Source organism: Pelophylax lessonae (assembly GCF_965119305.1).
Source record: "Pelophylax lessonae genome assembly, chromosome: 13".
Lineage (NCBI taxonomy): Eukaryota > Metazoa > Chordata > Amphibia > Anura > Ranidae > Pelophylax > Pelophylax lessonae.
In genome coordinates, this window is record NC_138780.1 from 5,190,992 (window position 1) to 5,335,170 (window position 144,179).

The 144,179-nt window shown below is 44.3% G+C and overlaps 5 protein-coding genes and 1 long non-coding RNA gene across 17 annotated transcripts in view; 5 read left to right on the forward strand and 1 right to left on the reverse strand.

The window, feature by feature from the left end:
- Positions 1-9,579: 9,579 nt before the first annotated feature.
- On the forward strand, positions 9,580-15,559 carry HAX1 (HCLS1 associated protein X-1). The gene is made up of 7 exons (XM_082275602.1): positions 9,580-9,729; positions 11,529-11,734; positions 12,579-12,763; positions 13,319-13,358; positions 13,467-13,582; positions 13,682-13,805; positions 15,383-15,559. The coding sequence occupies exons 1-7, from the start codon at positions 9,680-9,682 to the stop codon at positions 15,487-15,489; spliced, it is 828 nt and encodes a 275-aa protein (XP_082131728.1). The 5' UTR covers positions 9,580-9,679; the 3' UTR covers positions 15,490-15,559.
- Positions 15,560-28,932: 13,373 nt separating this feature from the next.
- AQP10 (aquaporin 10) lies at positions 28,933-47,041 on the forward strand. Its single transcript, XM_082275909.1, has 6 exons — positions 28,933-29,212; positions 38,498-38,624; positions 41,296-41,433; positions 41,527-41,645; positions 44,213-44,430; positions 46,652-47,041. Exons 1-6 carry the CDS (start codon positions 29,003-29,005, stop codon positions 46,863-46,865), a joined length of 1,026 nt encoding a protein of 341 aa, XP_082132035.1. The 5' UTR covers positions 28,933-29,002; the 3' UTR covers positions 46,866-47,041.
- Positions 47,042-56,419: 9,378 nt separating this feature from the next.
- On the forward strand, positions 56,420-82,341 carry IL6R (interleukin 6 receptor). The gene is made up of 11 exons (XM_082275066.1): positions 56,420-56,431; positions 56,860-56,991; positions 70,415-70,633; positions 70,751-70,871; positions 70,982-71,160; positions 71,474-71,634; positions 77,651-77,789; positions 77,934-77,965; positions 78,045-78,087; positions 79,032-79,131; positions 82,130-82,341. Exons 2-11 carry the CDS (start codon positions 56,898-56,900, stop codon positions 82,305-82,307), a joined length of 1,266 nt encoding a protein of 421 aa, XP_082131192.1. The 5' UTR covers positions 56,420-56,431; positions 56,860-56,897; the 3' UTR covers positions 82,308-82,341.
- A 1,476-nt stretch (positions 82,342-83,817) lies between these two features.
- On the forward strand, positions 83,818-85,351 carry LOC309543140. 12 transcript variants are annotated; one of them, XR_014224751.1, is made up of 7 exons: positions 83,818-83,965; positions 84,218-84,328; positions 84,417-84,480; positions 84,700-84,763; positions 84,852-85,024; positions 85,113-85,277; positions 85,322-85,351. It is a non-coding gene; the product is annotated as an uncharacterized lncRNA (long non-coding RNA). The 12 variants fall into 12 exon arrangements; XR_014224752.1 differs by having other exon boundaries at positions 85,113-85,190; positions 85,235-85,343; XR_014224758.1 differs by lacking the exon at positions 85,322-85,351 and adding an exon at positions 84,158-84,189 and having other exon boundaries at positions 83,876-83,993; positions 84,234-84,328; positions 85,113-85,298.
- Positions 85,352-101,309: 15,958 nt separating this feature from the next.
- SHE (Src homology 2 domain containing E) lies at positions 101,310-119,189 on the reverse strand. The gene is made up of 6 exons (XM_082275067.1): positions 118,047-119,189; positions 115,992-116,118; positions 107,973-108,278; positions 105,885-106,035; positions 102,568-102,687; positions 101,310-101,633 (listed from the first exon to the last, which is right to left on the reverse strand). The coding sequence occupies exons 1-6, from the start codon at positions 118,458-118,460 to the stop codon at positions 101,450-101,452; spliced, it is 1,302 nt and encodes a 433-aa protein (XP_082131193.1). The 5' UTR covers positions 118,461-119,189; the 3' UTR covers positions 101,310-101,449.
- A 23,811-nt stretch (positions 119,190-143,000) lies between these two features.
- CHRNB2 (cholinergic receptor nicotinic beta 2 subunit) overlaps positions 143,001-144,179 on the forward strand; it is a 37,198-nt gene continuing 36,019 nt past the window's right edge. The window contains exon 1 of the mRNA XM_082275186.1: positions 143,001-143,157. Coding sequence (XP_082131312.1) covers positions 143,091-143,157 — 67 coding nt within the window. The 5' untranslated portion in view covers positions 143,001-143,090. The remainder of the gene's footprint in view (positions 143,158-144,179) is intronic.

Genomic DNA, 144,179 nt, shown 5'->3' on the forward strand with positions numbered 1-144,179 from the left:
AAAAACAAACCCACACCATAATCCCCCCCCCCCCCCTTCACCAAATGATTTGGACCAGTGCACAAAGCAAGCTCCATAAAGACATGGGTGAGCGAGTTTGTGAAGGCCAGTCAAGTTCCTCCACCCCAAACTCTCTCATCCATGTCTTTATGGTCCTTGCTTTGTGCACTGGTCCAAATCATTTGGAGGAGGGGGTGGGATTATGGTGTGGGGGTTGTTTTTCAGGGGTTGGGCTTGGCCCCTTACTTTCAGTGAAGGGAACTCTTAAGGCGTTAGCATACCCAGACATATTGGACAATTTCATGCTCCCAACTTTGTGGGAGGAGTTTGGGGATGGCCCCCTTCCTGTTCCAACACGACTGCACAGCGATCCATAAATCATAACTGTTTTAGCATAACTGCGCACCAGTGCACAAAGCAAGGTCCATAAAGACATAGATGAGCGAGTTTGGGGTGGAAGTACTTGACTGCCCTGACCTCAACCCGATAGAACACCTTTAGGAAGAATTGGAATGGAGACTGCAAGCCCGGCCTTTTCATCTAACATCAGTGCCTGACTTTACAAATGCACTTCTGGAAGAATGTTCAAACATTCCCATAGATATACGCCTAAACTTTTCCCAGAGGAGTTGAAGTTGTTATAGCTACAAAGGGTTGGTTACCTCAATATTGAACCCTACGGACTAAAGCCTCGTACACACGCGTCGAAAATTGGCAGGGAATTTTCGGCCAACGACCGATTTGCCGATTTTTGGCTTGTTAGTATGATGCTTCCAAAAACCAACTCCGACTTTTCGGCCGAAAAAAATCTGGTGTGCAGGCTATAAAATTTTTGTCAAAACACGTCCGATTTTCGTGCAGTCAGTACAGATTTCGACAGGGAAAAATCTGATGAGCAAGACTGGGCATGCTCAGAGAAGAAAGCACACAAAGAAATCAAACCCACACATGACATCACTTCTGAAGTAGAGTTTTGTTGGGCGAGAAAATTCGTGTGCAGTCTAGGCACATTCCAACCAACAAAAAACCACTCTGGACAAAAGTCGGACGATAATCATTGCGTGTGTACGGGGCTTTAGACTGGGATGCCATTAAAGTTCATCTGTGTGTAAAGGCAGGCGTCCCAATACTATTGCCCATATAGTGTATATAACATGGAGACCTTATGAAAGATTTCTGAGACTTTACGTAAAGTTTTAAATGATTGCATGTTCTCTGCTGAAGATGATCAAATCCTGGAATACAATTCAAGTAACACTCTTACTTCTCAATGCAGTATAATATGCATTTTTGCCACTAGGGGGCACTGCAGCGGAAAGACTCCAGTTTAGTTTGTGGGCTTCATCTTGTACCTCCTACAGTTGGGGTGATTGTTGGAATCCAGTAGATACTTTTTATATACACTGCTTTTTCCTTTGCCAGTGTAACAAAATGACCTTCAATTTGTAAAAATACTCCACAATGAATTTTTTTTTCCCCAGAAAATTTCCCTTTTCTCTGGAAAAATAGGGGGAAATGTTTCCCTTAATTGTTTCAAATTTCCAGAAATATTACATTTTAGGCACAATATAAAAAGTAGCCAACGCATTTCAAAAAAAAAAAAAAATCACGTTTCAGGGGTCCAAGAATGCCCCCTTTATTGGGGGCTTGATTGACAGCAATCACAGGCCATCGGGAGCTGGTTTGTCTTAGATGTTGAAGGGATGCCAAGGCTAAAGCATAACTCCAGGGTTTGTGTGTCTTGTGATTGTAAGGGCTTACGGTGTCCTTTGCCCTAATGCATTAGGATAAAAAAAAAAACTTTATTAGCTCTGTCCTCAGCCCACCAAAATACCTGGGCCCAGTCCTGATCCAGCACTGTACCTGAGAGCAGTGGCCCTGCTCTTTGGCTACTCACTGAGAGCCATTGGCTAGTGACCAAGGGGTGGGGCTGAGCTGAGACACTGTCAATGAAAAGACACCGTATAGTTCAAGGTCAAACCCGCACACATGCCGCCATGGGAGGGGGCTTATGGAGAAGAGGAGGTGCCTCTGGCAGGGGACCCCAGAAAAGGACGGAGGGGGGGGGCACTCTGAAAAATCATTACACAGAAAAGGCAAGTATGAGATTAAAAAGAAAATAATAATTAATATTGCTTTAAAATAGAAATTCTGCCTAAACCCTAAACCACCTATGCTGACTAAATTGAGCAAAAAAAAAAAAAAAGGAATATTCTTACCTATCTGTACCCTGGTCTGGTCATGTGATCCTCTGTGTCATCCAGTGGTGGTTGCAGGGGAGAGGAGGGAGCGGTTAACAATAGCTGGGAGTGCTGATGTCACTCAAGCTCCGCCCTCCTAACATGCTGACTAAATTGTGCAAGATAATAAAACTATATGCTTTTTTGGTCTGGTTAAGCCATCCAGTGGTGGCTGCAGGGGAGAGGAGGGAGCGCTTCATGGCCCGGTGATGTCACCCATAGGCTCCCATGTTCCAACCATTAGTGGTGATCCCCCCTCTCCCCTGCAACAGCTACTCACTGACACATGGGAGATGGAAAACGTGACTGGAGCGGGCTGAAAATGTGTAAAGGTTCTGTATTTACCTATCCATTTTCAGCCCACTCTGGTCGTGTGATCTGGATCCTATGTGTCATTCAGTAGCTGCTGCAGGGGAGAGGAGGGAGCACACGCAATGGCTGGAACATGGGAGCCTATGAGTGACATCACCACTCCCAGAACTCCCGGCCGTTGGTAGGTGCTCCCTCCTTTCCCCTGCAGCAGTCCCTGGATGATACAGGTTGTCACGTGACCTGGATCTGGTTGAAAAGAAGTATATACACTGCTCAAAAAAATGAAAGGAACACTTTAATCAGTGTAGCATCAAGTCAATTAAACTCCTGGGATATTGATCTGGTCAGTTAAGTAGCAGAGGGGGTTGTCAATCCGCTTCAACTGCTTTGGTGTTAATGAAATTCACAACAGGTGCACTAGATGGGCAACAAGGAGACGACCTCCAAAACAGGAATGGTTTTACAGGTGGAGGCCACTGGAATTTTATTCCCTACTCAACTTTTCTGTTAGCCGCTAGTTTTGCATTTAGCTAGGGTCAGTGTCACTACTGGTAGCATGAGGCCATACCTGGACCCTATAGAGGGGGTCGGTGTCACTACTGATAGTATGAGGCCATACCTGGACCCTATAGAGGGGGTCGGTGTCACTACTGGTAGCATGAGGTGATATCTGGACCCTATAGAGCAGGGGTCTCCAAACTATGGCCTTCCAGTTGTTCAGGAATTACAATTCCCATTATGCCGAATTATGTCTGTGAATGTCAGAGTTTTACAATGCCTCATGGGATGTGTAGTTCCCCAAGAGCTGGTGGGCCGTAGTTTGAAGATCCCTGCTATAGAGGTTGCACAGGAAGTCCAACTCCTCCAGGATGGCACATCAATACCTCCCATTGCCAGAAGGTTTGCTGTGTCTCCCAGCACAGTCTCAGGAACATGGAGGAGATTCCAGGAGACCGGCAGTTACTCTAGGAGAGCTGGACAGGGCTGTAGAAGGTCCTTAACCCATCAGCGGGACCGGTATCTGCTCCTTTGTGCAAGGAGGAACAGGATGAGCGCTGCCAGAGCCCTACAAAATGACCTCCAGCAGGCCACTGGTGTGAATGTCTCTGACCAAACAATCAGAAACAGACTTCATGAGGGTGGCCTGAGGGCCCGACATCCTCTAGTGGGCCCTGTGCTCACTGCCCGGCACCGTGGAGCTCGATTGGCATTTGCCATTAAACACCAGAATTGGCAGATCCACCACTGGCACCCTGTGCTTTTCACAGATGAGAGCAGAGTTCACCCTGAGCACATGTGACAGACGTGAAAGGGTCTGGAGAAGCCGTGGAGAACGTTATGCTGCCTGTAACATCGTTCAGTATGACCGGTTTGGTGGTGGGTCAGTGATGGTCTGGGGAGGCAAATCCATGGAGGGACGCACAGACCTCTACAGGCTAGACCAGTGTTTCTCAACTCCGGTCCTCAGGGCACACCAACAGGCCAGGTTTGCAAGAAAACTGAAATACATCACAGGTGATATAATTTGCTGCTCAGTGATTGCAGTATCCAAGTTTGCATCTCCCCAAGGTAATACTTAAAATCTGGCCTGTTAGTGTGCCCTGAGGACCGGAGTTGAGAAACACTGGGCTAGACAATAGCACCCTGACTGCCATTAGGTATTGGGGGGAAATCCTTGGACCCATTGTCAGACCCTACGCTGGTGCAGTGGGTCCTGGGTTCCTCCTGGTGCACAACAATGCCCGGCCTCATGTGGTGAGAGTATGCAGCCAGTTCCTGGAGGATGAAGGAAGTGATAGCATTGAATGGCCCCCACCCTCACCTGACCTAAATCCAATAGAACACCTCTGGGACATTATGTTTCAGTCCTTCCGACACCGCCAGGTTGCCCCTCAGTCTGTTCAGGAACTCAGTGATGCCCTGGTACAGATCTGGGAGGAAATACCCCAGAACACCATCCATCGTCTCATTAGGAGCATGCCCCGACGTTGTCAGGCATGCATACAAGCACATGGGGGACATACACACTACTGAGGACCATTCTGAGGTCCTGCAATGACATTTCAGCAAAATGGACTCCCCTGCTGCATCATTTTTTCACTTTGATTTTCAGGGTGTCTTTGAATTCAGCCCTCTGTAGGGTGATAATTTTCATTTCCAGCAAATGATCTGACATCCATTCCTTCCTAACACATTACCCAGTCCATACCAGTATAGATCCTAACACATTATCCAGTCCATACCAGTATAGATCCCAATACATTACCCAGTCCATACCAGTATAGATCCCAACACATTACCCAGTCTATAGCAGTATAGATTCTAACACATTACCCAGTACATACCAGTATAGATCCCAACACATTACCCAGTCCATACCAGTATAGATCCCAATACATTACCCAGTCCATACCAGTATAGATCCCAACACATTACCCAGTCCATACCAGTATAGATACTATCACATTACCCAGTTCATACCAGTATAGATCCTAACACATTACCCAGTCCATACCAGTATAGGTCCTAACACATTACCCAGTCCATACCAGTATAGATACTATCACATTACCCACTTCATACCAGTATAGATCCTAACACATTACCCAGTCCATACAGGGCCGGTGCTAGACTATTTTGCGCCCTAGGCAAGACCAGCTACTTGCGCCCCCCCCCCCCCCCCCGTCCAATTTCTTTTTTTTTTAATCAGATAATTTTTATTGAATTTTTTTACATTACAAAACAACACTGAACACCAAAAAGAACACAAAACTAGCGATAGAGCATCAGCAATACATTACATGTACCAGCACACCATTAGATAGGTATGTACAGCAGTTAAAATACATGAGTAGAATATAAACAGCAACATTAACAGTGCTAGCGCTCACATCAAAATTTCACTCTGCGTGCCTTTTCCTTTGCAAATTTTTTCACCAATTCAGCCAGATCAAGTGCTGATGCCTGGGCATGTTCTATTGATATATGCACATATGGAGCCTCAATCACACTAGGGGTGCAGATATCAAACTAGGAGCACCCAAATCACACCAGAGGCGTCCATATCATACCAGAGGAGTCCATATCATAACAGAGGAGTCCATATCATAACAGAGGAGTCCATATCATACCAGAGGAGCCCATATCATAACAGAGGAGCCCATATCATACCAGAGGAGTCCATATCATACCAGAGAAGTCCATATCACACCAGAGGAGCCCATATCACACCAGAGGAGCCCATATCATACCAGAGGAGTCCATATCATACCAGAGGAGTCCATATCATACCAGAGGAGTCCATATCATACCAGAGGAGTCCATATCATACCAGAGGAGTCCATATCATACCAGAGGAGTCCATATCATACCAGAGGAGTCCATATCATACCAGAGGAGCCCATATCATACCAGAGGAGCCCATATCATACCAGAGGAGCCCATATCATACCAGAGGAGCCCATATCATACCAGAGGAGCCCATATCATACCAGAGGAGCCCATATCATACCAGAGGAGCCCATATCATACCAGAGGAGCCCATATCATACCAGAGGAGTCCATATCATACCAGAGGAGCCCATATCATACCAGAGGAGTCCATATCATACCAGAGGAGTCCATAAAACACCAGAAGTGCCCATATGACACCAGAGGTACTCAGATCACACCACTGGTGCCTATATCAAACCAAAGGTGCCCATATGACACCAGTGGTGTGCTGCACATCACATGGTGCCCATATTACAGCAGAGGTACATGTATGACAACAGAAGTGACCATTTCTGATTGGAGGTACCCACACATCACATCGGCATGCCATATTCAATCACACCAGCAGTACTCGAATCATTCACACCAAAAAGGTCCAGTCCAGTCTCCAGACCATATCACACCGCAGTGCCCATATTATGTTCTAGGCTAGTACATATCATGTTGACATTGAACACTGATGTCAGCAGCCTCATCATCTGATAAAAATCAATATATCAATAAATGAGATCTTACATAAACGTGCAAATTAAACAAAATGACAATAATTCTAAAAATTAATAGTCCAGTGCTGGTGTTATAACAATAAAAAGTGACAGTACTGAAAAAGTTCTAATTGTGTGTGGTGATCGCAAAAATCCCAATCACCACAGACACACAATTGGGACTTTTTCACTACTGTCACTTTTTATTGTTATAACACCAGCACTGGACTATTAATTTTTAGAATAAGGGCTCTTTAACACGGCCGCTCCGCTTGTCCGCAAATCATCCTATTTTTTTGCGGATGATTTGCGGACATAATGTAAGTGAATGGCACTGCGGATGTCAGCGGAATACCATCCACTGACATCCGATTTTCTTCCTTTCAGTTCTGTTCCATTTTTTGGAACGGAACAGAACCCTATTTTTCCTCCGTGTAAAAAACGGAAAGGAAGGAAAATCGGATATCCGCTGACATCCGCAGTGCCATATACTTACATTATGTCCGCATATCATCCGCAAACGGATTGGATGATATGCGGACATACGGAGCGGATGACACAAATGTCATCCGCTCTGTGAAAAAAAAAAAAGTCCAGCAGCAGACTAAAGCAGCGGAGCGGCCGTGTGAAAGAGCCCTTATGTCATTTTGTTTAATCTGCACCGTTTATGTAAGTTCTCATATTAATATTGATATTGATATATTGATTTTTATGCACTGTGCACATCATTTGTATGGTCTAACATTTTGTCATCCACATGTTTTCAGTCATAAGTACCCAGGCCATGAGGCCAAGGCCATGCTTGCTGATCATAAAAAATATACAAATGCGCTAGTGAAAAAATATATTATATATATTTATAATTTACACTGAAAGTTGCTGCTTATATATATAATATATTTTTTCACTAGCGCATTTGTATATTTTTTATGATCAGCAAGCATGGCCTTGGCCTCATGGCCTGGGTACTTATGACTGAAAACATGTGGATGACAAAATGTTAGACCATACAAATGATGTGCACAGTGCATAAAAATCAATATATCAATATCAATATTAATATGAGAACTTACATAAACGGTGCAGATTAAACAATAGTTCTAAAAAATAATAGTCCAGTGCTGCTGGTGTTATATCAATTAATCATTCATGATTCTGAATCATAACAGTCAGTTACAAGTTTTTATTAAAAAATTAGATTTTACCCAGAACTGCACATAGTCTAAGTGCCTGGTGATCTCTCTGATCCTCTGAGATTCCTGATCCAGTGATGTTCTCCTCTTCTTCACTTGCACAGTCACTTCAGTCCACTCCTCGGTCCGTCGTCCTCAGTCCTCCTCAGTCACATGACGTCACATCAGATATGCTGCCTCCCTGCAGCTGCAGGTGCTAACCGCGCTGAGCCGCTGACGGTAGGTGCAGAGTGGGTGGAGTCGTGGAGAGCGCATAGAGTGTGTGTGTGAAGGAGCCGAGGCAGAAATCAGAGTAGGCGGGGCCGCCGGGCAAGGGAGGCGGGGCCGCCGGGCCGGGGAGGGGGGCGGTGAGGAGCAGAGGAGCCGAGGAGGACGAGGAGGAAGGAGTGACGTCACGTCAGGTCAGGTCAGTCACTGGTTGCTAGAGACGCCAAGCGGCTCTAGCAACCTCCACTGCCACTGTCTGTGTGTGTTCAGAACTTCCGCTGCGGAGACGCTGGAGAGAGAGAGAGAGAGGCGGGCGGCGGTGGGCGGCGGCGGCCACAGAGTCGGATCGGATGCGGGCGGCCCAGCTCCGGATGATGATGACGGCCCGGGTCACTCACTCACTAAACAGTAGGTGAGTCTGAATCAGCAAAGTGCGCCCCTAGGCGGCAGTGCGCCCTAGGCCACTGCCTAGTTCGCCTAGCGGTAGCGCCGGCCCTGAGTCCATACCAGTATAGATCCTAGCACATTACCCAGTCCATACCAGTATAGATCCTAACACATTACCCAGTCCATACCAGTATAGATCCTAACACATTTGCCAGTCCATACCAGTATAGATCCTAACACATTACCCAGTCCATACCAGTATAGATCCTAACACATTATGGTGTGCCGAAACCGTAACATGTTGGGTATCTATGTACTGGACATAACATCATCTTTCCCAATATATAAAAGAATTGGGCTAACTTTACTGTTTTGTTTTTTTATTTAGTGAAATGTTTTTCCCAAAAAATTGAGTTTGAAAGACCGCTACGCAAACACCGTGTGACAAAACATATTGCAACGACCGCCATTTTATTCTCCAGAGTTTTTGCTAATATATATATATATATATACAATGTAATTAATTTTCTAGCAAAAATACTGATTTTGATTTGTAAACAACAAGTGTCAGTAATAGGCCCGGTCCTTAAGTGGGTAAAGGGACAGTGAAGCTGAGCGGGGAAAGGGTTAACCATTCATGGCTTCCATCCTTTGACTCATTGGCCTGGAACATGTCAGCTGACCACTGAGAAGGGGGGAGGCCTGCATTTATTTGGGGGGGGGGGGGGGGTCAGTCTGCCAGCCAACATTTCCAACAATGCCAGCCTCTCCTCAAGGTAGATTTATATTGAATTCCTCAGTGCATGAAATAAAGAAACAGCAAAACATTCTAGAAAGGAACTTTATATAGAAAGGGCTCTTATTATAGAGCTCTTATTATATTATAGCCTTATTATATTAAGGCTTTTTATTATAGAAAGGCTCTTTCCACCTCCACTTCCGGCGCACACTGGTGACGTTTTTACTGGCGTGGCCAATCAGAATCCGCAGAACAGTCGCCACGTGTGCGTTTATTGAGAACGTGACCTGGTTGGCGGAAATGCAGTGTTCGTTAAGCGACTGGCTGGCGGAAATAGGAGCTGATGGGGGGGGGGGTTCATTTTGACGGAAGTGGGAGCTGATTGGCAGAGGGCGGAGGTCTAGTTGGCTGGCGGAAGTGGGAGGTGATTGTCAGAGGGCAGGAGTCTATGTGGTTGGCGAAAGTGGGAGCTTATTGGTTGGTTAGCAAAAGCGAACGCTGAATGGCTGTCTGGCGGATGGTTGGCGGAAGTTGAAGCTGGTTGGCATCTTCGCAGCAGTTGCTGGCCCGGAAGTGGCGGTGTGCGGAGAACTTTCCAGCTGTTGTTGGTGACATTTGGGGGAGATGAGCGCCTTTGATCTGTTCAGGAGATTCTTTGGGTCTCCGGGGATGAGGTGAGAGGAAGTGACGTCACTATGAAGTTCTCCTGAGTTCTGGCAGGATCATGTCCTCTGAGTGCTGGGGGAGGGGTCAGTCCAGGGGGTCCAATGAGGGTCTGTAGGGGGAATCAATGTAAAAATGAATTAGGGGGGTCCCAGGGGTCCTTACCCTCCCCCACCCCCCAAACCTACCTGTAATATTATAGGTGTGCGACCAATCCGACCGGGCGCTAGATTGTCAGCTCTGCGGGTCACTGCGCCGCCAAACTCCGACCTCACCACACGGCATATATATATATATATCCCGCCCACGTCGCTGCGTGTTATCTTTATATTATTTTTTAATAATCTTGTAAATTATTATTATTATTATTATTGGTGATCGCAAAAAAATAAAATCTGATAAAAAAAAAATACTAATTAAAATAAATTATTAATATTATCTTTATTATTATTACATAATATAATATAAAATTATTAATACTAATCTTTATTATTATTATTTTATTTATGAATATTTTTTACTGGAAAACTTCTACAGCTTTTGATGTTGAATAAACAATTTCCCCCCTTTTTTGTTTTTCATTTTTCCCTATAAAATTCATCGATTTTCTTTTTTCTGCAGTTTTTTGTGCATTAATAATTATTTTTAATAATAATCAGAACATCATTATACATATCTGTTTAAAATACATTTTTAATAATTATTAATAATTACAAAAAAAAAAATAGATAACAAACGACTGCTAATAAAAAATATGAATCATAATAAAATAATAGTAATAATATCAATCTTTGCTATTGTTTGTATTTATTACTATTACATTTTTTTTCTGCAGTTTATTGTACAGTAATAATTTTATATATCATTATGACATAATTACTAATCATAAAAAATTACAAAATCCTTAATAATTGCAAAAAATACCACTTATATATAATTAATATTATTGTTATTCTTGTTATATATTCATTTTAAGATTAATCTTTATTATTATTTGTATTTATGAATATTATCACTTTTTTATGTTGCAATTTATTGTGCAGTAATAAATTATTTTTAATAATAATCAGAACATCATTATACATACAGTACCTGATAGAAGTAAGAATATATATATAGAATATGTGTGTGTATGTGTATATATATATATATATATATATATATATATATATATATATATATATATATTAGACTTGTGTCTTTTTTTTCAGCCAGAGCAACTATGTAAGTATATATTAATTATATTCAAAATTAATATTCAGAACATAATTATTACAATTAATAATTGCAAAAAAAAAAAATTATAAAATATACTACTACTAATAAAAATAAATTTATTGTTATTATTATTATTTTGATATTATATTATTAGTATTATTAATAATAAAAATACAATAATAATAATTATTGCTGTTATTTTTATTTGGGAATATTCATTTTATTATCACAATTTTATTTATTTTTTGCAACTATTGTATTGATTCTTTTTCTTTTTTAATTATATTATTATTAATAACATTATTATTTTTTTTGTAGTTATCATTGCCAACAATATATAAAAAAAATATTTAAAAATATAGAAAAAAAAGAATATGATTATAGTTATTGTTATCATTTAATAAACATTTGTACGATTTGTTGCCCTTTGTGCTGTTTGGGAAATTCGGATAAATATTTCTGGAATTCCGGAACTGCATTGCTTTCAGATTGCTGCCATGTTGCCACCACCATTAAAGATTCTTTCCTCCCCTCTCCTCCCCCCCCCCCTCCCCTCTCCTCCTCTCCTACCCCCCCCCCCCCCCCCCCCCAGGGATCCGTTCTTTGAAGGGATGACTCCGGGAGAAGAGGAGGATGAAGATGACGAGGATGAAGACTCCTTCCATGGCTCCTCTGGTTTCCATTCCCCCTTTTGGGGCGGCCGCCCCCCGTTCCAGGACCCGTTCGGCTTCGAGGAAATATTCCGGGACTTCAATGAACTCTTCTCTGGTTTTGGCGCCGTGATCCGCGATGTTCCTCGTGAGTCTAAGAATGTTCTGAAATCGGACGCTTCCCTGCGCTCCGGATATGGCCGCCATAGAGAGTCATTATTGATGTGAATCATAGAGGCGGGGCCCTTCATAGGCCTTCAACCGGGTCCTCCATAGACCTTCCACCGGGTCCTCCATAGACCTTCCACCGGGTCCTCCATAGACCTTCCACCAGGTCCTCCATAGACCTTCCACCGGGCCCTCCATAGACCTTCCACCGGGCCCTCCATAGACCTTCCACCGGGCCCTCCATAGACCTTCCACCGGGTCCTCCATAGACCTTCCACCGGGCGCTCCATAGACCTTCCACCGGGCGCTCCATAGACCTTCCACCGGGCGCTCCATAGACCTTCCACCGGGCCCTCCATAGACCTTCCACCGGGGCCTCCGTAGACCTTCCACCAGGTCCTCCGTAGACCTTCCACCGGGCCCTCCATAGACCTTCCACCGGGCCCTCCATAGACCTTCCACCGGGTCCCCCGTAGACCTTCCAAAAGGCCCTCCATAGACCTTCCACCAGATCCTCCATAGACCTTCCACCGGGTCCTCCATAGACCTTCCCCCGGGCCCTCCATAGACCTTCCACCGGGTCCTCCATAGACCTTCCACCGGGTCCTCCATAGACCTTCCACCAGGTCCTCCATAGACCTTCCACTGATCCCTCCATAGACCTTCCACCGGGCCCTCCATAGACCTTCCACCAGGCCCTCCATAGACCTTCCACCGGGCCCTCCATAGACCTTCCATCGGGTCCTCCATGGTTCAGTGGCTGCTGTGTTGGTTCCGGGTGCGTCCAGCTCTCTACATTGTTGTGTCTTCTCTTTTACCATCAGGGTTTCCGGAGATCGAACCACCAAGAGAAAGTCCAGAGGGGTCTCGAGGCGGTTCTCTGCGAGACTACATGTTGAAATACCCAGACTCCTACGTACCCGGAGAGCGGACGCCACCCTCCCAGGACTCCCCTACAGAGGAGGGGCCCCCAAAACCAAGCGGGGCCCCCCGAGACAGGAGAGGATGGGTGAGTTTCCTCTATTTACACTCGATCTGTGGATCTTTTCAGTCCAAAGCTTCATGTATGGCCAGAAGAAAACCCCATTGCTTAAAGGGATAATCCAGTTATAGGTGAGCCGAGCCATTCCTGGCTTCTATCCCAGAGGAACTCCTCATAATGGGCACAGCGGGGGTACAGACCCGAGAACTCAGCACAGGGATGGGGGGAACCCCTCATAATGGGCACAGCGGGTGTACAGACCCGGGAACTCAGCACAGGGATGGGGGGAACCCCTCATAATGGGCACATCGGGTGTACAGACCCGGGAACTCAGCACAGGGATGGTGGGAACCCCTCATAATGGGCACAGTGGGTGTACAGACCCGGGAACTCAGCACAGGGATGGTGGGAACCCCTCATAATGGGCACAGCGGGTGTACAGACCCAGGAACCCAGCGCAGGGATGGTGGGAACCCCTCATAATGGGCACAGCAGGTGTACAGACCCGGGAAGCAGTAGGTGATCTATGTGGAGTACCTCAGATGGGGTAATATTTCTGTTCCTCTGGATTTTCCTCTATAGGTAGAAGATAATGGTTCCGGGGGCTCCAGGCAGGATAAAGGTAAGTACCCTCAGCATGTGGAATGTCCCATTATGGGTGAAGTGGTGTGATTGGGGGGTGGGGGGGGGTTTCGGTCCGTTCTTGCAATCTGACCTCCGGTCTCTCTAGTTCTAGATTCGGAGGTCTCCTCCCGCGGTTTGGACTCCGTCCTCAAACCACAAGAGCCGGCATCCTCATCCTTCTTCCGGAGTGTCTCCATCTCCAAAGTCATGAGACCCGATGGGGTGAGTATAGAGGAACTCCAGAATTAGGAGGCTGAGCCCCTCCTCCTCCAATGCTAAATCCGCTCAGCGGAGTCCTCATTTAACCCGCTCTCTCTGCAGACGGTGGAGGAGAGGCGGACGGTGAGGGACGGTCGGGGTAACACAACCACCACGGTGACAGTGACCAGAGGCGATGAGGTCATCAGCAGCGGAAGCCCCGATACCCCCCGGGATTCCATTATAGGTAAGAGATCGCGGGAGCAGCATTTCCCATAATCCTTCGGGACAAACCTGCCTGCTTGGCCTTAGGCTTGAAGATGTGTGAGGAGAGCTCCCTCTAGTGGCCAGAATACAGAAGGCATTGGATTAGGGATTGACAGACCAGGGGATTACATGTCCCAAAGTTATCCCATTCTACAACAATCAAGGCATGATGGGACTTGTAGTCCCACATTGTTGGAGATCTTTAGGCTATTGCTGGTCTACTTTAAAACCAAGGATTGTGGAAGGGTTTTTTTTTTTTTTTTTTTTTAAGGGGGCTTGGTTTACTTAACCACTCCCATAACGAGCCATTTCTGGCACTCCGCTCCTACATGTTAAAATTATAATTTTTTTGCTAGAAAATTCCTTAAAACCCCCAAAAATAATTTATATATACAGTATATATATATATATATATATATATATATATAATCACACATACATATATATATATAATTTTTTAGCAGAGACCCTAGAGATTAAAATGGCGGTCATTGCACTTTTTTTGCTAGAAAATTCCTCAGAACCCCCAAACATTTTATTTATTTATATATATATATATATATATATATATATATATATATATATATTTCTTCTTTATTTATTTTTTAGTAGAGACCCTAGGTAATAAAATGGCGGTCATTGCACCTTTTTTTGCTACATAATTCCTTAGCACCCCCAAAAATTTTATTTATTTATATATATATTTCTTCTTTATTTTTTTTTTTTAGTAGAGACCCTAGGGAATAAAATGGCGGTCATTGCACCTTTTTTTGCTACATAATTCCTCAGAACCCCCAAACATTATATATATATATATATATATATATATATATATATATATATATATATATATATATATATATATATATATATATATGTTTGTTTTTTTTTTTAGCGGAGACCCTAGGGAATAAAATGGCAGTCATTGCAACTTTTTATAGTTTTATAAATTAAAAAAAAAAAAAAAAAACACACTAAATTTAGCCCAATTTTTTGGGGGGAAAATAGAATGCGGTGGAAGCGCAGCTTCTTCTTTATAATTATAAAGTTTATTGTTTTGGGGTTCTTTCCCACCATTTGGGGTGAAACGCGTCAGGGGGGGGAGAGCTTTGTGCTTTGGCTTGTTCATGTTAATGTTTTCAAGTTGCGATTAAAGCTTTTTGAAGCAAAAAAAAAAAAAGTGCAGATTCTTCTTTTTTAACTATAAAGTTTATTGCTTTGGGGGAGGTTTCACCCTTTTTTTGGTGAAACGCATCGGTGAGGGGGAGCCAGGTCAGGACCAGAGCTTCCTGCTTTTGGCTTGTTCTTGTAAAAACAATGCGGGTGGAAGAGCAGCTTCTTCTTTTTTTATAAAGTTTATTGTTTTCATCCTTTGAGGTGAAACGCGTCGGAGGAGGAGGGGCCAGGTCAGGGGGAGAGCTTTTTGTGCTTTGGCTTGTTCTTGTTAATGCATCCAAGTTGCAATAAAGCTTTTTGTAAACAAGAAAAGGGGGAAAAAGGTTGGGGTGGAAGTGCAGCTTTGTTTTGGTTCATCTTTCTCATATTTTCCTCCATCAGGTCCTCAGGACTCCGCCCCGCTCCGCCCACTGCCGTCCCACCCAGACCTATCTGATTCGCAGACTATCCTGAGCCGCATCCTACACCGATGGTTCTCCGACCGATAGCCCCACCCCCGGGCCTCTGCGGTCACAGGACTCCTATGGAAGATCCGGATAATCTCATTATCATTTCGGGAATCCCAGAATTTAGTTTTTTTATGTTCCGGTAACACCTCAGGGGCGTGTTCATGGATTTACAAATCTGAGCTCCCCTTCTGTGGCCTTTCCATAGCCTGGAACCCCCCAAGGGATGTGACAAGACGGGGGGGCTTCTTTAATTTATTTGTCACATTGTAAATTTAAATTTGTATAAAGTTGGTTGAACTCACCGCTCCATGTCATTAATTTCGTATTAAAGAGCACCTTTCACCCTGAGTGACCGCTGACCAATGCCAGAGAAGGGGACTATCCCTTTAAACACATAGAAACTTTACAGGGGGTTGAAGCCTCTGCCAGTTTTTTTTTTTATTGCTGTGTCCTAATTGAGGAGATGAACCCTCACTTCCTTGACTTCAGTCACTGTACCCAACATTATATGAAAGAACACGTCCCCAGCATCCCTTTAGATGCGCATGCTCCTCCCTGCTGGCCACTGGGTGCTGCAGACTTTAGCTAAACTCTTTGCACAGCTAAATTCTGCAGCACCCAGTGGACAGCAGGGAGCAGCATGCACATCTAAAGGGATGCTGGAGATGTGTTATTTCATATAACATTTAAAGCAGGGTGCTGTGACATGTATGTGAGCCTCGCGCTTGATTACACTCTCTTCATTGCTTCTTTACACTCAATTAGACTGATCAGCAGATTTCTTGATTACATTCTATTAGGCTGATAAGTATATGGCACAGCTAAACTGTGCAGCAGCCAGTGACCAGCAAGGAGCAGCATGCACCTCTAAAGGGATGCTAGAGATGTGTTCCTTCATTTAACACTTAAAGCAGGATTACACTCTATTCATTGCTTGAATATCCTCTATTAGACCGATGAGCAGATTTCACAGCTAAAATCTTCAGCACCCTCTTCAGGGAGGAGCAATGCAAGTATAATGGGATGCCAGAGATGTGTTTCTTCATGTAATGATTGTAGAAGGGTGCTGTGACGTTTACACAAGCCTGCTGCTTGATTACACTCTATTCGTTGCTTGAATATACTCAGACTGATGGGCAGATTGCACAGCTAAAATCTTCAGCACCCAGTGCCCAGCAGGGCGAAGCAATGCAAGTATAATGGGATGCCAGAGATGTGTTCTTTCATGTAAGTGGCCAGCAAGGAGCAGCATGCACATCTAAAGGGATGCTGTAGATGTGTTCCTTCATTTAATACTTAAAGCAGGGTGCTGTGACATTTATGTGAGCCTGGTTCTTGATTACACTCAATTAGACTGATCAGGAGATTGCATAGTTAACATCTGCAGCACCCAGTGCCCAGCAGGGAGAAGCAATGCAAGTATAATGGGATGCCAGAGATATGTTTCTTCATGTAACACTTGTAGAAGGGTGCTGTGACATTTACACAAGTCTGGTGCTTGATTACACTCAATTAGATTGATCAGCAGATTGCATAGCTAAAATCTGCAGCACTCAGTGGCCAGCAGGGAGCAGGATGCACATCTAAAGGGATGCTGGAGTTCTGTTCTTTCATGTAATGTTTGTAGCGGGGTGCTGTGACATTTACATGATCATGCTGCTTTATTACGCTCATTTCATTGCTTGATTACACTCAATTAGACTGATGAACAGATTGCACAGATAAAATCTGCAGCACCCTGTGGCCAGCAGGGAGGAGTAATTAAAAGTCTAATGAGATGCCAGAGATGTGTTCTTTCATATAATGCTTGAAGCTGGGTGCTTTGACATTTTACACAATTCTGTTGCTTGATTCAACTCATAAGACTGATCAGGAGATTGCACAGCTAAAATCTTCAGCACCTGGTGCCCAGAAGGGAGAAGCAATGCAAGTATAATGGGATGCCAGAGATGTGTTCTTTCATGTAAGTGGCCATCAAGGAGCAGCATGCACATCAAAAGGGATGCTGGAGATGTGTTCCTTCATTTAACCTTGGTGCTGTGACATCTACGCAAGCCTATTGCCTGATTGCACTAAATTAGATTGATCAGCAGCTTGCACAGCTAAAATCTGCAGCACTCTGTGGCCAGCAGGTAGAAGGATGCACATCTAAAGGGATGCTGGAGATCTGTTCCTTCATGTAACGCTTGTAACAGGGTGCTGTGACATTTACATGAGCCTGCTGCTTGATTACGGTGTTTATTGTGTGTCCTGCGGAGCTAACACTCTAATATACAGAGAGAATACAGTATATAGAGAGATGTGTCCTGCAGAGCTGACGCTCTAATATACAGAGAGGATACAGATACAGTATATAGAGGGATGTGTGTCCTGCAGAGCTGACATTCTAATATACAGAGAGGCTACAGTATATTGAGAGAGGTGTGTCCTGCAGAGCTAACACTCTAATATACAGAGAGAATACAGTATATAGAGAGAGGTGTGTCCTGCAGAGCTGACACTCTAATATACAGAGAGGATACAGTATATAGTGAGGTGTGTCCTGCAGAGCTGACGCTGTAATATACAGAGAGGATACAGATACAGTGTATAGAGAGATGTGTGTCCTGCAGAGCTGACACTCTAATATACAGAGAGGATACAGATACAGTATATAGAGAGATGTGTGTCCTGCAGAGCTGACACTCTAATATACAGAGAGGATACAGTATACAGAGAGATGTGTGTCCTGCAGAGCTAACACTCTAATATACAGAGAGGATACAGATACAGTATATAGAGAGATGTGTCCCGCAGAGCTGACGCTCTAATATACAGAGAGGATACAGAGACAGTATATAGAGAGATGTGTGTCCTGCAGAGCTAACACTCTAATATACAGAGAGGATACAGTATATAGAGAGATGTGTGTCCTGCAGAGCTGACACTCTAATATACAGAGAGGATACAGATACAGTATATAGAGAGATGTGTATCCTGCAGAGCTAACACTCTAATATACAGAGAGGATACAGTATATAGTGAGGTGTGTGTCCTGGAGAGCTGACGCTCTAATATACAGAGAGGATACAGAGACAGTATATAGAGAGATGTGTCCTGCAGAGCTGACGCTCCAATATACAGAGAGGATACAGTATATAGTGCGATGTGTCCTGCAGAGCTAACACTCTAATATACAGAGAGGATACAGAGACAGTATATAGAGAGAGGTGTGTCCTGCAGAGCTGACACTCTAAAATACAGAGAGGATACAGTATATAGTGAGATGTGTCCTGCAGAGCTGACCCTCTAATTTTCAGAGAGGATACAGTATATAGAGAGATGTGTGTCCTGCAGAGCTAACACTCTAATATACAGAGACAGTATATAGTGAGATGTGTCCTGCAGAGCTAACACTCTAATATATAGAGAGGATACAGATACAGTATATAGAGAGATGTGTCCCGCAGAGCTGACGCTCTAATATACAGAGAGGATACAGAGACAGTATATAGAGAGATGTGTGTCCTGCAGAGCTAACACACTAATATACAGAGAAGATACAGTATATAGAGAGATGTGTGTCCTGCAGAGCTGACCCTCTAATATACAGAGAGGATACAGATACAGTATATAGTGAGATGTATCCTGCAGAGCTGACCCTCTAATATACAGAGAGGCTACAGATACAGTATATAGAGAGAGGTGTGTCCTGCAGAGCTGACGCTCTAATATACAGAGAGGATACAGATACAGTATATAGTGCGATGTGTCCTGCAGAGCTGACCCTCTAATATACAGATAGGATACGGTAAATAGAGAGAGGTGTGTCCTGCAGAGCTGACATTCTAATATACAGTGAGGATACAGTATATAGAGAGGTGTGTGTCCTGCAGAGCTGACACTCTAATATACAGAGAGGATACAGTATATAGTGAGATGTGTCCTGCAGAGCTGACGCTCTAATATACAGAGAGGATACAGTATATAGTGAGATGTGTCCTGTAGAGCTGACACTCTAATATACAGAGAGGATACAGATACAGTATATAGAGAGAGGTGTGTCCTGCAGAGCTAACACTCTAATATACAGAGAGGATACAGATACAGTATATACAGAGAGGTGTGTCCTGCAGAGCTGACACTCTAATATACAGAGAGGATACAGATACAGTATATAGAGTGTTAGCTCTGCAGGACACACCTCTCTCTATATACTGTACCCTCTCTCTGTATATTAGAGTGTCAGCTCTGTGGGTTAGTTCTCTGTATATGGTATACAGGGGTTGCTGTATGAAGTAAGGTTGGGTCAGAGCTTCGGTTCTCTGTCAGCAGACTCAGCGAGTGACCCGAAGAATGGATTCATAAATCGGATCATTTCAATGAGGAGTTCCCAATGATCCTATTCACTTACAAGAATCGAACTTCCCATCACCAGTGGAGGAACTTGGTGGTGTTTATTTATAGTATGGGGTTGTTTTTCAGTGGTTGGGCTTGGCCCTTTGGTTCCAGTAAAAAGAACTCTGAAGGCGTCAGCATAACAAGACATTTCGGAGAATTTCACCCTCCCAACTTTATGGGAAGAGTTTGGGGATGTCCCCTTCCTCTTCCAACATGACTGCCCACCATTGCACAAAGCAAGGTCCGTAAAAACATGGTTGAGCGAGTTTGGGGTGGAGGAACTTGACTGGCCTGACCTCAACCCCATAGAACACCTTTGTGATAAATTAGAGCACAGACTGCGAGCCAGGCCTTCTCGTCCAACATCAGTGCCTGACCTCACAAATGTGCTTCTGGAAGAATGGTCAAACATTCCCATAGACACTCCTAAACCTTGTGGACAGCCTTCCCAGAAGAGTTGAAGCTGTTATAGCTGCAAAGGGTGGGACAACTCAATATTGAACCCTACAGACTAAGACTGGGATGCCATTAAAGGTCATGTGTGGGCAAAGGCAGGTGTCCCAATACTTTTGGTAATAGAGTGTATATAGAGAGGCGTCCCAATACTTTTGGTAATAGAGTGTATATAGAGAGGCGTCCCAATACTTTTGGTAATATAGTATATATAGAGAGGCTTCCCAATACTTTTGGTAATATAGTGTATATAGAGAGGTGTCCCAATACTTTTGGTAATATAGTGTACAAAGAGAGGTGTCCCAATACTTTTGGTAATATAGTGTATATAGAGAGGAGTCCCAATACTTTTGGTAATAGAGTGTATATAGAGAGGCGTCCCAATACTTTTGGTAATATAGTATATATAGAGAGGCTTCCCAATACTTTTGGTAATATAGTGTATATAGAGAGGAGTCCCAATACTTTTGGTAATATAGTGTATATAGAGAGGCGTCCCAATACTTTTGGTAATATAGTGTATATAGAGAGGCGTCCCAATACTTTTGGTAATATAGTGTATATAGTAACATAGTGTATATAGAGAGGCGTCCCAATACTTTTGGCATTATAGTGTATATAGGGAGGCGTCCCAATACTTTTGGTAATATAGTGTATATAGAAAGGGGTCCCAATACTTTTGGTAATATAGTGTATATAGTAATATAGTGTATATAGAGAGGCGTCCCAATACTTTTGGTAATATAGTGTATATAGTAATATAGTGTATATAGAGAGGCATCCCAATACTTTTGGTAATATAGTGTATATAGAGAGGCGTCCCAATACTTTTGGTAATATAGTGTATATAGAGAGGCATCCCAATACTTTTGGTAATATAGAGAGGCGTCCCAATACTTTTGGTAATATAGTGTATATAGAGAGGCGTCCCAATACTTTTGGTAATATGGTGTATATAGAGAGGCGTCCCAATACTTTTGGTTATATAGTGTATATAGAGAAGTGTCCCAATACTTTTGGTAATATAGTGTATATAGAGAGGCGTCCCAATACTTTTGGTAATATAGAGTATATAGAGAGGCTTCCCAATACTTTTGGTAATATAGTGTATATAGAGAGGCGTCCCAATACTTTTGGTAATATAGAGTATATAGAGAGGCGTCCCAATACTTTTGGTAATATAGTGTATATAGAGAGGGGTCCCAATACTTTTGGTAATATGGTGTATATAGAGAGGCGTCCCAATACTTTTGGTAATATGGTGTACTTAGTATCACTTGTGGAACGTACTCAGTAGGTCTGTCCATGGTAAGAAGAACAGTCTCAGGGCGGAGAATCTTCCGGATCTCTGTAGATTATTCAGTAACTCATGAAGATTTCTCCATCAGCCGAGCTTGGGACGTCTCGTGTACTTTAGCTGCTCCCATTGCGCTGGCCGAGTCAATTTTTACCCAGAGATCCCAGAGCTCGGCCAGATTATAAGTCAGGTGACCCACGCGCCAAGCTGGCTGCCATCTCTTCCATGGGGTGGAATAAATTTAACTCTTCTGGTGCGTTTTACTGTGATGGTTCTAACGTTGGCCCTCGTTGTGGTTCCTCCAAGGCCAGGGTGATGAAAGCTGAAGGTGAAAGGCGGCATGAAGAACACCAAACTACAAATCCAGGAAAAATTTAATCGAATAATTGAAACCAAAAATCTGACGCATTTCGGAGGGGCCTGAACACTCTTTCATCAGGGCTGGGATGTTGTTTGGATTCTGGGTACCGCAGTTGGGGGGACTTCGTCTGTGAAAAGCAGCTTTACCAGACCTGCTGAGCCTCAGAAATTGGTATGACGTTGTGCAATATCGCACCACTGATTATCAGTTGTTCAAAGCCCTCAGTGAAGATACAATAGTGGAAGCCAACATGTTAACAGGTGGCTCGGTCATGGTGGGGGACCATTGTTGGATTGGTCTTCCAGTATGATGAAAACACCATAGTGGAAGCCAATGAGTCAACAGATGGTGCTGTCATGGTGGAGGACCATTGTTGGATTGGTCTTCCAGTATGAAGAAGACACCATAGTGGAAGCCAATGAGTCAACAGATGGTGCTGTCATGGTGGGGGACCATTGTTGGATTGGTCTTACAGTATGAAGAAGACACCATAGTGGAAGCCAATGAGTCAACAGATGGTGCTGTCATGGTGGGGGACCATTGTTGGATTGGTCTTCCAGTATGAAGAAGACACCAGAGTGGAAGCCAATGAGTCAACAGATGGTGCTGTCATGGTGAAGGACCGTTGTTGGATTGGTCTTCCAGTATGATGAAGACACCATAGTGGAAGCCAATGAGTCAACAGATGGTGCTGTCATGGTGGAGGACCATTGTTGGATTGGTCTTCCAGTATGAAGAAGACACCAGAGTGGAAGCCAATGAGTCAACAGATGGTGCTGTCATGGGGGAGGACCATTGTTGCATTAGTCTTCCAATATGAAGAAGACACCATAGTGGAAGCCAATGAGTCAACAGATGGTGCTGTCATGGTGGAGGACCATTGTTGGATTGGTCTTCCAGTATGATGAAGACACCATAGTGGAAGCCAATGAGTCAACAGATGGTGCTGTCATGGCGGGGGACCATTGTTGGATTGGTCTTCCAGTATGAAGAAGACACCATAGTGGAAGCCAATGAGTCAACAGATGGTGCTGTCATGGTGGGGGACCATTGTTGGATTGGTCTTCCAGTATGAAGAAGACACCATAGTGGAAGCCAATGAGTCAACAGATGGTGCTGTCATGGTGGGGGACCATTGTTGGATTGGTCTTCCAGTATGAAGAAGACACCATAGTGGAAGCCAATGAGTCAACACATGGTGCTGTCATGGTGGAGGACCATTGTTGGATTGGTCTTCCAGTATGAAGAAGACACCATAGTGGAAGCCAATGAGTCAACAGATGGTGCTGTCATGGTGGAGGACCATTGTTGGATTGGTCTTCCAGTAGGATGAAGACACCATAGTGGAAGCCAATGAGTCAACAGATGGTGCTGTCATGGTGGAGGACCATTGTTGGATTGGTCTTCCAGTATGAAGAAGACACCAGAGTGGAAGCCAACGAGTCAACAGATGGTGCTGTCATGGTGGAGGACCCTTATTGGACTGGTGAAGGTGCAGGCCAGCAACCCCAAACTTGCCCATCCATGTCTTTATGGACCTTGCTTTGTGCGCTGGTCCAATTGGTTTGGTAGAGGGGGGGAATTAGAGTGAGCCAACATGTCAACAGGTGGTGACCACTTAGAGCCCTCAGTGTAATGGTGTCATGTGACCACCTAGAGCCCTCAGTGTAATGGTGTCATGTGACCACTTAGAGCCCTCAGTGTAATGGTGTCATGTGACCACTTAGAGCCCCTAGTGTAATGGTGTCATGTGACCACCGAGAGCCATCAGTGTAATGGTGTAATGTAACCACCTAGAGCCCTCAGTGTAATGGTGTCATGTGACCACTTAGAGCCCTCAGTGTAATGGTGTCATGTGACAACCTAGAGCCAATTTAATGAAAGCTGTCAGTGCAATAGTGTCATGTGACCACTTAGAGACAATGTATTGAAAGCTGTTCCAGCCAGGGCCATGCCATTTAAAGTATCTAGGGAGGTTAGATGCCTTTATAAGGCTGGAACTGTACCACATGTGGGGTTCTGGGGCATGAAGAACCCTTTATGAATATGGACTGAACGACTATGGATGCCGGGGAAGCAGATTCCTTGGTATCATAATCCGCACTCAGGAAACTTTCTTGGACATGATATTCAGTAGTTGGGAAATAAGAGATGAATGATTGATCTGAAGGGAGGGTGCAAGGAGGCGTGAAAATGAAACAGGTCAGTGGAGGACGCACAACGGAGGAGGATAGTGAAGGATATCCAGTGACAGGAGATGGAGCCCGGCCGGAGAGAACATGAATTGGGTTTCTAGGATCTTCTTCTCAGTGTGAAATGTAGACAATTATCCACCTGGATCCAACGACGGCCCTGACAACCTCCACATCCCGAAGGACTACTCCTCCTATCATTCTCCCCACAGGGGTTGGGCTAGAACTATTATCCATGAGAATTCTATCTTGGAAAGTTGGCACTTCTTTTCACCGGCTGGCAGGTGGGTTATCGGCAAAGTTCCTCATGGTATCCATAAGAAGCGGTTCTTAGTCTTCTTGGCTGTGTAGGAGTCATTTCATCCCAAGGGGATTTGGGTTAGGACTGTTGCTCAACTAAATTCTGCATTGAAAAGTTTTTGCATTTCCTTACACTGTTTTACTGGCTGGTAGGTGGGTTATCTACAAGATTCCTTGGGGTGACCATTAGTGGAGGTTCATGGTCTTCCTGGTAGTGTAGGAGACATTCCATTCAATCGTTTTCTATTCCCATGTTCGAATAAAGGTTTCTCTTTAAGGCTTTTGTTTAGATGGTTGTTTAAACATGGTACTTGATGGTTCTGACCTGACCACATGTCTCCTCCAAAGCCAACATTGGCTGAGTAAAGCCAACAGATCAGTCCATGAGTGGTCAATGGGCAGTGCTTTGTGGCGCTATCATGGTGGAGGACCATTGCTGAATTGGTCTTCCAGTATGAAGACACCACAGTGGAAGCCAACGAGTCTACAGGTGGTGCTGTCATGGTGAGGGACCATTGTTGAACTGGTCTTCCAGTATGAAGACACAACAGGGGAAGCCAACAAGTTAACAGGTGGCTCGGTCATGGTGGAGGACCATTGTTGGACTGGTCTTCCATTAAGAAGAAACCACAGTGGAAGCCCATGGATCAACAGGGGGCACTGTCATGGTGGGGGCCATTGTTGGACTGGTCTTCCAGTATGAACACACCATAGTGGAAGCCAATGAATCAACAGATGGTGCTGTGATGGTGGAGGGCCATTGTTAGATTTGTCTTCCAGTATGAGGACACAACAGTGGAAGCCAACAAGTTAACAGGAGGCTTGGTCATGGTGGGGGACCATTGTTGCATTAGTCTCCCAGTATGAAGACACCATAGTGGAAGCCAATAAGTCAATAGACGGTGCTGTCATGGTGGGGGACCATTGTTGGATTGGTCTTCCAGTATGAAGATACCAAAGTGGAAGCCAACAAGTCAACAGACGATGCTATCATGGTGGAGGACCATAATTGGACTGGTGAAGGTGCAGGCCAGTCAAGCTCCTCCTCCAAACTCATCCATGTCTTTATAGACCTTGCTTTGTGCACTGGTCCAATTCATTTGGTGGAGGGGGGACTATAGTGAGCCAACATGTCAACAGGTGGTGCTGTCATGGTGGAGGACCATTGTTGGATTGGTCTTCCAGTATAAAGACACCACAGTGGAAGCCAATGATTCAACAGGTGGTGCTGTCATGCTGAAGGACCATTGTTGGACTGGTCTTCCAGTATGAAGACACCAGAATGGAAGCCAACAAGTCAACAGGGGGTGCTGTCATGGTGGAGGACCATTGTTGGATTAGTCTTCCAAGGTAAAGACACCACAGAGGAAGCCAACAAGTCAACAGGTGGCGCTGTCATTGTGGGGGACCATTGTTGGATTGGTCTTCCAGTATTAAGACACCAGAGTGGAAGCCAACAAGTCAACAGGTGGTGCTATCATAGTGGAGAACCATTGTTGGATTGGTCAGTATGAAGACACCACAGTGGAAGCCATGGAGGAGAACCATTGTTGGATTGGTCTTCCAGTATAAAGACACCACAGTGGAAGCCAACAAGTCAACAGGTGGCGCTGTCATAGTGGGGGACCATTGTTGGATTGGTCTTCCAGTATGAAGACACCAGAGTGGAAGCCAACAAGTCAACAGGAGGTGCTGTCATGGTGGAGGACCATTGTTGGACTGGTCTTCCAGTATGAAGACACCAGAGTGGAAGCCAACAAGTCAACAGGTGGTGCTATCATAGTGGAGAACCATTGTTGGATTGGTCAGTATGAAGACACCACAGTGGAAGCCATGGAGGAGAACCATTGTTGGATTGGTCTTCCAGTATAAAGACACCACCGTGGAAGCCAACAAGTCAACAGGTGGCGCTGTCATAGTGGGGGACCATTATTGGATTGGTCTTCCAGTATGAAGAAACCACAGTGGAAGCCAAGAAGTGGCATTTTATGAATGCTCAGTCTGTCAAAAATGAAATACATTTCACATATTTATCATTTATTCTAAGTGGATGTGAAACAAATTAAATAAAGAAAAAATAAATAAATAAAATTAAAAATTAAATAAAAATAAATAAATCAAATTGAAAAGACTGGAAATAAATGAGTAAAAAGAAAAACAAAAATGAATACATGTTTGTTCAGCATTCCAAGGAAGTTCCAGTCCCAGCCATTGATCTGATACAATGTAGCGGAGTGATCAGTAACCGATTCCGATTGACTAATCCGGTCACTTCCAATTTCCAAACTCGAGAAATTTATTTTTAATCTGTTGTTTTTTTTTTTTTCTCTGGTAAATTAATTAGAGATCAGAGTTCATTACTGATGATTCCTTATTTACTTCTCGCTGGAGATAAAACTCGAAGCGTATGGAAGATAATACACCGTCATCGATTTATTTCTGTTTATTAAACAGAAATTAGATGAGCGAAATCTTGATCTACGCAGGAGGGAAACCATTGCTTAGAAATCTGTTAATGGAATTGATAAAAAAAAAAAAAAATCCAGCTTTTCTTCAAACTGTTCATCAGAAATTTGAGGTCTCAAAAGAAAATGTGATGTACCCCGTACCTAAATCTGACCTCTGACCTTCCCTGACAGCACCATGTCCAAAATGAGGTACGAAATGGAAATTAAAAGATCGGTTTTTTTTTGTTTTTTTTTTTTAAATCTCATTATTTTCATTACAGATGTTAACTGTAAGCATCTTTGTGTATTTTGTCTTTTCTTACGAAAAATTAATAAACATATTAAAATGTTTATTAAACATTTATTAAAAAATCTCATTATCTTTGATGGGGGTGAAAGAGAAACCAAGAAAGTAAAAATGTATGAAAGTTAAACTTTGGCTTTCAATTTTTTTTATTTATTTTTTTCCTCCCCTTGTGTATTGGGCACACTAAAAATAACTATTTTTTATAGCTTTCCCAGATTTTTTCGCTATATTAAAAAAAAAACGCAGCAGAAAGCAGTATCAACAGGAACAGTCCCTTAATATACAAAAAATTGCCTGTGACCTGCACATTTTTAAAACCATTTACAAGAAATGTAAAAAAAAAAAAAAAAAAAAAATTAAGTAATCAACACTCTAACAAAAAAAAATTCTAAAAAAAAAAAAAAAAAAATTCAAAACTCTCAGAGCTTTACATTGCACTTAACCCATGAAAAACGTTTTTTTGTAAACCATTTTAGGTACAACAGATTGACGGTTTTAAATGAAAAAAAAAAAAAATGTGATTATGTAAGATAAAAAAATAAAATAAAAGAAAATTAAAAAAAGAAAAAAAAAAAAGAAAACATTCCCCGAAAAGCTAATGATGGGGTTATATACCCTAAGGCAGGGGTCTCAAACTGGCAGCCCTCCAGCTGTTGCAGGACTACAAGTCCCATCATGCCTTTGCCTATGGGAGTTGGACTTGTAACTGTCAGCCTTGCAATGCCTCATAGGAATTGTAGTTCTGCAACAGCTGGAGGGGCACCAGTTTGAGACCCCTGCCCTAAGGTATGAAAATAAAAATTAAAAGGTTTTTATTTAAAAATCTCATTATCTTTGATGGAGAGTGAAAGCGGAACCAGGATAGGAAAAATATATAAAGGTTAAAAACTTTAGCTTTAAACATTTTTTTGTTCCCCTTCTGTATTGGGCACACTAAAAACAACATTTTTTTTGCTGTTAAAAAAAAAAAATAATAATAATAATGTCTTCTTCTGCAGCTGAAACCAGTACAAACAGGAACAGTTCCCGAAAATGCACAAAATTGCCTGTGATCTGCACATTTTTAAAAACATTTTAAAAGAAATGAGAAAAAAAAAAAAAACAACAAAAAAAGAATAAAGTGATCAAAACTCTACAAAAGAAAAAAAAAAAAAAAACAACAAAAAAAGAATAAAGTGATCAAAACTCTACAAAAGAAAAAAAAAAAACAACAGAAAAAGAATAAAGTGATCAAAACTCTACAAAAGAAAAAAAAACAACAAAACAGAAAAAGAATAAAGTGATCAAAACTCTACAAAAGAAAAAAAAAAAAAACAACAAAAAAAGAATAAAGTGATCAAAACTCTACAAAAGAAAAAAAAAAAAAAAAACAACAGAAAAAGAATAAAGTGATCAAAACTCTACAAAAGAAAAAAAAAAAAACAACAAAAAAAAAATAAAGTGATCAAAACTCTACAAAAGAAAAAAAAAAAAAAGACAACAGAAAAAGAATAAAGTGATCAAAACTCTACAAATATTTCTAAAAAATAAAAAAAAAACCAAATATCAAAACTTTTACAATGCAAAATTTTGCAAACCATTTTAGGTACAACAGAGGCCCCAACAATTCACAATTTAAAATAAAAAAAAAAATAATAATAATTTATGCAAAATAAAAAAAAAAAAATAATAAAAGGTTTGTTCTAATGGCAAAAATCTAGAAAAAAAAAAAAAAAACATTCACCTAAATGCTGATTATGGGATTATATACCCTGACCTGTTGTGACTGCAGATCTTTGGACAGGTAGGTGGTATAACTGAGCAGATAAGTTGGCGATGTGCGGTTGGGTGACCCTCTTATCTCCCTGTGATAGGACGCCGTATAAGAAGACATCACCCCTCCTCTTTACCATTTCGTCCTCTGCTGGTACCTGGTGTGACATGGCATGCCGGCCTGCCCTGGAGAGGCTGCTGAACCGGCTGAGACTCAGGAACACCCTCGCCCGGCAATGCCTTGCCGAATTTCTTGGAGTTTTTGTTCTGCTTGTGAGTAATTCAAAAAATTTTCAAAAATATTGCCATGATTTTGTATAATTGGTGGAATTGTATGATGGGGTGGGGGTTCTCAAAGTGCATGGAAATCCTCTAAAATTCCCCCTTTTGTTTCACTTCTTCCCCCCCACACGTATCATACCCCCCCTCCCAGCACAAATTCCCCCCAAATCCCCCCTTCTAGCACAAATCTTCTTCCCCCCATCCCCCCTCCTAACACAAATCCCCCTAAATCACCACTCTTAGCAACCCCTACATGCCCAATTTTCCCCTCCTAGAACAATACTTACAGTGGGGGAAGTAATGGTTGGATCCACTGCAGATTGTGTCATTTTGCCCACTTACAAAGAAATGGCGGGTGTATAATTTTTATCATCTGTGTATTTTATATGATAGAGACAGAATATCAACCAAAACACATGATACAAATGTTATAAATGGAGTTGCAGTTCAGTGAGTAAAATAAGTATTTGTTCCCCAAGCAAAACATGGCTTAGTAGTCGGTGGAGGAACCCTTGTTGGTAGGCACAGAGGTCAGACGTTTCTTGTAGTTTGCAGACATCTCAGGAGGGATTTGGGTCCACTCTTCTCTAAATCCTTAAGGTTTCTTGGCTGTCGCTTGGCAACTCGAAGTTTCAGCTCCCTCAATAAACTTTCTATAGGATTAAGGTCTGGAGACTGACTAATCCACTCCATGACCCTAATGTGCTTCTTCTTGAGCCACTCCTGTGTTGCCTCGGTGGTATGTTTTGGGTCATCGTCATGGTGGAAGACCAACGACCCATCTTCAGTATTCTGGCTGAGGGAAGAAGGTTCCTCATCCAAGATCTTACAATACAAGTCTTCGTCCAATGGCCCCTCAATGCGGCAAAGTTGGCCCTTACCTTTAGCAGAGAAACAGCCCCAAAGCATTATGTTTCCACCACCGTGCTTGACTGTAAGGATGGTGTTCTTAGGGTCGTAGCCAGCATTTTTCTTCCTCCAAACACGGCGAGTGGAGTTAATGCCAAAGAGATTAATTTTGGTCTCATCTGACCACAGCATTTTCTCCCAATCCTTCTCTGAATCATTTAGATGTTCATTGGCATGACTGTACATGTGCCTTCTTGATTGAAGGATTCAGAGAAGGATTGGGAGAAAGTGCTGTGGTCAGAGGAGACCAAAATTGAGCTCTTTGGCATTAACTCAACTCGCCGTTTTTGGAGGAAGAAAAATGCTTGCTATGACCCAAAGAACACCATCCTTACAGTCCGGCAAGGAGATGGAAACATGATGCTTTGGGGTTGTTTCTCTACTAAAGGTACAGGCCAACTTTGCCGCATTAAGCAGCCAATGGACGGGGCCATGTATTGTAAAATCCTGAATAAGAACCTTCTTCCCTCAGCCAGAACACTGAAGATGGGTCATGGATGGGTCTTCCAGCATGACAATGACCTAAAATATAAAGCCAAGGCAAGAAAGGAGTGGTTCAAGAAGAAGCACATTAAGGTCATGGAGTGGCCTAGCCAGTCTCCAGACCTTAATCCTATAAAAAATTTATGGAGGGAGCTGAAACTTCGAGTTGCCAAGGGACAGCCAAGGGACAGCCAAGAAATCTTAAGGATTTAGAGAGGATCTGTAAAGAAGAGTGGACCAAAATCCCTCCTGAGATGTGTGCAAACCTGGTCACCAACTACAAGAAACGTCTGACCTCTGTGCCTACCAACAAGGGTTCCTCCACCGACTACTAAGTCATGTTTTGTTTGGGGATCAAATACTTATTTTACTCACTGAACTGCAACTCCATTTATAATATTTGTATCATGTGTTAGCATTTGGTTTAGAGCTAGGTTTAGCATTAGGGTTAGACTTGTGGGGTATAAAGGGTTAGAGTTAGGGTTAGCATTAGGGTTAGTGTTAGGGATAGTGTTAGAGTTAGGTTTGCATTAAGGTAAGAGTTAGGGTTAGATTTAGGGCTAGTATTATGGTTAGAGTTTGGGTTAGATTTGGGGCTAGCATTTTGGTTAGAGTTAGGGTTAGCATTAAGGTAAGAGTTAGGGTTAGATTTAGGGCTAGCATTATGGTTAGAGTTAGGGTTAGCATTGAGGTTAATGTTAAGGATAGCATTAGAGTTAGAGTTAGGGTTAACATTCAGGTTAGGAAGGGATAGTGTTAGGGTTTTAGTTAGAGTTAGCATTGGGTTAGCATTAGGATTAGAGTTAGGTTTAGCTTTTGGGTTAGAGTTAAGTGTAGTGAATAGGGTTAGAGTTAGGGACAGATAGTGTTAGAGTTAGAGCTAGGTTTGGCGTTAGAGTTATGGTTAGGGTATAAAGGGTTATAGAAAGATAATGTTAGGGCTACTGGTAAGGGTTGGTGTTAGGGATAACATAGTTAGCTTTAGGGTAAGAGTTGGGGTTAGATTTAGGGCTAGCATTATGGGTATAGTTAGGGTTAGCATTGAGATTAGTGTTAGGTATAGCAGTAGAGTTAGGCTTGACATTAGGGTTAGGATTAGCATTAAAGTTTGGGAGGGCTAGTGCTAGGATTAGAGTTAGGGTTAGATTTAGCAGAGGGGTTAGTGATAGGGATAGCGTTTGAATTAGAGTTAGGGCTAGTATCTGGGTTGGTGTCAGGGGTAACATTGGAGTTAGGATTAGCATTAGAGTTAGGAAGCAATAGTGTTAAGGGTTAAAGTTAGGGTTAACATTGGGATAGCATTTGAGTTAGGCTTGTCATTAGGGTAGAGTTGGGTTTAGCTTTAGGGTTAGAGTTAAGTGCAGTGATACGGTTAGAGTTAGGGAGGGATAGAGTTAGAGCTAGGTTTAGCTTTAGAGTTTTTGGTTAGGGTATAAAAGGTTAGGGTTAGGGAAGGATACTGTTAAGGTTAGTGTTAGGGTTAGCATTACGGTTGGTGTTAGGGATAACATTGGAGTTATAGTTAGTGTTAGGGTAAGAGTTGGGGTTAGATTTAGGGCTAGCGTTATGGTTATAGTTAGAGTTAGCATTGAGGTTAGTGTTAGGGATAGCATTAGAGTTAGGCTTGGCATTGGGGTTAGTGCTAGGATTAGGGTTAGGGAGTGCTAGTGCTAGGATTAGGGTTAGGGAGGGCTAGTGCTAGGGTTAGAGTTAGGGAAGGCTAGTGCTAGGATTTGAGTTAGGGAGGGCTAGTGCTAGGGTTAGAGTTAGGTAGGGCTAGTGATAGGGTTAGAGTTAGGGAGGGCTAGTGCTAGGGTTAGAGTTAGGGAGGGCTAGTGCTAGGGTTAGATTTAGGTAGGGCTAGTGCTAGGGTTAGATTTAGGTAGGGCTAGTGCTAGGGTTAGATTTAGGTAGGGCTAGTGCTAGGGTTAGATTTAGGTAGGGTTAGTGCTCATGCTAGGGTTAGAGTTAGGTAGGGCTAGTGCTAGGATTAGAGTTAGGGAGGGCTAGTGCTAGGGTTAGAGCTAGGGAGGGCCAGTGCTAGGATTAGAGTTAGGGAGGGCTAGTGCTAGGATTAGAGTTAGGGAGGGCTAGTGCTAGGGTTAGAGTTACGGAGGGCTAGTGCTAGGATTAGAGTTAGGTAGGGCTAGTGCTAGGGTTAGAGTTAGGGAGGGCTAGTGCTAGGGTTAGAGCTAGGGAGGGCTAGTGCTCGGATTAGAGTTAGGGAGGGCTAGTGCTAGGATTAGAGTTAGGTAGGGCTAGTGCTAGGGTTAGAGTTAGGGAGGGCTAGTGCTAGGGTTAGAGTTACGGAGGGCTAGTGCTAGGATTAGAGTTAGGTAGGGCTAGTGCTAGGGTTAGAGTTAGGGAGGGCTAGTGCTAGGGTTAGAGCTAGGGAGGGCTAGTGCTCGGATTAGAGTTAGGGAGGGCTAGTGCTAGGATTAGAGTTAGGGAGGGCTAGTGCTCGGATTAGAGTTAGGGAGGGCTAGTGCTCGGATTAGAGTTAGGGAGGGCTAGTGATAGGGTTAGGGTTACCATTGGGATAGCATTAGAGGTAGGGTTAGAGTTTTATATATATATATATATATATATATATATATATATATATATATATATATATATATCATAAGGGTTAGTGATAGGGATAGAGTTTGAGTTAGAGTTGGGGTTAGGCTTGTCATTAATGTTAGAGTTAAGGGTTAGCACTAGACAAAGGTTTAGGGTTACCATAATGTTCAGCAATACCTGTGATTTGCCCTTGTGTGCCCCAGCAGTTGTTTCTTTATAACCCCGCACAGACGATCGGGCAGCATATTTCTCCCCCGTCACATCGGGTGCCTGCATGTCATCGCTCTCGCTCGGCGCTGGCCCATCACTGTGAGTGGCAGCACGTCTGTGAGGCTGCCGGGAAAGCTGCCATCAGCTGAGTATGTGCCACCATACCTCACATTAGTAATTGCAGCTGTTTATTAGTTGTTATCAGAATTATTTATCACTTTTCAGCTAATTCATCCCCATAAAAATTCCTGATTATGGGATGTATCAGTAGAGGGCAGAGTACGACCCGTATTACCCGCTGTTCTTGCCAATCCGCCTCTGCCAGATTATTAACCCATCCGGACAGAGAGACTGAGATCGGAGAATGCGTGACTGCAAATGTTTTCGATGACCTGACAATCCGCCTATTGATCTGCGAAGGATCACCTGATGGATTGTACGATTTATCATAAATAGTTTTTAAAATTTTTCTTTTTTTGTAATTTTTGCATTTATTTGTAAACTGTTATTAAAAAAAAAATAAAAAAAAAATTCTCTTTTTTTTATGAAAAAAAAAAAAAAAACAAAACAATAAAATAAAGAGGCAAATAAGGAGCCTTTTTTTGTGGTGGAAGAACAGACCCAAGATGGGTGGGAGGAGCTTCTGTAACCCTGAGGAGCCATTTATAGCCCATTTCAAACTCATAACCATAAAAAAAAAACTTAATTTCACCATCCCCTTTGACTCCAATATATTCCACCGAAATGGTGAAATTTGCCCAAATTTCATAAAATTACTCTAAAACAAAAATAAATCAAAATAAAAAATAAAATCAAAATTCTGCTCATTGCTGCCAATTGCCTTTATGGTGTGTAATGCATTGCACCAGGGCTGCTGATAGGGGGGACCGCCAGTCCTCCTGTAGGGGGCCCGGGTACACAGGGGGGGCCCCAACAGCATGGGGAATCGGTGCAGTCGGGCAGAGGGGCAATTACAGAAGGAAGCCCTGTGCAGCTCTCTGCAGCAGCTGAAAGCCAGTTTCTCCCCCTCTTACCAGCCTTTAGCTGCTGCGGGAAGAGACACAGACACAGAGCATCGTACCTGTAATTGTCGTCCCCCCCCCCCCCCCCCACACACACACACACACAGCGCTGCAGGCTTACCTTTCCTTTAAAAAAAATAGCAGATTGTAAAAAAAAAAAAAAAAATAATAATATTTAAACATTGTAATAAAAAAATAAATAAATAGTAAAATAAAATAATTGTGAACATTTAAAATAAATAAATAAATAAATAAATATATATATATATATATATATATATATATATATATATATATAAATAAATAATAATAATAATAAATAATAATAAATAAATAATAATAAATGAATAAATATAAATACATATATATATATATATATTTTTTTTTATGTAAAAAACTATAAAAAGGGCTAAATTACACGGGTTCTCTGTTATGTTTGTGTCCGCTAATAATGATTTTAGTGTATTTTTGGTGAAAATATTGTCTTGATAAATTCAGGAGGGGGGGGGGGCTGCTAGGTAGGCTGTATGCCCCCCCCCCCTGATTTCTAACAGCAGCCCTGCATTGTAGTGTAGTGAAATGATAGAGAGACAAACACAGAATGAACAGGGTGCGTGATCGTCATAAACTTCCCTTCCTCCTTTAATTGTGCTACAGAATAACATTACAGGTTGCAAAAGTTACAACAGGTAAATCCAAAGAGTGACAGATGTGGAAGGGGACGTTGATGAGTGAAATCTCTTTCCAGCTATTAACCTCGAACAGACTCAAAGTTGCAAAGGCAAGCTCCTCCCCTTTGTTTTGCATCCACCACCTGCGGTTGGACTCTTCCAATTCTTGCTGACGCTCATAATTTAATAACCCAAAAATACAGGATCTGACAAAAGTAAGTACACCCCTCCCATTATCTTTTCATGTGACAACACTGAAGAAGTGACACTTTGCTACAATGTAAAGTAGTGAGTGTACAGCTTGTATAACAGTGTAAATTTACTGTCCCCTCAAAATAACTCAACACACAGCCATTAATGTCTAAACCGCTGGCAACAAAAGTCACTACACCCCTAAGTGACAATCTCCAAATTGGGCCCAATTAGCCATTTTCCCTCCCCGGTGTCATGTGACTCGTTAGTGTTACAAGGTCTCAGGTGTGAATGGGGGGCAGGTGTGTTACATTTGGTGTTATCGCTCTCACTCTCTCATACTGGTCACTGGAAGTTCAACATTGCACCTCATGGCAAAGAACTCTCTGAGGATCTGAAAAAAAAGAATTGTTGCTCTACATAAAGATGGCCTAGGCTATAAGAAGATTGCCAAGACCCTGAAACTGAGCTGCAGCACGGTGGCCGAGACCATACAGCGGTGTAACAGGACAGTTTCCACTCAGAACAGGCCTCACCATGGTCAACCAAAGAAGTTGAGTGCCGTGCTCAGCGTCATATCCAGAGGTTGTCTTTGGGAAATAGACGTATGAGTGCTGCCAGTATTGCTGCAGAGGTTGAAGGGGTGGGGGAGGGGTCAGCCTGTCAGTGCTCAGACCATACGCCGCACACTGCATCAAATTGGTCTGCATGGCTGTCGTCCCAGAAGGAAGCCTCTTATAAAGATGATGGACAAGAAAGCCCATAAACAGTTTGCTGAAGACAAGCAGACTAAGGACATGGATTACTGGAACCATCTCCTGTGCTCTGATGAGACCAAGATAAACTATTTGGTGTCAGATGGTGTCAGGCGTGTGTGGGGGCAACCAGGTGAGGAGTACAAAGACAAGTGTGTCTTCCTACAGTCAGGCATGGTGGTGGGAGTGTCATGGTCTGGGGCTGCATGAGTGCTGCCGGCACTGGGGAGCTACAGATCATTGAGGGAACCATGAATGCCAACATGTACTGTGACATACTGAAGCAGAGCATGATCCCCTCCCTTCAGAGACTGGGCCGCAGGGCAGTATTCCAACATAACGACCCCAAACACCTCCAAGAGGACCACTGCCTTGCTAAAGAAGCTGAGGGTAAAGGTGATGGACTGGCCAAGCATGTCTCCAGACCTAAACCCTACTGAGCATCTGTGGGGGATCCTCAAACAGAAGGTGGAGGAGCGCAAGGTCTCTAACATCCACCAGCTCTGTGATGTCATCATGGGGGAGGGGAAGAGGACTCCAGTGGCAACCTGTGAAGCTCTGGTGAACTCCATGCCCAAGAGGGTTAAGGCGGTGCTGGAAAATAATGGCGGCCACACAAAATATTGACACTTTGGGCCCAATTTGGAGATTGTCACTTAGGGGTGTACTGACTTTTGTTGCCAGCGGTTTAGACATTAATGTCTGTGTGTTGAGTTATTTTGAGGGGACAGTAAATTTACACTGTTATACAAGCTGTACACTCACTACTTTACATTGTAGCAAAGTCTCATTTCTTCAGTGTTGTCACATGGAAAGATAGAATATGAGGGGTGTACTTACTTTTGTCAGATACTGTATCTCCTATTCTTTATCTTTTTTTTTGTCTTTTTTTTACAATCAAATGTGTTTTTTTCTTTCCTATGCACCTTTGCTGCCAAGAGCCGTGGACGTTTGATTTCGAAATCTGGCCATATCCAAAAATAAATATTTTTAGGTTTGGGTGTGATGTGAAAGTTCCCCGTATCGCGTTTTCAAATCCTGTTTTGAGAAAATGGCGCAATTGCCAATTTTTGAGAAGCTGAGGTGACCTTGAACCCCCTAGAATAATTGACATCCAAAAATGAATGTTCTTAATTTTGGGTGTGATGTGAAAGTTCCCCATATCGCGCTTTCGAAATCCTGTTTTAGTAAAATGGCATAATTGTCAATTTTTGAGAAGCTGGGGTGACCTTCAACCCTCAGAACGATCGCTCAACGCCATGAGCGAGCTAGAGGCTGCCAATGCCCCTCTGCATGGCGAAGGTTGCCAGATCCGGGATGGGTTTTGTTTACCCTCTCCGCACTCTTCTGATCCTAGCCACTCCCATGAGTAAAGCTGGAGCCAGCCCACTAGGATTTCAGACTGAGGTGACCTTGAACCCTCAGAACGATTGCCCAACGCTGTGAGTGAGCTAGAGGCTGCCGATGCCCCCTGTGCACGCCGAAGGTTGCCAGATCTGGGGTGGGTTTTGTTTACCCTCTCCGCACTCTTCTGACCCTAGACACTCCCATGAGTACATCTGGAGCCCGCCCACTAGGATTTCAGACTGAGGTGACCTTAAACCCTCAGAACGATCGCCCAATGCCGTGAGCAAGCTAGAGGCTGCCAATGCCCCTCTGCATGGCCAAGGTTGCCAGATCTGGGGTGGGTTAGTTTACCCTCTCCGCACTCTTCTGACTCTAGCCACTCCCATGAGTAAAGCTGGAGCCCGCCCACTAGGATTTCAGACTGAGGTGACCTTAAACCCTCAGAACGATCGCCCAACGCCATGAGCGAGCTAGAGGCTGCCAATGCCACTGTGCATGGCGAAGGTTGCCAGATCTGGGGTGGGTTTGGTTTACCCTCTCTCCGCACTCTTCTGACCCTAGCCACTCCCATGAGTAAAGCTGGAGCCCGCCCACTAGGATTTCAGACTGAGTTGACCTTAAACTCTCAGAACGATCGCCCAACGCCGTGAGCGAGCTAGAGGCTGTCAATGCCCCTCTGCATGGCCAAGGTTGTCAGATCTGGGGTGGGTTTGTTTACCCTCCCTGCACTCTTCGGGCCCTAGCCACTCCGATGAGTAAAGCTGGAGCCCGCCCACTAGGATTTCAGACTGAGGTGACCTTAAACCCTCAGAACGATTGCCCAACGCTGTGAGCGAGCTAGAGGCTGCCAATGCCCCTTTGCATGGCCAAGGTTGCCAGTTCTGGGGTGGGTTTGTTTATCCTCTCCGCACTCTTCTGACCCTAGCCACTCCCATGAGTAAAGCTGGAGCCCACCCCCTAGGATTTCAGACTGGCCACTCCCACAGTATATAGAATTGGAATTGATTGTCCCTGAAGAAGTCTGAGAGGAAATGAAGATGAACAACGTATTACAATGTATATATTATATCATATGTACACAATCCAACTAAAGTATCATCCGCCATTTTTGTTTCTTTGCAGCTGATCACCGTTGCGGCCACGGCGCAGGGAGTCACCAGCCAGAACACCAAAGGCAACTTCTTCTGCATGTACCTGGCTGGAGCCATTGCTGTCGTTATCGCTATTTACGTGTCGGGGGGTGTGTCAGGTATGTTAACTCATCCTTACCCATCTGGCTTCCAGACGCTGGTGCAGAAATTTTAATTTTATCTCCTGGGTGTGGCCACAGGTCCCCCCTCCCCCGAGCAGGTCTGAACCAAGAAAAATAGAATTTTGGGTTTTGGTGGAATTTTTCTAAATTAGAGGCAAATTTCAATCACTCGGAACTGCAAGGAAAAAAATCACATGGCTTTGTTTATAAACAGAGTGTTAGGGTTAACTTTAGGGTTAGCATTAGAATCAAAGTTAGAGTTAGCGTTAGGGTTTAAAATTAGGGTTAATATTAGGTTTTCAAAATTAGGGTTAAAGTTATGGATAGTGTAAGGGTTAAAGTTACCATTAAGGATGGGATTAGGATTTGCAGTAAATCTAAAAATAAGGGTTAGGATTAGGATTAGTGTTAGGGTTAGTGGCAATGGTTGGGTTCATATTAGGGTTCACATTAAAATTATAGTTAGAATTTGGATTACCTTAAAATTAGGGTAAGCATTTGGGCTAGTGTTATCTTTAGTGTAAAAATTGTGGTTAACTTAAGGGTTAGCGTTAAAGTTAGGGTTAGCATTTGGGTTAGTGGTAAAATTGGGGTTAGCATTAGGGTTAGTGTTAGGAATAGTGTTAAATTTAAAAAATTAGAGTTAGTGTTAAGATTAGCATTAGGGTCAGGGTTAATGGTTGGGTTAATATTAGTGTTAGCTGTAGGATTAGCATTAGGATTAGTGTTAATGGTTGAGACTCTATTAGGATTAACCTAGGGTTAGCATTTGGGTTACTGTAAACAGTTGGGTAAATATTAGTGTTAGCTTTAGGATTAGCATTAGGATTAGTGTTAGTGTTAACAGTTGGGTTAATATTAGTGTTAGCTTTAGGGTTACATTTGGATTAGTGTTAGGGTTAGTGTTAATGTTTGGTTTAATATTAGTGTTAGCTTTAGGATTACATTTAGATTAGTGTTGGGGTTAGTGCTAATGGTTGGGTTAATATTAGTGTTAGTTTTAGGATTAGCATTAGTATTAATGTTAATGGTTGGGACTCTATTAGGGTTAAATTAGGGTTGGCATTTGGGTTACTATTAACAGTTGGGTTAATATTAATATTAGCTTTAGGATTGCATTTGGATTAGTTTTGAGGTTAGTGTTAATGATTGGGTTATTATTAGTGTTAGCTTTAGGATTAGCATTAGGATTAGTGTTAGTGTTAATGGTTGAGACTCTAATAGTGTTAAATTAGGGTTAGCATTTGGCTTACTGTTAACAGTTGGGTTAGTGTTAACTTTTGGATTAACATTGGGATTAGTGTTAACAGCTGGATTAATAATAGTGTTAGCTTTAGGGTTACATTTGGATTAGTGTTAGGGTTAGTGTTAATGTTTGGTTTAATATTAGTGTTAGCTTTAGGATTACATTTGGATTAGTGTTGGGGTTAGTGCTAATGGTTGGGTTAATATTAGTGTTAGTTTTTGGATTAGCATTAGGATTAGTATTAATGTTAATGGTTGGGACTCTATTAGGGTTAAATTAGGGTTGGCATTTGGGTTACTGTTAACAGTTGGGTTAATATTAGTGTTAGCTTTAGGATTAGTGTTAGTGTTAATGGTTGAGACTCAATTAGGGTTAAATTAGGGTTAGCATTTGGGTTACTGTTAACAATTGGGTTAAAATTAGTGTTAGCTTTAGGATCAGCATTAAGATTAGATTTAGTGCTAGTGTTAACAGTTGGGTTAATATTAGTGTTAGCTTTAGGATTAGCATTAGGATTAGTGTTAGGGTAAGTGTTAACAGTTGGGTTAATATTAGTGTTAGCTTTAGGATTAGCATTAGGATTAGTGTTAGGGTAAGTGTTAACAGTTGGGTTAATATTAGTGTTAGCTTTAGGATTAGTGTTAGGGTTAGTGTTAACAGTTGGATTAATATTAGTGTTAGCTTTAGGATTAGCATTAGGATTAGTGTTAGGGTAAGTGTTAACAGTTGGGTTAATATTAGTGTTAGCTTTAGGATTAGTGTTAGGGTTAGTTTTAACAGTTGGATTAATATTGGTGTTCTCTTTAGGATTACATTTGGATTAGTGTTAGGGTTAGTGTTAATGGTTGGGTTAATATTAGCGTTAGCTTTAGGATTAGCATTAGGATTAGTGTTAGGGTAAGTGTTAACAGTTGGGTTAATATTAGTGTTAGCTTTAGGATTAGTGTTAGGGTTAGTGTTAACAGTTGGATTAATATTAGTGTTCTCTTTAGGATTACATTTGGATTAGTGTTAGGGTTAGTGTTAATGGTTGGGTTAATATTAGCGTTAGCTTTAGGCTTAGCATTAGGATTAGTGTTAATGGTTGAGTTACTATTAGAAATCACATTAGTGTTAGTGTTAATGGTAGGGTTAAATTCAGAGTCAGCATTAGGGTAGTGTATAGGACCATTTGTGTTCCTGAATATCCAATGAGGGACGGTTTTAGGACAGTATAAGGTCCCGTATAGTTTTAAACGACCTTTCATAACCCTCATGACCCACTGAAAGCCCAATACAACCTTTAAAACCACCAAAAATCACCTTTGTATTAAAATTGTATGTCAATTTTTTTGCCAAAATAATCCCAATTTCTCAAAACCTTGCAGCTGAACTCACGCCTCTTCATATCTGGTGACTTGACTTGTGCCCTCTGTCCCACAGGTGGACATCTAAATCCGGCGTACTCGCTCAGCCTGTGTGTCCTGGGCCGGTTCCCATGGTGGAAGCTGCCCATCTATGTCATCATCCAGGTGGTTGGGTCGTTTGCTGGAGCGGCAGCTGCCTTCGCACTGTACTATGGTCAGACCTTCTCTCCCTCCGGTATCGTCACTGTTGCTATTGGAGGACAGGACCTCTTTATTGTCACTGTTGTTTTTTGTTTTTTTCTTTAAGATGCCATCCAGAGTTACACCGGCGGCAACTTGACCGTGTACGGACCACGAGAGACGGCCTCCATATTTTCCTCGTACCCCGCCCCCTACCTGAGCATTGCCAACGGTTTTCTAGATCAGGTGACACCAAAATGTTATTTCGATGACTATATCCAATCTTCTGCTCTTTCCATTGGTTCAGTTCATGAGCTTATAGATAAGTTGTCTTTTAAAAGGACACCGAAAGTTTTTAAGTGGACCTGTCCACAACAGGGCCGTCTTTCCGAATGGGCACGCCCGGCAGTTGCCAGGGGGCCCCACTTGCCAAAGGGGCCCCACAAACAGGGTGGCAATGATCTGTCCCCCCCCAGGCCAGATTAGTTTACCTGGTGGTCTAGGGCACCCCCCCCCCCCCGTTTGCGCTGTACTGGTTGCTAGGAAGGCCAGCCGACTGGCATCTAACAACCAGTGACGTCCTAAGCAGAGGGGACCCAGCATGCACAGCAGGAGGAGGATCCTCCTCGTCCTCCTCGGCGCCTAGAATGGCTCCACCCACCTCCTCCCTTCATGTGCTGTGCGGCCACTGTTGAAGGTAATTAGACTGCTGCAGGCTGCTTGATTTTTTTTCTCTCTCTTTCCATCCTCTGTCTGTGCCATCCTTTACCTGCCATGTGCCATCCTCTGTGTGCCATCCTCTGTGTGCCATGTATATCCTCTGTGTGCCATCCTCTGTGTGCCATGTACATCCTCTGTGTGCCATCCTCTGTGTGCCATGTACATCCTCTGTGTGCCATCCTCTGTGTGCCATCCTCTGCGTGCCATGTACATCCTCTGTGTGCCATCCTCTGCTTGCCATGTACATCCTCTGTGTGCCATCCTCTGCGTGCCATGTACATCCTCTGTGTGCCATCCTCTGCTTGCCATGTACATCCTCTGTGTGCCATCCTCTGCGTGCCATCCTCTGTGTGCCATGTACATCCTCTGTGTGCCATCCTCTGTGTGCCATCCTCTGCGTGCCATGTACATCCTCTGTGTGCCATCCTCTGCTTGCCATGTACATCCTCTGTGTGCCATCCTCTGCGTGCTATCCTCTGTGTGCCATGTACATCCTCTGTGTGCCATCCTCTGTGTGCCATGTACATCTTCTGTGTGCCATGTACATCCTCTGTGTGCCATGTACATCCTCTGCATGCCATCCTCTGTGTGCCATGTACATCCTCTGTGTGCCATCCTCTGTGTGCCATGTACATCCTCTGTGTGCCATCCTCTGTGTGCCATGTACATCCTCTGTGTGCCATGTACATCCTTTGTGTGCCATCCTCTGTGTGCCATGTACATCCTCTGTGTGCCATCCTCTGTGTGCCATGTACATCCTCTGTGTGCCATCCTCTGTGTGCCATCCTCTGTGTGCCATGTACATTCTCTGTGTGCTATCCTCTGTGTGCCATGTACATCCTCTGTGTGCCATCCTCTGTGTGCCATCCTATACCTGTAAGCAGACTTGTATAAAGTACTCGAAATTTCTACTTGAGTAAAAGTACAAGTGCTCGATCAAAAAGTGACTTGAGTAGAAGTGGAAGTGCTCACAGAAAAAGTTACTTAAGTAGAAGTACTAAAGTATTCAACATTTTTTTTACTTAAGTATTGCAAGTAGTTTTTTCAAAAAATTTGCTACTTAAGTACTAAAAGTAAAAAGTACCAGTAGTTTTGAAAAAAAAATTCTACTCAAGTACTGAAAGTAGAAGTACAAGTACTGTGTTATGTAGTTATTAAAGAAAAGTCAAAAGTTTTAACATCATATTGTTTTTTATTATTTCAAATGATTAACCTGTGTTTGTTAGTAGTTTCTTGATGCACTTTAAGCGCTGTAGCACCATTTATTTGTTTGTTTCATATTTTCTTTTTATTGGAAAGATTTGGTATGGCAGCTTTTATTATACACAGCCTTTATTTTCGTATGCGCTGATTTACAAATGACATTATACACATTTTTTTGAGCTTTATGTAACCTGCCATCTACTGTTCTGGCAGTGGTAATTTTTTTAAAAGTAACGAGTAACTATGCAGCACAAAAAAAAAATACTTGAGTAGAAGTATCGAAATCATCGAAAAAATGTAGTGAAGTAAAAGTAGAAGTAGGAGAAAAAAATTCTACTCTAGGAAAGTACAGATACCGCATTTCGGTACTTAAGTACAGTACTTAAGTAGTTCTACTTCGTTACTATACATCTCTGCCTGTAAGTCATCTCACTGTGCCATCCTATATCTGTGTGCCATGTACATCCTCTGTATGCCATCCTATACCTGTCATGTACATTCTGTGTGCCATCCTATACCTGCCATGTACATCCGCTGTCTCTGTGCCATCCTATACCTTCCATGTTCTCTCTGTTATTCAATAATCCATAGTGTTTTTGAAATGTAATTTCTTGTTTTTCATTTCCTTGTGTTTCAAACTCATGTTATATTGTCCAAACGTTGTGTTAATGTTTAAACACTGATTTTGTTGGAGGTACCAATAAATATCGCCTTATCAATGATTTGCATTTTTATTCTGGTGGGTGATTGTGTAGGCGGGGCCCCAGTGCACTGCATTGCCCGGGGGCTAATAAGGCTCTTAAGATGCCACTGGTCCACAATACTGTACATCTTAAGATGTTTGTATTTCAGTTAAAGGGTCTAATTTCTCACAAACTGTTTTTACGCAGGTGATGGGGACAGCAATGTTGATGGTCGGCATCTTGGCCATCATTGATTCCAGGAACAAGCCAGTGCCGAAGGGTTTGGAGCCAGTAGTGGTTGGGATGCTGGTCTTCTCCATCGGCCTTTCCATGGGAGCGAACTGCGGCTACCCCATCAACCCCAGTCGAGACCTGGGGCCGCGTCTCTTCACCTACGTGGCAGGATGGGGCTCAGATGTCTTCAGGTTGGTGGCCAGTACTTTGGCAGTTTGTTGGTTGTAAAGAGCGGGCGGAAGGGTGTCCTTCGGTTTTGCTTGATTGTCTTTCGGTCACCATGGATGGCACTCAAGAACATTTGTTAAAATTTAGAGGTGCAGGAGAAGGGTAGAACTTCCAGAAGAATTTACTCATCATGGAGGTTCTAACCCTTACCAGGGGCGGACTGACCATTCGGGGATTAGGGCACTGCCCGAGGGCCCAGGGTCGGTAGGGGGCCCCATGAGAGGCTACACACTACAGAAAGAAGCCAGGGACTTCCATGCAGGCTATGCCCACTCTATGTGGCTGAGCTGCAATTTGTAGGTGGGGCTTTGTGTGGCTTGAGTGTGGAGACAGGGGGCCCCATGATCTTTGATTGCCCGGGGGCCCCATGAGTTGTCAGTACACCCCTGACCCTTACTCGATCTATCTAAAACAATAAATGGGTTCATTGAGAGGTTTACATTCATTTTTGGAGGAGAGTGTCAGGGTATGATCCCCACTTTATCCTTATTAGTGCCCTTGATCACACTGGAGGTATCTCCTCCTACTTCTGGTCCTCCCTTTGAAAACCTGGGCTCTGCTGAGAATTGAACCTCTTGGTTCCAGTGGACCTCTTTCTTCTTACAGTCTTAGTGCTCATTCACACTCACTTCAACTTTAACAAGCATTAAAGCATCGACAAGCTTTGTTTTAAAGGGGCCCAGTAGAACCTGATCTCAGTAGTACCCCCACTCAGCATTTCCCCAGCTCATTAGTCCCCCTTTTCAGCAGATCCCCAGCTCATTGGTACCCTCGTTCAGCAGATTCCCTGCTCAGTAGTACTCCCAGCTCTGCTGATCCCTGGCTCAGTAGTAACCCCCAGCTCTGCTAATCCCCCGCTCAGTAGTAACCCCCAGCTCTTCCTATTCCCCGCTTAGTAGTAACCCCCAACTCTGCTGATCCCCTGCATTATTATCCCCCAGCTCTGCTGATCTCCCTCTCAGTAGTAACCCCCAGCTATGCTGATCCCCGCTCAGTAGTAACTCCCATCTCTGCCGATCCCCCGCTCAGTAGTAACCCCCAGCTCTACTGATCCCTGCTCAGTAGTAACCCCCAGCTCTGCTGATCCCCCGCTCAGTAGTAGCCCCCAGCTCTGCTGATTCCCCACTCAGTAGTGACCCCCAGCTCTGCTGATCCCCCGCTCAGTAGTAACCCCTAGCTCTGCTAATCCCCTGCTCATTAGTAACCCCTAGCTCTGCTGATCTCCCACTCAGTAGTAACCCCCAGCTCTGCTAATCCCCTGCTCATTAGTAACCCCTAGCTCTGCTGATCTCCCACTCAGTAGTAACCCCCAGCTCTGCTAATCCCCTGCTCATTAGTAACCCCTAGCTCTGCTGATCTCCCACTCAGTAGTAACCCCCAGCTCTGCTGATCTTTCGGTTTGCGGATCCGACCCCCCCCCAGGTCCCCCCTCACCTCCTGCTATATTACTCCAATGCTGCGTACCACATGTGACATTGCTGGTTTCTCCTGCTCAGGTAAAACAGCTCTGCTGATCCTCTGTCTCTCAGCCCTCTCTCTGCATTCCCCACTCACCTTCTACTATAGCATTCCAATCTTGCACACCATGTGTGCCATCTGCTAGTTGCTTCTCGCCAGTTCCGACCCGCTCACCTTCCTGCTGCTCCATGCCAGATGTGATATCTGCCCCAGACACTTCCAGAATATATACACATGAACCAGATGTGACTGCTGATGAAGACTTTCCAGTTCACTTGGTTTTCCAGTGCATCCTGGGATATCTCATATCTGCAATACTTACAAAACAAAGAAAAGCTAACTCTGAATAAAAGCCTCTCAAAAGATGAAGGTGCTGTAAGCGAGTGTTGCCGTAGACTTCTATGGAGGCTTTAGAGATGCTTTTAAGCACCAAGTAAGCGACATTGGGGATCATTTTTGAAGTGAAGCAAACACAACGTGTGACCAGGACTCTAAGGTAACCATTTTATTTAGTGACAGTGATTGACATTCAGAGTGCTTTAATAAAGCATGTCCAATGCCAAATTTTGAAGCAAGGGTACACGAGGCCTTAAGGTAACTCCACCATGGTGATTCTTCCACTATGGTGTCCCTGACCCATTGGTGGAGTTTTCATAGGAGTATCAACCATGAACCAGTCCAGGGGCAGCCCTGCAATAATAACCAAGCTTTCTTTCTCCTTTACAGAGCCGGAAACTACTGGTGGTGGGTGCCCATCGTAGCGCCATGTGTGGGTGCTGTTTTCGGCTCCTTACTATACCAGATCCTGGTGGAGATCCACCACCCAACACAGGAAACTGAAGCGGAAGAAGCTACCAACGTGGAGACCCCAACAGAAAAAATGAAGGAGATTCCGGTCTTCACGATCAATTTGGACAACTCTTTGTGTCATCGGCTTTGACTGGCCATCCATTGTGTGGTCCTGGCTTGGCCCAATGGTTTTTCCTATGCACATGGACTAATGGCTGCTGTTGTGTCCTCTCATGGAAGTGTCCGTATTTACAACACAACTCAAGTTATTAAACCTTTTTAGTTGTACAGCAGCAGAGGGGTCAGCTCTGGATAGAGCTGTATTGTGTGTAATGGCTGCTTGTCTGGTACCCAGAGAAGCCAGGGCACCTCTTGAGTCTCCATTACCTGCTGCGGGCCATATCTTTGAGGAACAGTTCATGTCACCTCTCCTTGGGTTCTGTTTAATGCCTTGTTCTCATTCACATATCAGGAGAGGAACATAAATGGTGCCATTCTTGGCCTGCTTGTGAGAATGCTAGATGCCTGGCTGTGTTGGGTTTCCAGGGTTTGGAGTCTAGGACCTGGAAAAAGCACGCAGCAAGTGAAAGTCAATGTTACAGGCCTTTTGACTCAGTAGATAGCCTTTAACAGGACAGCCAGGTGAGCAGTTACAATGACAGGTGTCACATGAATAGATATCATGATTTCGGTGGTATCTCCACACACCTGTCAATGCATTTTGGGACCCTCAAACCCTCTAACATCCAAATTTAGACTTCCTAAAGTCTAGGTTCTTCCCTGCTGCTTCCCATTGGTCATTGAGCCTGGATAAGTGGGCTTGAAGAGGCTTTCAAAGGTGCACAAATGCTATTTAGTCATGTTACGAGATTTGATGAACCTACTAAGGCTAAATTAAAGGGAAACTCTAGTTTTGTTCATAACATATAGAATAGCTTGAGGTACTCACACTGTCCCTTAATTCCTGCTGCACTGGACAAGAACTCTATTAAGGCCTCCTACTGTCCAGGTCCTCCCATGCCAGCCAGGATGTCTTGTGCACAAGACACAAAGGTAATGGAGATCCCTTTCTTTGGCTTCTTCTACTTCCTTTTCTCAGCCCCAGCCTAGAGTCCCCCAGCCCCGGGGTCTACCCCAGGCCCCATGACAGAAACCTCAGCACTCCATCTTCTACCCAATGCCTCTGCTGACACAATATTTAAGGGCTGATCCAGCCACCCTGCCAGGGCCTTCTGCCTGGGGATTGGTCAGATTCCCTCAAGTATGCTGATCAGGGCCTCCTGGCCTCCACCCACTAACTTCTAAAAGCTTCTCCAAGCTTCTAGAACCAGGGGGAGCTACCAGAGTCCTGCCCTGTGGATTCTTCCAGTCTAACCTGGAGTAACCCAATCCAATTACAAAAAAAGTACCCTAATCCATCCACAGTTTTGGGTTCAGATATACTTTAGAAAGATCCCGTATTGGTAGAAATATGGAGATTTCCTTTAAAATTAAAAATGCTCTATTCCTGGCTGTCTCTGGCTTCAGTGCTTCCCTGGGAAGTGACACGGCCTGTCCTGGGCTGCTGATCCTGAGGTATTGAAGCCATTGGATCAATATGAGAGCTGGGCATTTAGCATTTTCCTGAAGAATGGTCAGCGAAGGCGCCACCTCTTTTTTTCTTGCATTTTGTTCATTGAAATCAATGGAAACGCATCAAAAAGCAGCTGAACCCGCACTGCCATACATCTGAGTCCACACATGAACTCAGAGATGTAACCATAGCAATAGTACTCTGTTTTCTCTACCCCCTGTTCCTGTAATTACCCCCCCCCCCCCGAACTCTGCACAGAGCTTCAGGTGAAATCGCAGACAGCCTAGTTCTCGGAATGTTGTGTCCTCAGCAATATTCTTGAGTCTAGCATCCCAAAATCTCAGAAAGGTACGAGTCTGGATGGATGTTACTTATTAGAATATCGGGGCAGATCACATCATTATAATAGGGGCAGGACTCATATGGTACTCATTTATAGCCCACCTCTGTATCTACAGGACAGAAGCAGCCGAGAATCTGCAGTTAGGTTTGCTGCAATCTCTAAAATGTGAAGAATTGAGGAAAGTCACCTGCAGTGACTCTAAATGGCCACAAGAGAGCGACAAAGCACCATCCTGTCTACATGTCCTCTTCCTGACTTGGAAAATGAGATTTAATGTACTGTATATAAATGGTTATTATTTCCTTTGTTGGGCGGTTTGAAAATGATAAAAAATATTCTACCGTATTCAGTGTCAGAGATCTGTGTGTGCTTTATTTTTACTGCTTTTGTTTTAATGTGTTTATGAAAAAGTTTAGTAATGTAATAAATAAGGTGGAGGTGATGTATGGGCTGACTACACGCAAGGGGAAGGGGGGTCTTGCCTCTGTTGCTCCAATGACTGCTATGGTGGATTCAGACTCCTTGTCAGCAGGTTTGGTTGTGCCTAAGGACAATGCTGCAATTGCTGGTGGTGTGTCTGTGAAGAAAACATATGCTGGTGCTGCTGCAGGATCTGGGAGGGGGGAGAGAGCAGGGAAGGAGCATGAAAATGTTTTATCTTCCTTATTATTTAAAAGGAGGAATGTTGTGCAGCTTTGATGGGAGGGTGAGGGTATTCCTCCACATAAGAGAGCAATGGTGGATAAGATTCTGCAGATGGGGGAGGGTGAGGGTATTCCTCCACATAGGATAGCAGTGGTGAATAAGATTCTGCAGATGGGGGAGGGTGAGGGTATTCCTCCACATAGGAGGGCAGTGGTGGATAGGATTCTGCAGATGGGGTTTAGGCAAAATAGACGAAATGGGACAGGAAATGCCTCTTTACAAAGATTAAGCCTTTTCTTTTTACGGCTCAGCAGGTTATCTTTGGAGGTGACTTCAACACCATTACTAGGCCTAAAGACAGGAGAGGTTTCAGAGATAAGCTGGGCTATGACAGCCTTTTCCTGAATGCAATGCTTAGGGAAGCAGGTCTGGTAGATGCGCACATTAGGCGCTGCCCAGACAGGACGGGGTTCACTTTTCAGGGAGGTAATAGTCAGAGTAGGATAGATAGGTTTTTTAAAGGGAGACTACTTTTTCGGCACCTGTGGGTCAATGGAGTTTTCCGATCACTGTATTCTATCTGTGACTCTGAATGCCTCAGGCGTGCCACCTAGGGGGAGGGGTATCTGGAAATTGAATTCGGCCCTCCTGGATGGGGAGGAAGTAAGACAATCCTTTGAGGAATTTTTTCAGGCGCAGGTAACTATCCTAGACTTTTGCAACAGTAAGTCAGAATGGTGGGAGCTTATAAAACAGCGGACTGTTAGGCTTTTAGGGAGAAAGAGACAGCAAGATAAGTATATCACCTACCAGCGTTTGCGGAGGAAACTTGACCGCCTTGTTTCGAATGGAGGAGATTCTGGGGCGATCTCTGAGGTGAAGCTCCTCCTGAGGAGACATCAATATGACCAGCACGCCTCTTTGGTTCCGGAAAGGGACTATGGGAAATATAATTCGCCTGACCCTTACCAGAACTGTAAACAGAACGTAGCAGTTAAGACGGTCAATGGCCTGAAGGATAGTACGGGCTCTCTGACGAAGTCTAGGTCAGGGATCCTGGAGGTCATCAGGTCATACTATGCCGATCTCCTGGGAGGAAGGAACCTTGATCAGGCAAGGATTTTAAGTTTTTTTGGACTCTACACCAGGTAGGTTTTTAATGGCTGTTTTCATGAGGGTTCTCTCCCTCCTTCCATGAGGTAATCTGCAGTGATTCTTCAAAGGGCAAAGATCCTTTGATGATTGAGAATTGGCGCCCCATTAGCCTTCTTAATGTCGATAGAAAAATACTGGCAAAGATTTTTTTCTGGCGATTATCATCAGTGGCAGGCAGGTTAGGGTTAGGGTTTAGGGTTAGAGGGTTAGGGTTAGAGGTTTAGGGTTAGGGTTAAGGGTTAGGGTTAGGGTTAAGGGGGTTAGGGTTTAGGGGGTTAGGGGATTAGGGTTAGGGTTGCCTATTGCCGGTAATGACACAGGGGATGGTTTTGACACAGGAAATGGATCATGGACACACCCCAGGTCATGGACCCACCCCAAAGGTCAAAGGTCAGGAGTTTTAAGCTCAGAGGTCAAAGGTCATAGCTCCACCTAGTGTAGGCACTGCTCGGTCCAGGGTAGAACTTTCTCAGCTGTGTTAGCTGTCCGAGAGGCCTTGGAGCGTTGTAGGCCTGCTGGTTGGGGTAAATTTCTGCTGACATTGGATCAGGCTAAGGCCTTTGATAGGGTTAATCACGGGTACCTATGGCTCCTTCTTGGAAAGTATGGCCTGGAGGGGGGTTTCATTGATTTGCTCAAGATTTTGTACAAAGGGTTTTACAATGGTTGTAATGGTTGGGTTGGGCAGCCCTTTGTGGTTGGTGTGCGTCAAGGGTGTCCTTTGAGTTCTCTGCTATATGCGTTTGCAATCGACCCCTTCATTAGAAGGCTAGAGAGTGGACCATTGTGTGGGGTACCTTTGGACATCGCTGGTGGGGCCTCCTTTGAAGTTTGTGGTTATGCTGATGACGTTTCTGTTTTTATCTCTGGGACTGGGGAGGCGCAGGAAGTGGTCTCAGTGATAAGGCAGCATACAGAAGCATCAGGTTCAAAGGTCAACCAGGACCAGCGTGAAGCTTTCTGGATGGGCATGAAAGATAAGAGCTTTGTTCTCCAGGATGACTTCCCGGAGCCCCAACAAAAAATGTGCGTTCTAGGCATTGAATTTGGCCCAGGTGACTATGGTCATGCAAATTGGGTGAGCAGGCTAGAGAATGCCAATGCCAAGGTGGTGAGCTGGTAAGGTTGGCGGTTTTCCTTAAGGTAAAAGGTTGATCTGATCAAGGGTTACCTGATTCCAATTTTTCTGTATGTCAGTTTTGTCTGCGTTTTGCCAGTGTCTCTCTATACCAAGATCTATAGTTGTTTCTTCCAGCTCTTATGGGGGAACAGAATAAACCTTGTCAAAAGGAGTGTGACTTATCTTCCTAGGCGGGAGGGTGGTCTAGGAATGATCAACCCTGTAGTCTTTTTCTCTCTGATGTTTGTAAAGTACAACCTGGGTAACATGTTGGTAGAGAGACCGCCTGGGTGGGTGGGTATTTTCCAGTCCTGGTTTAGGCCGTTTCTGCAAAACTGGGAAAATGGTGGGCCAGTGAAAAACCCTGAGGGTCAAGCATGATAAGCTCCCGGCTTATGTTGCCCAGTGTTTGAAAATACTTCGGCAGTGGAAAGTAACGGCAGGGGAGGTCAGATCTCTTCCAAGGAAACTTCTCGAGAAGCGGATCATGAGCTCTGCTTTTTGCGAACCACTGACCTTAAGGGATTGCCCAAGCCTGGTTTTGGGGGAGGGTTTGCATTTGATTAATTTGGAGAGAATCCCGATGAAGTTTAGGGGTCAGGCTTGGCTTGCTTTCCATGGAAAACTATATGTGAAGGGTAATTTGAAATTTCTTTCTGTGAGTATCGGGGCTGCCCGAGAGTGGAGTGTAGAGGAGCGGTGGAGTCCATGGATCATTTTCTGCTTCGGTGCCCTTTTAATATAGAGGTGTAAAAGAGGGTAGGGAGGGCTATGAGTGTACCCTTCCTCCCCCATATGAGTTATGCAGAGTGGGTGTATGGGGCATTGCAGACTCGCCGGGATTATGATTTGGAAACACTTTTTTTAGTTAGTTTAATAGTTCGTTATTTCACGTGGAGTGCACGGTGCCAGGTATCCTTATGGAGTAAAATCCTCCCTGTTGAGGTGGTGGTGCAGAACATTCTGGGTGAGGTTGGGAAGATTCGGGGTCTTGAGAAAGACAGGTGGCAGCAGGAGGCCTGGATAAAGGCGTGGAGGAATATCAGGACTCTGTAGCTGCTGCCTGTTGATCTCGGGGTGTGCGGCTTTTCTTTCTGTCCTTGCTTCACTCCCCTAGATTTTCAGATAAAATATGTTTTTGATTAAAGGCTCCATGCATGGTGACGGTGATGTTCCTTAGTCTGGCTCTCTCGTAGGGTTTATGCTGTGCGCAGTTTGGTTATTTATTATGTTCTTGTTTATTTTTGGTTTTGTATCGTTATATTCAATTATTTTGTAAATATGTTATTTATTAATTTATTTATTATGGTTTTATTGTATATAAGTTGTTGTTTGTAAGATTTTTCTATAAAAAAAATTAACCCCTCATAATGGGCACAGCGGGTGTACAGACCCAGGAACTCAGCACAGGGATGGTGGGAACCCCTCATAATGGGCACAGCGGGTGTACAGACCCGGGAACTCAGCACAGGGATGGTAGGAACCCCTCATAATGGGCACAGCAGGTGCACAGACCCGGGAACTCAGCACAGGGATAGTGGGAACCCCTCATAATGGGCACAGCGGGTGTACAGACCCCGGAACTCAGCATAGGGATGGTGGGAACCCCTCATAATGAGCACAGTGGGTATACAGACCCGGGAACTCAGCACAGGGATGGTGGGAACCCCTCATAATGGGCACAGCGGGTGTACAGACCCGGGAACTCAGCACAGGGATGGTGGGAACCCCTCATAATGAGCACAGCGGGTATACAGACCCGGGAACTCAGCACAGGGATGGTGGGAACCCCTCATAATGGGCACAGCGGGTGTACAGACCCAGGAACTCAGCACAGGGATGGTGGGAACCCCTCATAATGGGCACAGCGGGTGTACAGACCCAGGAACTCAGCACAGGGATGGTGGGAACCCCTCATAATGAGCACAGCGGGTATACAGACCCGGGAACTCAGCACAGGGATGGTGGGAACCCCTCATAATGGGCACAGCGGGTGTACAGACCCGGGAACTCAGCACAGGGATGGTGGGAACCCCTCATAATGGGCACAGCGGGTGTACAGACCCCGGAACTCAGCACAGGGATGGTGGGAACCCCTCATAATGGTCACAGCGGGTGTACTGACCCGGGAACTCAGCACAGGGATGGTGCGAACCCCTCATAATGGGCACAGCGGGTGTACAGACCCGGGAACTCAGCACAGGGATGGTGGGAACCCCTCATAATGGGCACAGCGGGTGTACAGACCCGGGAACTCAGCACAGGGATGGTGGGAACCCCTCATAATGGGCACAGCGGGTGTACAGACCCGGGAACTCAGCACAGGGATGGTGGGAACCCCTCATAATGGGCACAGTGCAGACACAACAGAAAGTAAGAAGAAATCTCCTCTGAGTTGTCCTGAGATTTCTCCTGTTGTATTTTCTTCACTTTCTGGTCAGATTTAGATACACTCTAATTTTCTGTCTCTGCTCGGGGTAATCTGAGACCCCGATGATGATGACGATGACGATGATGATGATGACGATGATGACGGTGACGATGATGATGATGATGATGATGATGATGATGACGATGATGACGATGATGATGATGGACCATTTTACATACAGGTGGTGGTAAATATATACATTTTTTGTCACCCGGAAGCGTTGGCGGGTTATGGAGCGGGTACAACGTTTAAGTGAAAATTAGAAAAAAAATGTCCCCCTGGGAGGGAGTGAAAGAGGAAGAGGCCGGGGCGCCCAGGAGAGGAGCTCAGTGCGGCTCTCAGGGGCCAGGTGCTGCGGTCACCATTCCTGACCCCTCAGCAGTACACAGTGGCCCCTGATTGCACAACCTCTGGGGACCTTCAGCTCAATCTGGCCCTGGTTCCTCAAATGTTTTCCTGTCAGCCTGATATTTATTCAGAGGAGAGGAGGGGGGAGGAGAAGAGGGGGGGGGATAGTGAAAGCAGAGAGTGCTAGAGAGAAAGAAGACAGCAAGAGAAGAGGAAATAGGATAGGAAAACAGGAGAGGAGAGGAGAGAAGAGAAGAACAGGAGGGAAGAGGAAAAGAGAGGAGTGGAGAGGAGAGAAGGGTTGCAGAAAGTAGAGAAGAACAGGAGAGGAGTACCGCAGGGAAGCGGAAAGGAGCAGATTAGAGAAGGGGAGAAGAGAAAAGAGAAGAGAGGAGAACAGGTGGGAAGGTGAAAGGAGAAGAGAAGAGGAGAGAAGTGGAGAAGAGAGGAGTGGAGAAGAGAACAGGGGAGGAGTACCGGGGGGAAGGGGAAAAGAGAGAAGGGGAGAAGAGAGGCGTGGAGAGGAGAGAAGGGTTGAAGAAAGTAGAGAAGAACAGGAGAGGAGTACCGGAGGGAAGTGGAAAGGAGAAGAGTACAGAAGGGGAGAAGAGAAAAGAGAAGAGAGGAGAACAGGTGGGAAGGTGAAAGGAGAAGAGAAGAGGAGAGAAGTGGAAAAGAGAGGAGAGGAGTGGAGAAGAGCGCAGGAGAGGAGTACCGGGGGGGGGGAGGGGAAAAGAGAAAAGGAGAGAAGGGGAGAAGAGAGGGAAACAGGTGGAAAAGGACAAGAGAAGAGGAGAGAAGAGAAGGGGAGAAGAGAGGAGAGAAGGGTTGAAGAAAGTAGAGAAGAACAGGAAAGGCGTACCGGAGGGAAGCGGAAAGGAGAAGAGGAGAGAAGAGGAGAAGAGAAAAGACAAGAGGAGAAGAGAGGGAAACAGGTGGGAAGGTAAAAGGAGAAGAGAAGAGGAGAGAAGTGGAGAAGAGAGGAGAGGAGTGGAGAAGAGAACAGTAGAGGAGTAACGGAGGGAAGTGGAAACGAGAAGAGGAGAGAAGGGGAGAAGAGAAAAGAGAAGAGGAGAAAACAGGTGGGAAGGGGAAAGGAGAAGAGAAGAGGAGAAAAGTGGAGAAGAGAACAGGAGAGAAGGGGAAAGGAGTGGAGAGGAGAAGAGGAAAAGACAGAAGATGAGAGGATAGGAGTGGACAAGACAGGAGAAGAGAATAGAGAAAAGGAGAGAAGGGGCAGTGAGAGGAAGGAAGAGGAGAGACAAGAAAAGGTGAAAAAAAGAGGGGAGAAGAGAGGAGAAGAGAGGAGGGGGAGTGAAAGGAGAGGAGAATAGGAGGGTGAAAGGAAAAGGCAAGAGGGAAGGAGAGAAGAGAGGAGAGAATAGGAGGGGAGGAGAGGAAAAGAGAGAAGGGTTGAGGAGAAGAGAAGAAAGGAGGGGAAAGGAAAAGACAAGAGAGAAGGGGAGAGGAGACGAGAAGAGGGCAAAAGACAAAAAAGGGTAGAAGAAGATAGGAGGGTTAAAGACAAGGAAGAAGAGGAGAAGAGGTAAAGACAAAAGAGAAGGAGAGAGGAGAGGAAAGGAGAGGAAAAGACAAGAAAGAAGGGGAGAGGAAAGAAGAGGAGAGGAGAGGAGAGGGAAGGAAGAGAAGAGAGTAAAACAGGAGAGAGCAGGCTAGAGGAGAGAAGACGAGAGGGGAGGAGGAGAGGAGAAGAGGAGAAGAAAGGAGGGGAGGACAGAGAAGAGGAGAGGAAAGGAGGGAGAGAAGAGGAAAAGACAGGAGAGAAGGGGAGAGGAGAAGACAGGAGGGGAAAGATAAGAGAGGGGAGGAGAGGAGAAGAGAGAAAAGAGAAGAAGGAGAGTAAATTAGGGGGTGGAGTAAAGATAAGAGGAAAGAAGTGAGACTAAAAAGGAGCAGAGAGAGAAAGGCAGTGAGCAGAGTCAGTAGTACAGAGGAGGGGGAAGAGACATTCTGCTGACTGTGCGCTTACAGAGTCCTCTTTAGAGAGCAGCGCAGGAGAGTCTGGTGCCGAGCAGAGCGAGCGCAGAGACATCAGCGAGCGCAGAGACACCAGCGAGCGCAGAGACATCAGAGAGACACCAGTGGGCGCAGAGACTTTAGAGAGACACCAGCGAGCGCAGAGACACCAGAGAGACATCAGAGAGCGCAGAGACATCAGAGAGACACCAGCGAGCGCAGAGACATTAGAGAGACATCAGAGAGCGCAGAGACATCAGAGAGACATCAGCGAGCGCAGAGACATCAGAGAGACATCGGAGAGCGCAGAGACATCAGAGAGCGCAGAGACATCAGAGAGACATCAGAGTGCGCAGAGACATCAGAGAGCGCAGAGACATCAGAGAGACATCAGAGTGCGCAGAGACATCAGAGAGACATCAGAGTGCGCAGAGACATCAAAGAGACATCAGAGTGTGCAGAGACATCACACAGCGCAGTAAATGGAAAGAGACAGCTGACACAGAGAGCCTCACCGGTCAGAGCCAACCTCACCACAGATGGTCCAAACCAGACCCAGACCGGGAGAGGGCTTCGCCGTTCGCTGCCAAGATGGTGGATAGCATCAAACGCTGGCACTCCTATGTCATCGCCGTATACTTCGGACTTCTCCCGACCTTCGCCAACATCCACTGCCCAAAGCCAGGTAGGTGACCCCTCCTCACCCTGTCACCTTCTTAGGGATCCTCTGAATTTTACACCTGACCCCCACAAAGTGCACCAACCCCCCCCCCCCCAGGTCTGCCATTGTGCTTTTGTTAATGACATCCAATCCTTCATCCACCGCACACCAGCTGAAATTTCAGATCAGGCTGACAGCGCCTTCACCCAAAAAAAACAAGAAATCTATGTTGAGCTTGGGTTTTTAACTCAGCACCTCTAACAGTCTCATGTTGCAGGCGCTGAAAATGCTGTTTAGGGCAAATCTTTTACATGATGTGCGTTTATAGGCTGCAATTTCTTAGTTTATTGTTTTAATTTCCCTGTAAGTCCAGTTTTTTATTTTGTACTCTTGCTGTTCCATGTTTCGGGGATCGTCCATCCCGGCCTGCTGAGATAAAATCATTTGGCCTCATAGTTCATTGCTTCTGATCAGTCTGAGGAAACTCATTCATGTGCATTGAGGGGAAGAGTAAAGTGCAGTCACCGTGCAGCCAGCGTGAATCCAGCAGAGGCTGCAAAGAGCAAACAATGTGCTGAGAATGGAGGAGACTCACTGATAGGGGTGCTAACACCCTGCTGGTGACCCCCCAATATCTAAGTCTATGCATTGTGGGGTCTGTGGGGGGAGGGGGGTCTCCTATATAATGTAAGGCTGGTCATAAATTATACAATTTTCCTTTAGATTTACCAAAACCGTATAAAATGAGGTCATCCTCATGAATATATTTATAAATGAGTGACGCCACCGCCGCCGATGTGTCTCCAGGCAGCGAGTGGACGTCGTGTCCTGACCGCGGTACAAAGGTCGCCGAAACTTCGACAAACAATGTCACAACACGTAGAACTTACCGTCTGTCACTGATCTACAAAACACCATTCACTATCACACGCTGAACTACAAAACACCATTCACTATCACACGCTGAACTACAAAACACCATTCACTATCACAGGCTGAACTACAAAACACCATTCACTATCAGACGCTGAACTACAAAACACCATTCACTATCACACGCTGAACTACAAAACACCGTTCACTATCACACGCTGAACTACAAAACACCATTCACTATCACATGCTGAACTACAAAACACCATTCACTATCACACACTGAACTACAAAACACCATTCACTATCACACGCTGAACTACAAAACACCGTTCACTATCACACGCTGAACTACAAAACACCATTCACTATCACATGCTGAACTACAAAACACCATTCACTATCACACGCTGAACTACAAAACACCATTCACTATCACACACTGAACTACAATACACCATTCACTATCACACACTGAACTACAAAACACCATTCACTATCACACACTGAACTACAAAACACTATTCACTATCAGACGCTGAACTACAAAACACCATTCACTATCAGACGCTGAACTACAAAACACCATTCACTATCACACGCTGAACTACAAAACACCATTCACTATCACACACTGAACTACAAAACACCATTCACTATCACATGCTGAACTACAAAACGCAGCTGACCTGAACTACAGACGCAATCACCGTATTCCCCCCCCCCCCCAATAAATGAAGGAGATTGAGGACTGGGCTCAGCAAAAATAAGGGGGGGGGCATTCCATTAATAGAGGTCCAACCCATTTCCCTCCATGTACAGTGCCTTGCAAAAGTATTCACACCCCTTGAAATTTCCCACATTTTCTCATGTTACAACCAGAAATGTAAATGTATTTTATTGGGATTTTATGTGATAGACCGACACAAAGTGGCCATAATTGTGAAGTGGAAGGAAAATGATAAATGATACAAATAAATCTGTGAAAAGTGTGGCTGCATTTGTATTCACCCCCCTTTACTCTGATACCCCGAACTATAATCTAGAGGAACCAATTGCCTTCAGAAGTCCCCTAATTAGTAATTACAGACCACCTGTGTGTAATGTAATCTCGGTATAAATACAGCTGTTCTGTGAAGCCCTCAGAGGGTTGTTAGGGAACCTTAGTGACAACAACTGGAGCCAGCATAGAGCCACTGCTGGAGAGTTGTCTGTGAATACTGGTATGGACTGGGTAATGTGTTAGGATCTATACTGGTATGGACTGGGTAATGTGTTAGGATCTATATTGGTATGGACAGAGTAATATATTACGATCTATACTGGTATGGACTGGGTAATGTGTTAGGATCTATACTGGTATGGACCGGGTAATATATTAGGATCTATACTGGTATGGACTGGGTAATGTGTTAGGATCTATACTGGTATGGACTGGGTAATGTGTTAAGATCTATACTGGTATAGGGACTGGGTAATGTGTTAGGATCTATACTGGTATGGACTGGGTAATATATTAGGATCTATACTGGTATGGACTGGGTAATGTGTTGGGATCTATACTGGTATGGACTGGGTAATGTGTTAGAATCTATACTGGTATGGACTGGGTAATGTGTTAGGATATATACTGGTATGGACTGGGTAATGTGTTAGGATCTATACTGGTATGGACTGGGTAATGTATTAGGACCTATACTGGTATGGACTGGATAATGTGTTAGGATCTATACTGGTATGGACTGGGTAATGTGTTAGGATCTATACTGGTATGGACTGGATAATGTGTTAGGATCTATACTGGTATGAACTGGGTAATGTGTTAGAATCTATACTGGTATGGACTGGGTAATGTGTTAGGATCTATACTGGTATGGACTGGGTAATGTGTTAGGATCTATACTGGTATGGACTGGGTAATGTGTTAGGATCTATACTGGTATGGACTGGGTAATGTGTTAGGATCTATACTGGTATGGACTGGGTAATGTGTTAGGATCTATACTGGTATGCACTGGGTAATGTGTAAGGATCTATACTGGTATGGACTGGGTAATGTGTTAGGATAATATCAGTGGCCTCCACCTGTAAAACCATTCCTGTGTTGGAGGTCGTCTCATTGTTGCCCATCTAGTGCACCTGTTGTTATTTTCATTAACACCAAAGCAGCTAAAACTGATTACCAACACCCTCTGCTACTTAACTGACCAGATCAATATCACAGGAGTTAAGTTGACTTGATGCTATAATCTGATTAAAAAGTGTTCTTTCATCTTTCTGAGCGGTGTGTAATGTGGATGTCCCAGGGCTGCTTGGGTGGGGACAGCGGAGAGCAGGCTTGGAAAACTTTGTGTGTAGCTCTGGAGAGGCTAAAAAGCTTTTATTGACCCTACCTGGTTGTAGTGGTCACATTACACCCGGTGCGATTATTCCGGGGGGGGGGACTTTGTGGTGACACGCTTGTTTTAGTTATCTGTGAGCACCAGTAAGGAGTGGATGGAAGAAAGGACACCCCTATTTGGATCATATTGACTTGGAGGAGGCCATCTCTTCAATTTGCATGGACACCTTTCTGTTTGGACTGCACTGATTTGATGTTGTTTGCTTTTTGCTTTTTTTGTTTATGTAGTTTATTATAAACAGCAAATATTGAAATATTGAAGCACTATAGGTTCAGGTTGGGGGCTTGTCCGGGATCACCTGGGTTCAGGTTGAATAATGTTGGACATCGAGTGGCAGAAATAAGTACTGCAGGGGAAATCTAAAAGAGGTTTTTTCTTGTCTTCAAACTCTGGCCCTTCAGTAGTCCAGGAACTACAACTCCCATCCCTGTGAATGTCAGAGTTTTACAATGCCTCTTGGGATGTGTAGTTCCACAACAGCTGGAGGGCCGTAGTTTGAGGACCTCTGATCTAAAGGAACCAATTGCCTTCAGAAGTCACCTAATTAGTAAATAGAGTCCACCTGTGTGTCATTTAATCTCAGTATAAATACAGCTGTTCTGTGAAGCCCTCAGAGGTTTGTTGGAGAACCTTAGTGAACAAACAGCATAATGAAGGCCAAGGCCCACACCAGACAGGTCAGGGATAAATCTGTGGAGAAGTGTAAAGCAGGGTTAGGTTATAAAAAAATCTCCCAAGCTTTGACCATCTCATGGAGCGCTGTTCAATCCATCATGGGAAAATGGAAAGAGTATGGCACAACTGCAACCCTACCAAGACATGGCCGTCCACCTAAACTGACTGGCCGTGACCCTACCAAGACATGGCCGTCCACCTAAACTGACCGGCCGGGCAACCCTACCAAGACATGGCTGTCCACCTAAACTGACCAGCCGGGAAACCCTACCAAGACATGGCTGTCCACCTAAACGGACTGGCCAGGCAACCCTACCAAGACATGGCCGTCCACCTAAACTGAACGGCCGGGCCCCTACCAAGACATGGCCGTCCACCTAAACTGACCGGCCGGGCCCCTACCAAGACATGGCCGTCCACCTAAACCGACTGGCTGGGCCCCTACCAAGACATGGCCGTCCACCTAAACTGATCGGCCGGGCCCCTACCATGACATGGCTGTCCACCTAAACGGACCGGCCAGGCAACCCTACCAAAACATGGCCGTCCACCTAAACTGACCGGCCGTGCCCCTACCAAGACATGGCTGTCCACCTAAACTGACCGGCCGGGCCCCTACCAAGACATGGCCGTCCACCCAGGGGCGTAACTACAGGGGTTTCAAGGGTTGCAGTTGCAACTGGGCCCCATGCTCCAGGGGGCCCTGTGCGGCTCCCCTGTACACCTGGATAGGAGGGGCGGAGGGGGCAGCATGGAGAGAAACCACTGCCCTCCTTTTTCCCCCTGTAGCTGCGGGAGGAAAATGGAGGAGATTGGTTCCTCTGTATGCTGCCCCCCCCCCACCCACCACTCCTCCTATCCAGTTCACTTGTGTTCTGCTGTCTCTGGACCCCTGTGTGCTCCCCTGGTCCCCCCCCCCCCCTACTGAGCTCCCTACCCTCTCCTGCTGGCTGCTGCAGGGGATGTGTCACAATAGAGAGCCAGGAAGGGGGTCGGTAAATAGGTAATTTACCAGCTCCTTCCTACTCTGAATGGACAGAGTCATAGTCAGTCACATTGTAAAAAAATAAATAAAATTATAAAAATAATACAAAAAAAATTAAAACGACTGACACCAGTGGGTGAACTTCCAGGATCGCAAAGGTCACACTTGCGACCGGGCCCTGGCATTCCACCACCGTGGACAGGCCCCAACATGGCAGGAAGGGGGCCCACTGCAGAACTTGTGAAAGGGTCCCGCTGCGGGACCGTAATAAAGGGCCCCGCAATGAGAGTAAAGGGCCCCAGGATCAGTGGGAAGAGTCCCAGGCTTGAAGGGAAGGGCCCCGGCCAGGGGTCCAGGGGGCCCTTCATAGTTTCCTGCATCGGGGCCCTGAAGGTTCTAGTTATGCCTCTGCGTCCACCTAAACTGACCGGCCGGACCCCTACCAAGACATGGCCGTCCCCCTAAACTGACCTGCCAGGCCCCTACCAAGACATGGCCGTCCCCCTAAACTGACCTGCCAGGCCCCTACCAAGACATGGCCGTCCCCCTAAACTGACCGGCCAGGCAAGGAGAGCATTCATCAGAGAAGCAGCCAAGAGGCCCATGGGAACTCTGGAGGACCTTCAGAGATCCACAGCTCAGGTGGGAGAATCTGTCCACAGGACAACTATTAGTCGTGCGCTCCACAAATCTGCCCTTTATGGAAGAGTGAGAAGAAGAAAGCCATTGGTGGAAGAAAGCCATAAGAAGTCCTGTTTGCAGTTTGGGAGAAGCCATGTGGGGGACACAGCAAACATGTGGAAGAAGGAGCTCTGCTCAGATGAGACCAAAATTGAACCAAAACGTTAAAACTGCACATCACCCTGAACACACCACTGTGAAACATGGTGGTGGCAGCATCATGGTGTGGGGATGGTTTTCTTCTGCAGGGACAGGGAAGTTGGTCAGAGTTGATGGGAAGATGGATGGAGCCAAATACAGGACAATCTTAGAAGAAAAGACTTGAGACTGGGGCAGAGGTTCACCTTCCAGCAGGACAACGACCCGAAATATCCAGCCAGAGCTACAATGGAATGTTTCATGTGTTAGAATGGCCCAGTCACAGTCCAGACCTAAATCCCATTGAGAATCTGTGGCAAGACTTGGAAATTGCTGATCACAGACGCTCTCCATCCAATCTGACAGAGATGAGATATTCTGCAAAGAAGAATGGGCAGAAATGTCCTCTCTAGATGTGCAAAGCTGGTAGAGACATCCCCAAAAAGACTTGCAGCTGTAATTGCAGGGAAAGGCGGTTCTACAAAGTATTGACTCCGGGGGGTGAATACAAATGCAGCCACACTTTTCACAGATTTATTTGTATCATTTATCATTTTCCTTCCACTTCACAATTATGGCCACTTTGTGTCGGTCTATCACATAAAATCCCAATAAAATACATTTACAGTTTTGGTTGCAATACGAGAAAATGTGAAGAATATACAGGGGTGTGAATACTTTTGATTATTGAGTGATTGTAAACAGGGCGTGGACAAGGGGTGGGCAGGAGGGGAAGCTGCCCTGGGCACAGCGAAGCAAGGGGGCACAAGACAGGCACATGGCAGAAAAAAAAAACATTCTACGGCGTGTGTAAAAAGAGGGGACACAGTTCCACATCCTTGTCCTGAGCTATTGAGGAACATGTCCCGGGACTGATTGGAATGTGTGTGTGCGGCTTTAAATTGTCGAATGTGCGGCCAATGTGGACGGAGACTGACGCCTGCGCTGAATGCGAGTGTAAAGTTTGTGAATCTCCTATGAGAATCAAACGTCCCGATGTCTCCTCCAATCATTGGCCAAAGACTGAAACTGCCTTAACAAATCACCACTCAGCGAGATATAGAGGAGACAAACTATATACTGTATGAGGGGAGGAGAGGAGAGGGGAGGAGAGGAGAGGGGAAGGAGAAGAAGAGAATATGGGAGAGGAGTGGAGAGGAGAGGAAGAGTAGATGGGAGAGGAGAGAAGAGGAGAGGGAACAAAGAGAAGATGGGAGAGGAGAGGAGAGGAGAGGAGAGGAAGAGAATATAGGAGAGGAGAGAATAGGAAGAGAAGATGGGAGAGGAGAGGAGAGGAGAGGAAGAGAAGATGGGAGAGGAGAGGAGGAGAAGATGGGAGAGGAGAGGGAGAGAAGATGTGAGAGGAGAGAAGAGGAATAGATGGGAGAGGAGATGAAGAGAAGATTGGTGAGTAGAGAAGAGAAGATTGGAGAGGAAGAGAGGATGGGAGAGAAGAGAAGAGTAGAGAAAGAGAGGATGGGAGAGGAAAGAGAATATAGGAAAGGAGAGAAGAGGAAGAGAATATGGGAGAGGAGAGTAAGAGAAGATGGAAGAGTAGAGAAGAAGAGAGGGAACGGAAAGAAGATGGGAGAGGAGAGGAAGAAAAGATGGGAAAGGAGAGGAAGAGAAGATGAATGTGAGTGTAAAGTGAGAGAAAAGGAGAGGAGAAGGGAGGAGAGGAGAAGAGAGGAGAGGAGAAGGGAGGAGAGGAGAAGAGAAGAGAGGAGAAGGGAGGAGAAGAGAGGAGAGGAGAAGAGAAGAGAGGAGAGGAGAAGAGAGGAGAGGAGAGGAGAGGAGAGGAGAGGAGAGGAAGAGTAGATGGGAGAGGAGAGAAGAGGAGAGGGAACAAAGAGAAGATGGGAGTGGAGAGGAGAGGAGAGGAAAGGAAGAGAATATAGGAGAGGAGAGAATAGGAAGAGAAGATGGGAGAGGAGAGGAGGAGAAGATGGGAGAGGAGAGAAGAGGAAGAGGAATAGATGGGAGAGGAGATGAAGAGAAGATTGGTGAGTAGAGAAGAGAAGATTGGAGAGGAAGAGAGGATGGGAGAGAAGAGAAGAGTAGAGAAAGAGAGGATGGGAGAGGAAAGAGAATATAGGAAAGGAGAGAAGAGGAAGAGAATATGGGAGAGGAGAGTAAGAGAAGATGGAAGAGTAGAGAAGAAGAGAGGGAACGGAAAGAAGATGGGAGAGGAGAGGAAGAAAAGATGGGAAAGGAGAGGAAGAGAAGATGAATGTGAGTGTAAAGTAAGAGAAAAGGAGAGGAGAAGGGAGGAGAGGAGAAGAGAGGAGAGGAGAAGGGAGGAGAGGAGAAGAGAAGAGAGGAGAAGGGAGGAGAAGAGAGGAGAGGAGAAGAGAAGAGAGGAGAGGAGAAGAGAGGAGAAGAGAAGAGAGGAGAAGAGAGGAGAGGAGAAGAGAGGAGAGGAGAGGAGAAGAGAAGAGAGGAGAGGAGAAGAGAGGAGAGGAGAAGGGAGGAGAGGAGAAGAGATGAGAGGAGAAGAGAGGAGAAGAGAAGGGAGGAGAGGAGAAGAGAGGAGATGGGAGGGGAGGAGAGGAGAAGGGAGGAGAGGAGAGGAGAGGAGAAGAGAGGAGATGGGAGGGGAGGAGAGGAGAAGGGAGGAGAGGAGAGGAGAAGAGAGGAGACGGGAGAGGAGAGGAGATGGGAGGGGAGGAGAGGAGAAGAGAGGAGAAGAAAGGGAAGAATACTATATATATCAATGTGCATAATAAACACAGTCCTGGAAATACAGAAAAGCAAACATGCAGAAGTCCCCAAAATGACTTTGAGGTGGACCTTCCAGTACACAGTCCAGGGGAAGTCCTGATCTTCCAGTTCCCTCTATGCTGTTTATTATCATTATTCGATGTCTGATTGCCTGAGTCAGCGCAGGGTCTGAGTTCCCCTCGTATAGCGGGGGTTGGGTGAGTCATTCTTACATAATGTATTATTGTGTGTTTTATACATTGTATGTTCTGAGGGTTGTACATATAGAAGAGGAAGAAACCACCACAACACAGGAACCAATTTGCCTATTAAAAGGTGTCAGGCAATGATAACAGACTCCTCCCTACTCAGCACAGGGATGGTGGGAACCCCTTATAATGGGCACAGCGGGGGCACAGACCCAGGAACTCAGCACAGGGATGGTGGGAACCCCTCATAATGGGCACAGCGGGGGTACAGACCCAGGAACTCAGCACAGGGATGATGGGAACCCCTCATAATGGGCACAGCGGGTGTACAGACCCAGGAACTCAGCACAGGGATGATGGGAACCCCTCATAATGGGCACAGCGGGGGTACAGACCCGGGAACTCAGCACAGGGATGGTGGGAACCCCTCATAATGGGCACAGCGGGGGTACAGACCCGGGAACTCAGCACAGGGATGGAGGGAACCCCTCATAATGGGCACAGCGGGGGTACAGACCCAGGAACTCAGCACAGGGATGATGGGAACCCCTCATAATGGGCACAGCGGGGGTACAGACCCGGGAACTCAGCACAGGGATGGTGGGAACCCCTCATAATGGGCACAGCGGGGGTACAGACCCGGGAACTCAGCACAGGGATGGAGGGAACCCCTCATAATGGGCACAGCGGGTGTACAGACCCGGGTATGCACCAGTTTTGGATAAAGGGAGGTTTCTGATGGTGCAGGGGTTCAGGCCTTGGTTTTGGCTCTCTTTCTCCTGTGGCGGTTGGCGCCCTTCTGCAGATGTTACGGTTTCCAGTATGTAAATCGGGGTGATTTGCATAGGCAGCAGCTAGACCCGGGTGACATCCTGAGACTCGGCACTTTGTTCTCTGCGTTTGGGCGGATGCAGGGCGCTCGCCTTCCTTTTCCTTGCCTGAACTTGGCTTGTTGTGGTTTCCAGACCTCAAGAAGATTCACAGCAGAGGAGGCGAATCTGGCTGTGTGGTTCAACCATCGCTGGTGGTCACCGCCATAAATCTCAATGTACCCAACTGCAACACGGACAGTCGCTCTTTCATGCCATCATTTAAACATGACATGGGGTACCACTGAGAGGCCACTTTAGCATGCCTTAAAGTGACACTAAATGATATCCTTATATTGCTTAATAATTTCTTACTCATTCACTGCTTAATGACTGTAAATTATTTTACATGAAATTGTCTCTTACGGAGTTTTCTGCCTCCTTGTAACATCCTCCATGAGCTCCTAAACATCTCCTTCTCCCCTCACTTTCCCTTTTATGCAATGAGTTGTGGTCATGTGCACTGCTCTATGCACACTATATATATCCCTAGTCCATAATCCGTAGTCCAAAATCCGTAGTCCATAGTCTAATATCCATAGTCCATAATCCATAGTCCATAGTCTAATATCCATAGTCCATAATCCATAGTCCATAAGCATTAGTCCATAGTCTATAATACATAGCTCATAGTCTACAATCCATAGTCCCTAGTCCATAATCCATAGGTCCTAATCCATAATCCCTAATCCATAATCTATTGTTTACAATCCATATTCCATAGTTCCTAGTCCATAGTCTCCAATTCATAGTCCCTAGTCCATAATCCATAGGTCCTAATCCATAATCGCTAGTCCGTAATCTATTGTTTACAATCCATATTCCATAGTTCCTAGTCCATAGTCTACAATTCATAGTCCATAGTACATAATTCGTAGTCTATAGTTCACAGTCTACAATCCATAGTTCATAGTCTATTATCCATAGTCCATGGTTCATAATCCATAGTCCCTAATCCATAGTCAATATTCTATTGTTTATAATCCATAGTCCATAGTTCCTAGTCTATAGTCCATAGTCTGTATTCCAAAATCATTAATCCATAGTCCCGAGTCCATGGTCCATACTCCAGGGTCCATTATCTATAATCTATAATTCATAGTTCATAGCCTATAATCCATAGTCCACAGTCTAAAATCCATAGTCCATAGTTCATAGTCTATAATCCATAGTCCATACTTCATAGTCTATGACCCATAGTCCATAGTGTATAATCCATAGTCTATAGTCCATAATTCATAGTCCATAGTCTATAGTTCATAGTTGATAGTCCATAGTCTATAATCCATAGTCTATAGTCCATAGTTGATAGTCCATAGTCTATAATACACAGTCCATAGTCTATAATCCATAGTCTATTATCTATAGTCTATAATCCATAGTCCATAGTCTATAATCCATAGTCCATAGTCTATAATCCATAGTCCATAAATCATAGTCTATAATCCATAGTTCATAGTCTATGATCCATAATCTACAGTTTATTATCCATAGTCTACAGTCTATAATCCATAGTCGATAGTTTGTAGTCCATAGTCTATAATCCATAGTTCATAGTCTATAATCCATAATTCATAGTCTATAATCCATGGTTCATAGTCTATAGTCCATAGTCTATAATCCATAGTCCATAGTGTATAATCCATAGTCTACAGTCTATTATCCATAGTCCATAGTCTATAATACATAGTCCATAAATCATAGTCTATGATCCATAATCTACAGTTTATTATCCATAGTCTACAGTCTATAATCCATAGTCGATAGTTTGTAGTCCATAGTCTATAATCCATAGTTCATAGTCTATAATCCATAATTCATAGTCTATAATCCATGGTTCATAGTCTATAGTCCATAGTCTATAATCCATAGTCCATAGTGTATAATCCATAGTCTATAGTCTATAATCCATAGTCCATAGTGTATAATCCATAGTCTACAGTCTATTATCCATAGTCCATAGTCTATAATACATAGTCTATAATTCATAGTTTATAGTCCATAGTCTATAATCCACAGTCTACAGTCTATAATCCTTAATCTTTAAATAGTAATAGTCCATAGTCTATAACTCATAGCCCTTAGTCTATTATCTATAGTCAATAATTCATAATATATAGTCTATACTCCATAATATATAGTCTATAATCCATAATCCACAGTATATAGTCTATAATCCATAGCCCATAGTCTCTAATCCATAGTATATAGTCCATAATCCATAGTCTATAGTTCAGAGTATATCACCCATAGTCTTTAATCCATAGTCCATAGTCTAATATCCATAGTCCATGGTTTATAGTCTATAATCAAAAATCCATAGGCCCTAGTCCATGGTCCATAATCCATAGTGCATAGTCTATAAACCAAAATCCATAATCCATAGCCTATAGCCTATAATTCATAGTTCATAGTCTGTATTGCATAGTCTATAATTCATAGTCTATAATCCAAAATCTACAATCCATAGTCCATAGTCTATAATCTATAGTCCATAATGTATAATCCATAGTCTACAGTCTATAATCCATAGTCCATAGTCTAGAATTCATAGTCTACAGTCTATAATCCATAGTCCATAGTCTATAATCCATAGTCTATAATTCATAGTCTATAGTCCATAGTCTATAATCCACAGTCTACAGTCTATAATCCTTAATCTTTAAATAGTAATAGTCCATCGTCTATAACTCATAGCCCTTAGTCTATTATCTATAGTCAATAATTAATAATATATAGTCTATACTCCATAGTCCACAGTACATAGTCTATAATCCCTAGCCCATAGTCTCTAATCCATAGTATATAGTCCATAATCCATAGTCTATAGTTCAGAGTATATTACCCATAGTCTTTAATCCATAGTCCATAGTCTAATATCCATAGTCCATGGTTCATAGTCTATAATCAAAAATCCATAGGCCCTAGTCCATGGTCCATAATCAATAGTGCATAGTCTATAAACCAAAATCCATAGTCCATAGCCTATAGCCTATAATTCATAGTTCATAGTCTGTATTGCATAGTCTATAATCCATAGTCTATAATCCAAAATCTACAATCCATAGTCTATAATCCATAGTCTACAGTCTGTAATCCATAGTCTACAGTCTATAATCCATAGTCCATAGTCTATAATCCATAGTCTACAGTCTATAATCCATAGTCCATAGTCTATAATCCATAGTCTACAGTCTATAATCCATAGTCCATAGTCTATAATCCATAGTCTACAGTCTATAACCCATAACCCATAGTCTATAATCCATAGTCTACAGTCTATAATCCATAGTCCATAGTCTATAATCCATAGTCTACAGTCTATAATCCATAGTCTACAGTCTATAATCCATAGTCCATAGTCTGTATTGCATAGTCTATAATCCATAGTCTATAGTCCATAGTCTATAATCCATGGTCCATAGTTCATTGTCTATGACCCATAGTCCATATTGTATAATCCATAGTCAATACTCCATAGTCTGTACTCCATAGTGTATAATCTATAGTCTATAATCCAAAGGTCCATAGTTTATAACCCATAGTCCATAGTCTATAATCCCTCTCAGGAACAAGGAAGAGAGGGTGGCTGTGCCCTTCCAGTGGATTATGAAGGAACGTAGCCACCCTCTAACAGGAAGTCAGATCACAGCAGTAAAGAAAAATAAAGGGAATTTGGAGATTTGGAGTGGAATAGAAGGGACTTCTTGAGTTGGAAATCCACGCTTTAATAGAATTTTATTGTTTAAACCAGAGTTTAGTGTCACTTTAAGCCCCGTTATTTCGGGAGGCCACTTTAGCAGGCCTTAAGTGCACCTTTAGACACCTTAAATGACGCGGGGCCTGTAGCTGCCCTCTAAATTTGGTTCCGGTAATGGCTTCATGCGTTATTTATCATCCTTTTCTCTACCCCAGTGCTCCCGGAGAACACCCAGGTGGTCCCGCTCCACTCGGACCTGAACCTGACCTGTCCCGGCTGCCACGGTCACACATGGTGGAGTCGCCACAACTGGACAACGAAGCTGCAGGACGGCTCCCACCTGTCCCTGATGTCTGTCGGCTATGAGGATGAGGATGACTACACCTGTCATCGGGGCGGCGTCCCAGCCTGTACCGTGCAGCTGCTGGTCAAAGGTGAGCAACAATGGCTTCCCATTGTCCGGGGTAAACCAATGCACCCACACAGGGGTCACAAATCGGGGGAGGGTTTTGTTTTTTTTTATTTTGAGGCCAAACTCTTTATATTTCCAGATGACATTGAGAAGCCGCATATTTCATGTTACATCCGCTACCCCACCCACAACATCACCTGCGACTGGCAGACCACAAGGGAGCTCCGCCCACACGCCAAAGTCACGCTCATAGCGTGGATGTAAGTGCCGTGACATCGAAGAGGTTTTGTAAAATTTGTGCTCAAACTATCGATTGCATGCATGCTGAGTTGTTTTTTTTCTTTTTGCCCCCCCCCTCCCCCTCCCACAGGCTAAATGGGAACCACAAAAAGAACAGATGCACCTACATCCCATTGGCTGGTAAATTCACCTGCTCCACGCTGTACAAGGAAGAAGACGACGATAAGCGGCACGTCTTGTCGCTGTGCGTCATTGGCCGGACAGACAGCCAGACCAGCAATACAGTGGATGGCAAATCAGAGAAGCTAGGTATATAGGCAGGGGCTCTGCGTGGGCGGGGCAGACATACTGTGTAGCACCCTACCCCTATGGTGCTCAGAGGAGGATACCACCCAAAGCTCTGTAGAACTTGCCCCCCTAGTGCCCTGCCTCCTACCCGTTTGGGCTAAAAATAAGCCCTGCCAAACTGAACGCATCTGGTCAGTTAAGTAGCAGAGGGGGTTGTTAATCAATTTCAAGATGTTTTTTTTTTTTATTAGTTCCTCTCAGGATGGAAAGAAATGTGATTCTAGAATTATCCGTTAATTATGTATCTCCGGTGTTCTGTTGTTTCCCCTCCCAGTGCAGCCCGACCCTCCAATCAATGTGACGGTCACCTCATTGGAGGAGCAGCCCCGCAAGCTCCGGGTCTCCTGGTCGCCCCCCATGACATGGCCGAGCAACTTCTATCAGCTGCAGTACCAAGTGCAGTACCGCGTGGAGGGCACCCCGCATGTCTCCAATGTAAGTCTGTTACCATCAGACACACAGATCCAATTGAGGTACTGGTATACTGGCCAATCAGCTTGTAAAGTACTGGGCAGTGCTCCACCCCTGCGGAGCTTACAGTAGGGAACAACCACTGTTCAGAACCTGAAGCTCTGTAAAACCCTCCTCTGTTGCTCTATTCCTCCTGCACCCCCTCCGTGAGCTCTCTCCCCCCTGTACACTCTCCCTGAGCTCCCCCCTCCTGTACACCCTCCCTGAGCTTTCTCCCCCCCCTCTACACCCACCCTGAGCTCTCCTCCCCCCCTCTACACCCTCCGTGAGCTCTGCCCCCCCCCCTCTACACCCTCCCTGAGCTCTCTTCCTCCTGTACACCCTCCCTGAGCTCCCCCCCTCTACACCCACCCTGAGCCCGCTCTTTTCCTCCTGTACACCCTCCCTGAGCTCTCCCTCCTGTACACCCTCCCTGAGCTCTCTCCCCCCCCCTCTACACCCACCCTGAGCTCTCCCCCCCCTCTACACCCACCCTGAGCTCTCCCCCCTCTACACCCTCCCTGAGCTCTCTTCCTCCTGTACACCCTCCCTGAGCTCTCTCTCCCCCCCTCTACACCCACCCTGAGCTCTCTCCCCCTTTACACCCTCCCTAAACTGTCTTCCTCCTGTACACCCTCCCTGAGCTCTCTCCCTCCAGTACACCCTCCCTTAGCTCTCTTTCTCTCCTGTACATCCACCCTGAGCTCTCTCCCCCCCCCCTCTACACCCACCCTGAGTTACCTTAGAAATTGAGATGTAGGTATTTAATGAACTTAATATCTTTAGCACACAGGGGTGGATACCATCTCACCTGGGTACTTTATCAAAGTTAATAATGTTTAAATGTGACCAAATCTCCTTTTTTAATACTGTTGCAATATCTGTTCTACACCTGTGATTAACCTGCTGTATGAGAGTCTAAGAAAATAAGATATATTGATTTAATGAACTTAAAACTTTTAGCACACAGGGGTGGATACCATCTCACCTAGGTGCTTTATCAAAGTTAATGATGTTTAAATGTGGCCAAATCTCCTTTTAAATAATGTTACCATTTTGGTTTTACACCCGTGACTGTCACAGTTGAATTTGAGTCTACGAAAGTAAGATATAGTGATTTAATGAACTTATAACTTTTAGTACCCAGGGGTGGATACCATCTCACCTACAGTAGGTGCTTTATCAAAGTTAATGATGTTTAAATGTGACTAAATCTCCTTTTAACTAATGTTACAATATCTGTTCTACACCCGTGATTGTCCCAGCTGAATAAGAGTCTAAGAAAATAAGATATATTGATTTAATGAACTTAAAACTTTTAGCACACAGGGGTGGATACCATCTCACCTAGGTGCTTTATCAAAGTTAATGATGTTTAAATGTGGCCAAATCTCCTTTTAAATAATGTAACCATTTTGGTTTTACACCCGTGACTGTCACAGTTGAATTTGAGTCTATGAAAGTAAGATGTAGTGATTTAATGAACTTATTACTTTTAGCACCCAGGGGTGGATACCATCTCACCTAAAGTAGGTGCTTTATCAAAGTTAATGGTGTTTAAATGTGACTAAATCTCCTTTTAACAAATGTTACAATATCTGTTCTACACCCGTGATTGTCCCAGCTGAATAAGAGTCTAAGAAATGAAGATATAGTGATTTAATGAACTTAATGTCCCTTTCACACACGGTAGTCCGTCGGCGGACTCAGTTTTTCTCAGCGGGGGATCTATCCACCGATCTCCCGCTGAGCAGACGGATGGCAGCTGCGTCTCCTCTCTGTGTGCGGAGACACAGCTTTAGGTCCCTGCTGTTCTCTATGGGGGAATCGGATGGGAATGGACCTTCTGTCCGTTCTCATCCAATCCCATCCGATCTGATCCACTGGACGGATGGAAATGAGGGTTTCCATCCATCCAGATTTGACGGATTGGATTGGATGTCAGCTGACATCCGATGCCCCATAAAGATGCATGGGGCATCCGTTCACATCCGCCTTAAAAACGGACAGGTGGATCTGAACGGCCCGCCTGTGTGAAAGGGGCCTAATACCTTTAGTACACAGGGGTGGATACTATCTCACCTAGGTGCTTTATCAAAATTAATGATTTTTAAATGTGACCAAATCTTCTTTTAAATAATGTTACAATATCTGTTCTACCTAGATTGTCCACAGCTGGCTAGTCATAGGTCAGTTTTTTTTCCCCGCTGAGTTGCCCAAATTTCAATCCATGTATGGCCAGCTTTAATACAAAGTCCTTTGCAATTTGCTTCTGGAAAATGCATATTTTAGTTCATTTTCCGAGCTGCACTGACATCCATTTTCATCTAAAGTTTCTAATCTAATGTAATGTTTATCTAATGTTCACCCCCAGCCTCTCTACATCTTCCAGCTGCTGCAAACCAGCAGTTGGTACTGGAGAAATGAATTACAGATTAAAAAAAAAAGAAAAAAATCGATATTAGGATTCAACTTTTTTTGCACCTTGACAAAAACATCTCTTGCGAAACTGAAACCCTGCGGGGGTGGAAACTGGAAATAAAATGTACTCCGCACACACCGTTCATTATCGCTGCCATCTGCAACCTGTGCAACGAAAGTACAGATATCCCTGTGCAGATCAAATCCTCTCCCCCCCCCCCCCCCCCCCGCTAGCTAAGAGCTCGCCAGCACAAAATGTGTGTGAAATACGTTCACAACCTCCTTTAGGTAATGCAATCCCCAGTGCAAATCTTCAAATATACATGCTGCCATTCAAAATCTATAAAGTTTGAAGTCCCCTTTAAATCATGGAAATACATAAAAGTCCATAAACAAAATGTGAAACACAGAATGATATATGATCTAAAGTCCTCTTAAATGTGGAATCCTCATCTTCAACACACAGTATGTCCCAAGCCAATACACCACTTTGTATTTCTCCCACCGCTTGTGCCTAATGGGCATGCACTCACCCAAAACGTTTGACCTCTTTAGCTACAGAAGATCTTAACCAGCTCCACTTAATCCACTTTGCATCTATTGCTCCATCTCAGGCAGTAGATCAGGCGCTGGCTGAGTGTCCAGCAGTCTAAAACGATTTCATGATTAGGGCAGGTGTGCACTGCTGCAGTTCTATGTCATGACCAGCAGATGGCGAAAACATGAGATTTACTTGATCTTGAATCATACTTGAGATTATTACATCCTGTGTTGTGGAGTTCAGTGGATGTGCACTTTCACCAGGCCTGTCAGCCTACTACCAAGGAAGACAGGTGCGGTGTACCCCTTCTGTCAGGGGTGTCGTGGCAGAGCCTGACGTGTAGAGGAATGTCTCACCGGATAGAGAGCCTGGAACTGTGTGCGATCCTAGGACAGGGATGCTTAGCAGGACACAGGTTCACCCGAGGCGCGAAGTCTAAGTGTTAGCCGGTATTCACCAGGGCCCCTGATGGTGGGGATGGATTTGGCTGCGTGCTAATACCAAGTTGCAGTCCTCCGGATTCCCCAGGCAGCCCAAGAGCAGGTCCATGTCCAATAGCCGATAGCGGATTAGCAGATCAGAGTGAGGCAGAAGAGTAGTCAAGACGAGCCGGGGTCAGGGCGGGCAGCAGGTAATCAAGGTCAAAGGCAAGCCGGGTCAGATGATCAGGAACAGCAGGTAGTATTAGGTGCAGGAGTCAGGAGAGCTGAAGATCCCACAACAAAGATTTAGTGTGACCACTGCCCTTAAATAGGACACTTGGCGCAAAATGATGATTGCGCGCGTGTGCAAACTGTTTCATGGTAGCCTCTAACTATTCAAGGTGGCTTTGCGTATGCGCATGCGCATTGGTGTTCGCTGGTTTGCAGCGCCAGTGCGCCTGCGCATAACAGTCAATCCCTGACACCTTCAGAAGATGGTTTGAGGAAACAGAAGAGAGTATCAGTCAGCTGGCTGGTGGCCAGATGCTACAAACCTAACAGCTTCTGCTTCTGGTCTGGATAAAATACAGCAGCTCCTTCATGGAAATTCATGTGTTTCAATGAGAAAAGAACAGTTCACACCAGTCCTAATCATGACAGAAATGATAATAGCTGAATGTTCAGCAGTCTACTTAAACGCTTTCCTGATTAGGGGAGGTGTGCACTGCACAGATCTGAGCTGCAGTTCTAAGTACTGACCAGCAGATGGCGAAAACTTGAGACTGATTATTACATCCTGTGTTGTGGAGTTCAGTGGATGTGCACTGTCATCAGGTTTGTCAGCCTACTACCAAGAAAGACAGATGTGGTATATGTCCTCTGAAGATGATTTGAGGAAATAGAATAGAGTAGCAGTCAGCAGGCTGGTGACCAGATGGTGCAAACCTAATAGCTTCTGTTTCTTGTCTGGATACAATACAGCAGCTCCTTTATGGAAGGTTATGGGGTTCAATGAGAATAGAATAGTTCACACCTGTCCTAATCATGAAAGCAATGCCAATAGCTTGAATGTCCAGCAGTCTACTTAAACACTTACCAAATTAGGGCAGGTGTGTACTGCACAGATCTGAGCTGAAGTTCTAAGCATAACCTGCAGAAGGCAAAACCTTGAGAGTGATTATTACATCCTGCTTTGTGGAGTTTAATGGACGTGCACTGTCACAAGGGCCGACAGCCAATTAACAAGGAAGACAGATGCGGCGTAAGCCCTCAGAACATGGTTTGAGGAAACAGAAGAGCTTAGCAGTTAGTAGGTTGGTGGCCAGATGCTGCAAACCTAATAGTCTCTGCTTCTGGTCTGGATATAAGACCATGGGGTTCAATGAGAATAGAACGGTTCACACCTGTCCTATTCATGAAATCAATGCCAATAGCCAAATGTCCAGCAGTCTACTTAAACGCTTTTTTGATTTGGGCAGGTGTGCACTATAAACCTAATAGCCTCTGCTTCTGGTCTGGATATAATACAGGAGCTCCTTCATGGAAGACCATGTGGTTCAATGAGAATAGAACAGTTCTCATCTGTCCTAATCATAAAATCAATGTCAATAGCTGAATGTTCAGCAGTCTACTTAAACGCTATCTTGATTAGGGCAGGTGTGCACTATGAACCTAATAGCCTCTGCGCTTCTGGTCTGGATATAATACAGGAGCTCCTTCATGGAAGGCCATGGGGTTCAATGAGAATAGAACAGTTCACACCTGTCCTATTCATGAAATCAATGCCAATAGCCGAATGTCCAGCAGTCTACTTAAACGCTTTTTTGATTAGGGCAGGTGTGCACTATAAAAACCTAATAGTCTCTGCTTCTGGTCTGGATATAATACAATAGCTCCTTCATGGAAGACCATGGGGTTCAATGAGAATAGAACAGTTCACACCTGCCCTATTCATGAAATCAATGCCAATAGCTGAATGTTCAGCAGTCTACTTAAACGCTTTCTTGATTAGGGCAGGTGTGCACTATAAACCTAATAGCCTCTGCTTCTGGTCTGGATATAATACAACAACTCCTTTATGGAAGACCATGGGGTTCAATGAGAATAGAACAGTTCACACCTGTCCTATTCATGAAATCAATGCCAATAGCCGAATGTCCAGCAGTCTACTTAAACGCTTTCTTGATTAGGGCAGGTGTGCACTGCTGCAGTTCAAAGTAAGTACCAGCAGATGGTGAAAACTTGGGACTAATTATTTCATCCTGTGTTGTGGAGTTCAGTGGACATGTACTGTCACCAGGGCCGACAGCCAACTACCAAGGTAGACAGATGCGGAGTAAGCCCTCAGAAAGTGGTTCAAGGAAACAGAAGAGAGTAGCAGTCAGCAGGTTGGTGGCCAGATGCTGCAAATCTAACAGCCTCTGCTTCTGGTCTGGATTCATTACAGCAGCTCCTTCATGGAAGGTCCTGTGGTTTAATGAGAAAAGCACCGTTCACACCTGCCCTAATCAAGCAAGCATTAAAGTAGACTGCTGGACTACTATTCATAAATAATTATAAAGTTATTGACAGGTGACCGTTCTGAAATTGTACAAATTTAAAATTCTGCTTCCCTCAGGGGACGACCTTCGACGAGCACTTCATGATTAATGACGCGCTGGAGAGGAAATCGCATGCGGTGCGCGTGAGGGCGAAAGAGGAGTTTAAGCTGACCTGGAGCGCGTGGAGTAAAGAGGCGGTTGGCACCCCCTGGTCAGGTAAAGCGATATATAAAATAGACATCTAATATCATCCCAACGTCATCCAACCAAACCTGAAAACCCAACATACATTCCATGCAATCTAACTGCCCTATGCATGCGTCAGCGATATTCATTCCCTCAATGTTCTGTTTTTTTCAGCAAAAGAGGAAAGTGAGCCGCCCACAACCACGGTAAGTGTGAGAGCTGGGTGAGGAGGGTGACCCCAAACTAGAAGAATTATCTACTGATTGTGAACTTTTCTCCACCCAGGACTTGGAGGGCTTCGATGTGACAGAAATAGAGGAACCAGAAGGTGGGAGAGAACATAATGCTGAAATACTCTGCACTGCTGGAGGACTCTTCTCCTTCCTGTATAACTCTCCTCTCCTGAAATACTCTGCACTGCTGGGGGACTCTGCTCCTTCCTCTATAACTCTCCTCTCCTGAAATACTCTGCACTGCTGGAGGACTCTGCTCCTTCCTGTATAACTCTCCTCTCCTGAAATACTCTGCACTGCTGGTTGACTCTGCTCCTTCCTCTATAACTCTCCTCTCCTGAAATACTCTGCACTGCTGGAGGACTCTGCTCCTTCCTGTATAACTCTCCTCTCCTGAAATACTCTGCACTGCTGGGGGACTCTGCTCCTTTCTCTATGACTCCCCTCTCCTGAAATACTCTGCACTGCTGGGGGACTCTGCTCCTTCCTCTATAACTCTCCTCTCCTGAAATACTCTGCACTGCTGGAGGACTCTGCTCCTTCCTGTATAACTCTCCTCTCCTGAAATACTCTGCACTGCTGGGGGACTCTGCTCCTTCCTCTATAACTCTCCTCTCCTGAAATACTCTGCACTGCTGGAGGACTCTGCTCCTTCCTGTATAACTCTCCTCTCCTGAAATACTCTGCTCTCCTGAAATACTCTGCTCTGCTGGAGGACTCTGCTCCTTCCTCTATAACTCTCCTCTCCTGAAATACTCTGCACTGCTGGAGGACTCTGCTCCTTCCTCTATAACTCTCCTCTCCTGAAATACTCTGCACTGCTGGAGGACTCTGCTCCTTCCTCTATAACTCTCCTCTCCTGAAATACTCTGCACTGCTGGAGGACTCTGCTCCTTCCTCTATAACTCTCCTCTCCTGAAATACTCTGCACTGCTGGAGGACTCTGCTCCTTCCTCTATACCTCTCCTCTCCTGAAATACTCTGCTCTGCTGGAGGACTCTGCTCCTTCCTCTATAACTCTCCCTATAATGTCTTACAGCAATACCAGTGACGAAGCCCCCTGCCCCCGTCCCTCGCTATGTGTTTCTTGTGGCAGGAGTCAGCTTTGTCCTTGTCCTGTTCCTCGGGATACTAATGAGGTAAGTAGGTGACAACTCCTCTTACCCCGGGGGGTGGTTGATGGGGGTGGGGGGTTAGGGGGAGACCCTTTCCTTCATCTCTGCTTTTGAGACCTGCAGGCTGGGACTTGCAATGCGGCAATGTTGGCTTATCCCAGTGCCAGTGTCTGCCAGCCAATGGGAGCTTTGCTGGGTTCGATTTATTCATCCAGGAAGTGTATATAAATCCCCACCAATCATCTTCTCCTATTTCCTCCTTTTTGGTCTAATAAATATCCAATTAAAAGTGTCTTGTTAGATTCTGATTAATAACAAACACCCGTTGATCCTGCCAGAAACCCAGCGAGCCCGTGCTGCACTTCTATCTGTTACATTGTTTCCAGCTATCTCTGAGGACTCCGCCCTCCTCTATGTTAAATAAAATAGGAGAGGTGTTTTGTAGTCCTTTTCTATCCACCTAAGGACCTGGTCCTTTTCCGGTTTACATTTAAACCCCCGAAATATTATATATACAGTATCTGACAAAAGTAAGTACACCCCACCCATTGTATCTTTTCATGTGACAACACTGAAGAAATGAGACTTTGCTACAATGTAAAGTAGTGAGTGTACAGCTTGTATAACAGTGTAAATTTACTGTCCCCTCAAAATAACTCAACACACAGCCATTAATGTCTAAACCGCTGGCAACAAAAGTGAGTACACCCCTAAGTGACAATCTCCAAATTGGGCCCAAAGTGTCAATATTTTGTGTGGCCGCCATTATTTTCCAGCACTGCCTTAACCCTCTTGGGCATGGAGTTCACCAGAGCTTCACAGGTTGTCACTGGAGTCCTCTTCCCCTCCTCCATGATGACATCACAGAGCTGGTGGATGTTAGAGACCTTGCGCTCCTCCACCTTCTGTTTGAGGATCCCCCACAGATGCTCAATAGGGTTTAGGTCTGGAGACATGCTTGGCCAGTCCATCACCTCAGCTTACCCCTAAATGTAAAAGTCCAAATTGGGCCCTAAGTGACAATATTTTGTGTGGCCGCCATTATTTTCCAGCACTGCCTTAACCACTTTACCACCGGAGGATTTTGCTGTCTTACATCCAGGCCACTTTTTGCGATTCGGCACTGTGCGACTTTAACGGACAATTACGCTGTCATGCAAGGCCGTACCCAAACGAAATTTACGTCCTTTTTTTCCCACAAACAGAGCTTTCTTTTGGTGGTATTTGATCACCTCTGTGCTTTTTATTTTTTGCGATATTATTAAAAAAAATAAGAAAATTTTGAAAAAATAACAATATTTTTCTACTTTGACAGTTAAAAAATATCCAATATATTCAATTGTTGTAATATATTTAGGCCAAAATGTATTTAGCTACATGTCTTTGACAAAAAAATTCTCAATGAGCGTATTTTTAACCGCTTTTTTACCGGAAGGTTTTACCCCATTCCTGACCAGGCCATATTTTGCGATTCGGCACTGCGTTACTTTAATGGACAATTGCGCGGTCGTGCGACGCTGTACCCAAATTAAATGTATGGTCTTTTTTTACCCACAAATAGAGCTTTCTTTTGGTGGTATTTGATCACCTGTACGATTTTTACTTTTTGCGCTATAAACAAAAAAAGAGCGACAATTTTGAAAAAACAACAATATTTTTCAGATTTTTTTATATGAAATTCCCCCCCCCCCCCCCCCCAAAAAAATGTAAAAATCAAAATTTTTTATCATTTTAGGCCAATTTGTTTTCTGCTACATATTTTTGGTAAAAAAAAATCGCAATAAGTGTATTTTGATTGGTTTGCGCAAAAGTTATTGCGTTTACTAACTAAGGGAAAGATTTCTGCCATTTTTGGTGTTTTTTTTTTTAACGCGTAATGGCGGCGATCTGCGATTTTTTTTGCGGGACTGCAACATTGCGGCGGACAGATCGGACCCTTGACTGACATTTTTTACACTTTTGGGGGTACCAGTGACATTACTACAGTAATCAGTGCTATACATATGCACTGTTACTGTAAAAATGACACTGGCGGGGAAGGGGTTAATTTTTATTGGAGAGGGAGGGGTTAATGTATGCCTGGTGCTTACTAACGTGTGTGGGGGGAGGAAACTATGTGACACAGGGACAGATCGCATGTTCAGCTACACTGAACCCTGTAATCTGACCCTGCCTGTCACTTAGGAGATCCGCCCGCTTTGTTTACACAAGTTGGCGGAATTCCACACTAGGTCCCCGACGATCTGGGAAGAGCGGCGGTGATCACCGCCGCTCCTCCCCTGGCCCGACTCCTGCTGTAACTGAATACAGCGGGAGCGAGCCTCTGGCGGCGCGCGTGCGCCGCCGAGAGATGGGAATGTCTGGCGACGTAGGTCTACGTCGCCAGACGATAACGAACCACTCTGCCGCAGTACAGTCAACGTGACTGGTCGGCAAGTGGTTAACCTTCTTGGGCATGGAGGTCACCAGAGCTTCACAGGTTGCCCCTGGAGTCCTCTTCCCCTCCTCCATGATGACGTCACAGAGCTGGTGGATGTTAGAGACCTTGCGCTCCTCCACCTTCCGTTTGAGGATCCCCACAGATGCTCAATAGGGTTTAGGTCTGGAGACGCTTGGCCAGTCCATCACCTTTACCCTCAGCTTCTTTAGCAAGGCAGTGGTCGTCTTGGAGGTGTGTTTGAGCTCAATTCTGAGTGTCATGGAAAAGGGTGTGAATACTTATGTACATGGGATTTTTTTTTTTCCTTTTTTATTTTTAATAAATTTGCAAAGATTTCAAACGATCTTCTCTCATGTTGTCATTATGGGGGATTGTTTGTAGAATTTTGAGGAAAATAATTAGTTTGATCCATTTTGGAATAAGGCTGTAACATAACAAAATGTGGGAAAAGTGAAGCACTGTGAGTACTTTCCGGATGCGCTGTATTGTTCTTCCTATAATTCTACATCCTTTGGAAGTTTGTTTTGCAATAAAATATGTTGGCCCAAGAGCTTGCTCTCTAAACCTATTTTCTCGTTCCAGAAATGGAGAGATGAAGCTTCTGAAGCTGAAAGGCGGCCTGCTGAGGGTTCTTTTCCAGCCGCCGCAGAGCGTCCCCGCGGTGCCTCAACCTCGACCCGGCGAGCCCCTCCTGATGGCTCTGCACCCCTTTCCTGAAGCTGTGACCGTCACCGTGCCCAAGCCATGTGAAGCAGACTAGATTGTGGCCTGGTGGTACGAACCCTTGGACTTAACCCTCGACCAGGGCCAGCATAGTGGCCCGTGGTGGCCAATCGGAAGACGCTGTCGCTTGAATCAACGATGGCGCCATCGACAGAAGGACGTAAACTTTTATTTCACAATGATGACATTTTATGAGGATTTTCTGGTCCCAAAAAAAAGTTTCATTTTATGGGACAGCGAGATATTTTAGGTCTATAAGACTTTATACACGTTGGAACTGTTACGACCATTGCACTGAAATCCCACCCACATTGTTACAGGAAACAAAGAGAGCAGCTAAAAAATGATTCCCCCAAGCACTTGCAACACAGAAATCACTATTAGTCTCCATGCTGATATATATTAACCTGCATACGGATCCAATGGTGGCCATCCGTGCATTCATAATGGGAGTGCTGGAAGATCTGCTGGTATTGCCTCAGTCAGGGGCAACTTGGGCGAAGGGGGAGGAGCACTAGGACAAGAGGGGGAGTACCATGGTAAAGGAGGAGGATTAGGACAAGAAGGGGAGCGCTGGGGCAAAGGAAGAGGAGCACTAGGCCAAGAGGGGGAGCACCATGGTAAAGGAGGAGGACTAGGACAAGAAGGGAAGCACTAGGGCAAAGGAAGAGGAGCACTAGGACAAAAGGGGGAGCACCATGGTAAAGGAGGGGGACTAAGACAAGAAGGGGAGCACAAGGGCAAAGGAAGAGGATCACTAGGACAAGGGGGGGAGGACCATGGTGAAGGAGGAGGACTAGGACAAAAAGGGGAGCACTAGGGCAAAGGAAGAGGAGCACTAGGACAAGAGGGGATGCACCATGGTAAATAAGGAGGAATAGGACCACAACGGAGCACCATGGTAAAGGAGGAGGAGCACTAGGACAACAGGGGGAGAACCAAGGTAAAGGAGGAGGACTAGGACAGAAGGGGAGCACTAGGGCAAAGGACGAGGAGCACTAGGACAAGAGGGGGGAACACCAAGGTAAAGGAGGAGGACTAGGACAAGAAGGGGAGCACCATGGCAAAAGAAGAGGAGCTCTAGGAAAAGAGGGGAAGCATCAAGGTAAAGGAATGGGAGGACTGGGCCAAAAGGTGGAGAACTAAGGCAAAGGAAAAGGAGCAATAGGACATGAGGTGGAGCATCAAGGTAAATGAGGAGGAGGAGGACAAGAGGTGGAGCATCAAAGTAAAGGAGGAGGAATCGGGCAAGAGGGGGAGAACCATGGTAAAGAAATAGGGGGACTGGGCTGAGAAGGGGGAGCACCAGGGTGAAAGCAAGGCACTAGAAGGCGAGGGGGAGCCCCAAGGGGAAGGAGGAGGAGGACTGAGACAAGAGAGGTAGCACTATGAAAAATAAGGAGGAGGATTGAGATAAGAGGGGAGCACTAGGGCAAAGGAGGAGGGGGACAAATACAGGAGAGGAGCCCCATCTGCTTGTTTTGTTTTAGTCAGGAGGAGCACTTGGGGAAAGGAGAAGGAGCACTAGGACAAAGAAGTACAGCACTAGTGTGAAGCGGAAGGAGCAGTAGGGTGCAGGAGGTGGAGCACTGGTTTGAAGCAGAGGGAGTAGTAGGGTGAAGGAGGTGGAGCACTGGTGTGAAGCAGAGGGAGCAGTAGGGTGCAGGAGCTGGAGCATTCTGTGAAGCAGAGGGAGTAGTAGGGTGCAAGAGGTGGAGCACTAGTGTGAAGAAGAGGGAGCAGTAGGGTGCAGGATGTGGAGCACTAATGAGAAGTAGAGGGAGCAATATGGTGCAGGAGGTGGAGCACTAGTGTGAAGATGAGGGAGCAGCAAAGCGCAGGAGGTGAAGCAGAGGGAGCAGTAGGGTGCAGGAGATGTAGCACTAGTATGAAGCAAAGGGAGCAGTAGGGTGCAGGAGGTGGAGCACGGGTGTGAAGCAAAGGGAGTAGTAGGGTGCAGGAGCTGGAGCATTCTGTGAAGCAGAGGGAGTAGTAGGGTGCAAGAGGTGGAGCACTAGTGTGAAGCAGAGGGAGCAGTAGGGTGCAGGAGGTGGAGCAGTAATGTGAAGTAGAGGGAGCAATAGGGTGCAGGAGCTGGAGCATTGTGTGAAGCAGAAGGAGTTATAGGGTGCAGGAGGTGGAGCAGTAATGTGAAGTAGAGGGAGCAACAGGTTGCAGGAGCTGGAGCATTATGTGAAGCAGAGGGAGTAGTACGGTTTCAGGAGGTGGAGCAGTAATGTGAAGTAGAGGGGCAGTAGGGTGCAGGAGCTGGAGCATTGTGTGAAGCAGAAGGAGTAGTAGCGCGCAGGAGTTGGAGCAGTAATGTGAAGTAGAGGGAGCAGAAGGGTGCAGGAGGTGGAACATTGTGTGAAGCAGAAGGAGTAGTACGGTTTCAGGAGGTGGAGCAGTAATGTGAAGTAGAGGGGCAGTAGGGTGCAGGAGCTGGAGCATTGTGTGAAGCAGAAGGAGTAGTAGCGCGCAGGAGTTGGAGCAGTAATGTGAAGTAGAGGGAGCAGAAGGGTGCAGGAGGTGGAGCATTATGTGAAGCAGAAGGAGTAGTAGCGCGCAGGAGGTGGAGCAGTAATGTGAAGTAGAGGGAGCAGAAGGGTGCAGGAGCTGGAGCATTATGTGAAGCAGAAGGAGTAGTAGGGTGCAGGAGGTGGAGCAGTAATGTGAAGTAGAGGGAGCAGTAGGGTGCAGGAGCTGGAGCATTATGTGAAGCAGAAGGAGTTATAGGTTGCAGGAGGTGGAGCAGTAATGTTATGTAGAGGGAGCAATAGGGTGCAGGATCTGGAGCATTATGTGAAGCAGAAGGAGTAGTAGCGCGCAGGAGGTGGAGCAGTAATGTGAAGTAGAGGGAGCAGAAGGGTGCAGGAGCTGGAGCATTATGTGAAGCAGAAGGAGTAGTAGGGTGCAGGAGGTGGAGCAGTAATGTGAAGTAGAGGGAGCAGAAGGGTGCAGGAGCTGGAGCATTATGTGAAGCAGAAGGAGTAGTAGGGTGCAGGAGGTGGAGCAGTAATGTGAAGTAGAGGGAGCAGAAGGGTGCAGGAGCTGGAGCATTATGTGAAGCAGGAGTAGTAGGGTGCAGGAGGAGAAGCAGTAATGTGAAAAAAATAAAATATTTTGCTGCAGGACGTTATCAGAACTGAAGACATTTGTGATAAATTCAGTGTTGGAAGGGGAAGATATTTTCCAAAAATGTCTGTAAAAGCAGAAGGAAGAATGATTTAGCAGAGAATGTAAATTCTGAGCTGCACAGAAAATGCGCATTGTGGGGATCATTTGGTGATTATCGGCGCTCCCATCGCTGCCCATAACACTGGAGCATATAAGCCAAATAATCCGACCCAATTCAATGAACGCTCACAATACAACCCACCGGAGCCAAGTAGGTCAGATTTCGTGAGGCCGCGTCCTCTGTCAGGCCGGTCGCCTTGTTTTTGGGTTACAGTCAGGAAACCAGAGGATGAACTCTACAAACCACAAGGAAGGATTGTGTCGCCTCTGTTTTATGGTTTGTGCCTGAACACCCGGGTGGATGGACTTTTTTCTTCTTCCCACGCTGCAGGAAACGCTTCGGTGTGCCGCGAACGCCAACAAAATTAAAGTGACAAACAGCACATGTGATGTACAGCTTTAGAAATGAACTTTAAGTAGGATTGTGCCCCAGATGGCCCCTGTAAGTGGACTCCTTTAAAACGGAACGCCAGCTAAATACACATATGGGGGCTTTTTTAAAGGATTTGTGTTTCTGTCCATCCAGTCCTAAAATTCACACAGATCTGCCTCGCAGTACAGCTCAGCAGACCTGATCTTTTCTATGTTGCAGTTTCACTTTCACTTACAGGTCAACTCCCCATGCCTACTCTATGATTGGCCAGTGAAAGAAGAAGGAGCAGACTGATGAGCCGATCTCTCGGTCACTCTGCCCCGTTAGTGTGTCTCCTCACCTTGTCATTTTCCCCCAGTCTGAGCTCTACTGTACAGGGACTGCAAGTCAGATCCAAGTACTTGCACTGAAATAAAAATACATTTAATGATCTATTAATAAATACAGAGTATTTTATATCGGAATTCAGCTCTAATGCTGTACCTATTATGGTAGGTTTCCCATCACTTCCTGTGGGGACACCTGCTGGACGTGTGGTGGTCAACTGGAAGTGAGATCGGACTGTCTTATAAAAGACACAGTGTACAAAATTTGCTGATGTATATTTTTTTAACCCTTGTGACATGAATGAATGTTTATATTGTAAATTGAAAAGTAAAATCATGATGTACATATTGTTGGAGAAATTGGAAGTGATTCTGATGAAAATATAACATGAAATATGTTGGCACGTGTGATGTGGATTTTCTGTACCTGGACGGTGGTGGTGTCACTATATGAGTGAACTTTGAAATCTTCTTCCTATCCCTGTGTGTTAACCGGTATCAAAATGGCTAGATGGTATCCACCCCTGTGTTCTTAAAGTATTAGGTTTGGTAATTCATCAACGGCTATATCTAATCTATTAAGACTCCAATTTAGCTGGTTCAGTTCCAGATGTAAATGTTCTAATATTATTTAAAAGGAGATTCAGTTAAGGGCAAAATTATGTTTGATAAAGCACCAAGGCTAGATGGTTTACACCCCTGTGTACTTAAAGTATTAGGTTTATAAATTCATAAACCACTATATCTTAATTTCTTATACTTCAGTTAGGATAGTCCCATACATACAGCAGATGCTGTAACGTTATTTAGAAGATATTCTGTATTAAGTTATGCATTAGGCTTGATAAGCACCCTGACCTGATAGTATCCATTCCTGTGTACTTAAAGTATTAAGTTTGGGGGTTCATCGATGGCTATAGCTAATCTATTAAGACTTAATTTTAGCTGGTTCAGTTCCAGATGTAAATGATCTAATATTATTTAAAGGGAGATTCAGTTAAGAGCAAAATTGTTTTTAATAAAGCACCCAGGCTAGATGGTTTACACCCCTGTGTACTCAAAGTATTAGGTTCATATATTCATAAACCACTATATCTTAATGTCTTATACTTCAGTTTGGAGAGTCCCTTACATACAGCAGACGCTGTAACATTATTTAGAAGATATTCTGTATTAGGTTATGCATTATGCTTGATAAGCACCTGGACCAGGCAGTATCCATCCCTATGTACTAAAAGTATTAGGTTCCGTAGTTCAGCTATATCTAATCTACTTAGACTCTCTATTAGCTGGTTCAGTTCCAGATGTACAGTAAATGTTCTAACATTTAAAAAGAGATTCAGTTAGGAGCAAAATTATGTTTGATACAGCACCAAGGCTAGATGGTATCCACCCATGTGTGCTTAAAGTATTAGGTTCATATATTCCTAAACCACTATACCTTAATTTCTTATACTTCAGTTAGGATAGTCCCATACATACAGCAGATGCTGTAACATTGTTTAGAAGATATTCTGTATTAAGTTATGCATTAGGCTTGATAAGCACCTGGACCATATAGTATCCATCCCTATGTACTAAAAGTATTAGGTTTGGTAGTTCATCAATGGCTATATCTAATCTACTTAGACTCTCTATTAGCTGGTTGAGTTCCAGATGTACAGTAAATGTTCTAATATTATTTAATAGAGATTCAGTTAAGAGCAAAATTATGTTTGATAAAGCATCAAGGCTAGATGGTATCCACCCCTGTGTACTTAAAGTATTAGGTTCTTATATTCATAAACCACTATACCTTAATTGTTTTATACTTCAGTTGGGAGAGTCCCATACATACAGCAGATGCTGTAACATTATTTAAGAAGAAAATTCTATATTAAGTTATGCATTAGGTTTGATAAACACCTGGACCAGATAGTATTAAACCCCCATAGGCACTAAAAGATTAAAACTTGGTAGTTCATCAACGTCTATATCTTATCTATTTAGACACTGTTTCAGCTGGTTCAGTTCCAGATGTAAATGTTCTGATATTATTTAAAAGGAGATTCAGTAAAGAGCAACATTCTATTTGATAAAGCACCACGGCTAGATGGTATCCACCCCTGTGTACTTAAAGTACGAGGCTTATATACCAATGCCAGAAGCCTGGCCAACAAGATGGGAGAGCTGGAGCTGCTGATGTTTGAGGAGGACTTAGATTTTGTGGGGATAACTGAGACTTGGTTTGACAGCTCTCATGACTGGATGGCGACCATTCAGGGGTATTCCCTTTATCGCAGAGATAGAGAGGGTAAAAAAGGGGGAGGGGTATGTTTGTATATTAAGAACAGTATACAGGTAAATATGAGGGATGATATTAATAATGGAGCTATGGACGAGGCAGAATCCCTATGGGTAGAGCTTCAAAGGAAAGGCACGGTGGGGAAGGTAATATTGGGCGTATGCTATAGGCCCCCAAACCAGAGGGAGGAGGGTGAGGTGGACCTCATGTTACAGATAGGATTGGCAGCAAGGATGGGAAATGTCATTATAATGGGGGACTTTAATTATCCTGATATAGACTGGGCAGAAGGAACCGCGCATTCAGCCAAGGCTCGGCAGTTCCTAAATGTTTTGCAGGACAATTTCATGGGTCAGATGGTGAACGCACCGACAAGAAACAATGCGGTACTTGACCTACTGATTACCAACAATACAGACCTGCTCACGGATATAGAAATACGGGACAACTTAGGGAACAGTGACCATAGGTCAATTGGTTTCAGTATTAATTACAGTAATAGGAAACACAAGGGTAATATAAGGACACTGAATTTCAAAAGAGCCAATTTCCCTAAACTGCGCTCGCTGCTAGAAAATATCAAATGGGATAGTACCCTGGGAACAAAGAACACGGAGGAAAAATGGGAGTGCTTCAAGAGCATACTTAACAAGGGGGTGGGCCAGTGCATTCCACAGGGAAATAAATTTAAAAGAGCAAAACTAAACCCTGGGTGGCTAAACTCCAACATAAAAATGTATATTAGAGCTAAAGAAAAGGCCTTCAAAAAATACAAGACTGAGGGGTCATTGGCAGCATTTAAGCATTACAAAGAGTGTAATAAGAAATGTAAAGATGAAATCAGGGCGGCTAAAATAGAACACGAGAGACATATAGCGGAGGAGAGTAAAAAGAACCCCAAGAAATTATTTAAGTATATAAACAGTAAGAAAGCGAGGCCAGAACACATTGGCCCCATAAAAGATGATAAAGGAAAAATGGCCACTGAGGACAGAGAAAAGGCGGAAGTGTTAAATAATTTCTTTTCTTCAGTCTTCACAAAGGAATCGGGGGGCTACACGAACCCCGCTTGCAAGGCCGAACTAAATAATACACCTCAGGAAGTGCCGCCATGGCTAACAGAGGATAGACTTAGAGCTAAACTAGAGAAACTTAACATAAATAAATCCCCGGGACCGGATGGCTTGCACCCAAGGGTTCTAAATGAGCTCAGCCAGGTGATTGCCAGACCATTATTCTTGATCTTTAAGGATAGTTTACAGACAGGTATTGTGCCAGCTGATTGGAAAAAAGCCAACGTGGTACCAATATTTAAAAAGGGGCCGAGATATATCCCGGGTAACTATAGGCCGGTCAGCCTAACATCTGTAGTCTGCAAAATTTTGGAGGGGATGATAAGGGACCACATACAAGACTTTAGTAATGAAAACGGTATTATAAGTAGTAATCAGCATGGATTCATGAAAAATCGTTCATGCCAAACCAATCTATTAACCTTCTACGATGAAGTGAGCTGCCACTTAGATAAAGGTAAGCCTGTGGATGTGGTGTATCTGGACTTTGCAAAGGCCTTTGACACCGTTCCCCACAAACGCTTACTGTACAAACTAAGGAAGGTAGGTATGGACCATAAGGTGAGTACCTGGATAGAGAACTGGCTCCAGGGGAGAGTACAGAGGGTGGTGATTAATGGGGAGTACTCGGATTGGGCGGGTGTGGAAAGTGGGGTCCCCCAGGGTTCTGTCCTGGGACCAATCCTGTTTAATTTATTCATAAATGATCTAGAGGAGGGGATATCTAGTACAATCTCAGTATTTGCAGATGATACTAAATTAGGCATGCCAATATCTTCTATGCAGGATGTGGAAATCTTGCAAGCAGACCTGAACAAAATAACGGGGTGGGCAACTACATGGCAGATGAGATTTAATGTAGAAAAATGTAAAGTAATGCACTTGGGGGCCAGAAACCAGAAAGCAAGCTACTCACTAGGGGGGGAACCTCTGGGTGAGTCTAGGATGGAAAGGGATCTGGGGGTACTGGTAGACAACAGGCTTGGAAGTGGCATGCAATGCCAAGCCGCTGCAAGCAAAGCCAACAGAATACTGGGTTGTATAAAAAAGGGGATTCACTCCAGAAATAAAGAGATTATTCTTCCACTCTACAAGACTCTGGTCCGGCCACATCTGGAGTATGCTGTCCAGTTCTGGGCACCGGTCCTCAGGAAGGATGTGCTGGAACTGGAGAAAGTCCAGAGAAGGGCAACAAAAATAATTAGGGGAATGGAGGACATCGGCTATGAGGAAAGACTACAAGCACTGAACCTATTCTCTCTGGAGAAGAGACGCTTGAGGGGGGATATGATATCAATGTACAAATACTGTACTGGCGACCCTAGCATAAGGAACAAACTATTTAGAGTAAGGGAATACAATAAGACACGTGGCCACTCACTAAAACTAGAGGAAAGGCGGTTTAACCTTAAAGTGCGTAAGGGGTTCTTCACTGTAAGAGCGGTAAGGATGTGGAATTCTCTTCCGCAAGCAGTCGTATCAGCGGGGAGCATTGATAGTTTCAAAAAACTATTGGATGGACACCTTAAAGACCACAACATACAGGGGTATACAATGTACGGTTAAAAGCAAACACACACACACATCATAGGTTGAACTGGATGGACTTGTGTCTTTTTTCAGCCTCACTAACTATGTAACTATGTAAAAAAAGTATTAGGTTCATATATTCTTAAACCACTATACTTTAATTTCTTATACTTCAGTTGGGAGAGTCCCATACATAAAGCAGATGCTGTAAAATTATTTAAGAAGGTATTCTGTATTAAGTTATGCATTAGGCTTGATAAGCATCTGAACCAGATAGTATCCATCCCCATGCACTAAAAGTGTTAAGTTTGGTAGTTTATCAACAACTATATCTAATCTATTTACACACACTTTTAGCTGATTAGGTTCCAGATGCATAGTAATTGTTCTGACTTTATTTAAGAGATTAATTTAAGAGCAAAATTACATTTCATAAAGCACCATGGCTAGATGATATCCACCCATGTGTACTCCAGTTATTAAGTACATATGTTCATAAACCCCTGTATTGTAATATCTTAGATTTTTATTATATACATATTATCCGTAATGTAGAGCAGATGTTGTAACATGGTTTAAACAACATTAAAGCCCGTTAGTGAGATAGTATCCACCCTTGTGTACTAAAAGCATTACGTTTAGTAAATAATGAACCAGTATATCTTATCATCTTAGACTCTCCTTGAGCTTTGAACGTTTTGGTGAAGAAAAGTATTTAAAATTGGTGGTCCACCCTCGCAACAGATGACACCATGGCAAAAAATAAGGAGAATTTCCCAAAGCAGTGTTGCAGATAGATGTAGCTGCATCATCGATATATCCAAGAAACTGTTTACTACCTCTTATGACCTTTGTTTTCTTTACTGTTGTACAGAAAGCAAATAGCAAATTTGACGTTTGCCGCCATTGTTCTGTAGAATTGCGAATTCTACAGAAATGAACAGATTGAACACTAACAGACAGTTCTGCTTTGCATTAGCCACAAGCAGAAGTCATAAAGAGGAAGAAAATCTTCAGTTTTATATTTAGATGCTGAAATTTCTTCTGGAATTCCCAATTCATCAGCAGGAGAAATTGCTGACCAGGCCAAAGTGCGTTCAACCAAACACACCCCTATTTAAATAAAGCCAATCAGGAAACTGGTTTTATTTATTCAAACAGCAGGGCCGGACTGGCCTAGCGGGATACCGGGAAGTTTCCCGGTGGGCCGCTGGCCCTGGGGCCGGCCGCTTTAAGCATTGGGGTTGGCGCCGCGGCCGCTGTAATAATGGCCGCTGCAGCAGCCCCGACACCGGCCGATATACTGTTTCTACGTCAGCCGCTGTGAGCGGCATGACGTCACATCCGGATCCGGCGGGAGCGGCTGCGCGGAGTGCGCGGCGGTGGATCAACAGACTGGCTGAGCCTGAGGCTGTCACGGCTCCGACGCCGATCCCTCCCACTCCCACACAGACGCGCCAGGCCAGCCCAGCACAGCAGCAGAGGAGAGCAGCATGATCTCAGGTGAGCCTTACAGGCAGTGTGTCAGTGTGTGTGTTTACTTTTGTCACTGCACTTTTATGCCCCAGGGTGTGATTCTATTTGGGGCATTTCACTACGCACAGAGCACTTTTAATTGTTTATCAGTTTTATATCATATCATGTGTATTTTTACATCACTAATTTATTTATAAGGTTCACTTATATGATCCAGGTTTTACACTTTGTATATTTGATCTGATTTATACTTATTGTTCTCACTGTCTCAGACCTAATGAATTCTTGTCCACTTATATTTGCACACATCACTTTTATATACCTAATTAGCACATCTGCACTTTTTAATTTTTCTCCTTTAAGATTTTATCATAAAGCTGTATTTTAGTGCTCTTTTTTCTATTACGTGGATTTTTAGTGCATTTTTACCCTTATTATTGGTATTGTCCACCATCATAGTTAATTTTGGGCAGCGCCATCACCCTACCTCATTTTACATTCACTATATGGTCCTTTGGACTATAATTTAGGGAGGCTGCAGCCTAATTTTTACTATCTATATACTTATTTATCAATTTCCGTATCCACACTCAAATAGAACATCAGCGCAGAGTTTCAATATTCTCAATATGTAAGAACTGCCCAAGCTTAAAATATAGAGCAACCACTAGTAGAACATAAAGCGTGTTAACCCCCCCCCCCAGGGGACATAGCACTTGTTTCCACATAAATCCATGCATGGGTTGCTGAGCTGTGGTGTTGAATAGCTAGTGCTAACCCCCCCCTTCCCCTAATACAATGCTGGCCTGACTTCACTTGCCCCCCCCCTCATACAATGCTCATCTGCCACCCCCCCCCCCCTGGGGCCCCCTCCCCCTAATACAATGCTGATCCCCCCCAAATTTAGGGGGAGGGGGGAAACAGCATTGTATTAGGGGGAGGGGGCCGGGGGGTTAATCATTTTATTAGGGGGAGGGGGGAAACAGCATTGTATTAGGGGGAGGGGGGATCAGGATTGTATTAGGGGGAGAGGGGGATCAGGATTGCATTAGGAGGAGGAGAACAGCATTTTATTAGGGGGAGGGAGCCGGGGGGGGGGGGGTCACTGGTCAGCAGTGTATTAGGAGGAGGGGGGGATCAGCATTGTATTAGGGGGGGGTCAGCAGTATATTAGGGGGGTGGGAGGGGGATCAGCATTGTATTAGGGGGAGAGGGCTGGGGGGTCAGCACTGTATTAGGGGGGGAGGGGGGGATAAGCATTGTATTAGGGCCCCTAATACAATACTGTTCCCCTCCCCCTAATACAATGCTGTTCCCCCCGGCCCCCTCCCTCTAATACAATGCTGATCTCCCAAATGTTGGGGGGAGGGGGGAAACAGCATTGTATTAAAGGGAGGGGGTCGGCGGGGACAGCAGTGTATTAGGGGAAGGGGGGAATCAGCATTGTATTAGGGGGGGCGGCCCACTCCCCCTAACACAATGCTGATCTCCCAAATGTAGAGGGGGGGGGGGAAACAGCTTTGTATTAAAGGGAGGGGGCCGGGGGTGAAATGTGCTTTAAAATGCATGATTTTACCTTTTTATGAACAAGAAATCAACGTTGTGCTAGTATGACGACGCAATGCTATGGGGCTGGTATGTAATTTTTTCCAGGGCTGGTTTTCATTCCCAGTCCGGCCCTGTCAAACAGTACAGCTTTTCTCTCAATAATCATAATATATACAGTATATAAAGACAACTAGTTGTAAATCTACAAGTGTAGGAACACTCTGGTGGAAAAGAAATGCTCCTCGATTTAGCGTTATTGGTCTAACATGGAAAGTAGTGTGGGTACACCCCAAGCTGTCATAGACAGGGGATAGGGGTCCAAATCCACAGGGAGAGGAATGGTTCGAGATATACAGGAGCACACCTGAGGCTGCCTGGAGATGAGGGTGTCAAAGAGGGGCTCAGGGCACTCTGGAGGCACAGGTAGACACAGGACACTGTGGGGTCACTGGAAGTCACAGGAGTTACCGGAGGCACAGGAGTGTCTCAGGGCTCACTGAAACCCATAGAGACACAGGAGAACACAGGGGTCACTGAAACCAATAGAGACACAGGAGTGCTCAGGGGTCACTGGGGCCAATTGAGACACAGGAGTGCACAGGGTTCACCGGGGGCCAATGGAGACAAAGGAGTGCACAGGGGTTACTGGGGCCAATGGAAACACAGGAGTGCACAGGGGTCACTAGGGTCAATGCAGACACAGGAGTGTACAGGGGTAACTGGGGCCAATGGAGACACGTGAGTGCACAGAGGTCACTAGAGCCAATGCAGACACAGGAGTGCACAGGGGTCACTGGGGCCAATAGAGTGCACAGGGGTCACTGGGATCAATGGTGTGCACAGGGGTCACTGGGGCCAATGGAGACAAAGGAGTGCACAGGGGTTACTGGGGCCAATGGAAACACAGGAGTGCACAGGGGTCACTAGGGCCAATGCAGACACAGGAGTGTACAGGGGTCACTGGGGCCAATAGAGACACAGGAGTGCACAGGGGTCACTGGGGCCAATGGAGACACGTGAGTGCACAGAGGTCACTAGAGCCAATAGAGATACAGGAGTGCACAGGGGTCACTGGGGCCAATAGAGTGCACAGGGGTCAATGGAGACACAGGAGTGCACAGGGGGTCACTGGAGCCAATAGAGACACAGGAGTGCACAGGGGTCACTGGGGCCAATGGAGACACAGGAGTACACAGGGGGTCACTGGAGCCAATAGAGACACAGGAGTGCACAGGGGGTCATTGGAGCCAATAGAGACACAGGAGTGCACAGGGATCACTGGGGCTCTTTACCATGTGACCAGCTGTGTCCAATCACAGCTGGTCACATAGGAAATAGGAAGAGCCATTGATTGGCTTTCCTCAGTTCGTGCCTGAGAGGCACTAATAGAGGTGAGCCGATCTGCGGCTCTCCTAACAAGGGGGGGGGGGTCTGTGCTGGTAATCAGAGCATTGATTGCCAGTGCAGACCCTTGGGGGGTGCCACTAGAGCCACCAGGGATGCCCACCCTTGGCCACTAGGGATGCCCACCCATGACCACCAGGGATGCCCACCCATGACCACCAGGGATGGCAATTAGGGCTCGGAGAGCCTGCCAGTGGTGCCCTCCCCATCAGTGCTGCCCACCATTGCCACCTATCAGTGCTGCCCACCAGTGCCCATTATTGCCACCAGTGCCACCTATCAGTGCCCATCAGTGCCGCCTATCAGTGCCACCTATCAGTGCCCATCCGTGCCGCCTTTCAGTGCCTACCAATGCTGCATATCAGTGCTGCATATCAGTGCCTCCTCATCAGTGCCTGTCAGTGCGGCCTGACGTGTATGAGTATATACTGTATATTTCACAATGACAACTCTTTTTTTTTTTTTCTCTCTGTTTCTTAGAAATGCTGTGTTGTTTTCTAACTTCCTCTGCACTTTGACTCAACACATTACATGACAGGCAGGGAGCTATTGACCTTTCCAAACTAATAAAGAACCTCCCTAAAATTTCCCAAGGACCAGCGGTGACTGTGATTGGAGGAAACTGTCATTATGTTTTGTTACATTGTAAAGCGGAATAAGCCTTACAGAGTTATTTTGTCATTTTTGAAGTTTAATCTTTTTAAAATAAACCAGTAGTGGGAGAATAGAGAGGCATCGCCACCCCCCCCCCCCCTTCCTACAATGGTGGGGGCAAGTCTATGGAGCAGCTTGGAAAGTTAGTTTTAAAGTGGACCTGTCATTGGGGGAATTTTTTTATTGTTACTAATGTTTCCTTTTCATACTTCCAGGTATTTTCATACTTCCAGGTATTTAATTTAACTCTTTTTCCAACTTGCTTCAGGATGCCTCTGGATGAAGGCATGCTGGGACTTGTAGTCCTTTGGTGGCTATGTGACAACTGTACTCTGTATGTAGTGTAATAATCAGATGGAGGCAAATCTGTTAAAAGTACAATCATTTATTAGATAGTAGTGTACATATATAATACAAGCAAATATATTCTTTGAGAAGACCTGCACTGGAAATGTAGACAGGGGAGAAAGAGACTGTGTGTTTCGCCATCTTGTGGCCATTGGGGTGAATTACAACCTCCTTGGTGGTACATTTTTAGATTCAAGTAAAAGCAACTGTTTGGGCAACTTTATTCATAGAATTTTGACTTATACTTTTTTTTTTTTTTTTTTTGTTCTTTTAATTAAAGAACTCTGACTTTGAAACTTAAAAGCCTAATTTTCTATCTCTGAATTATTTTTAGCTAGGCTTATTAGGAATTGTAGCCAGCAGACGTAAGTCTGTCACTCCAGAGCAGTGTTCTCCAAACTGCGGCCCTTTGATTGCCTTTATCTGGACCTTAGGGCACTATTCTTTCCCCTGACACCAACCATGGGGCATTATTCCTCCAACTGACACCAACGATAAGGGAATATTCCTTCCACTGACACCAATGATGGGACACTATTCCTCCCACTGACACCAATGATGAAGCACTATTCCTCCCACTGACACCAATGATGGGACACTATTCCTCCCACTGACACCAATGATGGGTCACTATTCCTCCCACTGACACCAATGATGGGACACTATTCCTCCCACTGACACCAATGATGGGACACTATTCCTCCCACTGACACCAATGATGGGGCACTATTCTTCCCACTGATACCAATGATGGGGCACTATTCCTCCCACTGACACCAATGATGGGACACTATTCCTCCCACTGACACCAATGATGGGTCACTATTCCTCCCACTGACACCAATGATGGGACACTATTCCTCCCACTGACACCAATGATGGGGCACTATTCCTCCCACTGACACCAATGATGGGGCACTATTCTTCCCACTGAGACCAATGATGGGGCACTATTCCTCCAACTAACACCAATGATGGGGCATTATTCCTCCAACTGACACCAATGATGGGGCACTATTCCTCCCACTGACACCAATGATGGGGAACTATTCCTCCAACTAACACCAATGATGGGGCATTATTCCTCCAACTGACACCAATGATGGGGCATTATTCCTCCCACTGACAGCAATGATGGGGCACTATTCCTTCCAGTGACCCGCAATGATGGGGCACTATTCCTTCCGCTGACACCAATGATGGGGTACTATTCCTCCCATTGACACCAATGATGGGGCACTATTTCTCCCACTGACACCAATGTTGGGGCACTATTCCTCCCACTGACACCAATGGTGGGACACTATTCCTCCCACTGACACCAATGTTGGGGCACCATTTCGTCCACTGATACGGCACTATTCCCCCTACCACTGACCATGGACATATTGAATTTGTTTTACTCCCACTGGCCACATTCTAGACCCCCTAAAGTCTAAAGGACGGTAAACTGGCCTTTTGTTCAGCAAGTTTGGAGATTCCTGCTCTAGAGTCCCAGATACCTTCAGTACCTCATATTGTGAATTGCAGGGTCTAATAAAAAGGATGTAATAAATAGACCTTGGATTTTTACAGAAGCCCCCCACCCCACCCCCCCTGGCTGTCCAACAACATAGCTAGGAAGGAGATGTTAACTTTTCTCGGCTCCGGGACAAATGGCGGCAACAGGAATTCAGTTGTATGAAAGGCTGACATGTGCCCTAACCCACTGCATTCCTCTTGCCACTGCGTGTCTTAGGAAAGCTCCAGACTTCTCCTTCCTAGCTATAGGGTCAAACTAGTTGCCCCATCTCCTCCTTACAGATGTTCGACAATATACTGTATCTAGGAAAGAGACAGCTGCTTCATAACAGCACTTACAGACAAGCAGTGGCAAGAGGAATGCAGAGGGAGAGGGACCATGTCAGCATCCCATGCCTCTGAATTCCTCTTGCCGCCACTTGTCCTGGGAAAGTGCTCGGAAACTAGAAAAGCAACTGCCTCCTTCCTTTGTATGTTGCCGGACAGCCGTGGAGGGGGGGGGAAGGGGGCGCTCAGTCGGTCCTCATTGCAAGGAAGGAAATGGTCTCTTTTCTCAGCTTTCTGCACTTTCCCCAGACAAGCGACGGCAAGAGGTACTCAGAGGGAAGGGAGACCAACACATTTCCACTTCCCCTACATTCTTCTTGCCATGGCTTGTCTAAGGAAAGTGCCATAAGTGCTGCTATGAAGTGGCCATCTCCTTCCTTACGGAAGGCACTTCCTAACGGCACCTACAGCACTTTCCTGATACAGTCAGTGGCAAGAGTAATGCAAAGGAAAGGGAGGACAACTCACTTCCACTCCCCCTACATTCCTCTTGCCACAGCTTGTCTATAAAAAGTGCTGTAAGTGTTATTATGAAGTAGCCATCTCCTTCCTAATGAAGGTGCTTAATAGTGGCACCTAAAGCACTTTCCCGAGGGAAGCAGTGGCAAGAGTAATGCAGAAGGAAGGGAGGCCAACATACTTCCACTTCCCCACATTCCTCTTGCCACGGCTTGTCTCAGGAAAGTGTCGTAAGTGCTGGTATGAAGTGGCCATATCCTTCCTAAAGGAAGGCGCATCATAATGGCACCTACGGCATTTTCCTGAGACAAGCAGTGGAAAGAGTAATGCAAAGGGAAGGGAGGTCAACACACCTCCATTCCCCCTACATTCCTCTTGCCACAGCTTGTCTATAAAAAGTGCTGCAAGTGTTATTATGAAGTGGCCATCTCCATCCTTAAGAAGGTGCTTAATAGCGGCACCTATGGCACTTTCCCGAGGGAAGCAGTGGCAAGAGTAATGCAGAGGGAAGGGAGGCCAACATACTTCCACTCCCCCACATTCCTCTTTCAACGGCTTGTCTATGAAAAGTGCTGTAAGTGTTACTATGAAGTGGCCATCTCTTTCCTAATGGAAGGTGTTTAAAGGCGGCACCTATGGTACTTTCCTGAAACAAGCAGTGGCAAGAGTAATGCAGAGGGAAGGGAGGCCAACATACTTACACTCCACTACATTCCTCTTGCCACGGCTTGTCTCAGGAACGTGCCATAAGCGCTGTTATGAAGTGGCGATCTCCATATGGAAGGAACTTCATAACCGCGCACCTATGGCACTTTCCCAAAGACAAGCAGTGGCAAGCGGAATGCAGAGGGAGAGCATGGCAGAATCCCATGCCTCTGAATGCCTCTTGCCAGGAAAGTGCTTGGAGCCGAGTAGGGGAAACTGCCTCCTGCCTTTGTATGTGATCAGACAGCCAAAGGGGGCGCTTAGTCCAACCTCATCTAGTTAGGAAATGGTCTCTTTCCCAGCTCAATGCACTTTCCCGAGACAAGCGGTTGGCAAGAGGTATTCAGAGAGAAGGGAGGCCAACATACTTCCTCCCCCCTCCCCCCCCATTCCTCTTGCCACTGCTTGTCTACGGAAGGTGCTGTAAGTGTTGTTATGAAGTGGCCATCTCCTTCATAACGGCACCTATGGCACTTTCCCGAGACAAGCAGTGACAAGAGTAATACTGAACTCCCCTACATTCCTCATGCCACGACTTGTCTACAGAAGGTGCCATAAGCGCCTTTCCTTCCTAACCAAAGGTGTTTCATAATGGCACCTATGGCACTTTCCCAAGGCAAGCAGTGGCAAGAGGAATGCAGAAGGAAGGGAGGCCAATACACTTTCTCTTCCCCACGGCTTGTCTCGGGAAAGTACCACGGGAGAGGACAAAACAGGGAAAAGAAATGTAATAACAGTTCTTAGTCAAGGGGTTGCCTCCAGGTAAGCCAGCTCTCTTGCATCGCTATATATATATGTCCCATATTTGGGAACATGGTATCGAGTTAGGAACCACACTTATCAGAGGTGTCTTGGCGAAGGTTGGCTACTCATCTATTTGCAAATGTATGGAACAAAAACCTTCTTCTCTGTTTCTTCCATACAAGAATTATTCAGTCCTTTTACCCTTTTTTTTTTTTTTCAGCCACGGTAACAATCTTTGGAGTTTTCCAAATTTTCACATTCTAACGCAGACTGAGGTTCCTCGATTAAAACCTGCTGATACTTTGTAACACAATTCCGAGCCATCTCCACCTCCTGAACTTTCCGTAACATTCCAGGGTCCTTATTAATGTCAGGTCTTTGACTTCCTTTGGTCCACCATTGCCAGTAGACAACCAAGGCCTAAAGAGCAGGTAGGCCTTGTCCGTCTGGTCTTTGACTTCCTTTGGTCCACCATTGCCAGTAGACAACCAAGGCCTGAAGAATGAGTAGGCCTTATCCATCTGGTCCTTGACTTCCTTTGGTTCACCATTGACAGTAGACAACCAAGGCCTGAAGAATGAGTAGGCCTTATCCATCTGGTCCTTGACTTCCTTTGGTCCACCATTGCCAGTAGACAACCAAGGCCTGAAGAATGAGTAGGCCTTATCCATCTGGTCCTTGACTTCCTTTGGTCCACCATTGCCAGTAGACAACCAAGGCCTGAAGAATGAGTAGGCCTTATCCATCTGGTCCTTGACTTCCTTTGGTCCACCATTGACAGTAGACAACCAAGGCCTGAAGAATGAGTAGGCCTTATCCATCTGGTCCTTGACTTCCTTTGGTCCACCATTGCCAGTAGACAACCAAGGCCTGAAGAGCAGGTTGGTCTTGTCAGTCTGGTCTTTGACTTCCATTTGTCCACTATTGCCAGAAGACAACCAAGGCCTGAAGAGAGGGTATGCCTTGTACAAAGGGCCGCCATATTGATCTTTGCAGAAAAAGTTGGGCGCTATTAGTGGGCTTTGGCCTTGACAGTAGGAGTTGAAATTTGCCGTGCAGGTCTCCAAGATGCGTAAATCAAACTTGAAAGAGGAGTGCCACTGACTGGCTCCTTAAAGAGTTGGGGTGACAGCAGAGGGGGTGCCTTCAGGTCGTTGGGGTCTGAAGAGCTTAGTGTACTCTGGGAACTGGGTATAATAAGCTCATATGCTCAGCCCCCTTGAAGGGTAACTTTTGGCTGGAGTAATAGTGAACGACCTCTGGGATGCTGCAAAAAACACCGCTGGTCTGGTTCAGCGTGAACTTGTTGTCCTTGGTTTGCGCCACAATGATGTGAACACAGCCCTGGCTGGTCCTGCAAGGAGAAAGGTTTACAGTAATGAAATAGGAGGACCTGTCCGAAGAGAACAAAAGGGGATGCTGTTGGTGAGGTTTTTTTGGAGGCGCAAAAGCTTTTGTGCTTTACTTCAGACCGTGAAAGAGACTTTCTACACTTAGAAGCGCCCTTTGGTGTCCATTTTAGACAATGAATGGGCAACTGCAGATCTGCCGACACCCAGCAGCTCATTAACTAATGAATCAAAGATGTAATTAAACTTTGGAACCTCTTTAGAAAAATCTGGCAGTTGCAGCTTTTCCATAATTATTTTGAGAGGCTCCCATTAAAATGGATGCTGTACTCACAGCTTTGGTATCCACCTTGAGAAGGTTGGAGACTCAACAGGTTCTCTTCACACTGGCTCTACAGCCAATGGAAAGCCCTATTGTGGCACATTGCAACAAACCTGTTATAGACAAGGTTCCCATCCAGCACCTTGAACTGCCATTGATGATGGCACCTTATGGAGAGGGTGCGAGCCCCCAAGAAGGTACATGGGTGAAAATACAGCCACTTCAGCTCACATATCTGTCCCTTCAAAAGCTATTTTACAGTTAAGGAAGTGAAAATTAATTTATATGGAGTCGCTACACACCAGCCGAAAGCCAAAAAAGGCTTACAGAAGGAGTGGCTTTCCTGTGGGATAAGAATGGAAGAGACTTAGGTGGGCTTATAGGATGAAGAGAGCTCAGTGAGGCATCAGGGGTCTTCAGTAGTGTTCTACGCAGCAGGCGGGAGTTGAGGCATTGCGGCAGAGCCTTCTATATAATGTGATGCCATGCAGCATGGTAGGAGTTGGGGGATGCATTGGGGGGTGCATTAACCTACAACTCTTTTAACCTTTAAATCAGTCCATAATGCTTTTTTACTTGGAGAAGACCTTTAATTTGCACATGGAATTACTACTCACTTGAGAGCGATAGAGTATTTGCTGTTCCCCGATTCGCTGTTCCGTAGTAGGTAGCTGGCCTCGCGACAGGACTGCAGCCTGCTCTCCGCCTCCGCACGGGTCACCGAACCATGATACCAGCTGTGACCAGAAAACAGAGCAAGGGTCACGTAACAGGCTGTGAATGTGACTGGCGCATCACCAAACGGTCAACCAATGTCAGCTGTGGATGGAGACACCGGATATAAAAGCAGGTGGAGCTCACACTCCACTCCACCCATGAGAAGCAAACCACTAATGGACAAGAGGGTAGACTAATTGTTCTCAATCAAAGATCTGGTAGTAGAATGTGTTGGGCAATGCGTTTCAACTCATAAATCCCCTTTGTTATTAAAATATTTAATTAATTAGGTAATTTATTTATTATTTTTGGGACAATGCTTTTTTTTTTTTCATTTTTGAACTTTATTATTATTATTATTATTATTATTATTATTATTATAACATTTAATTAGTTAGTTAATTAATTAATTTATTATTTTTGTTACAATGCTTTATTATTATTATTATTATTATTATTATTTTTATTATTAGGTAATTTATTTATTATTTTTGGGACAATGCTTTTTTTTTTCATTTTTGAACTTTTTTATTATTATTATTATTATTATTATTATTATTATTATAACATTTAATTAGTTAGTTAATTAATTCATTTATTATTTTTGTTACAATGCTTTATTATTATTATTATTATTTTTTTTTATTGTTTTTCCTTTTTTTAAATACATTTTTTGATCTGCTATGATGTATCAGGTCAACTATTATAGTCTGAATTAAAATGATCAGTCCTTCACTACTCTAACAAATCTCCTCTACTAAGTTAGAGTCCAGCCCACATCGTCGTGCATGTGTTTCAACACATAATAAACCCCCTTCAATAATATAATATTTAATTCATTAGGTAATTAATTCATTTATGATTTTTGCAGCAGGTGGAGCTCACACTCAACTTCACCCATGAGAAGCAAACCACTAAAGGACAAGCAGGTAGAGTAATTTTTCTCAATCAAAGATCTGGTGATAGAATTTGTTGGGCAACGCGTTTCAACACATAAATCCCCTTCGTTTATTTAATTAATTAGGTAATTAATTTATTATTTTTGGGACAATGCTTTTTTTTTTTCATTTTTGAACTTTTTTATCATTATTACGATTGTCATATTGATTTATTATTATTATAACATTTAATTAGTTAGGTAATTAATTAATTTATTATTTTTGTTACAATCCTTTTTTATTATTATTATTATCCGTTTGTGGACCGTGTGTTCCTCAAAAATAAATGCAGAGAAGGAAACCCCTTGATGCCATGTTCTACATACAACTAGAACAAGTGACGTAATGACGTAGAAGACTCCGCCCTACTCGTTTCGTCAGAGGACGTCTGCTGGAGCGGAGTCTTCTACGTCATTACGTCACTTCCGGCACCCGGAGCCAGAGCCGTGGATCGCGGAAGCTTCCCGGCCGAAAAAACCACTGATTGCGGACAGCCTGCAGCTCAACTTGTGAGTTACTACACGCACTTGTTCTAGTTGTATGTAGAACATGGCACCAAGGGGTTTCCTTCTCTGCATTTATTTTTGAGGAACACACGGTCCACAAATGGAAGAGAAGGAGTGGAGGAAACCCTGAACAGCATTCCCCAGAAAAAGCCATAGCAGGTTGTATATAGGGTACGACACCTAGAGCAGTCACGCTAGTGTCTGCAACCCGGAGCCTCTTCATTTTGCATTTAATTTCTTGTAAACTGATCGGCTCTTTTCACCCATTATTTCTCACCCCTGCTCACAGCAACAATCACTTTATGTTTTTTGTTCAAATGTGCAATCACTTATAGTTTTTTTCTTGATTGGATGTACACTGCACCTGCTACATTTAATTTTAAATAAGTCCCCGTTCACACTAGGGCGACCTGTGAGGCGACCTGGTCGCCTCACAGGTCGCCGTAGGTCGCCTCCCATAGGGAAGCTGCGGACCCGTTCTAAAAGGAGCGACACAAGTCGCTCCGACTTAGAAAAAGGGTCAGGAGCTTCTTTGGGGCGACCAGGAGGCGACCGCCATAGACTTCAATGTTATGAAGTCCGTGGCGGCCGCTCCGAGGTCGCGGCGCGCTGCTCGCACCGCGACCTCGGAGGTCGTGGTGCGAAGTAGCGTCGCCTCTATGTGAACGGGGAATAAAAGTCACTGTCTTTTTCTTAATTTGTGATTCTTTGCACCAAGCACTTTGCACTGTATCACTGCACTATTAGTACATAATTTATACCTTATTACAATCGGTCTCTGGTTAAACTGTAAGTCACATGTGCACTTTATAATTTATACAATTAAATCATAAATCACTAAGGCACTTTATAAATTATTTTAAATATCACTGCTCACTGAATCTATTTTGTTCACTAAGTGCACTCATTCCTTGAAAAGGTAGCGCCGTTCACAACCCCACCTGTACGCATTTAATTATTTAACCCTTCTGGGTTTGGTTGTTGGCAGCTTACACCTTACTGTTAATCTATATTTACCATATATTCCATAGCGCTGCTCATCTTTGATCAAATACTTATTTCCCTACTGTATGTCCAGCAGCAGTGTTATTACATTTATGGTAGATGGTGGAAGATGTCCATGGTCAGGGCCAGATTAACATAGGGGCTATTGGAGCTGCAGCTCCAGGCCCCTACCTTTATATAGGCCCCGGGTTGGCCATATTCACTGTGACCACTCTTCTGTCACTTGTAAACACAGAAGTCTGGCTTCTATGCTCGCTTCCCCAGGCAGCACCCTCAGAACCTCCCCACACAGCACGAAGGCCGGACAAGGAGGGACAGTTGCCGATGCATGGATGTGTTTATGGGCTTCAGAGACAGCATCCCATGTTGAATTAGGCATGCATGGCTGCACCCTTCCTCCTCTGGGTGCATGCCAAGGCACGGCCCTTAAGGCCCTTCAAAATCCTCAGCACCAAGCCCATGATGCTCTTAATCCGGCCCTGTCCATGGTGTAACTCCTAATACTAAAACCATGTGACCTAGCCTGAGGTACAGTGCATAGGAGTTGCCTGAGTATCTTCCTCAAGGTGAAGAGCATATAGGTGTCTGACCCCTGGTAGGCGGGGTCAATACCACTGAGGTTTGCCTTAAGATTCCATTTATTATATTAGATGGTAGAAGATGTCTATAGTGTTCCTCCTAACACTAAAACCCCGTGATCTAGTCATAGTGGATCAGATGATGCTGGAACAGGCACACCAAGATGATGCAAATGCGATGCAAGCACACCTCTGCTTTTCCAGGGGGACAGTCGGGTCCACTTTGTCCGTCTGCTCGGCCTGAGGCTGCTTCAAGACTTTGGCCGTCCAACTTTTCTGTCGTTGGTGCAGACGGCCTCCTTCCTCCTTGGCCTGCGAGCGCTCGCTGTTCTCAAATTGCACTGTGGAGCCAAGAAAGGAAAGAAGATGGTGAGATACGAAGATCTTGCTGGAAAACCAAAGGTAACAAAGGTCCCATCACTACACAGTGAGGAAACCTTTCCTACATTTGGCCGACAACTTATAAAATGTTGGCGCTACTCTAACCTACGGGAATTACCAGCATTGGGATATATTATATAGGGATATATTTGTACAACTATACCAAGGGTCACCAGGTCTTCTACTGAGGGACTCCTTGGAGATATGAAGATGATACATTCTACATATTATACAGTTTTGTTACATTGTAAATTGTATCTACTTTTCAGTTGTCATAACGTAACATTACAATTTTTAGACCAATTCCTTTTTGTTCAGGTTAAAATTTTTTATTGGTCTTAGATTTGATCCAAAGTGGTCATCATAGTATCCCACCAGCCTAGGGCCGGTGCTAGACTATTTTACGCCCTAGGCAAGACCAGCTACTTGCGCCCCCCAAAAAAATAAAAAGGGAAGGGGTTAAAAACTCCTCTATGTCCAAACCAGTGACCCTGATCTGATGGCTCCTCTATGTTATGCTGTCATACCCAGTGACCCCCATATTCCTCCATGTCACACCTGGGGACCCTAATGTCCCTCTATGCCACACCAAGGGACCCCGATGATCCTCCATGTCACACCTGGGGACCCTAATGTCCCTCTATGCCACACCAAGGGACCCCGATGATCCTCCATATCACACCTGGGGACCCTAATGTCCCTTTATGCCACACCAAGGGACCCTGATGATCCTCCATGTCACACCAGGGGCACCTGATGTTCCTCCATGTCATACCCAGAGACCCTGATGTTTTTCCATGTCACACCTGGGGACCCTGATGTTCCTCCATTTCACACCTGGGGACTTCAGTCCCCCATGGCACACCCAGGGACCCCAATTCCTCATTGCACACCTGGTGACCCTGAAACCCTGTTACACCCGGTGACCCCTATCCCCCATGGCAGACATGGTGACCCTGATTCCCATTCACACCAGGGAACCTCCATGTCACACCCAGGGACCCTGATCCCCTGTTCTGGGAACACTCACTGGGCGGTATGAAGAGAGTGGCCCGCACTCTGCCCTCCTTCACCGTGATCCTGCTGATTCCTTCTTCTAGGATGCTCCTCTTCTGGACCACAGTGCTCACCACAGCCCCAACCGGCTCCTGGTGAAGGGAGACGCAGCAGTCCGAGAACTCTGCACGTCCCTAATCCCAAACCTCCTCAGACCATTCCGGTGCCTCGTCGTTTCTGCTCCAGTAAAGGTGCCGCCCTCCAGTGCCAAGCGTGGGGTCAGGTCAAGCTCTCCTCCGCTCCCTGCTTAATACCGACCCAGGGAAATGAACGGCTGCCCACCAGCTCAGTGCAGAGAGTCACTTCCTGCCCAGGGTTTAAGTCACTCAGCTCCAGCCAAAGAGGATCATCATGCAGGCAGCACTCCTGTGGGCTCCCTTCCTGCCTCTTGGGCCCCCCCCCCCCCCCAACAGTGGTGGAAAGCCAGGGCCTGGTAGTTCAGCCACTACCCCAGACACCTGGCATCTTCCTCTGTCCATTCTTCCTCCCCCACTGCCGCCCCCTCCCCTCAGCTCACAAGGATCATTCATGATGGACAGAGAGTGCCAACTCATGGCTGCGCCCCTAGGTTGCAATGCGCCCTAGGCGGCTGCCTAGTTTGCCTAGTGGAAGCACCGGCCCTGCACCAGCCCCTGAACATTACTTTGTGCCCAGAGGCACCCCTGGTCTATTAGGACCCTAGAAACTCTCCTTAGGTCAACATTTGCAACAGGAAGCTTAGAAAGGAAAAATGAACCTGAAAAAGATGGAAGGTCATGTCAGGTCCTCTTAGAAGGCCATTGTCCATTTCCGTCCACCAGCCTTTTACACCATCGTAAGTCTTTGACGTCTTTTTGCTTACCTGAAAGCGCCCTCACTATGTGCTCCTTCTTCCACTCCCAGGGCTGCTCATACTCCCCAGCCGGCCTCTCGTCATTCTCCGGCCGGGTCCCATCGGCCGCCCGCTGGGCCTTCTTCTCCTCTCCATCTTGCTCATTTTCGGGGGGCTCATAGGGGGTGTCGTACAGCTGAGGGGGCTGAGGGGGTTTGACGAGGAGCTCCTGGGACCCCTGCCTCTTGGCCTCCGCCTTGATCTCGTTCGGGGACGTCAGCTCCATGAGGAGCAGCTCGGTGATCAGCTGGTCTTTGGACCCTCCACGCCGAATCTCTGAAAGACATCAAGGAAGAGATCACAGGTCATCATGGCAATCCAACGTGCCCACTCAATGCAGAGAGAGAACATCGACTTACATCAGGGGGCCCCAGGAATGGGGTTCCTCCTGGGTGTGTCCAGCTCTGGTTCTCATAAAGAATATAAAACCAACACTGCCAAGTAGATACCTAAAATAGATTCCATAAAACTATCTGCCTAATCGAAATTTGGACAACATTTTTGTTATTCCGAGATTCGGATGTATCCAAATTTCCAGATATACAATAGTAACAAATTTAAATTAATCAGAAATAACTAAATTAAATCTGTCTGAAATTCGATTCAAATTTGAAATATAAACATTTCCTTCACAGACTGTGTGTATTCTTGTTAGAATATAGCCGTAGATTAAAATTTTGAAAAGAATAGAATAAAACAGAATAGAATATAATAGAAAATTAAAAAACAGAATAGAAAATAAAGAAATAAAATAGAATAAAAAAGAATATAATAAAAAAAAAAAATAGAATAGATTTGAATAGAATAGAAAGAATATAGCTGTCTTCCGAAATTCAAATTTCAAAAAGAATAGAATAGAATAAAACAGAAAAGAATATAATTGAGAAAAAAAAAACCAGAATATAAAATAAAGAAATAAAATACACAGACGTTGTGTATTCTTGTTAGAATATAGCCGTAGATTAAAATTTCGAAAAGAATAGAATAAAACAGAATAGAATATAATAGAAAATTAAAATACAGAATAGAAAATAAAGAGATAAAATAGAATAAAAAAAATATAATCAAAAAAAAAAAATAGAATAGATTTGAATAGAATAGAAAGAGTAAAGCTGTCTTCCGAAATTCAAATTTTGAAAAGAATGGAATAGAATTAAACAGAATAGAATACAATAGAATAGAAAAATAAAAAAAGAATAGCAAAACAAGGAAAAGATTAGAATAGATTTGAAATGAAATGGAAAAAATAGAACAGATTTGAATAGAAGGAATATAGCTGTCTTATGAAATTTGATAGAATAGAATAGAATAGAATATAAAATAATAGAATAGAAAATAAAAGGAATAGAATAGAAAATAAAATAAAATAATAAAATAGGAATTAAAAATAAAGGAATAGAATAGAAATGAATAGACTAGAAAGATTATTGCTGTCTTCTTAAATTGAATAGAATATAAAAAATTGAATAGTATAAAACAGAATAGAATAGAATAGAAAATAAAGAAATAAAATAGAATAAAAAAGAATATAATAGAAAATAAAGAAATAAAATAGAATAAAAAAATATAATTAAAAAAAAATAGAATAGATTTGAATAGAATAGAAAGAATATAGCTGTCTTCCGAAATTCAAATTTTGAAAAGAATAGAATAGAATAAAACAGAATAGAACAAAAAAAAAAGAATAGAAAATAACGGAAAAGAATAGAATAGATTTGAATAGAATAGAAGGAATATAGCTGTCTTATGAAATTCGAATCTTGATTTTCAAAAGGAAGCCAGGGACCAGCATGACAGCCATAAAACTGTAATATTCAGAAGAAAACCAAGGGGTCAGCATGACAGCCATAAAATGGGCATTTTCAGAAGGAAGCCAGGGGATCATCATGACAGCATTAAATGGGCATTTTAAGAACAAAGCCAGGGGATCAGCATGACAGCCATATAACTGTCAATTTCAGAGGGCAGTCAATAGATCAGCATGACAGCCAAAAAATGGGCAGTTTCGGAAGGAAGCCAGGGGATCGGCATGACGGCCATAAAACTGTAATTTTCAGAAGAAAACCAAGGGATCAGCATGGCAGCCATAAAATGGGCATTTTCCGAAGGAAGCCAGGGAATCATCACGACAGCATTAAATGGGCAATTTAAGAACAAAGCCAGGGGATCAGCATGATGGCCATAAAATTGTAATTTTCAGAGGGAGGTCAAGAGACCACCATGACAGCCATAAAATGGGCAGTTTCAGAAGGAAGCCAAAGGATCAGCATGAAAGCCATAAAATGGGCATTTTCAGAAGGAAGTCACAACATCAGCATAAAAGCCACAAAACAAACCTTTATAGAAGGAAGCCAGGGGATCGGCATTAAAAGCCATTAAACTGTCATTTTCAAGTGGAAGCCAAGGGATCAGCATGACAGCCACAAATCAGGCATTTTCAGTAGGATGCCAGTAATGGCCGCCCCCCGGATATTTGTCCCATGACAGATTCACTCGATATTTTGATCCCAAATGTAAAGGGTGCCATTGCAGACCTCCTCCTGAAGATGTTACGTTCCTGGCTGTCATGCCGATCCTCTGGTTTCAGTAGGGTCAGTGACCCTTAGAGTTCCTCATTCCAGATTCTCGGTGGGGAGTCTGGCAGAAAGGGGGCACATAACGGAGATAGATCAGCGGAGGACAGAGATGCCCCCCCTCCCTCCTCTTCTGCCCTGGCCCATTGCTCAGACACCTGGCTGTCCCAGTCTCCCAGCGCCATGGCAACCGGGGCTATCCTGTTGGCTGCCAAGGCGTCCTTCCTGTCGGTGGAACGAGCCGTCCAGCAGAGGAAGCCGCACTGAGAGCCAGGAAGCCGCCACGGGAAGTCACACCCAGGAGCGGGGGGTGGGGGCCTGAAGAGGACGCCAAAGGGGGGGACCGCAACCACCGCGGAACAATGTATACGCTGCTTGTATATACACTATGTTACCAAAAGTATTGGGACCCCTCTCTATATACACTATGTTACCAAAAGTATTGGGACGCCTCTCTATATACACTATATTACCAAAAGTATTGGGACCCCTCTCTATATACACTATATTACCAAAAGTATTGGGACGCCTCCTTTACACACACATGAACTTTAATGGCATCCCAGTCTTAGTCCGTAGGGTTCAATATTGAGTTGGCCCACCCTTTGCAGCTATAACAGCTTCAACTCTTCTGGGAAGGCTGTCCACAAGGTTTAGGAGTGTCTATGGGAATGTTTCACCATTCTTCCAGAAGAGTCTTTGTGAGGTCTGGCACTGATGTTGGATGAGAAGGCCTGGCTCGCAGTCTCCGCTCGAATTCATCCCAAAGGTGTTCTATGGGGTTGAGGTCAGGATTCTGTGCAGGTCAGTCAAGTTCCTCCACCCCAAACTCACTCATCCATGTCTTTATCGTTAGGGTTAGGATTAGGGGCTAGGGTTAGGGGTTGGGGATAGGGTTAGGGGTTGGGATAAGGTTAGGATTAGGGGTTAGATATAGGGTTTGGGGTTTAGGGCTAGGATTAGGGGTTAGATTTCGGGTTAGGATTAGGGATTGGATTTAGGGTTAGGATTAGGGGTTGGATTTAGGGTTGGGGATAGGGTTAGGTTTAAGGGTTGGTAATAGGGTTAGGATTAGGGGTTGGGGGTAGGGTTAGGTTTAGGGGTTGGGATAGGGTTAGGATTAGGGGTTAGATATAGGGTTTGGGGTTTAGGGCTAGGATTAGGGGTTGGATTTAGGGTTAGGATTAGGGGTTGGATTTAGGGTTGGGGATAGGGTTAGGTTTAAGGGTTGGTAATAGGGTTAGGATTAGGGGTTGGGGATAGGGTTAGGTTGAGGGGTTGGGGATAGGGTTAGGGGTTGGGATAAGGTTAGGATTAGGGGTTAGATATAGGGTTTGGGGTTTAGGGCTAGGATTAGGGGTTGGATGTAGGGTTAGGATTAGGGGTTAAATTTAGGGTTAGGATTAGGGGCTGGATTTAGGGTTAAGGTTAGGGGTTGGGGATAGGGTTAGGTTTAGGGGTTGGGGATAGGATTAGGGGTTAGATATAGGGTTTGGGGTTTAGGGCTAGGATTAGGGGTTGGATTTAGGGTTAGGATTAGGGGTTGGATTTAGGGTTAGGATTAGGGGTTGGATTTAGGGTTCGGATTAGGGGCTGGATTTAGGGTTAGGATTAGGGGTTGGGGATAGGGTTAAGTTTAGGGGTTGGGGATAGGGTTAAGATTAGGGGTTGGGGATAGGGTTAAGTTTAGGGGTTGAGAATAGGGTTAGGATTGGGGGTTGGGATAAGGTTAGGATTAGGGGTTAGGTATAGGGTTTGGGGTTAGGGTTAGAATTAGGGGTTGGGGATAGGGTTAGGATTAGGGGTTGGGGATAGGGCTAGGATTAAGCGTTAAGGTTGGGGTTAGGATTAGGGTTTGGGTATAGGGTTAGGATTAGGGGCTAGGATAGGATTAGGATTAGGAGTTAGGTATAGGGATTGGGGTTAGGGTTATGATTAGGGGTTGGGATAAATTTAGTGTTAGGGGTTGGGGTTAGGGTTAGGGTTAGGATTAGGGGTTGGGGTTAGGGTTAGGATTAGGGGATAGGGTTTGGGGTTAGGATTAGGGGTTGGGGTTAGGGTTTGGATTAGGGTTTGGGGTTAGGGATATGATTAGGGGTTGGAGTTAGGGTAAGGATTAGGGATTGGGATAGGGTTAAGATTACGGATTGGGGATAGGGTTAGGATTAGGGGTTAGGGTTATTTATTATTTTTATTTTTTTGTTAGGGTGTTAATACTACTACTAATAATAATATTTTGTACCATGACAGATTCACTCGATATTTTGATCCAACCTACTGGTGGAAATGTAAATGGGGCCATTGCAGGCCTGAAGATGTTACGTTCCTGGCTGTCATGCCAATCCTCTGGTTTCAGTAGGGTCAGTGACCCTTAGAGTTCCTCATTCCAGGTTCATATCCAACCATTTATCAACTGGATACAAAGTATCAATAATCATCGGAAATCTCATGGAGGAACCCCAATGGGAATTGGATCAAACATAATTACTGATCAATAATCAGGGAAAATCTCATAGAGGATCCCAATGAGTATTGGATCAAACTCAGTTTCCTATTGGTGGCTATTGATACTTTCTATCCAACCATTTAGTAACTGGATCCAAAATATCAATAATCATCGGAAATCTCATGGAGGAACCCCAATGGGTATTGGATCAAACATAATTACTGATCAATAATCAGGGGAAATCTCACGGAGGACCCCAATGGGTATTGGATCAAACCCAACTTCTGATTGGTGACTACTGATACTTTATATCCAACCATTTATCAACTGGATACAAAGTATCAATAATCATCGGAAATCTCATGGAGGAACCCCAATGGGAATTGGATCAAACATAATTACTGATCAATAATCAGGGGAAATCTCATGGAGGAACCCCAATGGGTATTCGATCAAAAGCAATTTCTGATTGGTGGCTTATAAATATTTTGTAACCAACCATTTCATGACTGGATACAAAATATCCATAATCAGGGGAAAACTCATGGAGGACCCCAATGAGTATTGGATCAAACACAGCTTCTGATTGGTGGCCATCAATACTTTCCGTATACAATCATTTGAAGACTGGATACAAGGTATACCAAACCTGATGAGATCAAGGAGGACCCCAATGGGCATTGGATCAAACGCAGTTTCTAATTGGTGGCTATCGATACTTGCCGTATCCAATCATTTGATGACTGGATACAAGGTTTACCAAACCAGACAAGATCAGGGAGGACCCCAATGCATATTGGATTAAATGTAGCTTCTAAAGTGTGGCTATTAATATTTTGCATCTAATAATGTGATAACTGGACACAAAGTATCAATAATCAGGGGAAATCTTATAGAGGACACCAACGGGTATTGGATCAAACACAATTTCTGATCAATAATCAGGGGAAATCTCTTGGAGGACTCCACTGGGTATGGGTTTTAAACACAAATTCTGATTGGATCTAACAGAAGATCAGTTATTGATACACACCATCATACCAAACTTAGTGGTTATGTCATAATTTAAAAAAAAAAAACATAGTTAAAAAATGCCCAACAGTCATGTGTCAGAAGGGAAGAAAAGTCCCGAAAATAGCGATTAAACCAGATAACAACCTGAGCCACCAACAATGATCATGGTCTTAGGTCATGTAGCCACCAACAATGATCATGGTCTTAGGTCATGTAGCCACCAACAATGATCATGGTCTTAGATCAGGTAGCCACCAACAATGATCATGGTCTTAGATCAGGTAGCAACCAACAATAATCATGGTCTTAGGTCCGGTAGCCACCAACAATGATCATGGTCTTAGGTCAGGTAGCCACCAACAATGATGATGGTCTTAGGTCAGGTAGCCACCAACAATGATAATGGTCTTAGGTCAGGTAGCCACCAAAAATGATCATGGTCTTAGGTCAGGTAGCCACCAACAATGATCATGGTCTTAGGTCATGTAGCCACCAACAATGATCATGGTCTTAGATCAGGTAGCCACCAACAATGATCATGGTCTTAGGTCATGTAGCCACCAACAATGATCATGGTCTTAGATCAGGTAGCCACCAACAATGATCATGGTCTTAGATCAGGTAGCAACCAACAATAATCATGGTCTTAGGTCAGGTAGCCACCAACAATGATCATGGTCTTAGGTCCGGTAGCCACCAACAATGATCATGGTCTTAGATCAGGTAGCCACCAACAATGATCATGGTCTTAGATCAGGTAGCAACCAACAATAATCATGGTCTTAGGTCAGGTAGCCACCAACAATGATCATGGTCTTAGGTCCGGTAGCCACCAACAATGATCATGGTCTTAGATCAGGTAGCCACCAACAATGATTTTGGTCTTAGGTCAGGTAGCCACCAACAATGATCATGGTCTTAGGTCAGGTAGCCACCAACAATGATCATGGTATTAGGTCCGGTAGCCACCAACAATGATCATGGTCTTAGGTCAGGTAGCCACCAACAATGATCATGGTCTTAGGTCAGGTAGCCACCAAAAATGATCATGGTCTTAGGTCAGGTAGCCACCAACAATGATAATGGTCTTAGGTCAGGTAGCCACCAAAAATGATCATGGTCTTAGGTCAGGTAGCCACCAACAATGATCATGGTCTTAGATCAGGTAGCCACCAACAATGATCATGGTCTTAGGTCAGGTAGCCACCAACAATGATCATGGTCTTAGGTCAGGTAACCACCAACAATGATCATGGTCTTAGGTCAGGTAGCCACCAACAATGATCATGGTCTTAGGTCAGGTAGCCACCAACAATGATCATGGTCTTAGGTCAGGTAGCCACCAACAATGATCATGGTCTTAGGTCAGGTAGGGCTCGGTCTACAAGGCCCAGCATGCAGCTATAGCCACAAAAATCTGAAAGGATCCCGGCTGCCTTTATTTCGTCCTGCGTTGGAGACTGCGGCTCTGGGAAATGGAACCTCAACAAAATGTCCCCAAGCCTAGTGAGTCCACTCCCAGGGACAAAATAGAGGAGGGGGGGGGGGGGGGGAGACAGGAACTTGCGTTTCCTGCTGCAACGTGAGATAAGGAACGCGGTTTGGGAACAGCGCACATAATCACAGCTCCAACTGGAAGGTCACGAACTTCAACCTCAACCTTGCCCCCACCCCCAGAGTGACATGGGAATCGGCATTAGAATGGTACAACGCTGCGACAATAGTCCTGTTGCTGCGGCCACGAAGGGGTTAATACAAGTCCAGGAAGGTTTCCTTCCTGAAATCCTGATTATTTTCCTCTGCTGATGGAACTTGGCGTCCCGGGAAGGGAGAGACGATCGGATGGTGGCCGTCATATAGGCAGCGAAAAGCTCAGCGAGGCAAAATTACGCAAAAAAAAAAAAAACCGAGAGACACAGAAATGGCGTAATGGGAACGCAGGTGGTCCACACTCACCAGTTATCATCTGCTGTGCGTCATACGGTTCCATGTAGCCGTCGTTTTCTCCAACTCTCTCCGCGTCACGCTGGACTTTGGTGCGCTTGGCGTCGTAAGGGTCAACATAGTCTTCTATGATGATGATCTGGTGGAGAAAAGAAAAGAGGTCACAGGAGCCAAATAATATGGTCGCGGTAATGACGCAGCAGCGCAAAGTGGTGAAATGCGTTGTCTATTGTCCCGTGAACCAACTGAAAATTCAATATGGCAGCTTCAAGGGCACATGACAGGTTCCCTTTGATTCTGAGGGAGCATCTGGACCAGAATTTAATACCCACAATTAAAGCTAGAATAAATATAAGTAATAGGCCCCTCCCTCAAAAGTACCCCCCACTGTTTCTATTAAACTGGGTGTAAAAAATAAATAAATTACTAAAAATATTTATAATATATTATATTCTAAAATATTTAAATGTTTGACTTTATACATTTTTTTTAATATCTTAATTTTTTTATATTCATTATATTTATTTATGTATGTATCCAATTTTTTAAATTTATTTATAAAAAAAAAGTATTTTGCCGAAAGCTGCAGGCACTTCCTTTAAAATTCTATTTTTTGATATACTTTTGTAAAAATATTTATTATATTTATTTATCTATTTAACCAAATTTTCTTATTTATTTTAAAAAAAAAAGTATTTTGCCAAAAGCTGCAGGCCTTTCCCTTAAAATTATATTTTTTATATACTTTTTCTAAAATATTTATTATATTTATTTATCTATTTATCCATATTTTTTATTTATCTTTTTTTTTTCCAGTATATTTTTTATTTATTTTTTTAAAAAAGTATTTTGCCGAAAGCTGCAGGCATTTCCTTCCAAATTATATTTTATTTTATTTTTCTTTTAAAAATTCATTATATGTATTTATCTATTTTTCAAAATTTTTATTTTATTTTTGAAAAAGTATTTTCCCAAAAGCTGCAGGCATTTCCTTCCATATGATATCTTTTTTTAAATGAATTTTCTTTACTATTTTTTATTATTTAAACTATATATTTTTTTTATATTCATTTTTCTTAATATTCACTATTTATTTTTTTTATCCTAATTTCGTGTTTATATTTTAAAAAGTATTTTGCCGAAAGCTGCAAGCATTTACTTCCAAATTATATTTTATTTTATTTTTCTTTTTAATATTCATTATATTTATTTATCTATTTATCCAAATGTTTTATTTATTTTTGAAAAAGTATTTTGCCAAAAGCTGAAGGCATTTCCTTTCAAGATATATATATATATTATTACACTATTTATTTATTTTTTTATCCTAATTGGGTATTTATATTTTAAAAAGTATTTTGCCGAAAGCTGCAAGCATTTCCTTCCAAATTATATTTTATTTTATTTTTTTTAATATTCATTATATTTATTTATCTACTTTTCCAAATGTTTTATTTATTTTTGAAAAAGTATTTTGCCAAAAGCTGCAGGCATTTCCTTTCATATGATATCTTTTTTTTAAATTTATTTTCTTTACTATTCATTATATTTAAAATTATATTTTTTTTATATATTAATTTTTCTTAATATTCACTATTTATTTATTTATATTTTTATCCAATGTTGTTATTTATTTTTAAAAAGTATTTTGCCTGAAAGATGCAGGCAATTTCTTCCAAATTATATATTCTTTTTATATTCATTTTTTTTTTATATTCCTTATTCTTATTTATTTATTTATCCAATTTTTTTTATTTATTTTTGAAAAAAGTATTTTGCCCAAAAGCTGCAGGCATTTCCTTCCAATTTATATAATTTTTTAATATTTATTATATTTATTTATATATTTATCCAAGTTTTTCATTTATTTAAAAAAAAAAAAAAACATTATGTTTTTTTTCAAGGTCTGACCGCTAGGGGTGCTGTTCTATATATGGCTGATGCCCCAACGCTATATACAACACAAAGAAGTAAACCATATTTCTAAGCTTTGAAAACACTCCCAATAAAGCCCGACCATGAAGATGACCTCAACAGGTCCTCTTGCTCCTCAAACTCTATACTTACTTTTTCCTCCTTGATCCCTTTCTCCGGCTCTTGCCCCTGCTCATTGACCTCCTGGAAATTCCCCCCATTCTTCTCCTGCAGGTTGGGGTCCACCTTGATAAGGCGGTTGATATAGATGTTGTGACTCTTGCCGGCCCGAAAAGCGCCAACCTCGTCCTTGGAGTTTTTCCGGCTCTTGCCTGGCAGAAAGCTCTGGAGACTTTCCCTGGACAGGCGGCTCTCCTTCACGATTTTGCCCTGCCCATCCGATGATGAGTTCTTGCGGTTCTTCACCGAGGAACCAGAGGAATCAGGGCTGGAGTTCTTATGAGATGCCCCAACTTTAGGGAGGGTTTTGGCCCCCGGGAGCCCGGGCTTGGCCCTTTCTGAGACATTCTTCAGTGACAACGGGAGCTCCTTAAACCACTTGGCCATGATCGCAGCTGCCAGACGAAAGTAACGTTCCACAAGGCCAAGGGCCACTGGGGCCCCAAGTCACTGGTCGGCACTATCCGGGGGTCCCCAGGATCCAGTGACCGATCTCTGCCTCTGTGGGCCCCACCGCTGCCAGCGTTTCTTGGTTTATTTTTGAGGTGGGGTCAGGAGCTCTCGAAGAAGGTGGCTGTCCCAGCCTGGTCGTCCAAACGAGGGGTAAACCCAGGATTTTCCACACGGGGCGTATTTTGAGTTCTTCGTAGGTCTTCGGAGGGATTGGAAGGGTGTGGCAAGATTTTTGGGCTCTCCGTTGGCTCTTGACCAAGGAGACCCAGCCAACGGTGACCCAGTCCCAATGGCCTCCTGAAGTTCTAGTGATGGTTCTCAGCTGCTCATGAGTTGCTCCTGACTGAAGGTCAGAGGACTCCCTTCGTAAACCCTTCTCCGGCAGTCCCAGAAGACGTATTGAAGAGTGAGGAACCGGTCTCCAGGCTGTCAGCTTTGAGAGAGGCGAACAATAGCCGGACTGGCAGCTCAGAAAAACAGATATTTGTGTGATTACAATTCACACTCAGCCAGGGCTCAGTACAAAACAGGCTCTCCCAGGGGAAGGAAGTCCATTTCCTTGATGGTTCAATGGAAGGCGGACGCTTGTTTTTCTCTCTCTGGAAAAAGGCTGAAAAGTGCATCTCATGAAATCTGTTTAGACTGCCCAGCTCCATTTCTGAGAATTCCACGGGAGCTCTCCCCTATGAAGGGGTGTCAAGTCTACGAGAGGACAGGGACTGTCTCTTCTGGACAGCAAATTCTGTGCTGGACCCTCTCGTTACCAGAAAGAGAGGTCTCTCTATTGTCCTCCATCTCTGTCTCAACACCAGCACAAGTCTCTCTACCAGCAGGAGATCTCTATAGAGGGGACAGTCCCCTTATCAGCAAGAGATCTCTATAGAGGGGACAGTCCCCTTACCAGCAGGAGATCTCTATAGAGGGGACAGTCCCCTTACCAGCAGGAGATCTCTATAGAGGGGACAGTCCCCTTACCAGCACAAGTCTCTCTACCAGCAGGAGATGTCTCTATAAAGGGGACAGTCCCCTTACCAGCAGGAGATCTCTATAGAGGGGACAGTCCCCTTACCAGCAGGAGATCTCTATAGAGGGGACAGTCCCCTTACCAGCAGGAGATGTCTATAGAGGGGACAGTCCCATTACCAGATAGAGATCTCTATAGAGGGGACAGTCCCCTTACCAGCAGGAGATCTCTATAGAGGGGACAGTCCCCTTACCAGCAGCAGGAGATGTCTATAGAGGGGACAGTCCCCTTACCAGCAGGAGATCTCTATAGAGGGGACAGTCCCTTTACCAGCAAGATATCTCTATAGAGGGGACAGTCCCCTTACCAGCAGGAGATCTCTATAGAGGGGACAGTCCCCTTACCAGCAGGAGATCTCTATAGAGGGGACAATCCCCTTACCAGCAAGATATCTCTATAGAGGGGACAATCCCCTTACCAACAAGAGATCTCTATAGAGGGGACAATCCCCTTACCAACAAGAGATCTCTATAGAGGGGACGGTCCCCTTACCAGCAAGAGATCTCTATAGAGGGGACGGTCCCCTTACCAGCAAGAGATCTCTATAGAGGGGACAGTCCCCTTACCAGCAGGAGATCTCTATAGAGGGGACAGTCCCCTTACCAGCAGGAGATCTCTATAGAGGGGACGGTCCCCTTACCAGCAAGATATCTCTATAGAGGGGACGGTCCCCTTACCAGCAAGAGATCTCTATAGAGGGGACGGTCTCCTTACCAGCAAGAGATCTCTATAGAGGGGACAATCCCCTTACCAACAAGAGATCTCTATAGAGGGGACGGTCCCCTTACCAGCAAGATATCTCTATAGAGGGGACGGTCCCCTTACCAGCAAGATATCTCTATAGAGGGGACGGTCCCCTTACCAGCAAGAGATCTCTATAGAGGGGACAGTCCCCTTACCAGCAAGAGATCTCTATAGAGGGGACGGTCCCCTTTCCAGCAAGAGATCTCTATCTGTCTATATAGATGGGAGTCTCATTACCAGCAGATGTCTGCAGGAGATAAGACTACTAGATACACACAGTATACAGTATATAGTATACAGTGGGTACGGAAAGTATTCAGACCCCCTTAAATTTTTCACTCTTTGTTATATTGCAGCCATTTGCTAAAATCATTTAAGTTCATTCTTCTTCCTCATGAATGTACACATAGCACCCCATACTGACAGAAAAACACAGAATTGTTGACATTGTTGCAGATTTATTAAAAAAGAAAAACTGAAATATCACATGGTCCTAAGTATTCAGACCCTTTGCTCAGTATTTAGTAGAAGCCCCCTTTTGATCTAATACAGCCAGGAGTCTTTTTGGGAAAGATGCAACAAGTCTTTCACACCTGGATTTGGGGATCCTCTGCCATTCCTCCTTGCAGATCCTCTCCAGTTCTGTCAGGTTGGATGGTAAACGTTGGTGGACAGCCATTTTTAGGTCTCTCCAGAGATGCTCAATTGGGTTTAAGTCAGGGCTCTGGCTGGGCCATTCAAGAACAGTCACGGAGTTGTTGTGAAGCCACTCCTTCGTTATTTTAGCTGTGTGCTTAGGGTCATTGTCTTGTTGGAAGGTAAACCTTCGGCCCAGTCTGAGGTCCAGAGCACTCTGGAGAAGGTTTTTGTCCAGGATATCCCTGTACTTGGCCACATTCATCTTTCCCTCGATTGCAACCAGTCGTCCTGTCCCTGCAGCTGAAAAACACCCCCACAGCATGATGCTGCCACCACCATGCTTCACTGTTGGGACTGTATTGGACAGGTGATGAGCAGTGCCTGGTTTTCTCCACACATACCGCTTAGAATTAAGGCCAAAAAGTTCTATTTTGGTCTCATCAGACCAGAGAATCTTATTTCTCACCATCTTGGAGTCCTTCAGGTGTTTTTTTAGCAAACTCCATGCGGGCTTTCATGTGTCTTACACTGAGGAGAGGCTTCCGTCGGGCCACTCTGCCATAAAGCCCCGACTGGTGGAGGGCTGCAGTGATGGTTGACTTTCTACAACTTTCTCCCATCTCCTGACTGCATCTCTGGAGCTCAGCCACAGTGATCTTTGGGTTCTTCTTTACCTCTCTCACCAAGGCTCTTCTCCCCCGATAGCTCAGTTTGGCCGGACGGCCAGCTCTAGGAAGGGTTCTGGTCGTCCCAAACGTCTTCCATTTGAGGATTATGGAGGCCACTGTGCTCTTAGGAACCTTAAGTGCAGCAGAAATCTTTTTGTAACCTTGGCCAGATCTGTGCCTTGCCACAATTCTGTCTCTGAGCTCTTCAGGCAGTTCCTTTGACCTCATGATTCTCATTTGCTCTGACATGCATTGTGATCTGGAAGGTCTTATATAGACAGGTGTGTGGCTTTCCTAATCAAGTCCAATCGGTATAATCAAACACAGCTGGACTCAAATGAAGGTGTAGAACCATCTCAAGGATGATCAGAAGAAATGGAAAGCACCTGAGTTAAATATATGAGTGTCACTGCAAAGGGTCTGAATACTTAGGACCATGTGATATTTCAGTTTTTCTTTTTTAATAAATCTGCAACAATGTCAACAATTCTGTGTTTTTCTGTCAGTATGGGGTGCTATGTGTACATTCATGAGGAAGAAGAATGAACTTAAATGATTTTAGCAAATGGCTGCAATATAACAAAGAGTGAAAAATTTAAGGGGGTCTGAATACTTTCCGTACCCACTGTATATAGCAGGCTTATTACTTGGAGATGTCTCACACTCTTCATTTCTCTCTCTCCCTCTCTCTATTCTCTCCCTCTCCTCCTCTCTTTCTCTCTCTGGCCCTTTCTCGCTCCCTCTCCTCCTCTCTTCTCCCTCTCCTCTCTCTCCCCTTTCCTCCATCTCTCTCTTCTACCTCTCTATCCCTCTCCTTTCTCTCCCCTTCCCTCCCTCTCATCTCTCTCTCTCTCCCTCCCTCTCCTCTCTCTTCTCCCCCCCTTTCTCTCCCCCTCCCTCTTCTCTCTCCCCCTGCCTCCCTTTCCCACCCTCTCTCCCCCCCTCTCGCCCCCCTCTCTCCTCTCTTTCTCTCTCCTCCTCACTCTTTCCATCCCTCTCCTCTCTCTTCTCCCTCTCTCTCTCTCCCCCTCCCTCTGTCTCCTCCCTATTCTCCCTCCCTTTCTCTCTCTTCCACTCCCTCTCTCTCCTCTCTCTCTCTCCCCCTCCCTCTGTCTCCTCCCTCTTCTCCCTCCCTTCCTCTCTCTCTCCCCCCCTCCCTCCCTCTCTCTCCTCTCTCTCTCTCTCTCTCCTTCTCTCTCTTTCCCTCCCTCTCCCCCTCTCCCCCCTCTCTCTCTCCTCTCTTTCTTCCCCCCTATCTCTCTCTTTCTCTCCCCTCTCTCTTTCTCTCTCCCCCCTCTCACTCTCTCTCTTTCTCCCCCCCTCACCTCTCTCTTCCCCTCTCCTCTCCCCCCCCCTCTCTCTCTCTCTCTCCCCCTCTCCTCTCTTTCTCCCCCCTCTCTCTTTCTCCCCCTCTCTCTCTTTCTCCCCCCTCTCTCTCTTTCTCTCCCTCTCCTTTCTCTCCCCCTCTCTCTTTCTCCCCTCTCTCTCTCTCTCTCTCTCTTTCTCCCCCTCTCTCTCTTTCTCTCCCCCCTCTCTCTCCCCCTTCTCTCTGTCTCTCCCCCCTTCTCTCTCTCTCTCGTTCTCTCTCTCCCCCTCTCTCTTTCTCCCCCCTCTCTCTCTTTCTCTCCCCCCTTCTCTCTCTCTTTCTCTACCCCTCTCTCTTCTCTCTCTCCCCCACTTTCTCTCTTTCTCTACCCCTCTCTCTTCTCTCTCCCCCCCTCTCTCTCTTTCTCCCCCCTCTCTCTCTTTCTCCCACCCCTCTCTCTTTCTCTCCCCCTCTCTCTTTCTCTCACCTCTCTCTCTCCTCCCCCCTCTCTTACCCCCTCTCTCTCTCCTCCCCCCCTCTATTTCTCTCTCTCTCCCCCTGTTCTCGCTCTATTCTCTCTACAGATGGGAAGTTCTGTGACTCCTCTCTCAGTGGGAAGAATACAATGTGATGGAAGAGGTCGCTCGCTCATCTATGGGGGAATTCAGCGATCTCCGGAGTCTGCACCATTTACAGTCTAAAGTTTAAAAAAATAATTTTCTTATACAATCATTTCGGATGGAAACTGACATTTTTGACACTTTTGGGGATACCAGTGACATTACTACAGTAATCAGGGCTAAAAATATGCACTGTCACTGTAATAATGACACTGGCAGGGAAGAGGTTAACACCAGGGGTGATCAAAGGGTTACATGTGTGCCTAGGGCGTGCTTTCTAACTGTGAGGGGGGTGGGCTTATGGAATCAACACAGAGACCTGTGATCCTAAATAAGAGGATTGCTGTTACCATAACTGACAGACCGCTGTTCTGTCTCCACGGGGCACCCGCAGATCCGCTTCCCCTGTGGCGAATGGGCGCGCGCGCCGCTGGAGTTACGTCGTTTCGCGGGACAGAGCCGACCTGCCACCATTTATGTATTGCTGGTGGTCGGCAAGTGGTTAATTAAGTGCAAGCTCTGAACGCGCATTTGTCATTCGACTTGGGCTGCTCTCACGGATCTGACCCGGGTGGAAACCGTTTAGGCAGCGGGGGACCTCGTTAAGCCGACATGAGAGACGAGCGCTGCCATCTGCGGCATCAATCAGGCCGCGGCGCTCTTCAAATTGGATTGTCAGCTGCGGGGTGACGGGGGCAATGGACGGGTTATTAATCTTGATGGCTGGCAGAGCTTCATCCCCCCGGGAGAAGGACGGAGTGTCAGCTGCCTGTTAGAGGCTGATTGGTGGTCAAAGGGCTCTGACGGCGGGGAATTGAGCGAACGGTGAGACGCCGCGCCAGGGTGGTCTTTGGGCCCCATTCACATTGCGTTTTTTCATGCGTTAACACGCGTCGCCCATGACGAATGATCCCATAGAAGCTCCTGTACTTTTTTTGGTGCATTTTTTATCGCTCTTTTTGGTGCGCTTGCAGCTTTTTTTTTTTTTTGCTGCGACAGAAAACGCGGCAAACGCGCTTCCGCTACCCACTCTTGGAGTGCTAATAACAGTTAATGATAATGCAAGCGTGATGCGTGTCTGCAGCTTATTTCCGAAGGCGCAGAAATGCAGAGATGTGCGTTTATTCGGGTGTTTTATGCGCATTTTTCAGCGTTTTTAAAGCGTTTGTCAGCTTTGCCCATATTTCTGTTAGCCAGTAGAGAAAAATTGTATCTGTTTCATTATTTGTTGCTCAGTTTTTCAGCTTTTTCATTCGCTTTTATTTATTGATTATTATTTGTGGGGTGAGTTCAGCATTCTCCGCACCTTCAGGGTGCATTTTATTAGTTAAGTCTACCTAGCAACCACAAGGGGGCGCACATGGGCAGTAACAATACTCAGGTACTCTGTGACTTTCATGTAGGAGTGGATGGAAAAGATAGAGAAAATAAGGAAGGAAGGATGGATGGATGGATGGAATAAAATAAGGAAAGAAGGATGGATGGATGGAATAAAATAAGGAAGGAAGGATGGATGGAATAAAATAAGGAAGGAAGGATTGATGGATGGACAGAAAAAAAGGAAAGATGGATAGATAGATAGATAGATAGATAGATAGATAGATAGATAGATAGATAGATAGATAGATAGATAGATAGATAGATAGATAGAAGGAAAGGAAGGAAGGTAGAAAGGATGGATGAAAGAAAGAATGAAAGAAAGAAAGAAAGAAAGAAAGAAAGAAAGAAAGAAAGAAAGAAAGAAAGAAAGAAAGAAAGAAAGAAAGAAAGAAAGAAAGAAAGAGAAAGAAAGGAAGGAAGGCTGCATGGATGGATGGAAAGAAGGAAGCAAGAAGGAAGAAAGGAAGGAAGGGAAGGATGAAAGGAAAGATGGATGGACAGACAGAAATAAGGAAGGATGGATGGATACAATATGGATGGATGGATGGGAGGATGGATGGGAGGAAGGAAGAAAAAATAAAGGAAGGATGGATGGATGGATGGAAAGAAGGAAGGAAGGGAAGGATGAAAGGATGGGTGGATAGATGGATCGAAAGAAGGAAGGATGGATAGATACAGGAAGGAAAGAAGGATACATTATTAATAGACGGATGGAAAAAAGGAAAGATGGATAGATGGATGGAAGGAAACGAAGGAAGGTAGAAAGGATGTATGTATGTATGTATGTATGTATGTATGTATGTATGTATGGATAAATGGATGGAAGGAAGGAAGGATGGATGGATATAATATGGATAAATGGAAGTACGGATGGAAGGAAAAAAAGGAAGGATGGATGGATGGAAAGAAGGAAGGAAGGATACATTATAGATAGATGGATGGATGAAAAGAATGAAGGAAGGATACATTATAGATAGATGGATGGATGAAAAGAATGAAGGAAGGATACATTATAGATAGATGGATGGATGAAAAGAATGAAGGAAGGATACATTATAGATAGATGGATGGATGAAAAGAAGGACAGACAGACAACAATGAAAGGATGGATGGAAGGAAAGATGGATAGACAGAATGAATGTTACAATGATTTTTTCAGTATTGATTGGAAGACACAATCAATTGGTTGTGTGTTTCCTGTTGTTTATTGATCCATATTGGTGATTGATTGGTTGGGTATCTCTAAGTCACACTTCCATCTCCGGATAAGGAAGACTTTCATTGATCGGGAATAAAGAAATCCTGAATTCAGTCCTCAGAGATGTCAGGATGGAGGATTATCTGTGGAGTACACAGAGATCATTATAGAGAATTGACTTATTAATGAAGGTCACCGAGACAAGAACTTCCACTAACACACCAGATGTGACACCTCATCACCTCTGCCCATCATCTCCATCCTCTGTCCCCATCATCTCCATCCTCTGTCCCCATCATCTCCATCCTCTGTCCCCATCATCTCCATCCTCTGTCCCATCATCTCCATCCTCTGTCCCCATCATCTCCATCCTCTGTCCCATCATCTCCATCCTCTGTCCCCATCATCTCCATCCTCTGTCCCCCATCATCTCCATCCTCTGTCCCCATCATCTCCATCCTCTGTCCCATCATCTCCATCCTCTGTCCCCATCATCTCCATCCTCTGTCCCATCATCTCCATCCTCTGTCCCCATCATCTCCATCCTCTGTCCCCATCATCTCCATCCTCTGTCCCATCATCTCCATCCTCTGTCCCCATCATCTCCATCCTCTGTCCCATCATCTCCATCCTCTGTCCCCATCATCTCCATCCTCTGTCCCATCATCTCCATCCTCTGTCCCCATCATCTCCATCCTCTGTCCCATCATCTCCATCCTCTGTCCCCATCATCTCCATCCTCTGTCCCCATCATCTCCATCCTCTGTCCCATCATCTCCATCCTTTGTCCCCATCATCTCCATCCTCTGTCCCATCATCTCCATCCTCTGTGCCCATCATCTCCATCCTCTGTCCTCATCATCTCCAATCTCTGTCCCCATCATCTCCATCCTCTGTCCCCATCATCTCCATCCTCTGTCCCATCATCTCCATACTCTGTGCCCATCATCTCCATCCTCTGTCCTCATCATCTCCATCCTCTGTCCCCATCATCTCCATCCTCTGTCCCCATCATCTCCATCCTCTGTCCCATCACCTCCATCCTCTGTCCCTTTACCTCCATCCTCTGTCCCATCATCTCCATCCTCTGTCCCATCACCTCCATCCTCTGTCCCTTTACCTCCATCCTCTGTCCCCATCATCTCCATCATCTGTCCCATCATCTCCATCCTCTGTCCCATCATCTCCATCTTCTGTCCCATCATCTCCATCCTCTGTCCCATCATCTCCATCCTCTGTCCCATCATCTCCATCCTCTGTCCCCATCATCTCCATCTTCTGTCCCATCATCTCCATCCTCTGTCCCATCATCTCCATCCTCTGTCCCATCATCTCCATCCTCTGTCCCCATCATCTCCATCTTCTGTCCCCCATCATCTCCATCCTCTGTCCCCATCATCTCCATCCTCTGTCCCTTTACCTCCATCCTCTGTCCCCCATCATCTCCATCCTCTGTCCCATCATCTCCATCCTCTGTCCCCCATCATCTCCATCCTCTGTCCCCCATCATCTCCATCCTCTGTCCCCCATCATCTCCATCCTCTGTCCCCATCCTTTCCATCCTCTGTCCTCATCATCTGTCCCCATCATCTTCATCCTCTGTCCCGTTACCTCTGTCTCCATCCTCTCAATCATCTGTCCCATCATCTCCATCCTCTGTCCCCCATCATCTCCATCCTCTGTCCCATCATCTCCATCCTCTGTCCCATCATCTCCATCCTCTGTCCCATCATCTCAATCATCTGTCCCATCATCTCCATCATCTGTCCCCCATCATCTCCATCCTCTGTCCCATCATCTCCATCCTCTGTCCCCATCATCTCCATCCTCTGTCCCATCATCTCCATCCTCTGTGCCCATCATCTCCATCCTCTGTCCCCATCATCTCCATCCTCTGTCCCCATCATCTCCATCCTCTGTCCCATCATCTCCATCCTCTGTGCCCATCATCTCCATCCTCTGTCCCCATCATCTCCATCCTCTGTCCCCCATCATCTCCATCCTCTGTCCCATCATCTCCATCCTCTGTCCCCCATCATCTCCATCCTCTGTCCCATCATCTCCATCCTCTGTCCCCCATCATCTCCATCCTCTGTCCCCATCCTCTCCATCCTCTGTCCCCATCCTCTCCATCCTCTGTCCCATCACCTCCATCCTCTGTCCCATCATCTCCATCTTCAGTCCCATCATCTCCATCCTCTGTCCCATCATCTCCATCCTCTGTCCCATCATCTCCATCCTGTGTCCCATCATCTCCATCCTCTGTCCCCATCATCTCCATCTTCTGTCCCCCATCATCTCCATCCTCTGTCCCCATCATCTCCATCCTCTGTCCCTTTACCTCCATCCTCTGTCCCATCATCTCCATCTTCTGTCCCCCATCATCTCTATCCTCTGTCCCATCATCTCCATCCTCTGTCCCCATCATCTCCATCTTCTGTCCCCCATCATCTCTATCCTCTGTCCCATCATCTCCATCCTCTGTCCCCCATCATCTCCATCCTCTGTCCCCATCCTTTCCATCCTCTGTCCTCATCATCTGTCCCCATCATCTTCATCCTCTGTCCCGTTACCTCTGTCTCCATCCTCTCAATCATCTGTCCCATCATCTCCATCCTCTGTCCCCCATCATCTCCATCCTCTGTCCCATCATCTCAATCATCTGTCCCATCATCTCCATCCTCTGTCCCCCATCATCTCCATCCTCTGTCCCATCATCTCCATCCTCTGTCCCCATCATCTCCATCCTCTGTCCTATCATCTCCATCCTCTGTGCCCATCATCTCCATCCTCTGTCCCCATCATCTCCATCCTCTGTCCCATCATCTCCATCCTCTGTCCCATCATCTCCATCCTCTGTGCCCATCATCTCCATCCTCTGTCCCCATCATCTCCATCCTCTGTCCCCCATCATCTCCATCCTCTGTCCCATCATCTCCATCCTCTGTCCCCCATCATCTCCATCCTCTGTCCCATCATCTCCATCCTCTGTCCCATCATCTCCATCCTCTGTCCCATCATCTCCATCCTCTGTCCCCCATCCTCTCCATCCTCTGTCCCCATCATCTCCATACTGGAGGGTCACTCCACCCAGAACTGATATTTTAGTGTTTGGTGGATACTGGAGAGTTGCATCACCGAACCGTCTTCTCTGTCTATAGAAAACTATGTTGATGACATCATTCATTTCCCGGGTCTCTACACCCGCTGTGCCCAATTATGAGGGGTTCCCACCATCCCTGTGCTGAGTTCCCGGGTCTGTACACCTGCTGTGCCCATTATGAGGGGTTCCCACCATCCCTGTGCTGAGTCCCCGGGTCTGTACACCCGCTTTATATTTGCCCAATTTTCAACCAATCAGAAAAAGAAGAAAAAAATGTATCGGTGAGTCGGGGAATTCGGATCCCTCGCAGTTTAGTGAGCGCCCCCCCCCCCCGATGTATTATTCACGCCAGCGATGGATGAACATTCCCCGAGAGAGGAGACAGCCGGGTCAGCGAATCGCAGCGAGACGTTCTCTGACCTCCAGCCTCCGTCAAGGTGACTAGAGAAGGGGGCGGGGCGTCTGGGAGAGTGGGGCGAGGATTCAGGTCAGTCCGCTACAATCAAAGGAGCTGCCAATCAGAGGAGTCCCCCGGGACCTGCAACATGTCAGGGCGATGCGACTGCATGCGGCAAAGGTGAGAGAGCAAGGTGAAACCAGAGAACAGATACCAAGAATTACACCCGGCATACAGGACAGGAGAAGTAGTACTGTGCAGAGTCCATACATACAGAATAAGAACAGATACCGAGAATTACACCCGGCATACAGGACAGGAGAAGTAGTACTGTGCAGAGTCCATACATACAGAATAAGAACAGATACTGAGAATTACACCCGGCATACAGGACAGGAGAAGTAGTACTGTGCAGAGTCCATACATAGAGAATAAGAACAGATACTGAGAATTACACCCGGCATACAGGACAGGAGAAGTAGTACTGTGCAGAGTCCATACATACAGAATAAGAACAGATACCGAGAATTACACCCAGCATACAGGACAGGAGAAGTAGTACTGTGCAGAGTCCATACATACAGAATAAGGACAGATACCGAGAATTACACCCGGCATACAGGACAGGAGAAGTAGTACTGTGCAGAGTCCATATATACAGAATAAGAACAGATACCGAGAATTACACCCGGCATACAGGACAGGAGAAGTGGTACTGTGCAGAGTCCATACATACAGAATAAGAACAGATACCGAGAATTACACCCGGCATACAGGACAGGAGAAGTGGTACTGTGCAGAGTCCATACATACAGAATAAGAACAGATACAGAGAATTACACCCAGCATACAGGACAGGAGAAGTAGTACTGTGCAGAGTCCATACATACAGAATAAGAACAGATACTGAGAATTACACCCGGCATACAGGACAGGAGAAGTAGTACTGTGCAGAGTCCATACATACAGAATAAGAACAGATACTGAGAATTACACCCGGCATACAGGACAGGAGAAGTGGTACTGTGCAGAGTCCATACATACAGAATAAGAACAGATACTGAGAATTACACCCAGCATACAGGACAGGAGAAGTGGTACTGTGCAGAGTCCATACATACAGAATAAGAACAGATACCGAGAATTACACCCAGCATACAGGACAAGAGAAGAGGTACTGTGCAGAGTCCATACATACAGAATAAGAACAGATACTGAGAATTACACCCGGCATACAGGACAGAGAAGTAGTACTGTGCAGAGTCCATACATACAGAATAAGAACAGATACTGAGAATTACACCCGGCATACAGGACAGAGAAGTAGTACTGTGCAGAGTCCATACATGCAGAATAAGAACAGATACCGAGAATTACACCCGACATACAGAAGAGAAGTAGTACTGTGCAGTAAGCCCGATGTATGGTGGGATGGAAACAGTCAGAGATCTGATTGGTTGGTATTTATAGTTCAGGATATTTTTGGTGTAGATGGGGGGTCAGGAAATGGTGGACCGCAGTCCGGATCTGGACTGGGTGACTCCTGTCCTGGCCCTAGGCCTGTCAGTTTGCAGGGGGGATCCCCGATGCTGGGCAGTCATTGGTCGCTAGGATGTATGGGGGACTCTGTTCTGGGCATCTGATGTAAGGGGCACTCTGATTGGCACCCCTGATGTAAAGGGACACTCTGATGGGAACACTGGACTCTGTTTTGGGCACACTGGATGTAAAGGGGCACTCTGATGGGAACACTGGATGTAAGGGGGCACTCTGTTTTGGGCACACTGGATGTAAGGGGGCACTCTGTTTTGGGCACACTGGATGTAAGGGGGATTCAAATTTGGGCACACTGGATGTAAGGTGCCACTCTATTTTGGGCATCTGATGTAAGGGGGAACTCTGTTTGGGGCACCTGATGTAAGGGGGAACTCTGTTTGGGGCTCCTGATGTAAGGGGGCACTTGTATGGGCACACTTGATGTATGGGCGCACTCTGATTGGAGCACCTGATGTAAGGGGGACTCTGATGGGCACCCCGATGTAAGGGGGCACTCTGATGGGCACCCCTAATTTAATGGGGATTTTTATGGGTACACCTGATGTAAAGGGACACCCTGATGGAGACCCTGGATGTAAGGGAGCACTTTGTTTTGGGCACCTGATGTAAGGGGGAACTCTGTTTGGGGCACCTGATGTAAAGGGGCACTTTTATGGGCACACTTGATTTATGGGTGCACTCTGATTGGAGCACCTGATGTAAGGGGGACTCTGATGGGTACACCAGGTGTAAAGGGGCAATCTGATGGGCACCCCTTTTGTAAGGGGGCTCTTTGATTGGCACCCCTGATGTAAGGGGGCACTCTGATGGGCACCCCTGATGTAAGGGGGCACTGTGATTTGCACCCCTCATGTAAGGGGGACTCTGATGAGCACCCCTGATGTAAGGGGGCACTCTGTGGCACCTGATGTAAGGGGGCACTCTGATGAGCACACTGAATATATAGTAAATGGGCACTCTGATGGGGACACCTGATGTAGGGGGGACTCTGATGGGGACACTGGATGTAAAGGGGCACTCTGATGGGCACACTGAATGTAAAGGGGCACTCTGATGGGCACACTGGATGTAAAGGGGCACTCTGATGGGCACACTGGATGTAAAGGAGCACTCTGATGGGCACATTGGATGTAAAGGGGCACTCTGGTGGGTACACTGGATGTAAAGGGGCACTCTGGTGGGTACACTGGATGTAAAGGGGCACTCTGATGGGCACACTGGATGTAAAGGGGCACTCTGATAGGTACACTGGATGTAAAGGGGCACTCTGATAGGTACAGGGGCACTCTGGTGGGTACACTGGATGTAAAGGGGCACTCTGATAGGTACATTGGATGTAAAGGGGCACTCTGGTGGGCACACTGGATGTAAAGGGGCACTCTGATGGGCATACTGGATGTAAAGGGGCACTCTGATGGGCACACTGGATGTAAAGGGGCACTCTGATAGGTACATTGGATGTAAAGGGGCACTCTGGTGGGCACACTGGATGTAAAGGGGCACTCTGATGGGCATACTGGATGTAAAGGGGAGCTCTTACAGGGCACCTGATATATTTTTGATAGACATACAATAATCACAATGTTTTTGAGTCATAGCACAAACTTGCGATCCGAACCTCGGCTGGAAGAAAATTTTAGCGACTGGACCTCCTTTGATTTTCATTTATTACCCCGATGTAGAAAAATAATAATAAATAATTAAAAAAATGAGTTTGGGCCGCTTTCATTTGCAGCGTGAGAGACATTCACTAAACTCTTCAGAAAACAAAGAGAAAAAGGAGAAAAAAAAAGAAGAAATTTGGTTTTAGGGGAAAAAAAGTAATTTTGGAAAATGTTGGCAAGAAAATATGGCAAGCAGTTAATATTTTTTTAAAAAGTATTTTTTTCTAAGTGGTGTAGAAAAAAAAAACCCTCTTTAGCATGTGAGCCATGTATTAAATCTCAACGAACACAGACAACAGAGAAAATAATTTTTGGAACCTTTTTGGAAAATATTGGTGTAAAAAATAAATAAATAAAGGTGATCAGCTAATATTTCATAAAAACTTTTTTTGGTGTAAAAAAAAAAAATTAAGCCTTATTTTATTTGTAGCAATAGAGCCACACATTGAACTCTTCAGACAAAATAATTATTTTTATTTTTTTCGATGGGCCTCTGTAGCACGTGAACCAATCTTTAAATTCTTTAGGGAGAAGTAAACAAATGAAGAAAGTCTTTTAAGAACAATTTTGGAATTTTTTGGTGTACAAAAAAAAAAAAAAATATTTCACAAAAGTAGTATTTTAAGTTTTCGGTATAAAAAAAATAGACCCCCCTAAACTCTTCAAAGAAAAAGGGAATCATTTTTTATTTTATTTTTTTTGCAACATTGTTGGCAGTTTTTGATGTAAAATAATAACTTATCAACTAAAAATTTACACTTTTTTTTTTTAATTTGTTTGTTTTTTCATGCCGCATGTGAGTGATATGTTAAAAATAAAAAGAGGAAACCAAGAAGAATAATTTATTTTGGTTTAAAAAAAAAATAAGTAGTCAGCTACTATTTTACAGAAGTGCTTTTTTGTGTAGAAAAAAGGAGAAATGTATTTTTTATTTTTGTGTGTAAAATAAATAAACGAGAAGCTAATACTTTACAAGTGTATTTTTGTGAGGGAAAACAAAAGGTATATATATATATATATGTATGTTTGGAAAATGGTTTAAAAAAAAATTAAAAAAAAACTGTAGTCGGCTACTATTTTTCAGAAATGTTTTTGGTGCTGATAAAAGGAGAAATGTACTTTTTGTTGAAAACAAAAATAGGTGATCAGCCAATACTTCGCAAGAATATTTTTGTAAAGAAAATAAAAGGAAAGTTTATTTTTGGAAATGTTTGATTTAAAAAAAATATAGTCAACTACAATTTTTCAGAAGTGTTTTTTTTATGTAGAAAAAAGGAGAAATGTATTTTTGGTGTAAAAAAAAAAAAGTTAGTAATCACCTAAAACTTTACAAGTGTATTTTTGTGAAGAAATGTGTTTTTGGAAAATGTTTGGTTTTAAAAAAAAAAATTGGTCGGCTACTATTTTTGGGAAATGTTTTTGGTGTAGAAAAAAAATTAGAAATTTATTGTTGGCATTAAAAAAAAGTAAGTAATTAGCCTAATTTTTGTGAAGAAATTTATTTTTGAAAAATGTTTAGTTTAAAAAAAAAAAAAGTAAGTAATCACCTAATACTTTACAAGTGTATTTTTGTGAAGAAATGTATTTTTGGAAAATGTTTGGTTTAAAAAAAAAAAAAAGTAGTCGGCTACTACTTTTGAGAAATGTTTTTGGTGTAGAAATTTTTTTTTTAAATTCTATTGTTGGTGTAAAAAAAAAACATAAGTAATCAGCAAATACTTTACAAATGTGTTTTTTTTTGTGAAGAAATGTATTTTTGGAAAATGTTTTGGTTTTTAAAAAAAATGTAGTTGGCTACTATTTTTGAGAAATGTTTTTGGTGTAGAAAAAAAATTTGAAATGTTATTTTTGGTTTAAATAAAAAAAAAAAAAAAAAAGTAAGTAATCAGCTAATACTGTACAAGTGTATTTTTGTGAAGAAATGTATTTTTGGAAAATGTTTTGTTTAAAAAAAAATAGCTACTATTTTTGAGAAAGGTTTTTGGTGTAGAAAAAAAAATTTGAAATTTTATTGTTTGTTAAAAAAAAAAAAAGTAATCAGCTAATACTGTACAAGTGTATATTTGTAAAGAAATTTATTTTTGGAAAATGTTTGGTTTTAAAAAAAAAAAAGTAGTCTGCTACTATTTTTCAGAAATGTTTTTGGTGTAGCAAAAAAATTAGAAAATTTATTGTTGGCGTAAAAAATAAAGTAAGTAATTAGCTAATACTTTGCAAGTGTATATTTTTGGAAAATGTTTGGTTTAAAAAAAAAAAAAGTAGTCAGCTGCTATTTTTGAGAAATGTTTTTGGTGTAGAAAAAAAAATTAGAAATGTTGTTGTCGTAAATAAAAAAACAAAAGTAAGTAATTAGCTAATACTTTACAAGTGTATTTTTGTGAAGAAATTTATTTTTGGAAAATGTTTGGGTTAAAAAAAAAAAAAAGTAGTCCGCTACTATTTTTGAGAAATGTTTTTGGTGTAGAAAAAAAAATTGAAATGTTATTGTTGGTGTTAAAAAAAAGTAAGTAATCAGCTAATACTGTACAAGTGTATTTTTGTGAAGAAATGTATTTTTGGAAAATGTTTGGTTTAAAAAAAAATGTAGTCGGTTACAATTTGTGAGAAATGTTTTTGCTGTTAAAAAAAAAATTTGAAATGTTATTGTTGGTTTAAATAAAAAAAATATATAAATAAATAAATAAGTAATCAGCTAATACTGTACAAGTGTATTTTTGTGAAGAAATTTATTTTTGGAAAATGTTTGGGTTAAAAAAAAAAGTAGTCTACTACTATTTTTGAGAAATGTTTTGGTGTAGAAAAAAAAAATTGAAATGTTATTGTTGGTGTAAAAAAATGAAAAGTAAGTATTTAGCTAAAACTTTACAAGTGTATTTTTTTGAAGAAATTTATTTTTGGAAAATGTTTGGGTTAAAAAAAAAAAAGTAGTCGGCTACAATTTTTGAGAAATGTGTTTGTTGTAGAAAAAAAAAAATGTAAAATGTTGTTGTTGGTGTAAAAATAAAGTAAGTAATCAGCTAATACTTTACAAGTGTTTTCTTTTTTAAATAAAATTGTGTTTTGAAATATTTTTGGAAATTTTTAGTGTAAAAAAAAAAAAATAAGTCACCAGCTAAAAGAGTTTTAATGTAGTAAAAAAAAAAAAAAAAGGAAAAATACACTTTTGGTGTAAAAAAAATTAAATAATATTTTACAATTATTTTTTTCTTTTTGAAAATTTTTGGTGTAGAAAAAAAAATTGAAATGTTATTGTTGGTGCAAAAAAATGAAAAGTAAGTATTTAGCTAAAACTTTACAAGTGTATTTTTGTAAAGAAATTTATTTTTGGAAAATGTTTGGGTTAAAAAAAAAGTAGTCTACTACTATTTTTGAGAAATGTTTTGGTGTAGAAAAAAAAATTGAAATGTTATTGTTGGTGTAAAAAAATGAAAAGTAAATATTTAGCTAAAACTTTACAAGTGTATTTTTTTGAAGAAATTTATTTTTGGAAAATGTTTGGGTTAAAAAAAAAAAAGTAGTCGACTACAATTTTTGAGAAATGTGTTTGTTGTAGAAAAAAAAAAATGTAAAATGTTATTGGTGTAAAAAAAAAAGTAAGTAATCAGCTAATACTTTACAAGTGTTCACTTTTTTAAATAAAATTGTGTTTTAAAATATTTTTTGGAAATTTTTAGTGTAAAAAAAAATAAGTCACCAGCTAAAAGAGTTTTAATGTAGTAAAAAAAAAAAAAAGGAAAAATGCACTTTTGGTGTAAAAAAATTAAATAATATTTTACAATTATTTTTTATTTTTGAAAATTTTTGGTGTAGAAAAAAAAATTGAAATGTTATTGTTGGTGCAAAAAAAATGAAAAGTAAGTATTTAGCTAAAACTTTACAAGTGTATTTTTTTGAAGAAATTTATTTTTGGAAAATGTAAAACTTTACAAGTGTATTTTTTTGAAGAAATTTATTTTTGGAAAATGTTTGGGTTAAAAAAAAAAAAAAAGTAGTCGGCTACAATTTTTGAGAAATGTGTTTGTTGTAGAAGAAAAAAATGTAAAAATGTTGTTGGTGTAAAAATAAAGTAAGTAATCAGCTAATACTTTGCAAGTGTTTTCTTTTTTAAATAAAATTGTGTTTTGAAATATTTAATAATATATTTAATAATATTTTATTTAATAAGTCACCAGCTAAAAGAGTTTTAATGTAGTAAAAAAAAAAAAAAAAAGGAAAAATGCACTTTTGGTGTAAAAAAAAATAAATAAAAAAAAATTAAATAATATTTTACAATTATTTTTTATTTTTGAAAATTTTTGGTTTAGAAAAAAAAAATCACCAGTAAGCTGGAGAGCTGATTTATTTTCTTGCTTCCTGTGATCTATACATTCTTCAGAGAAGAGAGGGGAGACATCCAATCGACTCCCCAGCCTGGCACCAGGTCGGCGCGCTCAATTAATAGCGGGCGGAGGCTGCGGGCCTCGGAGGCTCTTGAAATCGCCGTCTTGCGCTCTTTCTGAAAAACTAATTCTGCGCGAGCAATCCTGGCCAATTATGATAAAGCTTTCAAATGATTTTCTGAGGCCAGGGAACCGAGAGAAGCTATTTATGTTCTCATTAAATCTTCGCCGCGGCCGCTTAGATCTTTTAATGCCGCTACATTTCCAGACTTCGGCGCAGATAACCGACTCGGCCGGGGGAAAAAAATAAAAAATAAAAAAAATGGAAGAAGCAATTTGGATTTGTGCGACACAATGGAGGTCCTGCGCTCAGATCAAGCGATTGCCGATACTCAGCGAGTGATTGATGAGCGTTTAATGTTCCTCGGATGTGTTGTCACCCCCCCCCCCCCCCCCCCGTCGCCAGGACGGCGCAATTATCAGACTTTATTGACATCTCTGCTCCATGGAGTGTCAGCCATTATTTTTCAGACAAAAGACCCCCCCCCCCCAACCAGGAGGACAGCTTGACCCCCCCCCCAGGGCAGGGTCATAGACCTTACAATGAATGAGGACTGGAGGACCAACCAGCATTCCCAACAACAATGTGTCATCATCCCAGTATAAATGTGATACAATCTATAATGGAATGACTGGGGGGGGGGGGGTCCCAGTATAAATGTGATACAATGTATAGGAAGAAGAATGGAATGACTGGGGGGGGTGATCCCAGTATAAATGTGATACAATCTATAATGGAATGACTGGGGGGGGGGGTCCCAGTATAAATGTGATACAATGTATAGGAAGAAGAATGGAATGACTGGGGGGGTGATCCCAGTATAAATGTGATACAATCTATAATGGAATGACTGGGGGGGGGGGTCCCAGTATAAATGTGATACAATGTATAGAGAGAAGAATAGAATGACTGGGGGGGGGGGGCAAACCCAGTATAAATGTGATACAATCTATAATGGAATGACTGGGGGGGGGGGGGGTCCCAGTATAAATGTGATACAATGTATAGAGAGAAGAATAGAATGACTGGGGGGTGATCCCAGTATAAATGTGATACAATGTAAAGAAAGTAGAATGGAATGATTGGGGGGGGGGGTGAACTAGTATAAATGTGATACAATTGGGGGGATCCCAGTATAAAAGTATGTGATAAAATGTATAGAAAGAATAGAATGACTTGGGGGGGGGATCCCAGTATAAATGTAATGCAATGTATAGAAAGAAGACTAGAATGATGGGAGGGGGTATTCCAGTATAAATGTGATACAATGTATAGAAAGTAAAATTAAATGACTGGGGGGGGGGGGGATCCCAGTATAAATTAATGTAATACAATGTATAGAAAGTAGAATGGAATGATTGGGGAGGGAGCGGGGGGGGGGGGGGGTGATCCCAGTATAAATCTGATACAATGTATAGAATGTAGAATGGAATGACTGGGGGGGGGGTGGGAATGATTATGGGGGGGGGGGAATGATCCCAGTAAAAATTAATGTAATATAATGTATAGAAAGTAGAATGGAATGACTAAGGGGGCGGGGGGGTGTAAGGAGGGGGGGGGGTGCACCAGTATAAATGTGATACAATGTATAGAAAGTAAAATTAAATGACTGGGGGGGGGGGGGTGATCCCAGTATAAATTAATGTAAAACACTGTATAGAAAGTAGAATGGAATGATTGGGGAGGGGGGGGGGGGTGATCCCAGTATAAATTAATGTAATATAATGTATAGAAAGTAGAATGGAATGACTAAGGGGGCGGGGGGGGGGGGGTGCACCAGTATAAATGTGATACAATGTATAGAAAGTATAATGGAATGACTGGGGGGAGGAGGGGGGGGGGGGTCCCAGTATAAATGTGATACAATGTATAGAATGTAGAATGGAATGACCAGGAGGGGGGGGGGGGCAATCCCAGTATAAATTAATGTAATACAATCTATAGAAAGTAGAATGGAATGACTGGGGGGAATCCCAGTATAAATGTGATACAATGTATAGAGAGAAGAATAGAATGACTGGGGGAGGGGGGGGGGGGTGATCCCAGTATAAATGAATGTAAGACAATGTACAGAAAGTAGAATGGAATGATCGGGGGGGGGGGGGGGGTGATCCCAGTATGAATGTAATACAATGTATAGAAAGTAGAATGGAATGACTAAGGGGGGGGGGGGGGCTCACCAGTATAAATGTGACACAATGTATAGAAACTGGAATGGAATTACTGAGGGGGGGGGGGGAATCCCAGTATGAATATGATACAATGTATAGAAAGTAAAATTAAATAACTGGGGGGGGGGGGGGGACCAGTATAAATGTACTACAATGTATAGAAAATGGAATGGAATGACTGAGGGGGGGGGGGGGTGATCCCAGTATAAATGTGATACAATTAATAGAAAGTAGAATGGAATAACAGGGGGGGGCAGTATAAATATGATACAATGTATAGAAATTAGAATTGAATGGGGGGGGGGGGGGGTGCCATTATACATGTGATACAATGTACAGAAAAAAAGAATTGGATGACTGGTGGGGGGAGCATTATATCATGGGGGTAATTATATGATGGGGGGGGGCATTATATAATGAGGGTAATTATATGATAGGGGGTTATATTATATATCTCTGTAGCCCTGGGAGGGGGAATTGTATGATGGGGGGAATTATATAATGGGGGGGAATTATATGATAGGGGGAGTATATGATATATCTCTGTAGTCCTGGGAGGGGGACATTATATAATGGGAGGGGGGCATTATATAATGGGAGGGGGGCATTATATAATGGGGGGGTTATATGATATATCTCTGTAGTCCTGGGAGGAGAGGGGGGCATAATATAATTGGGGGGGGGGAGAATTATATGATGGGGAGTATTATATGATAGGGGGAAGGGGAGCATTATATAATAGGGGGGTCTTATATTATAGGGGGGCATTATATTATGAGGGGGAGGGGAGCATTATATAATGGGGGGGAGAATTATATGATAGGGGGGTATTATATGAGGAGGGGGAGGGGAGCATTATATAATAGGGGGGAGAATTATATGATAGGGGGTATTATATCATGAGGGGGAGGGGAGCATTATATAATGGGGGGGAACTATATTATAGGGGCATTATATGATGGGGGGGATTATATTATAGGGGGCATTATATGATGGGGGGAGGGGAGCATTATATAATGGGGGGGGGGATATGATATATCTCTGTAGTCCTGGGAGGGGGGGCATTATATAATGGGGGGGGGGAATTATATGATGGGGGGCATTATATAATGGGGGTAATTATATATGATAGGGGGTTATATTATATATCTCTGTAGCCCTGGGAGGGGAGGGGGCATTATATGATGGGGGAATTGTATGATGGGGGGGAATTATATGATAGGGGGGAGTATATGATATATCTCTGTAGTCCTGGGAGGGGGGCATTATATAATGGGAGGGGGCATTATATAATGGGAGGGGGGCATTATATAATGGGGGGGAGTTATATGATATATCTCTGTAGTCCTGGGAGGAGAGGGGGGCATTATATAATTGGGGGGAAGAATTATATAATGGGGGGGGGGGTTACATCATATATCTCTGTAGTCCTGGGAGGAGAGGGGGGCATAATATGATTGGGGGGAAAATTATATGATGGGGGGTATTATATGATAGGGGGAAGGGGAGCATTATATAATAGGGGGGGGATTATATTACAGGGGGGTATTATATTATGAGGGGGAGGGGAGCATTATATAATAGGGGGGGGAGAATTATATGATAGGGGGGGTATTATATGAGGAGGGGGAGGGGAGCATTATATAATGGGGGGAGAATTATATGATAGGGGGGTATTATATGATGAGGGGGAGGGGAGCATTATATAATGGGGGGAGAATTATATGATAGGGGGTATTATATCATGAGGGGGAGGGGAGCATTATATAATGGGGGGGGGAACTATATTATAGGGGGCATTATATGATGGGGGGTTTATATTATAGGGAGCATTATATAATGGGGGGGAGAATTATATGATAGGGGGGTATTATATGATGGGGGGAGGGGAGCATTATATAATGGGGGGGAGAATTATATGATAGGGGGGGTATTATATGATGAGGGGAGGGGAGCATTATATAATAGGGGGGGAGAATTATATGATAGGGGGTATTATATCATGAGGGGGAGGGGAGCATTATATAATAGGGGGGGAACTATATTATAGGGGGCATTATATGATGGGGGGATTATATTATAGGGGCATTATATGATGGGGGGAGGGGAGCATTATATAATGGGGGGGAGAATTATATGATAGGGGGGTATTATATGAGGAGGGGGAGGGGAGCATTATATAATGGGGGGGGGGGAATTATATGATAGGGGGGTATTATATGAGGAGGGGGAGGGGAGCATTATATAATGGGGGGGGGAATTATATGATAGGGGGGTATTATATGAGGAGGGGAGCATTATATAATGGGGGGGGGAATTATATGATAGGGGGGGTATTATATGATGAGGGGGAGGGGAGCATTATATAATGGGGGGGGAATTATATGAGGAGGGGGAGGGGAGCATTATATAATAGGGGGGGAGAATTATATGATAGGGGGGTATTATATGATGAGGGGGAGGGGAGCATTATATAATGGGGGGGGTAATTATATGATAGGGGGGGTATTATATGAGGAGGGGGAGGGGAGCATTATATAATAGGGGGGGAGAATTATATGATAGGGGGTATTATATCATGAGGGGGAGGGGAGCATTATATAATAGGGGGGAACTATATTATAGGGGGCATTATATAATGGGGGGGATATGATATATCTCTGTAGTCCTGGGAGGGGATGGGGGCATTAGATGATGAGGGGGGGGGGGGGTTATATGATGGGGGGGGGGTATATGGTAGGGTTGCCACCTCACCCCTTTAAAACAGAACACATATTAATTACACAGGTTCTGGGGCCAATTTAATGTAGATAAAGCACCAAATGAGTTTAATTACCACCCTAATCAGCCACAGAACTGTGTAATTAATATGTGTTCTGTTTCAAAGGGGTGAGGTGGCAACCCTATGTGAGGGGGGGGGGGGGGGTATGTGATATATCTCTGTAGCCCTGGGAGGGGAGGGGGGCATTATATAATGGGGGGGGGGGGTTATATGATGGGGGGGATTATATGATGGGGGGGGATTATATAATGGGGGGGATTATATAATGGGGGGGGGATTATATAATGGGGGGGATTATATGATGGGGGGAGCATTATATAATGGGGGGGATTATATAATGGGGGGGGATTATATAATGGGGGGGATTATATGATGGGGGGGAGCATTATATAATGGGGGGGATTATATGATGGGGGGAGCATTATATAATGGGGGGGGGGTTATATAATGGGGGGGGTATATGATATATCTCTGTAGCCCTGGGAGGGGAGGGGGGCATTATATAATGGGGGGGGGGGGTATATGATATATCTCTGTAGTCCTGGGAGAGGAGGGGGGCATTAGATGATGGTTTGGGGGAGGGGAGGGGTCTCCCAGTGACGTCACTCCTCTCTCTCGTGCTCCCCCTGGTGGCCGCCTCCGGATTCTGCGCACTGACTCTCCATCCTCCTCCGACTGTCACCGGGGATCCCCGACCGTCCATTCCTCCGCCTGAGAACACCGAGAGAGCGGGGCGGAGAGCACCGGGGGAGATCCGGGACCGGAGGAGAACCTCGGAGAGCGGCCAGATGCCGGAATACCGGGGCCGGGGAGGGGACAGGGGGGTGTAGGGGGGACCTACCGGAGAGATGAGGCTGTGAGCACCCCGAGAATGAGGATGATGATGATGATGGCCCCCTTCTTCCTACTGCACCTCTCTCTGCTCGGACTACTGAGGAGTGAGTACTACTACACCCATCATCCCCCATCATCCGTCATCATCCCATCATCACTTCATCCATCATCACTCCATCATCCATCATCACCCATCACCACCCCATCATCACCCCTTCATCATCCCATCATCACTTCATCCGTCATCACCCCTTCATCACCCCTTCACCCATCCTTACCCCTTCATCGCCCAAAACCCCTTCATCCATCATCACCCCTTCATCACCCCTTAATCCATCACCACCCCATCATCTATCACCCCTTCATCACCCCTTCACCCATCTTCACCCCTTCATCACCCCATCATCACCCAAAACCCCTTCATCCATCATCACCCCTTCATCCATCTTCATCCCCCATCATCCCCTATGACTCCATCATCCCCCATCATCCATCACCCTTCATACCCATCATCCATCACCCCAGAAGCTATCATCCCCCAATACTCATCATATCTCTTATACATCATCCCTCATACCTATCACCTTCCATACCCAACACCCATCACCCCCGACTCCTCATCAAGCCTCATATACATCACCCCAATACCCAATAACTGCATCACTAATCACACACACATCACCCCAACACTTCATCATCTTCATCACCCCATTTCCCCAGCACCCCATCTCCACTAAGACCCTATCACCCAAAAACAGCCATCACTTTAGTATCCCAACATCTCATCACCCCCATTATTTCAACACCTCATTACCACCGAAACCCCATCACTCCCAACACTAATTACCCCCAACACCCCATCACCACTGAGACCCCAATAATTCCAATACCTCTCAGCACTAACACCCCATAAATCCCAACAACAGTCACTCTAGTATCCAAAACATTTCATCCCATTATCCCAACAGCTCATCAAACCAAAACCTCATTACTATCAACACCCCATCACCCCAAACACTAGTTACTCCCAACACCCTATCACCTCATTACCACTGACACCCCAATAACTCCAATACCTCTCTGCACTAACACCCTATCACCCCCAACACTTCATCACCCTATTATC

Bases quoted from the DNA above. Each gene is read 5' to 3' on its own strand.
- HAX1 (XM_082275602.1), top strand. From the start codon at position 9,680: ATGAGCGCCTTTGATCTGTTCAGGAGATTCTTTGGGTCTCCGGGGATG. The intron at 11,735-12,578 runs GTGAGTCTAAGA...TTTTACCATCAG, and splicing joins CGTGATCCGCGATGTTCCTC to GGTTTCCGGAGATCGAACCA. The intron at 12,764-13,318 runs GTGAGTTTCCTC...TTTCCTCTATAG, and splicing joins CCCGAGACAGGAGAGGATGG to GTAGAAGATAATGGTTCCGG.
- AQP10 (XM_082275909.1), top strand. From the start codon at position 29,003: ATGTGCGGTTGGGTGACCCTCTTATCTCCCTGTGATAGGACGCCGTAT. The intron at 29,213-38,497 runs GTGAGTAATTCA...GTTTCTTTGCAG, and splicing joins TTGGAGTTTTTGTTCTGCTT to CTGATCACCGTTGCGGCCAC. The intron at 41,646-44,212 runs GTGACACCAAAA...GTTTTTACGCAG, and splicing joins CCAACGGTTTTCTAGATCAG to GTGATGGGGACAGCAATGTT.
- IL6R (XM_082275066.1), top strand. From the start codon at position 56,898: ATGGTGGATAGCATCAAACGCTGGCACTCCTATGTCATCGCCGTATAC. The intron at 70,634-70,750 runs GTGAGCAACAAT...TTATATTTCCAG, and splicing joins CGTGCAGCTGCTGGTCAAAG to ATGACATTGAGAAGCCGCAT. The intron at 77,966-78,044 runs GTAAGTGTGAGA...TTCTCCACCCAG, and splicing joins GTGAGCCGCCCACAACCACG to GACTTGGAGGGCTTCGATGT.
- SHE (XM_082275067.1), bottom strand. From the start codon at position 118,460: ATGGCCAAGTGGTTTAAGGAGCTCCCGTTGTCACTGAAGAATGTCTCA. The intron at 108,279-115,991 runs GTGAGTGTGGAC...GATGTCTTTCAG, and splicing joins CGCACAGCAGATGATAACTG to AGATTCGGCGTGGAGGGTCC. The intron at 106,036-107,972 runs GTAAGCAAAAAG...TTGGCTCCACAG, and splicing joins CATAGTGAGGGCGCTTTCAG to TGCAATTTGAGAACAGCGAG.